Genomic DNA, 129,965 nt, shown 5'->3' on the forward strand with positions numbered 1-129,965 from the left:
TGCCATGTTAGATAGCTCATGTTACGAGCTTCGTTTTGATATGTAGTTCGTTCGATTCCGATGCACGGTTTAGGAGAAACGACCGTTTCAAGTAACGGCGTTTCGCGAACGAAACTTTTTCCCTCGCCTTACTTGAAATGTAGGTTAAAGACCAAAAAGGGTTAATTAATGTATGAAACATTTATGGTAAGTGTGTTAGGCAGTTGGTAAGACATTCGCGAAGGAATCGCTTTAAAACTCGTAAAGGTTAAATTATTAAAAATGGTGGAGCCGAGGGTACCCGAGTGACTTAAGCAAATCAGTGAGCGCAAAACAAGCGTTAGAGTCTAAGTTAGTTAAAGTATAGATTTACAAGTGATTTTGGTTTAATTCCAACTTACTTGTTGTTTATAGGTTATCAGACTCGCCGAGCCTTTCTCACCCCAAGTCGCTCAGGCAAGTATTCTATCCGTTATACTGTGTGTGATGAATATATGTATTTGCATTATCTTGCGATAGATGCATGTTGGATAATTAGCAAATGATGCGATATATTGTAGCATGTGATATGGTATATATGCATGCCTGTTTCATATTCTTGGAATATATATCTGTTGGTTCAGTTGATAATACCTATGCTAGAGGATAGCGGTAACTTGTATATACCCTTAGTATAGGGACCCAAAGGTGAAAATATTTTCTAAAACCGGGAGTCGAGGATCCCGAGTAATTTTGTATATATGGATATGGATATATATATATATATATGGTTATAGTTTCCAAACTATTAATCGAATAAGGTTTATTCGATAACTTTATTTTATTAATGAATATTATCTTGAATATTCATTCGAGGACTTATGACTCTTTATATTATTTATTGAATATTACTTGGATATTCATTTGAGGATGTATGACTCCTTTATTTTATTTAATGAATATTATTTATAATATTCATTCGAGGTATTATGACTCGGCTTATTATTTAATGAATATTATTTGAATATTCATTCGAAGGCTTATGACTCAGTTTATATTATTTAATGAATATTATTTGAATATTCATTTGAGGATCTATGACTCCGATTATTTGCTGATATATATTCTTTATTTTATTAAAGAATAAGGTGTAACTAATCGAACTTATTTTCGATTATTCAAATAAAGATAATACTTTCATATAAGTATATCTTTGGTTATTTAATACTCGTTTCAAGTATAAGTTTTAATACTTCTACTTCAATTATTTTTATAAAGATTATTCTTTATGGGAATATTATTTAAATAATAATATTCAGTCATTTTCTAAATATTCTGGGGACTGATTTACTTCATTAAATCAGTTTTACTCCAAACACTCTTTAAAGTGTTTTCGAGTCTTTAAAATGATTTTCAAAAGTGAGAGCGGATCCCAAAACTATTTTTATATTTAAGATCTTCCTTTTAAAAAGGGGATTTAAATACTCGCTCAAAACATGGGGGATCCGGCTCGGTGGTGTGTTTTATATTCGCAACAAGGTTGCTGTCTTGGTAAAAGAGTTTTTGATTACTTACCCAATATTCGGGAAGTAAAATTCTTGGAACAAGTTAATCCATTAACAGGCATCGCCTGGGAAATATCGGTGAGTTTTCCTTTCCAACTAGATACGACTTCTTGGTGGAGCCGTATCAACAAGTTTTTACTTGGGGAAAAGGGGAAACGAGCTTTACGTTTCAGAGTCATGGATTTCATCTGAACTAGGAGTGGCGTAAGTGGTCGAGTAGCGCCGGCCCAGTCTTATTATATTGGCCCAAATGGCCTGGAAGTTCCGCTAAGGCGGTCCATTCCTTAGGAGTTCAGTGTTCGGTTGACAAGTAAATCCGACAGGTTCTCCTCTACATGTAGAAAATGGTGGGGTTTGTACTACTACGACTGATCATCGTAAGTGGTCTTCCTGGCGGGTAAACTCCCGTAATGAGTTCATCATCCATTTGGATAATTCTGCAACACTACCCGTAGCATTTCGATCGAAAGGCTACTAATAGGTGGTTGCCGAAGCATTGACAGGGTCAAACATTTTTATTGGTGTATCCATTGAATGAAGTATCTCGTAACTTCATCTCTTTTCAAAATATTTCAAAGATCAAATATTTTCAAGTTTTATTTGTGGTCTCATCTATGGGATGACCTCGTGAATTTTATTATACTTTGAACAGTGGTAGTTCAAGTAGCTTTATAAATGATATAAGTATAGTGAAGTATTTGGTAACTTCATCCCTTATTTTAAAACTTATATCCAGTAAGTAATTACCTTACTCACGATAAAGATTCTAGTAAGTATCCATTTAGATACTTATATTATTGTTATCACTATGTATTATCTTGCGAGCTGTAAGGCTCACTCTTGCTTTATTTCTTCATCACACAACAACAGTTAGGAAGGATGGCCAGACTCCAGCAGACCCAGCACAAGCGCGTAGGAAGCGTCCCTCGTCTTCCCGATGATGTCGTAGCTGCTATAGCTACAGAGGTAGATCTATTGTAGATCAGACCATCTACTTTTGAGAATCAATTATGTATAATTATAACTTGTGGCAGATAATGGCAATTAACTGTAAATTTATCAAGTAATCGTTTTGGGTTGTAATAACTTTTAAATTGTGGATTCAAAGACTTGTACTTATTTGAATTTCATCTCTGAGACTATAACGGGTTGTGGTGTGTGTTAGTGTGGGGTCACAGCATAAGGTTGTTTATTATTAAGTGAAGTGTTATTGTGGAAAGAAAGACCGTGACGACCGGATCTGGGGGTGTTACATTCTTCTTGAACACACAACTTTCATAAACTGCTCAAAACTTGAAAAAGTTTTGAGATTTACATTCAACCCCCCTTCTGTAAATCTCATTGTTAGTCCACTAGGAATAACAATTGGTATCAGAGCAGGCTCTTGACATACAAAGAGTTTAAAGATCTTGGAATCTAACAAAGATGAGTAAGAAGGATATTGGAGTAAAGATCCCAGTTCTTGACAAAGACAGTTATCACCATTGGAAGGTGAAAATGCACCTTCATCTACTCTCCCAAGATGAAGGTTATGTAAACTGCATTGAGAATGGTCCTCACATTCCCCACAAAGTAGCAACAGTTGCTACAGCCACAGTTGCTGTTGGTCAATCCATTCCAAAACCTAGAGCAGAATGGACAATGGAAGACACAGAAGAAGTCCACAAGGATAAGAAGGCTATGAACATTTTGTTTAATGGTCTTAACATGGATATGTTTGATAATGTGATAAATTGCACAACTGCCAAAGAGGTTTGGGACACAGTTCAACTACTGTGTGAAGGTACAGAACAAGTGAAAGAAAACAAAATGCAGCTTCTCATTCAACAGTATGAATACTTTCATTTTGAAGAAAATGAATCTTTAAATGAAACATTCAATAGGTTCCAAAAGCTGTTGAATGGACTGAAGCTGTATGGAAGAGTGTACCAGGTGAAGGATTCAAATCTTAAATTTTTAAGATCCTTGCCAAAGGAATGGAAACCCATGACTGTCTCCTTAAGAAACTCTCAAGATTATAAGGACTTCACTCTTGAAAGATTGTATGGAATCTTGAAGACTTATGAACTAGAGCTGGAACAGGATGAGGTATTGGAGAAGGGGAGAAAGAAAGGAAGTTCAGTTGCATTGGTAGCTGAAGATGAGAGGAAATGCAGACAAGAAACTGCGAGATCTACATCAAACTCCAAAGATGGTATAAGAAATCAGGAATCAAGCAAGGGGAAAGAGCAAGTTGCTGAAAATGAAGACAACTCCAGCCAAGATGACTCAGATGGTATTGATGAGCATCTTGCATTTCTGTCCAGAAGATTTGCAAAGATGAAATTCAAGAAAAACACTAGAGCCACTAAACCTCACAAAAACACTGTGGACAAATCCAAGTTCAAGTGTTTCAATTGTGGTATAAGTGGACACTTTGCAGGTGAGTGCAGAAAGCCAACTTCTGAAAAGAAGAAATTTGAACAAGTAGATTACAAAAAGAAATATTTTGATCTACTCAAGCAAAAGGAGAGGGCTTTCATTACTCAAGAAAGGGACTGGGCAGCTAATGGAGATGAAGAGGATGAAGATGTGGAGTATGTCAACCTTGCTCTCATGGCTGATTCTGAAGAAAATGAAGTTAGTTCATCAAGCAATCAGGTAATCACTACTGACTTAACACAGCTTACTAAAGAAGAGTGCAATGATGCTTTTAATGACATGTCTACGAATTGTATCATTTGCGTGTGTCTCTTAAATCTCTTGCTAAAGAAAATAGTAGGAGAGAGAACAATCTGTTTTTAAGTAATAGAAATGCTTTGTTAGAAGATAAGATGATTGACCTAGAGAAAACAAAGTTGCATTGTATATCTGTTGAAAATGAACTAGCTGAATCTGTTAAGAAAGTAGAAATACTTTCCAATCAATTAGAGAAAGAGCAAGAGGTGATTAAAGCCTGGAAGACATCTAGGGATGTAAGTGCTCAAATTGCTAAGGTCCAAGGAATTGAATCATTCTGTGAAACTGCCTGGGATAAAAATAAAAAGAAACTGGAATTAATTGATGGGCTGTCAACGGATGTGGAATCAACGGATGATGAAAGTTATCCGTTGAAGGAAGAAAAGGAGCATCCGTTGAAGGTTCCTCAATCAAAACAGGCAGATGTTTCTAAAAGAGAGAATCTAAAGAAACTCAACAAAAAGTTTGGTTCAACTTCAAAGAACTTTGTCAAAGAAGAAGCAAGCACATCCAAAGATGTCAGTAAGGTGAATGTAGGGCACATGACCTTAGAACAGTTAAATAATAGGCTCAAGATGGTTGAGGATAAAAAGGAATCTAAAAGAAAATCCAACAGAAATGGGAAGGTAGGAGTTAATAAACACAACAATTACACACCTGATAGGTATGCTCCTAGAAAAAGCTGTGTGCATTGTAGTAGTGTTAATCATCTATCTGCTATTGTAAATCCATTAAGAAGACTCCCATAATGTACCCTCTTCTATGCCTAATATGTCTGCATCACCTCTGCATGCTATGCCTGTTATGTCTCAACAAAATCCTTATGCACATTTTGTAAACATGCCATATTTTAACAATCCTTATCTTGCTGCATTTAGTATGCCTCAAATGCCATACAATATGCCCATGGAATAACATGTTTGCACAATCAATGCCTAATAATTTTACAAATGTGCTAAATGATTCTGTGACTAACCCTACACCTCAACCAACTACATCTAAGACCAAGGTTGACTCAAACTTACCTAAGTCTAAAGATGCAGGAGGAATGAAGTCTAGGAGAAAGGCTAACAAGAATGGACCCAAGGAAACTTGGGTACCAAAATCAAATTGATTGATTTTATGGTGTGCAGGGAAATGGAAGAAATCTATGGTACTTGGACAGTGGTTGTTCAAGACACATGACAGGAGATTTCTCCCTGCTCACAGAGTTCAAGGAGAGAGCTGGCCCTAGCATAACCTTTGGAGATGACAGCAAAGGGTTTACTATGGGATATGGCTTGATTTCAACAAGGAATGTCATCATTAATGAAGTTGCATTAGTTGATGGTCTCAAGCACAATTTACTGAGCATCAGTCAACTATGTGATAGAGGGAATACAGTTTCCTTCAATTCTGAAGCCTGTGTTGTCACTAGTAAGAAAGACAACAAAGTGGTTCTAACTGGAGTTAGAAAAGGAAATGTGTACATAGCTGACTTCAACTCTACAGATGCAGAATCCATTACTTGTCTCTTCAGCAAAGCAAGCACAGTTGAAAGTTGGCTATGGCACAAGAAGCTATCTCACTTGAATTTCAAGACAATGAATGATCTAGTCAAAAAGGACTTAGTTAGAGGAATCCCTCTAGTTGAATTCTCAAGGGATGGTTTGTGTGATGCTTGTCAGAAAGGCAAACAAAGGAAAGCATCATTCAAAAAGAAGCTTGAAACAACAATTGATGAACCATTACAGCTGCTACATATGGATTTGTTTGGACCAGTCAATGTATTGTCTATTGCAAGAAAAAGATATTGCTTAGTGATTGTAGATGATTTCTCAAAGTTCTCATGGGTCTATTTTCTTGGATCAAAGGATGAAGCAAGTGAAATCATTATCAATCACATCAGGCAAGTCAACAATCATCCTGACTTGAAGGTTAGAAATATCAGGAGTGACAATGGAACTGATTCAAGAATTTGACATTAAGGCTGTTCTGTGAAGAAAATGGAATCATGCATGAGTTCTCAGCTCCAAGAACACCTCAGCAAAATGGGGTTGTTGAAAGAAAGAACAGATCTTTAATTGAAGCTGCCAGAACAATGCTTGAAGAATCAAAGTTACCAACATATTTCTGGGCTGAAGCTGTTAATTGTGCCTGCTTCACTCAGAATATTTCTTTGATCAATCAAGCTAAAGGCATGACTCCTTATCAGTTGTTCAAGAGAAGAAAACCAACTCTAAACTTTCTTCATGTCTTTGGATGTAAATGCTTTATACTGAGGAATCAATCTGACCATAAAGGGAAGTTTGATGCAAAGGCTGATGAAGGGATATTTGTTGGTTACTCAGCTGGAAAATCTTATAGGGTCTACAATCTAAGAACCAACATTGTTATGGAATCTGTGCATGTTGTGTTTGATGATAAAAAGATTGATGGACTAACATAATGAGAGACTCAAATTTGACAACATTGAGATATATTGTGATGATAGTGAAGAGGAGACTGATGGAGATGACACTTCAAAAGGGATTCAAAACATGCCCTTGGATAATGCAAAAATACTGCATCCGTTGATAGAGGCAATGCAGTATCCGTTGAAAGACATAGTGCATCATCCGTTGAAGTACAAAATGAAGCATCCGTTGATCATAGTTCATCAACGGATAATCGATTTACATCATCAGTTGATAGAACTCCAAGTTCCCTGCAAAGGACCAACAACTCAGGGGGAGTTTCAACTAGTCAACACTCTGTCTCACATCATGACAATACTGAGGCCACCTCATCTAGAGCACATCTTCCACCACAAAGGAAATGGACCAAGAATCATCCCTTTGAACTGATCATTGGTGATGCATCATCTAAAGTGCAAACAAGAAAAGCCACTCAAGATGAATGTCTGTATAGTAGTTTTCTGTCTCAGGAGGAACCTAAGAAAGTGGAAGAAGCTCTATTGGATCCAGATTGGATATTAGCTATGCAGGAAGAGCTGAACCAATTTGAGAGAAACCAAGTATGGAAGCTGGTACCCAAACCAAAGAACAAGAGTCCTATTGACACAAAGTGGGTATTCAGAAACAAGATGGATGAAAATGGCATTATCATAAGGAATAAAGCCAGACTGGTTGCTAAAGGCTATTCTCAGCAAGAGGGAATAGATTTTGATGAAACATATGCTCCTGTTGCAAGACTTGAAGCCATCAGAATATTTCTAGCCCATGCAGCCCATGCCAATTTCAAAGTCTATCAAATGGATGTCAAGAGTGCATTTCTAAATGGGAAATTAGAGGAAGAAGTCTATGTAAGTCAACCTCCAGGATTTGAAGATCCAAATTTTCCAGACTATGTGTATTATCTGTTGAAAGCACTCTATGGACTGAAGCAAGCACCTAGAGCCTGGTATGAAACCTTATCAAAATTTCTTTTGGAGAATCACTTCACTAGAGGTACTGTTGATAAAACTCTCTTCTTTAGGGATGTTAATGGCTCTAGTATACTTGTTCAAATTTATGTAGATGACATAATATTTGGCTCTATAGATGATAAACTTTGCAAAAAGTTTGCTAAGCTAATGCAAAGTAATTATGAAATGAGCCTAATGGGAGAACTAACCTATTTTCTTGGTTTACAAGTTAAACAAGTTAGTGATGGAATTTTCATTAGTCAAACTAAATATATTTATGATCTTTTAAAGAAGTTTGACTTAATGGAATGTTCATCTGCAAAACTAAACTTTCAAAATCAAAGACAAAGAAATCCACCTCTGTTGTTTCTCAAAAGACAACAGTTGTAACACCAACTATTAACCCTGAGGTGAGTGAACAGGGTGTGAGTGGTGAGGGGAGGGGTGAACATCAAAGAAACCCCCAGGATAAGGAAGGAAAGTTGAGTGCTTCCCAAGCTAGCCAAGCCACAGTTTCTCAAAAAGCTGTGGTGGTTGAAAAGGTATCTAGCACATCCCTAGTAGCATCCTCCCAAAAGGATGTTACTATTGAAAATAGTTCCAAACCAGGAACACAAACAAACGAGGGAGGGACACTAAAGCCAAACACTCACCAACAAAAGCCTTTATTAGAAGAAAGAAGGCTAGAACCCAATCTTCTACACAGGGTGCACACACTGCACAGATACATTCATCTGTATCTATGCCTTCTCAAACTCAGTTTGATGTGACTCCAATAAATGTGGAGTCACAGCCCCATTCTCTCACAATAATCACACATCAATCACCAAACACTTCATCACCATCTCTGGATGTGGATATGTTATTCCCATCAATTCCTGATTCTCCCTCTTTACAACTCAGGGAGAAGCCCCACTCAAATACAGGTGATCATCATCTCTTGGATGATTTGTTGGATCACCCGCAAATTCTTTCAGATATAATTGAAGGATCTGTGTCACCACATCTCAAATCAATCTACACAGATTCAACAGTTATATCACTTTCAATTTCAACTTCTTTTCCTTCTTCAACGGATATCACTCATCCGTTGACAAGTGGTTGTTCTTCAACGGATAAGCTTAACAGCAGTTATCCGTTGATAACATCAGTTTCACCTTCAACGGATATTCCACATCCGTTGACAGTCTCTACACAAATAACTGAATTAATCCCAAGTGTAGAAGACATGAATACTGTGCAATCACTCTTAGGATTGAGGGAAGGGAGTGACAATTTGAGTGAGAGGCTGGGTTGATCCCAGGCAAAAGGAGAGATTGAGAGCTCAAAAATGCATGCTATTTCTTCCAGCATGGCAAAAGTAAGTGAGTGGAGTACCACCTTAGTAGGTGAAGGTGAGGGAGTGAGTTGTGTGAGCCAGGGGGAGCCCCTGATGCAAGAACATAGAGAAAAAGAGAGAAAAGCAGGTACAGTAGATACAAGGGTGGAACCAGCCATTGCTAATGAGTCAATGATTGTGGATGATGCTGAAAAGGAAAGACAATTTCAGCAACATTACAAAGCTGTAATTGATAACATTTCCTTGGATGCTGACACTTTTACTCATCCTGTGACAGCCTATCAACTGTTGGCTGCTCAGGGCAATGAGAAAGCAGAAAGGTCACTACATCTAGTGCACACAACAGAATCTCTTCAAAGGGATAAAGCTGCCATTAACAAAATGCCTTCTACAGCTGGTGAGCCATCTGAGGAATTTGGAGCAAATTCTGATGATGATGACTCTATTTCTTTTGATGGAAGCATGAACTTAGGGGGAGATGAAGGCCCTAGTTCAATTCCAAATCTACCTGAATGGGCCTTGACTAAGGAGTACAGATCAGGGGAATTCAATGTCTCTTTAGTCAAACAAATCAACACTATTCAACAGGCCATTCAGAATACTTCACATGCAAGTATCAAGGCTATCCTTCAAGCTCACCTGGACTCACTGCATCTCATGAAGCTGCAGCAAGTGAAGCAGAATCTGAGTATGGATGATCTCAGGAAGGATATTGCTGACTTGAAAACCTATACTTCAGAAAAATTGGATTCAGTTATGCCCTATGGTACATTGCAGGACTTGGTTTTGAGATTGAAGAAAGAATCTGTTACTGAAAAACGGTTGGCCAAGTTAGAAGACAGAGTTCAAGTTATTGAAAATTCTGTGGCCACCATTCTTCACAATCAACAATCTCAAACCAGTCTCCTAATGCAGCTGGCAAAAGCACAAGGCTTGACCCCTCTCCTTGATGATAACAAAAAGGGGGAGAGTAAAAGGGAAGGGGAAGGAGAGCCATCTACAAAAGTCAACATATCTAAAGTGCTAGTTCCTGCCATCACTACTTCTCCAATCATTCAAATCAAGGGCAAGCCTGATGGAATTGATTTGATTCAGCTAGCAGCAGCTGAAATTCAAGTGAAAGAGCAAAGGGGAGAATTGATGAAAGGTTGCAACTGTTGTTTGGTTCTACACAAGACAAATCAACATCTGTGAAATACAGCACAAAAATTGAACCAATCAACATGGAGCTCATGCCAGTAGGGAGTCATAAGGATGGAGAAGCTTCTTCCAAAGAACTACAAGCTATAATTCTCAAGCCCAATGAAAGATCCAATAAGGACTCAACAAAGAATCCTTTAAAAGAAGTGGACTTTCCTCCTCCAAAAGCTGATGAGAACAAGATTTTAGGCAGAAGTATTGCTTATCTCAAAAAGACCATGGATGAGGCTGTAAGGAGAAATAGAGCTATTATCATTAGAGAGGGAAAGAGCATATGTGTGATGCAAGGACATCCCAAATTCTCAATAGCCAAGAAGGAACAAGACAAGCAATTAAAGGCTGACAAAAGAGCACAAACAAAGCTTGAACAACAGCTAAAGTCAAGTCTAGTTGAAAAAGAAAAAGGGATTGAAGTCAGGGGTGAAGACAAGACTACAAACCTAGATGAGGTTTTAGGGAGTATATTGGTGAGAGTGTGGAAGAAAGAGAGGAATGGCAGAAGGGAAACAGAAGAAAGGCCAAGGCACATAGAAGGAGTGGAGATAACACTGAAGTAACCAAATCTATATCTAAACCACTACCTTCCATACCTGAACCCCTTGTTGCTGATCCCACAATAAACATCCATGGTGAACCAATCATTCCAAAAGAGGAACCTATTGATTGGGACACTATCAAATTGCCTACCTTTCTAACCACTCTTCCACTACCAAAGAAACAGAAAAGAAAACCAAAATCTACACCTCCCATAACCTCTAAGAAATTCACTCAAAAACAAAAACCTAAGCCTAAGTCACCCATTTCTAAAGATGATTATGTTCACATCTGTGACATAAAAGAAATTTCAGACATTGAACTCTATCTGGATGAGCTGGAGGATGTAAGGGGAATAGCTGCCTACAGACAGTTACCAGAGAGATTAGTGTTCAGATATAAAGGAGCTGGGGAAAGAACATGGCCTCTCCACAGGATTCTGGATGAAGGCTACTCTACCTTGATTAGAGTCTATTCAGCTATACAAAAGGATTCTGGCTTTACCAGAACTGCCAAGACTGAAATTCTCAACAAGATAGCCAATATAAGGAAAACTTGGAGGGAGCCCAATGCTTTACCCAGGACTTTACTCATTCAAGAAAGGGAAATGAAAATTCTCAAATCACCTCATTGGTTGATGGAATTTAGAGATGATAAAGGAGTCAGAAGATTTTTCAGACTTGAAGACCAACTCAAGATTGCCAGCAATGAAACTCTCAAAGAAATGCAATCTAAGTTGGATGTCAGTGTTGAAGATGAAGCTGAATTCTTCAGACAACTCCAACTCCAAATTGAGGAAAATGACAAAAGGCTAGGAAAGAAAACCAGGGAACAAAGAAGAAAAAGATGATTTGCTCAGACTAAAGGAGTGTCCTTGGAAACACTGTAAATCTTCAATTATCTCCTAGTACATACACTTTTGCAGCATTTTTAAATTTCTACTTAGTTTCAATTCATATATCTGTTAAGTGTTTTGTTATCATCAAGTTAACCCTGAATTTATGCCTACAATTCTTATAGACATAAATAGGGGGAGATTGTTAGGAATGTATGTGCATTAGTTTGATGATATGTTTAACAAAATACTTAAGTAGAAATTTAGTGTCTGTAGCCTCAACGGATAAGACCACTTTGGCTATCCGTTGATGGTGTAGCTTTACTTAGAAATAAGTCTAGTGTTGTAGCATATTTCAGTCTCTGTATTTAAAATGTAATTCTTGGAAGTTGAGAGAAACTATGAGTCATGTTGACTACTAGATGATATGCAGATAGGAAGGCCAATTGTAAATACTTCATGCCTTGTAATTTTGTATAAGTGAAGTGGTATCAACGGATGACTTAAAGACCTTCAACGGATGAGAAGCTAAGCTTCAACGGATGTCTCTAAAGCTTCAACGGATAAAGTCATCAACGGATAACATCCTTCAACGGATGAGTGCATCAACGGATGAAAGCTTCAACGGATAACATCCTTCAACGGATGAGTGCATCAACGGATGAAAGCTTCAACGGATAACATCCTTCAACGGATGAGTGCATCAACGGATGAAAGCTTCAACGGATGTTCTGATGATTAGCCGTTGATAAGGGGTAGTTGTACCTACAAACAGAGGCACATGGGTTGATAGAGACAACTGAGATGTGGTAGCCGAATTTCAGGAACAACAGAAAAAGCAGCCGTTCTTCTCTAGTACAAAGATGCAATAGTCAATAAAGTACTGGAGTGAACAGGAAAAGAAGCAAGTGAAGATCTTATTTTATTACTGTATTTTATATTGTTCTTCACTTGTACACTTGGTAATATATAAACCAAGCAGAAGCTAGTAATTAGATGTGAGATTTTCCAGAGCTGTTTAGAAAAATATTGAGAGAAAATTCATCTAGTTTGTACTAGGATGCAGCTGTGATCAACATTGTTTAATCACAGATTTTCTAAAATACCATCTCTGGTGGAACAACAAATCCACCAGAAAAGTTTTTAAGGTCTGTTGTGTCTTTACATTTGTGCTTGAATATATATCTGTCTGTATTAGCTTAAAGCAATTCACACACTTGTTCTTCTTGAACACACAACTTTCATAAACTGCTCAAAACTTGAAAAAGTTTTGAGATTACATTCAACCCCCCTTCTGTAAATCTCATTGTTAGTCCACTAGGAATAACACAATCTTGCATTCCAAATTTCTTTAGCAAGTTTCTGGTATACTTGGTTTGACAAATAAAAGTGCCTTCCTCATTCTGCTTGACTTGAAGGCCCAGAAAATAGCTAAGTTCCCCCATCATACTCATCTGATATCTTGACTGTATTAGTTTGGCAAACTTCTTACAAAGTTTGTCATTTGTAGATCCAAAAATGATATCATCAACATAAATCTGGACCAGAAGTAAGTCCTTTTCATGGTTGAGGTAGAACAGTGTTTTGTCTATTGTCCCTCTGTTGAATTCACTTTTCAGAAGAAACTGAACTAAAGTCTCATACCATGCTCTAGGAGCTTGCTTAAGTCCATAAAGTGATATATCAAGCCTGTAGACATAATCTGAATGTTTGGTATCTACAAAACCTGGAGGTTGTTCAACATATACCTCTTCCTCCAATTCTCCATTGAGAAAAGCACTTTTCACATCCATTTGAAAGACAGTAAACTTTTTGTGAGCAGCATAAGCCAAAAATATCCTTATGGCTTCTAACCTAGCAACTGGTGCAAACGTTTCATCATAATCAATTCCCTCCTGTTGAGAATATCCTTTTGCAACCAGCCTTGCCTTATTTCTTGTAATTATGCCATCACTATCAGTTTTGTTTCTGAATACCCACTTTGTACCAACAACAGATCTATTCTTTGGTCTTGGTACTAGGGTCCAGACTTTGTTTCTTTCAAATTCATTCAACTCTTCCTGCATTGCTTGCACCCAATCAGCATCTTGAAGAGCTTCTTCTACTTTCTTTGGCTCAGTCTGAGAGAGAAAAGAATTGTATAGACATTCATTTGAAGTACCTGTTCTAGTTCTGACACCTGCATCAGGATTTCCAATTATCAAATCAGGTGTATGTGATTTTGTCCACTTCCTTGCAGATGGAATGTTTTCTCTAGAACTGGATGCTCCCCCATGATCCATGCTATCTTCATTTTCATTTTCTGATGCTCCCCCTGAAACTATGCTCTCTGAGTTGGATTCTTCAGTATTTAGATTGTCAGCTCTTTCAGAACTTGGCTTATCAGAACTTGACGAATCAGAACTTGAAGAGCCAGATGCATGTTCTGATGTTTCTTGAGATGTGGTAGAATCTTGAGTATGCTCCCCCTGCATAGGTGCATCTTCCTTTAATGTAGTCACCACAGTTTCAATAACATCAGAGTTTAATCCGTCAGAGTTTGTAGTATCAGGACTTAGACTGTCAGGCTTTTCAGTATCAGAATATGAGTCTTCATTTTCAAATCTCAGCTGATCATGATCAACGAAATCTTTAAGACCAGTGATCTTCTTGTCATCAAAAGAGACATTGATAGATTCCATGACCACTTTTGTTCTCAAATTATAGACTCTGAAGGCTTTTGTGGAAAGTGGATATCCAACAAAGATTCCTTCATCAGCTTTTAGATCAAACTTTGATAGCTGTTCAGGATGAGTCTTGAGAACAAAACATTTGCATCCAAATACATGAAAATATTTCAGATTTGGCTTCTTTTTCTTCACCATCTCATATGGTGTTTTTCCATGCTTGTTAATGAGTGTTGCATTTTGAGTAAAACAAGCAGTCTGCACAGCTTCAGCCCAGAAATAGGTTGGAAGCTTTGCTTCTTCAAGCATTGTACGTGCAGCTTCAATGAGAGTTCTATTCTTCCTTTCAACAACTCCATTTTGCTGTGGAGTTCCAGGAGCAGAAAATTCCTGCTTTATTCCATGGCTTTTGCAGAACTCTTCCATTATCAGATTCTTGAACTCAGTGCCATTATCACTCCTTAGAATTTTCACAGAATCTTTGACCATTTTATCCAGCTGTTTGATATGATCAATCAAGATAGATGCAGTTTCACTTTTTGTGTGCAAGAAATACACCCATGTGTATCTGGTGAACTCATCCACTAGGACCAACGCATACTTCTTCTTTGCAATAGACATGACATTTACTGGACCAAATAGATCAACATGTATAAGATGATAAGGCTCAAAAATTGATGATCCAGTCTTGCTCTTGAATGAAGATTTTCTTTGTTTGGCTTTCTGACATGAATCACAAAGACCATCAGGAGCAAATACTGTGTTTGGCAATCCTCTCACAAGATCTTTCTTGACCAGTTCATTTATATTGTTAAAATTTAAATGAGAGAGTTTCTTATGCCAATTCCAGCTTTCTTCAATTGATGCTCTACTTAACAGACAGATTGCAGAGCCATCAGCACTTGTTGAAAGCTTAGCTTCATAAATGTTACCACGTCTATATCCTTTCAGAACAACTTTGCCTTTAGATTTACTCACAATTTCACAGTGTTCTTCAAAGAAATCAACATGATAACCTCTGTCACAGATTTGACTTATACTCAGAAGGTTGTGTTTAAGTCCTGAGACCAGAGCTACTTCTTTAATGATGACATTCCCAAGATTGATATTGCCATATCCCAATATTTTTCCAATGTTGCCATCTCCATAAGAAACACTTGGGCCAGCTTTCTCCACAAAGTCTGATAGCAGGGCCTTATTTCCAGTCATATGACCTGAACATCCACTGTCCAGAACTAGAATATTTTTCCTGTTGCCCTGCAATCATAAGGACCACTAATTATTAGTTTTAAGGACCCAGACTTGCTTGGATCCTTTGGTCTTATTAAGTTTGTTAACATTTGCAGCGAATTTAGCATCAGAGTTTATGTTAACATTTTTCTTATCAGAAATTACATTATCAGACTTTGAATCAGAATTTATACTAGAAGGAACAATGGAAACTTTCTTCAAATAAGGTTTTATTTGATAATAATCATAGTACAGACTATGATATTCCTTACAAGTATAAATGGAATGCCATAAACTACCACAATGAAAACAAGGATTTTGTGGTTTGTATCTAACTGACTGACTCTTAACTCCTGATTTCGAAGGTAAGGAGTTAATATTCTTATTTTTCCTGCAAAAAGAAGCCAGATGGTTAGAACTTCCACATTTATGACATGTTTTCCTAGGTGCATCAGGAACAGATTTATAATCATTGCTTTTATTCACACCTTCCTTTCCATTCCTATTTTTCCTAGGTGATATTACCTTGTTTGCATTCTTGACATCTTTCAGCTTATGCTTAAGCTGCTTCTTTGTCATTAAGCCTATGTTTACTTCAGCTGTCTTTTCCTGTTTTAGTTTGTCAGAAGTTAATTCCTCTTTAACTTCTGATTTCTCATTATCAGTCTTTACAGTTACAAACTTAACAGGTTTTAACTTTGGCTTTTGCTTAACAACAGGCTTAATTTCTTCAGTTCCTTTATCATTCTTATTTTCTCCATAACCTAAGCCCTCTTTCCAATTTTCACTACTTAGCAAATTTTGAGTTGTTCTGCCAGAGTTAGTCCAAGTCCTGATTATTTCTCTTTCCTTTTCTAACTCAGTTTTTAGAGATTCATTCATTTTTAGCACTTCATCCCTAACATAAAAAGCATCATCTCTATCCTTCTGAGTTTGATGGAATATGACTAACTCTTTTTCTAAGAAATCATTTCTTTTCTTATATGCAAGATTTTCAGAAGTTAATCTTTCACATGTTAAAGTTTGATCTCTATAGCTAACAAACATGGTTTTAAGATATCTTCTCAACTCATTAATATCATCAGTATGAAAAGCATAAGTGGTCTGAGGTACCTTTGTTTCAGCAGCTTCAGAACTGCTCTCAACACTTTCTTTATCAGCATTTGCCATTAATGCATAGTTCTCTTCACTTTCAGAGTCTGAGGTGTCTGTCCAGCTTTTCTGCTTTGTGACAAGAGCCTTGCCTTTGTCACCCTTTACCTTCTTGCAGTCAGGAGATATGTGGCCTTTCTCACCACAGTTATAGCATTTAACATTGGTCTCCTCTGTCAGACTTTCCTCCTCTGCCTTCAGATCTTCTGAAATTCTTCTTATCAGAACTTATGCTTTTCCTGGAAACCTTCTTTCCCTTCCTGAACTTCCTGTATGCAATCTTTGTGATTCCTTTCACCATAAGAGCACACAGCTTCATCATCTCCTCATCAGCATCAGTCTCAGGCAAGCTTTCAGAATCTGAGTCATCATCACTCTCAGAACTTGATGACTCAGTATCATACTTTATGAAAAGAGCTTTACCCTTGTCTTTCTTTGAGGAAGCTGCTTTGGAGAATTCTTCTTCAGCCTTAAGAGCAACTGTCCTTGACTTTCCTCCTTTCCTCTTGCTTCTTTGTTCCATCTCCAGCTCGTGTGTCTTGAGCATTCCATAGATTTCGTCAAGAGTTGTTTCATCAAGATTGTAGTTGTCTCTTATTGTCGTTGCCTTCAAATCCCAGCATTCAGGAAGAGCTAACAGGAACTTAAGGTTTGAGTCTTCAAGATTATACTCTTTATCAACCAATGACAAATCATTCAAAAGTTTGACAAATCTATCATATAAATCATTCAATGACTCATTAGTCTTTGAGTCAAAGTGTTCATACTCTTGAGTGAGTATTGTCTTTCTGTTCTTCTTAATTGTGTCAGTTCCCTGACATCTTGTTTCCAGAGCATCCCATATTTCCTTAGCAGTTTTGCAGTTGATTACCCTGTTTGACATTACATTGTCAATGGCACTATGCAGTAAGTGTCGTACCTTAGCATCCTTAGCAATTGATGTTATGTCCTCAGCAGTATAATCACTCTTCTCCTTTGGTACGGTCGTTGCTGCTTCACCTGCAACTGCAACAGTGAGTTTGGTTGGTTTGTGAGGACCTTCCTTGATTCTATCCAGGTATTCTGGATCTGTTGCTTCCAGGAACATGGTCATCCTTACCTTCCATATGGGATATTCAGATGGTCTCAGTATGGGGACTCTGATGGTCTCATACCGACTCTGAATTTGTGTCTTTGGTGGTTCCTCAGTTTTGGTAGGCTTAGTTGGAGTTTCTGTGTCCGACATGATTGTGTTTGGATCTTTAACTGTATGTAAGTTAACAGATAGGCTCTGATACCAATTGTTAGGTCACACACACACTGTAGAGGGGGGTGAATACAGTGTATAGTACACTCAAATCGAACTTAAAGAACTTGAGTAACAAACTTAATTGAAACAATAAACTCTGTTACAATATGAAACTGTTACCTCTCAGTGATGAACAAATATCACGAGAGCTGCTAGGGTTACAATGAATAATCTTCTCGAATATGATAACACATCTAGTGTAAACCCTATGCCTGTGTTTATATACTATACAGTTACAAGATAATCGCTAATTGATATAGAATATAATTCTGCTTCCTAAAATATATCAATCAGATATCTTCTATTCCAAGTATTCCATTCTTCACGGAATTCCTTCTTCATGCATATCTCTTCTTATGTTTTATCTCTATCTTCTTTCCTTTAATCAGCTACTGTCCTTATCTGATCGTCCTTCAGCACTTAAGTTCTGATATCTATCTTCTGATGATTATCTCCTGATAATATAAGTACTGATATCCTTAAGTCCTGACTTCCAGTATAAGTACTGATCACCAGTTAAGTACTGATCTATCCTGTTCACACAAGATCTGAAAGCTAAACATAAGACATATTAGCCATGACATTATCAAATATATCTAACAGTAATATAATTTGGACTGGGATATATTATTATAAAAATTTAGTAGACGTTGACATATAAATTTTTAATTAGTAAAATTAATAATTTTTATATATTTTTTGAACACATAAATTTAAAAAATATATCATAATTTTTTAAAATTAATTATATAAATTAACAAAAAGGTGTCATGTTGATGAGTGATTATGGATGCACATACAAAATGATATAGTATTAATCAAAACAATATAATTTTTGAAAAATAATTTAAGTCATTTTTCAAATTTATGTAAGAAAACTATATATTATTAAATGTATAATTATCTTTCTCGCGAGCAAGCACACGCATAATTTTAAGCATTTGTATTCTTGTATAGAGTAAATTTTATTATTATTATTTAGAGTATTATATATAGAGATTGTACTGTAATCTAAATAAAATGTTGAATAAATAGTAAGAAATTATTATAAATATTAGGAAAAAAATATATTAAATCAGTAGTAAGAAAAATATGAAACTTTGAATATTTTTTTAATAATTATAAATAAGATATGGTCTCTTTAAATGTTATCGGTTACATATTATATAACTACATATAATATTGTATTATAATCAAGATTATGGATGTTATGCGATAATATATTAGAATTAAAAATATAAAAGTTTTAGTGTAATATAAAAGTTTTAATGTAATATCCAAAATTATATATTATTACAAGAGATATAATAACCTATTACAGTTGAACCTCGATAAAGTAATAATCTCGCTAAAATAATATTTTTCTCCGGTACCAACATAATGCACACAATGTATATTTACTCCTGATAAAGTAGTGAACTCGCTTAAGTAATATTTTTTCTTGATCCCAACCATATTACTTTAAACAGGTTTAACTGTAGTAGAATCCGAGAAGTTGTAAAATTAGTTGATTTTGAAAATATAGCTCATTAAAAAAACCAAAGATTTACATACAAATTAGCTGAATATTTGGTCAAAATATGCATTTTTGAAAAGAGATTTATATGTAATGTATATTATACGATTTATAGTTCCGTCTCACAAAATACATTTGAGTCATGCATATTATATAATTGTGGAATTTTTATAATTGAAGACGAAAAGGTAGAATAATTTATATAAATGTTCATGCAACAAAGAGTTAAAAATTTGAATTTAAGATGGCAGATAGGATTTAACGACGAGTGGTAATAATATTGAATTGTATATTGAACAATTTTAGACTTTAGGATAAAAGAAAATTCAAATGTTTATTAAAAAATTATGAATGTGGAAGTTGAGTTACTGATTTTTGATTGGGCAACCAGCTTTAGTCTTGATCAATTTAAAATATATACTTAAATTACGATCAATAAATACCCTCAAGAACGGTTATAATATTTTACTTATTGATATTATCCTTATATGAATTAAGATTAACATATATTTCACTACTATATTTGAAACCATACAAATTGTTCATACAAGTTATTCATTTGATAAAATTATTATTTTATGAACATTCGTTTACCAAGATTGATTTGATAAATAGGTAAACTTAGCAGATTTGAAAAAAAATGTAAATTACAAATTTTAAGTCAGTTTTAGAAAAAAGTTAGGCTAAACACCTGGATCTCGCACAATCTTTTAATAATTAAAGAAAAAATAAAGTGTGCATACACAAAGCTCATTATAGCAAGAGTAGCACTAGAGTTACCAAAATCGGTAACAAAATAAATCAAAAAAATATGGCATGTTTTTGTTGGTGTGATTCATATTAACACATGTGGGTCCATTTCATTTAAGAGAAAATAATCAATAGAAAATCGACATCTCATTTTTTGGGAAATTTTTGGTAAATTTTTTTTATACCTCCAAAATTACTCTTATTATAATAACAAACTTATTTTAATGGTTGGTCTATCTATTCACTCCTGTTAGTGAAATATTTATGTTACTGAAGTTATTAAGTGATTAAAAAATGTATGCATTTATTATTTAAGGACGGGTTAAGCACGTGGGCAATTTGAACTTATGATGATTGAAACACAAAAAATATTTATCGAACATAATTGGCCAATCTCAAGGGCTGAGGTTGAAAGATTGATCATCGTGTAACACAATATATATTTATTTAGTTAATTACTCAAAAATGAATTGTTTAATGGCTTGAAAGACATTAAGATTGGGAAGGAGAAAGAAAGAGAGAGAAAATGCTTAAAAATATTGGAGATTAGAAAAAAAATAACACAAAATAATTAGAAAGAAAGTCTCGAAATATGAGAGAACAAAGATTGAGTAAAGTTTCGAAAGATTTTTAAAGATTTGTGAATAAAATTAGAACTTAAACTTAAACTTTTTAAGATGTAACATTTAAAAATTATCCAGATTTTATTGCTAATTGGAAGTAAGGAATGAGTATAAATATTCTGAAAAATTATCTTAATTAGACAATACTCACAAAACACTATAAATATATTTATAAGCCACGATAAGTTAAAAAATTATTTTGCACGCTATCATTATTACTCATGTCAGATTCCAGATTACGAACTTCTTTAAACAACATTACACATAATTTATTTTAATTTTAATTAAACATACATAATTTAAATTACTGTCTTTCGCACATATTTTTATGCTAATTATACTATAATATAATACCTCAATTTTATACTATAATACCTTAGCTGCATTAAACTCATCGAGTGTCTCATTTCATTATACACATTTTAGCGACCAAAATCTATAATTGGACTTACATAAATATACTTGAAAATATGGTTTCTTGTTTCTTTTAAGGAAAAAAATCATGATTTTATTGTGTTGTTTCTAATCACATTTTAGATTTTACTCTAGGAAGTTATAATAGCGAAAAGAAAGTAGTTTATGCACCAATTTTGTTGAGTAAATAATATAATTGCCTATTTCTGTTATATTTGTATATTAAACTATTATGTGATTATCATATTGGTGATTCTACCTAAAATTGCTTGCAACTTGCTAGTGATAAAGCTGAGCAAAGTGACTGTCCTTGTATTCTCACAAAAGAAATGATCATCCCTACTTCGAGTTCCAATATCAATATATATTTAATTTCTCAAGTAACCCATGTTCACAATTACTAACTATACCCTTTAGTTAAGCCATGGTTAAGATATCCACAATTATGAAAAGGGTCATTTTAGTCTTTTCAAAACTAATTTTTCCACCCTGCCAGCTAAGCTGATGTCAAGTCCCGCAAGTCAAATGATGTATAACTATCCTCTGGTGAACCGAAAACCACTGTGCTCATTTAATTTAAGCAAGTGTCATGAAATGCATGATTTGAAAAAATCAATTTTAAGTTTAAAAAAATAGTGGCAATTTATACCGAGAGCAAAAGCAAAGTAAACTTTTATATGCAACTAAAAAAATATGCCTTAACTACAATTTTATTCAAAAATTGATTAAGCCCATTTATGATATTCACAAAAATGAAGTTAACGTTAATAAAGAAATTTATTTACCGGATAAATTTATATTTTTCATATATAAGAATAATAATAAAGGTCTTAAGTTTGTACACAAAATATACGAATAATCATATATTGATTTAATTTATATTCACACTATATCAAAATTTAAATGTGGCTGAGTTATAACTTCATCGTACAAATTAATAATAATATTTATTTTAATTTTTTTTAATGGTTATTAAATATTTAGGCAATTTATAAAAAATCAATTTCAAGTTTAAAAAATTAATGACAATTTATCCCGAGAGAGCAAAAGCAAAAGTGAACTTTTATATTTAGCTAAAAAATATGATGTAACTACAATTTTTATCCAGAATTTATTAAAAAAATTGAATTGGCCTAATTATGATATTCAGAAAAATGAAGTTAACGATGACAAATAAATTTATTCACTGGATACATATTTAAATATGCATAATTATGAATAGAGTGTGTATGTGTTACACATACCATTTAAAAAATATGGTCTCTGGACCTTTTTTCTATTACAAACTATCTATGCTATAATACACCTTCTGTCTGACGATCAAGTTTCCAGAAAGTTTCTTCTCACAAAAGCGTCATTCTGTTGAGCTACTCATAGATAGGTACACTGCTCATTTCTATCTTCTTCCTTTTTTGTTGATTTCTTTATAAAACCCTAATCCATTATCTTCCCAATTGATTACTCCGGTTGATTTGATTGAAAAGAAAATCTAAGTTAATATACATATACATTTATGCATATGTACTCTTTGGGTAATCTTCACTAAGGATTTTTTCCACTCAAACTTTTAAGTATCTTTAGTACATTAATTCTCTCTGTTTAAACATTTAGCTTGGAGTAATCACTGTAATACAACAAATTTTTCAGGGATTTCCTCTTTCACAAGATGAAACTAAAATGAACCTTTAAATCAGGAGTGTGGCTTATATCTTTTAAGTAGGTTGAAGTGATTATGTATTGATAGATTTTCAACTTGATGGAAATAGGTAACTTTCACGAATTGAATGATGAGATTGGTTGATGCGGTGGAAAGTTCGTCAAGAAAAAGCAGTAGAGCCGGCAATAAGGATGCTTTTTCTACGAAGGAAAATGTCTCCCCAAATGTAATCCCCAGTGAAAACTTACTTGATAACAACAAAGGTACACTTGGTATTTTTGATATCAATGTTATCGTTCCAGTTATCAATTTTTACTAGCTTAAAATAGAATTTTAATGTGAAAATGCATCCCGGTTGATAGTTGAAATAATATAAACATGTCAATAATGTATCAAAAGCAGGTCCTTCTACCATAGCTATAACCTCTGAAGATCTATTTATGAGGATATCCTACAGAAAACGTGGTAGACCCCGAAAGCAAACTAATCCTTTCATTATGGATAATATTGATATATCTAAATGCAAAGGTAGACGGCTAGAAGTTTTAAACAACAATCAAACTTTGACTATTGCAGGTACGCATTAAACATTAACTCTCTAATTTTCATATAGTCACCTAGTTAAATATATTTGCAGACTCCCGTGAAAGTAAGCTGTTAACCCCTACAGACAAACGTAAATATATGTCATTAAAAACATGTAATAGTTTTTTATATTAAGTTGTAGGATATATTATAAAGTAGTTCCGTAGTGATATTTTTTTGAGATTTAGTTAGTGTTTTTTAGTTAATTTGTATAATGATGTGCCTACATGCTTAATCATTAGTAATCCCCCAACTCCAATCAATAAATGGCATTTCAGGCATTTGTCAGATATCAACTATAATATTAGTAATTATCCCTCACATTTTATCAAAGATAAAATAACTATTATCATGCAAAGAGTGAATAATATACATGAGCTCATCACAAAGTAAGCTGTTGACTCCAACCGAGAAGCTTCAGTACATATCACCAACAACAAATGATAGTTAGCTCTGTCATTTTATATTGATGCTTTAAGACAAATTTTTTGCTGAAGTAAATATATAGTCTTCCATTATCGAATAATAATTCTTTCCAAAGTGATAAATTTTTAAAACTACATTAATGTCTTAGTGCTTTTTACTCATTTTGTATTATCAATATGTATGCAGATTTAACCAGCATTAATCTATCAACTCCAATTGACCGACGAGATTCCACGTCTTTTTCAGGTATCAGTGCAAATCTTGGTAGTTATTATTAACATTGAATTTATTATATAATTGTTATTGACCTTTTAAAATTACATATTTTTTTAATATCATTATTTATATGTTGAAATTAAATGCAGGTAGTGCACTACTGAATCTACAATCTGATCAGGGGTCGTCCTCTATATTTCGACAAAACTATGTTGCAACAGACTCAAGTAATTACAATTTAACACTTTTTTATTGAACTTTTACTGTCTTGCAATGAATAAATATTAAGAATGGTGACAACATTTTAATTTTATATTAAATATTATTGTAGATTGTACACGACTGAATCTGCAATCTAGAATATATTATCAGGGGACTTCATCTTCTTTGTTTCAAGATAATCATGTAGCAACAAACTCAAGTAATGATCAGTGTGAATATAACCTCAGGGGTAAGGTGTAAAATAATGTGATCAAATACATGTCTTCTAACAATATAAAATAATGTCACATGGCATTCAAAATAAATATTATTTAAATACACCTAAATGGGTATATTATGTGCAGATGATGTTATGGAAATCCCTACTAGTGATGGATATGCAACACATGATACTTTTGACGGTGAAATCCTTCTTGCATTAACTATAAAATGTTTTTTTTGTAATATGTTTGTCATTGTTTTTTTCATTAACATTGTATATATAAAAAAAATTGCATCATTCCAGGTTTTCCCTCTGGATATTTAAACTTAGGACCACCAACAGAAATTTGTGAATTTTGTGGTGCACTCCTGTGGAAAGAAGAAAGAAATAATAAAAGCCAGAAAGGAAAGAAATGTACATTTTCAATGTGTTGCAAAGTTGGAGAAATAAAGCTACCTCCACCAAAGCCTACTCCTGCATATCTCAAATGGTTGATCTTTAACTCTAATCATTTTAGGCACAATTTTCGTGCTTACAATTCAATCTTCTCATTTACATCTAGCGGAGGAATCGTTGATCATTAATAAAGGTCGTGGTCCTTATTGCTATCGAATCAATGGGCAGAATATACACCTTCTTGGTAGTCTTCTTCCTCCAGATGGCAGGCCTCCCAAATTTTGCCAACTTTATATATATGATACAGAAAATGAAGTAGATAATCAAGTTGGTACTTTACATGGGGATTCCAACTTAGATCCAAATATTGTTGATGGTCTTATGAAAATGCTTGACGAGCATAATAAATTGGCTAAGGGTTTTCGAATGGCCCGAGATCGATTCCAGGAATGTGGGTTGGAAGAGTTAAAATTAATATTCATATCTTCTAGATCTGCAAGCGGGTGTCCGAATCATATTGGACCATCAAATGAGGTTGGTGCTCTTTTGGTTGGTGCTTCTGATGATCAAACATGTGCAACAGAGCGTGACATTATTGTACAAAGTAAAGAAGGTCGTCTTCATCGAGTATATGAAACTAATAAATTTTTTATGGCTTTACAATATCCACTTTATTTCCACACGGGGAGTCTGGATTTCATCTCAAAATCCCTTATAATACCGTGGAGGGTCATCGTAAAAAAAGAGAGAACATGTTACTATTAGGGAATGGTATTCTTATGATCTTATGTTTAGGCCGTTACAAGGTATGCTCTGTTATTTAATATCTTTGTCAAATTTTGCACTCTATGCAAGTATTGAATCACTGCTGTAATAATACCGAATGATGATGTTTTCAGGTAGAGAATATAATTTATCTTAATAGTACTTCTTTTTTTATAGAAAAAACACTTATTTTTTTAATTTATTGTAACTTTAATAATCAACACTATGCACGTTTAAGGCAAATATTGGTTTTTGCTTCCATTGTAGGTTATACACGATGATTATGAGGTCGTTTGCATCAACAATACATAGTTGATGTGTATTGTGCCATCGAACAATATAGGCTGAACTGGATTCAAGATCATCAGGATACTCTTAGGACATATCTATATAAATCTGTAAGAGATGCTCTAAGTCACGGTGATAATGATCCAAATCATATCGGCAAGAGTTATATTCTACCAGCATCATTTACGGGTTCAAGGCGTTATATGTCTCGGTATTTTCAAGATTCTTTTGCCATATGCAGGACAATTGGACATCCTTCAATATTTTTAACAATGACTTGCAACACAAAATGGCCCGAAATAAAAGCTGCATTGGAACTTATGTCTGGTGTTCGTCCTGAAGATTCTCCTGTTCTTATTGCAAGGATTTTTAAGTTGAAGTTAGAGCAATTGTTGGATGAAATACCGAATAAGAATAGTTTTGGTAGATGTATAGGGAGTAAATATTCATCCATTCTTTACTTTTTTTAAAAAAAAATTACAAATAAATTTGTACTTGAGTTCAATAATATGCTTTTGTGTTTGCACTTGATTCTCAGTTCTATACGTTATAGAGTTCCAAAAACGCGGTCTACCCCATGTTCACATCTATGTATATAATAGTTCATACTTGCCCTTTTGAACAGTAACTTCAACCCCATTTTAGCATTGTCATCAAATTGTAAAAAATTACCACATATGCCACCATGTCAGCTAATACAACACATTTTCTAATTAAAACTTCCAAAAGAAGCTATGTTTTCAAATTTCAAAAATGGGAACATTCCCCTAAATAAATATATCAAACAAATTTCACTAATTCTGATCTATATGCTCTTCTTCTATCTATTCAAATTTTAAATCTTTTATTTATTTTATATACTACATACACTGCTTATGTATTTGTTGCAGGTTATCTATTGCTGAGAAAGTGTTCGATGATATGCCTGAAAGAAAAAGTTTTTACTTTATAGTTATATTTTTTTGGAGATGCAGCATATTGTATGGTCGCAGATGAATCAGCTGGTGGACAAGTTCCAATTGCATTTTTAGAGCGTGTGAAGGATGATTTTGTGTCTAAATATGGTAGTGGAAAAGGAGCTACAACTCCTGCATAGCCTAACCAAGAAAAATGGATATGTTGTCTGATAATAATCATGACTAAAGTGCACAGTTTATCTGGCACTAATACTGCATTTTTCAGATCAAAATGAAGGAGGATATGCAATACTGCATTGACCATCCAGAGGAAATCAACAAATTGGCCAAGGTGAAGGCCCCTGTTTCAGAAGTCGAAGTTGTTATGATGGAGAACATAGAGAAGGTAAGTGGCTTTGTGGTTTAGTACTATGCAACTTTGCCTACTGAATATTGAATGATAGTTTGAGCAGGAAAAAATCAGCTGGTGGACAAGTTCCAATTGCATTTTTAGAGCGTGTGAAGGATGATTTTGTGTCTAAATATGGTAGTGGAAAAGGAGCTACAGCTCCTGCTAATATCCTAACCAAGAAAAATGGGTATGTTGTCTGATAATAATCATGACTAAAGTGCACAGTTTATCTGGCACTAATACTGCATTTTTCAGATCAAAATGAAGGAGCATATGCAATACTGCATTGACCATCCAGAGGAAATCAACAAATTGGCCAAGGTGAAGGCCCTTGTTTCAGAAGTCGAAGTTGTTATGATGGAGAACATAGAGAAGGTAAGTGGCTTTGTGGTTTAGTACTATGCAACTTTGCCTACGGAATATTGAATGATAGTTTGAGCAGAAAAAAATTACTAATATTTGTGCCTCATTATCACATGAAATTATTGCTCCCTTTCTTCTGTACTTCACTTTTAAGTTTATATAACACCATTTCCGCCAGAAGCAAATTCCAGTGTGGGCTATGACTCTATTCATCTATAATACCTGGCAATATTTATTTAGCAAATTTCAGAAGGCAGTGTTTCTAATAAGTTTTAAATTTTTTAATTTGTTTTGTAAATCTCATATTTTTTACCTTCACATGTTAAACTAAATAAAAAGGTTAACATGTTTTTTTTGTGTTAATGTTATCTACATATTTTGTAGATTTAATTTGTATTAAATCTCTCTACATATTTTGTATCAATGCTATCTAGGTGAACAAAGATATTTTTGTTTAGCGGATTTTGCTTTCAGGCTGACTTGCATATGTAAAGAGAGTTTTAATCTTGTATCACTAGGCACAAACATTAGTTTATAATTGTTTATTATATTCACTTTTAATTTTAACTTTTTTGATTGCTAGATTCAAATTGTTATTTGGATTTGGTTTTATGAATAATTTAGTGTTTGATACTATAATTGTTTGTGTGGTTAGCTACGAGATTTCGGAAATTACTTTTGTGCTGAATATATATCGAAATCATTTCGATTTCTAGGTGATAGTGTGTATGAATAGCACTCTGACTGACTCATATTGGTACCTCAGTTGTGTTTTTGTATATGTAGGTATTTGACTTTCTTTTTTATTCCTAGTCTAACACTTTTTTCTTCTTTTACAGATTTGGGTTGTAATTTGTAAATATATTTTGATATAAGAAGGTATATGATTTTTATATTCATAATTTTTAGATACTCTGTTCTTTAATCTACCAAAGTAATCTTATAATCTTTTCTTATATGATTGTAGATACATGTATCGATAACTTTTATTGATATATGTTGGTACTGTGTTACATTTTCTTATTATTGTAGTGTAACGATACAATATTTTACAGTTTACTCTTTCAAATTCTGATTAACAATGACATGAGCAATTAACACTAAGAACAATTTTTTATCAGATATCTGAAAATGTGAAGCCACATCCAGTAGTAGTTAGCGTGTTAACCACTTTAGAAGATCTTATACCCAAGTGGAAAATAGTTCTCACAAAGGATGTTATTAAATCAGTTTTCAAGAACCCTGTTAAGCGAGAAGAGATTAAATTTTATAGTTGATAATTAACTTAGTGAACTGCAAGAAATAGAGAGGAGCTTTGTACTGCCAAATCTTTCATCTGTTTTTCTCTTTTAATAATAAATCAACAAGAGGTATCTGCCCTTTCTTTCTTCATTCTTCTTTTCCATTCCCTTGCAATTTCAGAAATTTTAACGTACAAAGATCTAAATTTTAACGAAAATGATTTTGCTTTGTGTTTATTGTAATCGAAGTTTTTGTAGCTTAAATGATTGCGGAAATATGAAATTTGATGAATGTAGTGTGTAGAAGGAAGATATTTAGCTTGCGGTAATTGTGATTGCAAAAAGATGGAGTTTGATGAGTGTAGCAATTTAGCCTGCGGTAATTGTGGCTGAGAAAGACGGAATTTGATGAATGTAGTATATAGTAGGAAGGTGTCTAGCTTGCGGTAATTGTGATGTTTATGTTAGCGGTTTGAATTTTATGGAATAATTTAGTGGAAGCATTTTACGTTTATTATGAGTTAATGTGTAATGGAATTGAATTCAATGTTGTTGTTATTGCATTATTAAGTTTTTTTTTAAAAATCAATTTTGTAGCTGTGTTGTTAAGCACATGGCGGAGAATAGTTTCTGGCATATTCTGTGGTAGGTGTTAATCAGTGCTATAGAATTATGTTGGATTTGTAAGAGTTGAATATTCAAGATTTACTTTCTCTTCTTTTGTTCTTTTATTTTCTTTATATACATTATACTGTGATTTATCTTTTGGTTTTTTAGTTTGTACATGAATTGTGACTCAAGTGTGTGTATGTTAGACCGTTGAGATTGGTGAGATTCGTGCGCTGTTTATGGAAATTCAGACCTGGGTGACAGGAAGATGAGGATGATGATAGTGATGATTCAAGCAATGATCAAATGATCAAGTTGTCCTCAGTAAAGAAGCTGTGTATAAGGTGACCTTTTAATCCTTCATAGTTAGATTCTTATGGCTTATACCCTAATGATTCCTTTAAATGGCTTATATCTGAATGATTCCTTTATTTACTAGGTTACAAATCCAATATTTTTTAAACCATAATGTATTTGATAAGTGGTGTTGGACATAGCAAGTTTGCTTTCTTATATCAGTATTTTAAATAGTTTTTTGATTTTAAATTTGAAAACATTTAGGCAAATAACACGGGAACAACATCAAGCAAAAAGAAAATGTAAGCTAAATTGCAGTGTGTCATTCGTAGCATGAAAAAGCAGCAGCGCCAGTCTTCGGAAAAGACAACTACCTTGAGTTCATATTCACCTCTTAACCATTTAAATGATGCTCAGGTAAATAATATTAACTTGAGGTTTTGGAGAATACTGATGGTCAGGCTGTTTAGAAGAGTAATATAACAGTTCATACTTATATTTTCTCTATAGGGATATAAGAGTGATAATATTAACCATAATGTATTGTCATAGTATGAACATTAGATAAAAGTCCGTTCAACATCAAACACCACTAAAACTTACAAAAAGTCCTGGAAGTATGACGAGAACATACAGTAGATACCTCCTTCAAAATTAGGCAGCTATTTTATAGCATTATTTCGTACTTAATTTTCTTGATCTTAAGTAAGCTCTATTAGTTAAAGTGAAAGCATTTCTCAGTATTAAATTTTGAAAATATGCCACTAAAGATTTAAATTGATCTTAATATTTCATAGGTTCTGGCTCACGTCACTATTTTCCAACTAGAGTTTCTTACCTATTATACTTCATATTTTCTTTGGTTTAAATTACAATTTAATTAACAAACAATGGGGTACATAATATTTGGGACTTTTGCAGTTGTCTAAAGCCTGACCACATTAAACGGAGGTCCTAGAGATTAGGACGGATGCTGAAGCAGGAGATTGAAGTGATGACCTTTTGCCGACTTTGTAGAGATATTTATTTACGAATCATCCATATCTATTGTCATATATGTCTAAAGTAAATCATCCATATCAAAGTTTTCTACTGTGTACTATGTATTTGATCTCTTAGTTTCAGTTTTATCTCTTTGGGGTTTCAATAGCTGTGTGTGCTTTCCTTTTCTTCTGCATGTATTTGAATAATTGTAGCACTTAGATATCAAATTTTGGAGCTAGCCTTTCATACTCCTTACCTTTTTCGATGATGCAGAATCTGTATATTCCAAATGTAAGGAAAGTGGTGGTCGCAGGACTACCTCCTATTGGATGTGCTCTTTACTAATTCTGTCAGTATCGTAGTACAACAAATACGCATTAGCCATTCGTTCCTTGCAATGTTACGAAAGAGTCAAATATATTTTGTTTATTGTATGTCGCAATTATGTAACTCCATCAATTTAACTCTTTTGCATTTCTTTTGCGTCTTTTTAAAAACAAGAACAATACGCTTCCAAACTTCTGAATTTGGAGAACTGATTATATGTAATCAGTAGATTGTCCTCTTAATATATTAAAAAATGAACGACCCGCGAAGCGGGCATGCATGCTATATATATTAACATTCAATTGAAAAACCAATGAATATATATAACCTAAAAAGTTAAGGTTTTATTATTATTAAGATTTAGACATCTGAATATTGTTGGCCTAAATTTATGTTGCACTTTTGAATTTAATAAATTGTAAAATAGTAATACACTATTGCTGGCCAATTTTGTACCTGAATCACTCCAACTTTAGGCCGATCAACCACTATGGGAGATGGCCTAAAGGGGAACAGGATAATGGCACATTGTTCGTAATATTTGGACCAAAATCGAGCTAATTAATTCTTCTACTAACCTAAACTGTTATATTTGACAAGTGTAACCATGTATACGTATAATAATAATATAACAGTATGTGTAATTGCATAAATAATTGTAAAATTTATTATATCTCCGGCAATTAGATCACACCTTTCTATTTTAACAAAATAACTTATGATTATGCTGAAAAAATTTATTACGTAATTTCTAGGATTCGAATTTTAGGCATTTGGTCCTACAACTAACTTGACAAACCCACCCATTTTATTTCACACTTATGAAGATCTTAATTAAAATTAAATGTAACCATACAAATTGTTATGGATGTAATATATTGTAATATATGGATTCATGTCTCTTCTTTCATAATGATGTCAAAATTTTGTCAGTTTTTAAATATAGTGTTATATAATATACATGTTCCTTCCTCCATTTTTTACATATTTTTTTTCTCAATAAATTGATTAACTTTGCTCGCTTTAATAACTTTGACTAAAATAAATAAATTTCAAATACAGTTATATTACATCCTACGTTTAAAGGTACATTCAAATTCGAACCAAATTTATAAAACTAAATTTCAGAATCGAAATATAAATTAAAAAAAAGCAAAATTATGCCAAAAATTATATTCTTCTTCTTAAAAATTACAATTTAATGTTACAAATTAACACGATAAACAATATTGGCACAAATCCTTATAGAAATGAAAAAGTAAGAGTACTCATTTCTTAGTTGTAATTAGACCTTACTATTTCATTTCAATCTCCCAAAATATTTGATTAACTAAATTATGTATAGAAGTACATGTAATAAAGAATATATATATATATATGGGAGCTTCAACTTTGTAGTGTAAGACATCAGTTTTGACAAAAGTAGAAGGAAGCTGAAGTACAAGTTGCAGAAGAGGAGTTGTATTGTCAACTGTATCTGCCAGGACATCAGCCATACTCATTTTGAGTGGCTCGATGCTGCACAATACTAATTGCCTACTAACATGATCTATATTTAGGAGTAGTAGTACGTTTAAGTGAAGCAATAGTTCTGCCAGAGTACAAAACCTTGAGTATATTTACCTACCAATCAGCCTTACTAATTACGTCAGTCTGTTGGCCTTCCTCCTACTGATAGTTACTTACAGATACCTCTAAACACTATTTTGCCATGTAGCCCTACTCTTGGTAATGTCTACTTTAAAGATAGGTAATGAAGCATTACTTTTTCATGGCAATACACGATAAAATTAGTTTTGAAATAAAATGAAAATGAATGACAACATTCAAAAACAAACCACATTCATAAAATATTAGTGCAAACCAATAAATATGTTTACATCTCAATCCGATCATCCAAAATAAAACGGTATTGTTCATCAAAACATTAAAACTTAATTAAAACATAATTAAACAGAAACAAACATAAAATCAGCCACAAGCTTACGTCTTCAGAACCACTCATTCATCTTCATGCAGATCTCACCATGCTCAATCCTCAGAAGCCTAATCTCCTTAAGCAGAAGCTGCTGCTACGCCCTGAACCTATTATTGAACTCTTCCTGCTGCATGGTCATGTGCCCAGTGAACTACATGTGGCTCTCCCCCAGCTCCTCTACCATCCTCGACACAACCGCCAAGTTAACATTGAGATTAATCATGCTTTTTTCCATATTTTTCGACCTGATGAATCTCCGGTTCTCATATCTGGCACTTTCGCACTCATCGGAACTGCTACCACTGTTAGGAGACATTAAAAAAGGCCATATCATAGGAGTAAAATAAAAAAAATCAAATCTAAGTTCACCAATAATGTAATAACAGGAAAAAAAAAATGAAACGATGAGAATGCCATAAGTCTGTTGAAATAATAGGGAAAGAAATCATATGACAAGTATGAGGAATGAACCCAACCCTGGAAAACTACAGACTTTTACCCCCGATTTAGCAATTACAACTCATGAATCAAAAATTTAATAAGAGGCCTAAATTAATCTATATTTGACATAAGGTATGAACCATTAATCTACAGAAGTTGAGGCATAAAGTGAGGACAACAAATATGGGTGTGGACATCCTATTATATAGCACATACAAGTGAGAAGAGGACAAAGGGTGTAAAAGACATGCAAGTGAGTAAGAAGAAGACATGCATAATATGAAAATCATATAACAGTAAGCAAACGCAAAATAATCATATAAAGGGAGTACAATTTCAGAGTAAAGGGAGTATTTACATAAGTATCTACATGCATGAGTTAAGAGAATCACCTGTTCTTTGAAGCGGAGGCCATTGCTGTGATTGATCTGAAATTGAATGAGGCGGAAGATAAATAGGAATATAAGTGAGAGGAGATGATAAAATGAACCATTTCTAATCAGATGCAGTCTGCTTTAATAGAGGTATTGGGGGAGATGAATAGTCCATGTGTATCACATGCAATGGTCCGTCTGTTCGTTCACCAAAATACGGTATCTAACAGGCGTGTTTCTTCAACGAATGGTTTGGTATCAGATGAAAACGTTTCAACCAATCAGTATTAATTATATTAAATAATTATATACATAATAATAACTTTGATTTAAATACATAATTGTGAGTTTAATTGAATAAAAAATAAAAAAATTGATTTTTACAAAAAACATATATTACATTACTTTTAAATCACAAATGATGGCTCCAGTTATGTCAAAAAAATAGTATGTCAATCAATTGCATCTATCCAAAGATTAATATGCGATTATAATTTTATATAGATTTTTTAAAATGAAACATTAATTGTACTTCATTACGTAAATATTGGATACAGAAAAGGAAAATTATTTCGACACTGTAATCATGTAATTTGGTTATTGTAACGTAAGTACATTATGTAAATTATGAAGACTTATTATAAAAGAATCACATAATTCTTATAACAGTAAACAAAAGTGCTATTAAACAATTATCTTCAACTTAAAAATTTCAGTTTTTTTTCCAAACCAATATATTATTTAAGAACTACGTATAGTAATAAACAATTATTATTTGCAGCTACGTTGTTCATTTTTTTTAACATTGCTAAAGAGTAATGAAATTCGAATATTAAGATAGGAAATGTGTTCTTTAACAACCTATAGAAGTTAAAAATAGTTAATTTGCAAATAACCTAATAAAAATAATCAAGCAACATAAATAGTTTTTAAATTACATTAATCATTGGTTTAAAATAAATGAACTTAAACTATACAACGAAAAAGAACTTACAAACGTCCATTATATTTAAAAATTCAGATATGTATTTATTTACTTAAATGAAACAGATTAAAAATGCACTATTTACTCACATGTACATATTAACTCCTTACAAAAGGTTTTGCAAACTTTATTATTCAAATTAACGCACTAACCAAAAAAATGTTGTAATAACAAATGCTACAATTAGTAATGACATCTGAATATTAATGAATATTAAGATTGATATTTTGCTCTTAAGAAATTTAGGGAAGTTAAACGTAGTAAATTTATAAATTATAATTTGCTTAACATGATGAGTACACGATATTGTTATGTAATTTTAGGAAATTGGAGGTGAAAAATGTATCGATCATCTAATAAATTTTATCAAGCTATGTACATAGTTTATCATTTACCTGAATCACTGGTTTTGAATAGATAAACTTAAACTATACAACGTAAATTAAATTTGAACTATTTCTTATTTTGAAAAAAAAGTTAATTACAGAATATATCTCATGATATCTCCAATATTATTAAAGCAAAAGTTGAAGATATGGAACAATTCAGTTTACATATGACTAAAATTGAAATAAAATAATTAAACACTTTCAATATGTAGACTTATATTAAATTTAGTTGAATTTGAAAATGTATTTAGTATTTGCAGAAGTTAGTTGTGTTGTACTGGAATGAGTTGATAACATAATCTTCAATCTAACTGAGTACCTGTAACAGTATTACTGATGTGCAAGTTGGATAGATTAGAAAGGATTCTACTCCCAAATCTTTAACCACTGAACAACCAGATTACAATTTTGTTTCGTGTACAAAGTTAGCCATTAACGTCAGCCACATCATACCAATGACTTACATACATGTTTGCTTACCATTAAGAAGGTAGAATTATTCCTAACATAAAGAAGGTAGGTGAGGTCTTACTGAAGCTCCGAGTAGAGAACGCACCCTCTCAGGTATGGATCTTTCAATCTTAAATTACATTATGCATTCATATACCACAGACCACATTATGACATTACCACATTATGTTTACCACTACTACTGTATAACTCTTAAACGTACAGTTTCTATAGCTGAGTAATCGTCAACGTTATGTTAAAATCTTCAACTGATTTCGATATCAGGTTCCACTACGGACCGAAAATAATAAATAAGAGGGAGTAATCCGGCAAAAAAAAGGAAATACAAAATCGTCGTACTCAATCCTTTCTAAACGATTTTCACAAATATGTAATCCTATTCATTTAACCTTCTTCCGTTTCCTGGGCACCCTCATAAAAAAAATAACAATACGTATCCAAACTCCTAATTTAGAAAAAGTAGTTCCGTGTAATTACTTGATTGTTCTCTTAACTTATTAAAAAACCAATGCCACGCGAAACGGGCATCCATGCTAGTGCTAATATGGTTGGACGCCAATGATATACCAAAGTCTGTTGATGAAATTGATAAAATTGTTTCGGCCGAGATCCATGATTGTGACAAAGATCCACTTGGATATGAAGCTGTAAAGCAATTTATGATACACGGGCCATTTGGAGAGATAAATCAAAGTGCAAATTGCATGCATGATAAAAAATGTACTCTGACACTTTCCAAAGAGGTAACATATTCTTTTGTTTTTTTTAGTACAAATCTTTATATTAGTTAGTTACAAAAACTTTTCATTAAACTTCGATTATTTTATGCAACGAATATGAAATTTAAGTACTTAAATTTTATACAAATAAAGTGTTAGATTCTTTATAAATATACAGTTGAGGATCTTAAAACACGTAAAACTCGTTAGTTGTGAAATTTCTAATTGTAGTAAAAGTAATATGGATTAAATTTTGATAGTTCAGTTTTGGCGTAAAAAATGAAAAATAGAGTAATAGCAACTTAGTTCTTAAGCCAAGCCAAAGCAGAGCTTACATATATTATAAGATAGTGAAGGACATAATATACCAAATGATGAGTCTCTGCTCTAAAATATATTTATCCAGTATAAATATATATGAATTTACATGGTTTGTTAATATCTTCTAAGTTTCGAAATTTACTACTTATTTGAATGCCGCTTTTCAGTTTGACATGTACTTATATGTATGTATATAATTTATTTTTTCAGTGAAACAATTTATGCTTTTAGTGAAATAATGATTATCAACGGCATGTCATTTAATGAGAATTTAATCAAATTTAGTTATTTTGATCTATTGTAGGTATAGTTCGCATACTATGTTTGACCAAAATGGATTTCCAGTATACAGAAGGAGAAATATGAAGGCTTCAATTGATGATGGTTGAATTTTATGAAATTTGATTGCTATTGTACTATTTAAGTTGAATTGTATTGAAACTACTTTCTCCTATCCAGACTCGGTTTGATTATGTTACTTCTTTCTGTTGTTTGTATAATTATATTCATATAGTATGACCTACGTATTTATAGTGTAATATTATACAAAAATTAATTGATAAGTGTGAGAACCAAGAACATTATGGTTAATTTAATTTCCAGATATAAGTAGTGCTGGTGAACCCATGCAACAGAGGGGATTCTATATTAGCATCATTATGCAAGGGGCTGCTAAAGAATTGATATTAATATTTTGAATAAAAATTAGTTGCATCAGTCCTAACTCCACCACAATGATTGGTATGAAAATTTTAAATTTTAGATGTTGATTATATTGTATTAGTAATATTCATTTTAGAAGTGAAAATTTAAATCGCATAAAAATGTGTAATTTATAATAATTTTTTAAATCAAAAGTGTGTACAATAATATTTGTTTAACAAATGAAACGTTACATGCATATGCAATTTTGTTGACGTAAAAAGTTTGCTACTCCAACTGTATCAATTCAAAAGACAGATAGATCAGATGAAATTCAAATGAAAGAGTAGCAGAGTATGCTTATATTAGCAGAAGTTCTGATAACCACATCCTCAACCTCACCAAACCACCACCCCGTACTACTCTCTCTTTGCATACTAGATTTTCCCCTAGAGTCAGAAGCAAATGCTGCTCGCTCTCTTTCTTCAAGATCACACATCATTTGACGATACTTTGTGAAAATCTCATAAGAAGTCTCCAGCCTCTGAAAATTATCATGAGCATTTAGATCATCTGGAAATAGCTCCTTAACCTTTGAGTGATAAGCTTTTTTAATTTCTTTCCCTGATAAATAACTCAGCCTCCTGTTCATCCGTAGGTAAGTTAAGAACAGCATATTGATCTACCCCCAAATCCATACTTTCTTCGAGTTCACCATTGAAAGAATAAATCTCAAGTTAAAAGAAACCCACCAAGAGCAAAACCTCTCAACAAGTTTCAAAACAAAAATTAACACCTTGACCACCTAATGTTTTACAGAATCCTACCCTTATTGCAGCCAAACAACTAGTACTCCCAAACCTGCATTTCCAAGAACCCTAGTGCAAGATTAAATCTTCATTATATTACAGTACAACAAAAGACCTAAACATTGTTACTGATAAACATATATGGGCCGTCGCTGGCTTGATCCAACGGTTGTAAAGCAGTTGCCAGAAAAAATCAAAATGACAGTTAGTACATTGGTTTATTGACTTTTATATTTTTTAAATAAGTAAAAACAGTCAAAAGAAAAGAAAAAGTAGTAGTTTATGTGCCAAATTGCCCAAATCATATGATCTTAAGTAGAAAATATGAATGTCAATTTTTGTTATCTAAACATTGAACTATCTACCTAAAATCCTCTGCAGAGCTTGTTAAAATTAGTTCATCAAATTATGCGATCACTAGAGGCTGATTTTTAGCTGAGGTGGAGGTAGATTCTATACATGTTACAAAAACCAAAGGAAAATGGTATCTTTGTACACATGCTAAAGCGAAGCAAAATGGTGGTCTCTGCATTTTACAAAAAACATGCACATCCCTAGTTTGAATTCCTATATTTTACAAATGATAATTTACATGTGTATCTGCAATTTTTGTTGCTATTGACCTTCTGACGGCATTTTACAAATACATCCAGGTAAAGGATTTGCATAGAAACTTTGCTCATGTTTAGGCGTAATGCCTGCTATTCTAAACTTCGGTGCTGCAGTTCTATTTGCGTGTATGTTCTTTATCTGTGTCGAAAAAACATCCCAACTTAGCTTCCCCTCATCCAATGCATCCACCAGTTTTGCAAAACTGTGTCTGTATCAATTCAAAAGTCATATAGATCAGATGCAATCATGCCAAGACTAACCACTGCACTAGAAGAGTGGCTGTATTGAATTCACTGTGATGTTTTGCATTACCTGTCAGGATCAATGGTTTTGCGAAACCCTTCAAACATACGGTGGCCACGCACTGCCTTGGCCATATTTCCATCATAAGTATACACAAAAACATCACTCTCCAGTGCTACAATGTAGTCCAAGGCTGCAAGCTTGTTGTGCTTACCTATAAAAGGTTTCAACTCCTCTTCTGTTGCTAAAGTCGAGTGATCATACACTTTTGGATATTTTTCAACGAGTGCATTCAAACTGTTTTCTCCATAGATCTTCCCTGCAGCTATGTAAATTTTAGTGTCTGAAGGATAGCCCATTGCTTCGAGAAACAGAGCTGCCTCTCTTGGCGTCATGGGACAGCCACCCTTTAGTCGCCGCTGTTTACTCTTGATGTTTTTCTCTTTCCAATGCTTCACCTGGTATCTCATCTTCTTAAGCTCCGCAGACTCCTTTGAGGTCAGATTGTGGTTGCAGCCTGTAAATGCTAGCATATCCTTTTCATATCTACAATGTAGAATTCTATGGTAAGAAAAGAAGCACTTAACTTTTTTGGGGGATAAATTGTCAATTGCAGAAAATTAATACCAAAAAAATGAGAGGTGGCGAGTTAAAGTCAAGGATCATTTGCAATTTATATTTATTAATTTATAATCTAAAAAAAAGTACCTTAGATGTAGAGCAACATAAGGGTCTTTGTCAAATTTAATTCTGTTTACTATTCTGGATCCTAGATTATCAATTTCATCTGTGAATTGAAGAGCTTCATACATTGCGCGACATCTTAGCCTCTGGATTGAGTTTGGGACATAATTATTAGCAAGGCGCGAATTGGTATGTGTAAATTCTATCACTTTGTTCATTTTCAATAATGGAAGTATCTGCTTTTTATAATAACTGGGCTGCAATTTAATAAAAAAACATTGTCAGAAATTTCTAGCACATTTAACTTCTTAAATCTTAACAAAACAGTAATCTTATACTTAAGTCACCTACATACCTTAGACCAGGAAACTGGGGATTTCACAAGCGGCTTTACAGCTGCGAGTTCTGGGGGCAGAGACTCCACTACTTCCACATCCTCTTGCAGAATATTCTTGAAGACCATCCAGTCAAAAATATCTTTAAAATCACTGAGATAAATCAGTCTTAGATCAACAATATTAAAATATGTAAAAAAGGTGAGTTACTGTTTTTCTGATACCTAAATGTGCGAGGCAATGATAATCTGAAAATGACAGCATGCAGTTTGATCTAGAATCAGAGGTACCTTGGGTCAGTCCAAAAGGATTTGTGATCCAAGGAAGGAAGAACCAGTGTAGCATTCATTATTTTGGCTATTGCAACCATATCACTTATCTACAAGAACCAAGTAATGGAGATTATTGCATCAACTTTTTTTAAGGCCAACATGTGATACTCACACACACATGCCTCCAATGGGACTTGAAACCCCAATTTTCTTTTACCAAGAAAAAAAGAATATCCGCTAGGTTACAGTGCTAGAATTTAAGAAAGCTAGTGTGTGACATCTCTAGATGCTTACTCCAGTTTTCATCTGATTCAGCCCGCCATTGGAATGAACTAGTATATAACCATTTGTGGTGGCGCTTTTATTTCCTGAAAGCATAATATAACAATGAGGATCGAGGATAAATAAGATCTGATTAATAAAAACAAATAAAATGTATAACAATAGTCAGTGCTGTTACTTTAAGCTGGGAAATCAGAAACATACTGATTTCTTTGCTTGATCTATCAATGCATGTGTAGTAGTTGTCATTCCTGGGATTCTTCCATATTTCTGGAATCTGATGAAGAGAGACCAAATCATAAAGATGGCCGATAATAAAATTTAAAATTGAGACAACTGTTAACTATCTTAATTTTGGAGATCAACTTCAATCTTGTCAAACTACAAATTTCTTCCATACACAACAATATCCTATAATATTTTTTTGCTTAACGATCAAAGTTTCTGGTTTTTTCATATCTTTAACTGGAAACTAATCAAATGTAACAATTATTTCAAAACAGTCTGCTTAATTGAGAGAGAGCTCTGACCAGGTAGTTCTTCATAGCTTCTCGAAGCTCAAGATTATTTTCTTCTGATTTCTCCTCAAAAATGTTCTCCTGAATATTGTTCACTACATTGGGATGTATAAAGAATTCATTTTTATTCAAGGGATGTACCAAAAAATCATTTGTCTTTGCAGGATGTTTCAAGAAGTCATTTTTCTTCACGGGATGTATTAAGAAATCATCTTTCTTCAGGGGATGGATCACGACATCATTTTTCTTTACCGGATGTATCAAGAAATCATTTCTTTTCATGGGATGTATCAAGTGATCATTTCTCTTCTTTGGATGTATCAAAAAATCATTTTTCTGCAGGGGATGTATCAAGAAATCATCTCTCTTCAAATCCGCAGTACTAGAATTGAGAAAGCTATGCATTAGAATCATCTTCAAAATAATGGTGAAGACTATTAAAAAAAGTAGAACTCCAGAAACCCAATGTCTTAAACTCTTATTTCTCGGCCTCAAAACTCTTAATAAAGATCTCATATTCCGTCTCAACATGACAGAACAATCCACCAGAGGCAACCCTGAGTGGTGGTGTAACGTATGGTTGTGGAGGTGGTTACGGCTACTGCCATCACTAGTGCATCCTCCACCGCCATCTTCATCCTCATCTTCTTCTGTAGATTCAATGAAATCTTTTGGCCTTCTTCGTGATCTCGAGGTGGATAGGGGCAGAAGTGTATGGACCGAGCTAGCTTCAGCTATAGGTGACATCTAACGTGGGAGATGTTGTAAATTAATAAACAAAAATGTGAAATGATCATTGAATTGAAGCTTCTTGCCTAAGGTGAAATCACAAAGTTTGCTTTATTTGATTATCCCTAGTTTTTTGTTTTGTTGTCTGAGCATGCATTACGTGAAAATTGCACACTTTCATGTTTTTATGGCTTTTCTGATATTGTGTCCTAAAATTAAGGATGAACATCCACCTATCTCCCCTGTATTTTTTTTGCTCTAATAAGAAGAAACATTATTGAGCTTTAGACTACTACTAATATACTTACTAAATTAAGTTTACATTCAACTAATTTCCGGTCTCAATCAGTAAGATATAAATTTTAGGTAAAGTCATTGTCTAGTTTATGGAACTTCTGTAAAAATTTGTTCAAACCAGCAACTAATCTTAAGCCATAAAAAACAGGAATTGTATCTTGGTTTGGATTGTTGATCTCATTTCATCTGCAGAAACATTACAATTCGAAACAAAAAGCCTAAAAAAACCCACCAAAACTCAATAAGAACGAATATTACATCGATTAAAATGGCACTTTATTCGGTTATGGTTATTAACCATAGGTTGGCTACAAATTTAAGAAGCTTTAACCTATTGAAGGTACTTAGAACTTAGGTATGGGAAAAATTTGTAGTGACATTGGCAGTGTGTGAAGGAGAGGTGACATTGGAGTTGGAGGCATCACAATAGCCACGGAGAATGTCATCCTCCTCGGAAGTGAATCCGAGGGAGCCAAGCATGGAAGGCCAGCAATCATGTCCGATAATTCTTATAGCACGACAACAACTCGGGCCTAGGTACGCTTCTCCATTGAGGAAAAAAAGAATGACTTCACCGCTGCACGATTGGAGCTTGAACATAGAGTCCCAACAAGTCGATGACCCCGCTGCTTCATCGACTTTTAGCCGTGCTGCTAGAGTTGATTTTGAGATCGATAATGGCCGAGACATTACAATGGTGAATGTGAAACAGGCTGCAATGAAGATGCAAAGAACTAGCAACTTAGAAGAGGTGGCCATGTTTCGGAGACAAAAATGAAATTTATATGGACATTTTTCTAGCTTATCTTATATAAGAAATCCCAGGCAAATGAAGGAACAAGAAACTGAAGTTTTAAAGAGGGAAATCAAAAGGTTTAGAAAATAAATCGTTAAAATAACTAACTGACGAGAACTAAAATTAATAAAATTTTCAATTACATTTAAGTGGGTTCTCAATCTGGTTTTTTAGCTGACTCTGGTTTTTCATTTGAACCAAAAAAATTAAATTATCAAATAAAAAAGAGAATTTACCAAAAATACTAACTTTTCTAAGTTTTTTTTGTGATTTTACTATCTTCTCATTTTTTTGTAAAAATACGGAAATCTACCAAAATCAACCAGATACGCAACTAGTTGAATAAAGTTTTTTTTGGTTGATTTAAGTTGCATGTAAGGTTACATGTAGTTGCAAAAACTCGTCAAATGTTGCATGCATTTGATTACAGTTGCAAAAAAATCGTATTTTTGATTTTTTTTTTTTGAAAAATAGTATTTTTACAAATTAAAAAGTATTTTTGCAAATTTATTAAAAAAATGACAGTATTTTTACAAAAATATTTATAGACTTAGGTAATTTTAAAAAAAACCTATTTTAAAACTTAATAACTTGGTTTTGAAGGGGCTATTCAATAATTTGTATTTGTGCAAGGCTAAATAATCCGATAGCTTAAGAAGCCCATTAACATACACCCTACCCGGGCTTCTCAGTTCCTAAATCTGAGAAAGTACTAAGAAGGCCCAAAACAAAATAAACCCAGTATAAACAATAGACCCACATTTATATATAACTACCATATCAATTAGGGTTTGACACTTCTTCTCCTTCAGCACCTCTTCATAGCATCGGGGTAAGCCACTTCTCAGATCAACCGAAAATGGTGAAGGGCAGACAAGGCGAGCGTGTTAGGTAACGCCATCTCTCTCACTCACTCCCTCTCTCCCTCTCTCTCTCACTCACTCCCTCTCTCCCCTCTCTCTCCCAATCTCTCTCTCTCTCCCCCATCTCTCTCTCACTCTCCCCCATCTCTCTCTCCACCTCCCCTCGCTCTCTCTCTCTTCCTCCCTCCCTCCCTCTCTCTGTCTCCCTCTCCCCCTCTCTCTCACACATTTAGTATGTTTTGTCTGAATAAAATTGTATTATGTTTGTTAGGCTCTATGTACGAGGAACAATCTTGGGTTACAAGAGATCAAAATCAAACCAGTACCCAAACACATCTTTAGTTCAGATAGAAGGTGTCAACACTAAAGAAGAGGTTTCATGGTACCAAGGAAAGCGTGTGGCTTACATTTACAAAGCCAAAGTTAAGGTTGGTGGGTCCCATTATCGTTGTATTTGGGGTAAGGTTATTAGGCCTCATGGTAACACTGGTATTGTTCGTGCTAAGTTCACCTCCAATCTGCCTCCTAAGTCCATGGTAATTGTTTGAAATCTACGATGTTTTTGTGTATGTTCTTGTTGAAATGTGGGTTATGGTTTGTTGATTTTGTTGCTGGGTGTTGGTTTTGTAGGGATCGAGGGTCAGGGTCATGATGTACCCGAGCAACATATGAGGTAATGTTTATAATTCATTCATTTTGTTTCGTATTTGAATTGCTTCTTTAGTTTTAATTTAATTTAGTTGGTTTTTTTACTTTAAAAGATATAAGTATGTTGTTCAGTGATGGCTATTTTTGCCAATTTACTGCACATAAATTTGTTGAATTTTTCTGCGAATATATGGGTTTTTGACAAATGTAAGATGCATTGTTATCTAATATTTGGAAATATACTGCAGACGTTAACTTTCATGTTGCATTGTTGCTTGTATTAATGTAAATTGCTTGTTTTTTTAGCTAATGGTTGTTACTTTTTGTCAAACCTGTTCTGTTGCTAATTTTCATGCGTTTGTGTTGTGTTGGTTTAAAAAACACGGAATGAGGATCCGTTTTTTGAATTTCGTTGAATTTGAGTGAAAGAATGCCAGTCTTCTTGTCATAATTAAGCAATTGAGTTACATTTAAGAATAACGTAAGTTCCAATTCCATGTTTGTTTCTAATAGATGAACACTCTAGTATAACTATAAGTGTGAATAGTATTAGCAAATTGAAATGTGTTTTGGTACGTAATTTGTTGACTTTTTCTGCAAAAATATAGGTGTTGGTAAGTGTAATATACTTGACCAAGGTCTTTAGTGTGGTGTTTGTTTGTTCTTGCTAAGAAGTCGTCTTCTCTTAATCGGTAATAAATGGAGTTAACTTTATTCGTGAAGGGCCTTGTTAGAGCTGAACCATATACTTTTACTTTTATCAGCGGTTTACTGTTGTGCAGTTATGTCATGATAATACAATGTGAAAACAAATTGTGCAAAACAAAATTGTATGATGCTGAATTAGTCACTACATGTCCTTGATATGTAGCATTGCTTTCTGGTCATAGGTAACATGTTTTTTCCTTGTAAAAAGAGGCTGATGTGTTGGTGTTGTAGATAAATATTTCTTTCAAAAAGTGAATTTCTATGTGTGCATAATTTCTTTTCCAGTGTGCTGCATCGTACTGTTGTTTTTGGGAGTGAATGGAATTTGGGAAAATAGAAGAAATCTGAAAATTTTATGAATGAACATTCATGATTTTCATTGCCTTGTCTATTCTGTTTTAAATACAAATTGTAGTGAAGCTCAGAGTCACCCAATCAAGATGGAAAACTTCATTCTCCATGTAACTCATTTTTCTTCACAGATGTCATCAAAGATTTTTTCATTCTTCCCTCCCATCTCCATTTTCTCCTTTAGTTCTGTTCACAATTTCCCATTTTATTCCATCCATTCTCCGTGGCCAAATGAAGCCTATTGTTGTTTTTGGTTAAAATGAGTCATGAGTGGTGGTACGGGGAAGGAATGGAATGTATAGTCAGTCATAAACAAATTTCAAAAGTGAGAGATTGCAAAATTTGTATGATATAATTTTAAAGGATAATTAGTAGAGGGGATAGTGATCATATTTTTTGAAACTGGTGTATTTGAGATCTAGTTTTGAATGCTTGCATTGAGTTGGAAAGGAATGAAAACTTGTACCCATGAATTTTTACAAATTTCATTTCTTTCCCCTCCTAATTTTATTCTTCCTAATCAAACTCAACACGGGTTATATTCCATTCTTATTTTTTAATAGACCTATATATTTTGGTCTATGTTTCTATTTTAGCTCATTTGTTTTTGTTTCTCATTGCAGAATCACTGGACTGGTGGGAACATTACATTGCTTGCTTTGGAGGGTTTTAGCTTACCAGGTCGAAGCCAGTGATGTATTAGATAGACTTTTTTCCAGTGCAAACTTAGAATCTAAGACATTGTTTTTATGTAATTGCTTGGTGTTGAGAAGACTTATAATTTTGGTTCATTTCAATTGTGATGCATGAAATCTTTGAATGAGTATGACTAGTTTGTTACCAGTATATGGGTTTTTAATTTATTGCTTCTCCAATCAGAATCTGCCTCTGATTAGTAGAGGATTAGCTTATTAGATATGGTAGCGATGGTTTGCTTTGTTTTGGCTGCATCGTAGGAGTTGTTACCAAGTGTTTCCTGGGGTAGTAGGTCGTTTGATACCTCTTGCATTATTTAGATCATCAAGAATGTGTTTTTGTGACGGTGCATTGTACCGTAGCATGCACCAAAATATAGAAGCTGAGTGAGTCATCAGACCTGGATTGAAATCTGATTTTTTTTTCCTTTGAATCCTAAATAATCATTGTTTTTGATTTGGTGATGATCGTTTCCCAAGACCTGATTTTTCTCTGAAACATGCAAGCTCTACAATTTCAGTATGTGTTGATACATTTTAAGATGATACAAAATCCATGTCAAAAGATGATACCATATGATATTCACTTCAGAAGCTTCTCAGCTTAGTTATTTCAATGTATTAAGCTTGTAAGTTGTTTTCCCACTTGTTTAGTGTTACATTTTGCTGAAAAATGTGATCTTAACACATGTTGAATCACCCTCAATATAGGAACTTTCTCTCGTGAATGTGGAACTCTGAGAGAGATCCAGAATGATTACAAAATCTTTAATAGATTTAGACGATTCTAAGGAAACAAGTAGAATTGATTCAAGTACAAGTCTATTGTCACTTTGCTTATATTACAATGGTCCACGCGAGCTACACTCTGAATTCCAAAATACTGCATCACCAAGAAACACACACACATACACAGACACCTATAATTTCATTATATAATATAATTTTTACACCCATGACCCATCAACAGTGACAGACCTCGTCTTCAAGTTTAATTTTCTTTACAACTCTAACCAGTAAAAGAGAGGTTGAGAATAACATTTGATGGTTGAATCGAATCAACCTAAATGTCAGCAATAACGGGGAACCGATTCTTCACAGTCGGCCTCGTATCAGCATGGTACTTATCAAACATTGGGGTTTTATTGCTGAACAAATATCTGTTAAGCAACTATGGATTTAAGTATCCAATTTTTTTGACTATGTGTCACATGATAGCCTGTTCATTATTGAGCTACATAGCTGTTGCATGGATGGAGCTGGTTCCTCGGCAAATGATCCGATCACGGGTTCAGTTCTTTAAGATTTCTGCACTTAGTTTTGTCTTCTGTGCTTCTGTTGTGAGTGGAAACATCTCGCTCAGGTATTTGCCTGTGTCGTTAAATCGGGCTATTGGAGCCACCACGCCATTTTTTACTGCTGTATTTGCATATTTGATCACCATGAAGACGGAGTCTCAGCTCGTATATGCCACTCTTGTTCCGGTAGTCACTGGAGCCATAATTGCTAGCGGGGTATGAAAAGGAAGAAAACTTGTTTCATGTGTTACTTCTTATTGCAAATTTGAATAATTATTCAGATTTGTTTTTTAAAAACTCTTAAAGGTTCTCATTGCTAACTGTAACATTTGTTTGCAGATTTATTAATTTATTTTGTCAATTCCTTTTTCATTTCATATGACTCAATATTCCAAATATACTCTTACTTTCTCTGCATGTTTATAACTGTATCAACTAGCGTTAGCATAACCGTTCTGAAGTTGTCTGAAACTTTTCTATAAGACAGGTAAATTTGTTAACTGTTATGCTACAATTATGTGGTCAAAGAGCTTGCCGTTAATAACCACATACTGGCAATTTGATGTTTTTATCAGAGTATAACTATTGAAGAAAACTATATGCCCGTTATGGATCTATTTTAATGTTCCACTTGAATGTCGCAGGGGGAGTCAAGTTTCCATTTCTTTGGATTATTAATGTGTGTTGCTGCTACGGCTGGTAGAGCACTCAAAACGGTGCTCCAAGGGGTCCTGCTTTCTTCGGAAGGGTAATTTCTTTCCTCGTCATCTTTTTTCCATCTCCTAAATTGCATATGGTCAAAACTTTGTTTGATATATATTGAATCTTTGTTACCTATATGTTTTTCAAGGGAAAAGTTGAATTCTATGAATCTCCTTCTATACATGGCTCCTATAGCTGTTGTTCTACTACTTCCTGTAACACTTTACATAGAAGGAAATGTGGTTAATATTACATTAGCTCTTGCAAGCGTTGATTTCATGATCGTGTGGTACCTGCTATTCAACTCGGTGCTTGCTTATTTTGTGAATTTGGCCAACTTTTTGGTCACAATGCACACCAGTGCTCTGACTCTCCAGGTACCTTATCTTCCTTTTATTCGTTAAAGTGTTTGTTTCCTTGAAAAAAAGTGTGATCACCGGCTTATATACGAGGTTCCCCTTACGTCAAGTGAATGTACTTCTTTTTGATCGATGTCTACATCAGGTGTAAAAACTTAATTTTGATCTGCAACTTGCTAGACACATACCAATTCCTCCGAATTCATGACCAGTCTACTGGATCACGTATACAAAGTCTTATTTTCTGACTTCATTTAGATGAAATGTGTTTGCTTGCAAGAGCTTGGCCTGACCTTATCTTTGCTATGGCATGTATCAATATCTTTGACAAGGAAGAGTTTTAGGGCATTCCCTCGAGGATTTAGATGAATGCTCTAAGATGGTGTCAAAAATCTTTTGTGTCTTCTCCCATTTTCATATCAATTTCTATGATGTTAATGAATTATGTTAACGGAAGATTGTATCATAACAGAGAAAATGTAGTTCAGCTGAATCAGATTGTGGCTTCGCTAAGGTAGTCTCTTGGTCCAGTAACCTAATCGTTATGTTCTTCCAGGTCTTGGGGAATGCTAAAGGGGCAGTAGCGGTGGTTGTCTCCATATTGATTTTTCAAAACCCCGTATCAGTAACAGGAATGCTTGGGCATGCACTTACAGTTTTTGGGGTTATCCTCTACAGCGAAGCCAAAAAACGTAGCAAATGTGACATTGGCTTGGATAAAAAAGTTCCTTTAACTGGGGGGAAGGGGTGAGAGTTCTGAATCCAGTATTGTATACTGTTGTACAGCTCTTCCAGCACTGAATCAAAGAGGAACCTCACTTTTTGGGTTTTTGTATATCGTTCATTCAGAAAGGTTTTTATTACGCTAACTAAATACCTAGGGGTTTTCTGTTTTGTGGTTTGATTAAGTTTGCTTTGGGAAAGAAGAAAATCCTAATGCGATAATCCTTATGAACAGAATATAGGAACTTATAGTCAACAGTTGCACTTGTATTACTACTTTAAGGCCTTTCAAATTGTGTTTACGATTAATCTGTTTACGCTCCAATGATGCATAGCTAACAATTTGCACTTGTATTACTACTTTAAGATCTTTCAAATTGTGTTTACGACTAATCTGTTTAACAAGGTGCTAAACATGGATGCAATGAAAAATTTTAGCCAAAAAAATTTCATTCACCATGAATCTGAGTTTAATCATTTGGTAAATTGACTGTTGAAACTCCAGAAAACGCAAAAACATAACAGCTAACTTCAAAAATTTCTCGGAAATTTTCACATTAGCCCTGTAAATTAGCTCAACCTTTCAATCTTCACAAATATACATATGTATTTTTGTTATATATTTCTATTCTAATTCATGCACCGGACTGGTGGAAACATTTCATTGCTTGGTTTGGAGGGGTTTAGCCTACCAGGTGAAGCCAGTGATGTATCAGATACACTTTTTCCAGTTCAAACTTGGAATCTAAGACTTTGTTTTTATGTAATTTCTTGGCGTTGAGAAGACTTCTGGCATTATTTTTGCTCATCTTTGCTGCAATGCTTGAAATATTTGAATGAGTATATGATCACTTTATTACAAGTATATGGATTTTTATTAAACTGCTTCTTAAATCTAAATTTGACTCTGAATAGTTGATAATTGGCTTATGAGATATGGTACTGGTGATTTGCTATGTTTTGGCTGCCTCCTGTGTTTCCCGGGGTTAGTACATCATATTATACTTCTTACTTCATACTTCATTTAGTTGATTCATAGCGTGTTTATTTGGTAACACCTGATTTAACTCTAAAACTCGCGATCTTCACAATTTTAGTATGATCTGATGCACATTTTATAGACTGGTCAGCTTATATGTTCAATGTATTAAGCTTGCTACTGTAATTGTTTGCACGTGATGATTAAATCGCTTCAAACCTAAACCTACCTCAAACAACTTTGAAGAGCACCCTTTGCTTGCGATTTAATCATTCATTTTGCTGTATATGTGATTTTAATCCACATGTTCAAGCACCCTCTATATAGGAACTTTCTCTTATAGACGTGGAATATTTAAGATATATCTAGAGTGATTATTTTTATCAGTGATTTAGAGTATCCCAAGGATTAAAGTAGAATTTGATTCAACTACAAGTCTATGATCACTTTGCTTAAATTATAATGGTCTACACAAGCTACATTTCACATTTCAAATCTCTGCAGCATCGGCAAGTTCAATCTTTTTCACTAGTATAAACAATAAAGAGATGCTGAGAATTATATTTTTTGGTTGAATTGAATCAAACTAAATGTCAGAAATGACAGGGAGCCGATTCTACACAATCTGGCTCATATCAGCATGGTACTCATCAAACATTGGGGTTTTGTTGCTTAACAAATATCTATTGAGCAACTATGGATTTAAGTACCCATTCTTCTTAACTATGTGTCACATGACAGCTTGTTCATTGCTGAGTTACGTAGCTGTTGCGTGGATGGAGCTGGTTCCTATGCAAACGATCCGATCATGGGTTCAGTTCTTTAAGATTTCTGCACTGAGTTTTGTGTTCTGTGCCTCTGTTGTGAGTGGAAACATTTCACTGAGGTATTTGCCAGTGTCGTTTAATCAGGCTATTGGAGCCACTACACCATTTTTTACTGCTGTGTTTGCATATTTGATCACCATGAATACGGAGGCTCTGCTCGTTTATGCCACTCTTGTTCCCGTAGTCACTGGAGTCATAATTGCTAGCGGGGTATGAAAAGATGAAAACTTCTTCCATGTGTTACTTCTTGTTGCAAACTGTATAATTATTCTGATTTGTTTTCTAATTGCTAACTAATATTCTATGCCGGTTCTGAGTCAATTAAATGTTCCTCTTGCATATCACAGGGGGAGCCAAGTTTCCATCTCTTTGGTTTTATAATGTGTGTTGGTGCTACGGCCGGTAGAGCACTCAAAACAGTGCTCCAAGGAGTCTTGCTTTCTTCAGAAGAGTAATATTCTCTTTCCATCATCTTTTTTCCCATCTCCAAAATGCATATGGTCATGCCAACTGCTAAGGACCAGATTCCGCTTTGCTTGATATATATCGAATCTGTTTATCTATTTTTTTTCAAGGGAGAAGTTGAATTCTATGAATCTCCTCCTATACATGGCTCCAATAGCTGTTGCTCTGCTGCTTCCTGTAACACTTTATATGGAAGGAAATGTGGTCGGTATCACATTAGCTCTCGCAAGCATTGATTTCAGGATCGTGTGGTACCTATTATTCAACTCGACGCTTGCATATTTTGCGAATTTGGCCAACTTCATGGTAACGAAGCACACCAGTGCTCTGACTCTCCAGGTAAAATTTCTTCCTTTTATTCGCCAAAGTATTTTTTTTTTTTTTATGGGAAAAAATGTGTGAAATTCCTATTTAGACAGGTATGCTGAGTATGCCTCAGCATATTACCACTGATATATACGAGTCTACTTAATAAAATATGTTAACTGGGAGATTGTTTCATATCAGAGAGTTTAGTTTAACTGAATCAGTGGCTTCGTTAAGGTAGTCTCTCGGTCCAGTAACCTAATTGTTATGTTCTTCCAGGTCCTGGGGAATGCTAAAGGAGCAGTAGCGGTGGTTGTCTCCATACTGATTTTCAAGAATCCGGTATCAGTAACAGGAATGCTAGGCTATGCACTTACAGTTTTCGGGGTCATCCTCTACAGCGAAGCCAAAAAACGTAGCAAATGAGACAGTGGCTTAACATTCACCTTGGATGAAAAAATTCTTTTAACAGGAGAGAAGGGGGTTAGAATCCTGAATCAGATATTGTGTACTGTTTCACAGCTCTCATCCAGCACCGAATCAAAGAGGAACCTCGCTTTTTTGGTTTTTATAGTTTATCCAGAAAGATTCTTACAATGTAGCCTTTACACACAAAGATTCAGAATTTTTTCGATGTCTAGATACCTATGGGGTTTTTCATTTTGTGGTTTGGTCAATATGCAAATCAAGGTGGCTTAATATTTAGTCATGATCAATTACAAAAACACTATCTGCCTTATCTGTTATTGATCAATCGCGGAAATTTAAATACTCACGTGCTTGGTCTTTTCTGTTATGATCAATCATAGAAATTTATATACTCAAGCACTCCACCTCGACCCAGATTCATACTTTCAAAGTCTTAACAAGAAATGAAGAGTATTCACAAGATTAAAAGTCTTGCAGATGGACCTGGATTATGAAGAACACTAGTTTAAACTTGTAAGATACATTATAGGCAGAGGATTTTTGACAGATAGTCAATCAAATAATATATTAGCAGCAGTACACAATAAGGCCGAGCATAAATTGCGTCACAAGACGTGCAAATCAGTCTTTTTAATTGCACTTTTGGAGTTACTCCCTCCAGGCCAAATTAGGGTCTCATTTAATTTTTACAAGTAATTTAAGGTAACTTATTCCATACTTCCGTTAATTAATTTTCAATTTTTTTAATAAAATTTAGGTTTAAATTTTTAATTATAAAAAAGAAATTAAAAAATAATCAAAATAAATATACAGTTAAAGCATTTTAAAATAAGTATAAAAGTCAAAGCTAATAACTAATTTGGGACGGGGAGTATCACTTATCAATCATGATGACTAAGGTACTTAAAGTGCATGCATAAAGTTATTCCCATTGTGCATCTAAATTAATTTTCACCCCTTTCTTTGTTTTACTTTTGCCCTCCTCTTGTAATCCTGTGTTTAGGCACAATAAAGTATATTAAAATAAAATTAGTCCAGTCAGTGTCCATGTTTGGTTTAGGGGTGAATTATGATTGAGGCACCTAATTCCATCTACCATTCCACTTCTTACCTAAATTCCCATCGCTTATTTGGTATTGGTTCCACCAAAAAATAAATCATCCCTTGGAAGATTTATATTTTGATAAACTTGAAAAAAAATTAACATAATGAAACTGATTATAAATATTTCAATGGTATTACAATAACTTAGAATCTGGCTACAAGTATTTCATTGATAATTTTATTTCAAAAAATAATAAAGACACCAAATAATATGTTCACATGTGATTAGGGGTGAACAAAAAACTGATCAAACCGCAAAATCGACCCAACCCGTCCCACTATCCAAAACCTGAATTTTAATTGATTTAATTTTTTGTCAACCCGAATATAATAAATTGGGTCAATGTTCAAAAAATTTAAACTCTTACTGACTCAACTCAACCCGATTTTTTAATTATAGTATTATTATTTAAAATTTAAATTTATGTATTTATTGTAATAAATAATATATTCAAAATAAAATAATTATTTTATGGGTAACACGCTTTAAATTATTGGCTTTAAACTAGAATGTAATTTTGACTCCTAAAAATATTTAAATAATTTTATTCGAGTTTTAACCCAAAACAATCCGACAACTCGACCCAATGTATAAAGGGTATGATTGGATTAAAAATAATTTTTTTAGTTAACAAGTTCATTTTTTAAAACCGTATTAATTGGTATAATTCAATTTATTAACTCTTAACCATTTAACTTTTAACCTCCGCGATAACACGTACATGTGAATCATAGGCTGCCCAATCTACGCTAAAAGCACACTTGGATTCATCCTTCAACTGGCTAGACGCCCAAAACTTGCTCTCCTTTTTTCTCTAGGTTTAGCAGTTAATTGATTCAAATTTATATTTTTTTCATGTCTTTTCTTCACAAATAACAATATATCAAACCAAATTTTCCGAGTTCGAATTTAAACATTCATGTCGAATCGAACTTATCTGGTTCAAATCGAACAAACTCTGTGTGTTATCATCAATATTGAACAATTAAAAATGATAATAAAATTTTAATTTAGTAAACAAATATAATAGTAAAATTTGAACTTCAAATATATCAAATTATTTTTCAAGTAGTGTCGATTATCTCGAATTCATTTATGACAGTGATATTTGTATCTTTTTAATTTATGATATATATACATACCGAATCTCGTCTCATTGAACATTATTGATAAATTAACAAGTACTCACCTCACACATCGGGAACCGGGCTGGTAGACACTACTCCCTCCCTCTCTTAATACATTTCCTATTTTCCTTTTTGATCATTCAAAATACTTTTTCTATTTTCATTTTAAGTCATAAAATTATCTTCAAAATTGTGCCAAAATATCCATATCTCAAATTGCCAGCAAATTGTTAACAAATATTTTAAACCAAAATATAATCATATTATCGTAATATCAACAAAACAAAAATAAAAAGCAGCCCTCTTTTTACTCGTACCCGACTCCCTCTTCACCTATGAACCCTAATTTCCCAACCCCTCCCTATTCGCTCTTGGATTAAACACAACTTTCAATTTTCTCTTCACCCACAAACGCTAATTCCTCCGCTCTAATTCTTTCTTCGATTAAACACTTGATTAAACTGAGTAATATGAATACGCACTATGGATTTTCAGATTCCGACGATGAGGCTACAGGTTTGTATCGATGTTCTGATCCTGACCACTATGACAAAGGGATTCTTTGTGACGGCGAACATGACTACAACCTTTAGTACAATCGATTGACATTGTACTTAATGGCAACATCTTTAATTGCACTTTGATAAGGTTTTCCTGGATTTTTCTTTAACTGGTGGCTTAGCAAAAATATAAGAATTTCTGATATTGCATCTGTACTAAGCTTTAGTTTTATCTTGTTAACAAGTTGTTGATTTAAATGAAACTGATGTTGCATGTGTGAAGGCTCTGATGGTGGTGGTTCATTAATATCAAAAGTAAAGAATCCATCGTCATTCATGTTTAACCAATGAAGTAGATTTTATAAGTAGAGGAGTAAATTTAAAAAATCTGTTTTCTATCAACTGACTACTGTAATGACTATTGTGAATATTAATTTTTTATTTGTATGTGAGAAGTATAATGTTACTAACAATTCATGTGTGTGTAATGCTGTGTTTTGATTGGTTGTTGTCAACTTGTCATTTGAAAAAGCAAAATGGGGGAAGAGTTTAGCTAATCTCCCTCCCCCAACATTGTGCACCCAATCATAAATAAGCATAAATTATGTAATTTTCTTAAAACATGTACTTTTAATCAAAGAGGAAATGTTTTAAAGGACAGAATGAGTAGCAGTCACGGGTGTTCGTCAACACGATCAAACCGACCCAACTCTCTTTTAGGCCAATTAAAAAAAACCTGATCCATGGTTGAGTTAAAAAAAAATTCAAACCGCATTAAATGGGTTGGGTATGGTTACAAGATTTATTCGGCCAACTCAACCCAACCCGATTTAACTAAAGGCTCGTTCAATAATATAAATATAATCTATATATTATATGTAATTGTAATTGTACATTATACAATATAAATATTTTCATTTATAGTTACATTTCGTGTATGTGTATATGATTACGACATGATATACTTTACTAAAATTTAAATTTAATCAAATTAAAGAATAGTACTATAATTGTAGGTTCTACTATTTAAAATTTACAATTATATATAATATTGAATTTTTTTTTATAATAATCCAATTCGTTCTAACCAACCTAACCCGACCCAAATCGATGTACGATGGATGGGGTTGGGTTACAATTTTATATTTTACGAGTTGACTCGAAAATTTTTACACCAATTTAATTAAGTTGGATTATAAAAACGTTTAAAATCCGGCCAAATCGATCCACGAACACCCTAGTGCTACTAAGTAGTTAACATTCAACACCTCTTATTTTTATCCTCGCAAGATTAAAAGAGCATTTCTTCCGAACCGTCCATATGGCCCCCTTTATTCTTTCCTTTTCATTTCTTTATATAAATGTCACACACACCTTTGGTTTTATTTTATCTTTGAACGACTCTCCGCGAAAAAGACTATCCTTTTTCTCATATTCTCTCCATTCTCCGCACAAAAACACACACAAACTTTAATACACATTTACACTTTTACATACAAACACTTATTTCAAAAGGCTCATTCTTGGATATTCAAGCTTCATCAACAATTGTGAGCTCAATTCTCAACTCAATCTGTGTTATCAAGGTACATCTATACACTTTCTTAAACATGGGTTTTTATAAATTTCTTGTTTCAAGTACACTCATACACTCATAATCACACATTACACTTAAAAAATGAATAATAATCATTAAAGATTGAACTTTTTCATTTACATTACATGGTTTTTATTAGTTTTGATTAAAGGTTGCAACTTTATGATTATGTTAGTGTTTGTTGTTGTTGAAGAAGCTTAAGATTTTTGTGGGTTGGGTTTAAATTTGAGGTACAAGAAAGGCAAGATCAGATCTAAGAAAAAAGAGGGATGTCTTTTACTGGAACACAACAGAAATGTAAGGTGTGTGAGAAGACTGTTTATCCAATGGAGCTTTTGTCTGCTGATGGAGTTGATTTTCACAAATCTTGCTTTAGGTGCACTCACTGCAAAGGGACCTTGAAGGTGATTTTTTGGCTACTAGATTGCTCTTTTCTTGATTTGTTTTGTTTATCGATTTTAATGCTTTTTGTCATTGTTTTTTTGGTGTGATTTTGGTTTGTAATATATGTGAAGTATGTGCATTTCTGACTAGCATGTGGTATGTATTGTTAGAAAGAATTTTTAGCCGTCAAAGATCGGTGAAATTGTGTATATTGACATAGATTGACTAAAAGTGTAACTTGCGGATATGAAATGTTTTGGTACAGAGTAGAAGAGATGAATTAGCACTCTCTTGAGCGGAGTTTATTTTATAAATTTATGTAATCCTAGATTTTGCTATTCTGCGAATATATTAAGTACTAATTAGCTAGATAGGTCAACTGTACATTTATTATACTGGTAGAAGTTCATGGCTTTCTATTAAAACAGATAGTAAGAGTTATTTTTGAAATGGTGTAGTACTGATTTTGTTGTAATTGTCTCGTCACATGGTTAAGCTGGCATATGTGATTGTTACGATATTTAATTGAAGGCTGCCAATAAGGTAGTGGTGATTTTGCAGATGTTCTAGATTAGTGACAGGAAGCAGTTATTGGCACCGTAGTACTGGCTAGCGTAGTACTAAGTTTTTTTATATTTCCTGCTTTCTTGCATTTGCGTTAGTTTAAGGATGCAAGACTTTCTATGTTTTCAGTAATATAGAAAGTAACCCCAGTTGATATATCATGAAGTAAATAACCTCCTTATTCTTTTTGTTTCATATCAACTTACTTGATGTGGAGTACTTAATCACTTAATAAAAAAATTACTGTAAATATGAACATATATCAATTGTTTTTTGTACCTGTACTGCAGCTAGGCAACTACTCGTCAATGGAAGGTGTTCTGTACTGTAAGCCTCACTTTGAACAACTATTTAAGGAGTCAGGGAACTACAACAAGAACTTTCAGTCATGTATGCCTATGCCACTTACATTCATTCAGTAAATACTATCTGTGCATATCTGAATTATAATTTCAATGTGTAATTCATTATCTTTTCTTTCAGCTGCAAAGTCAGTTGAAAAGTTAACCCCGGAGCTGGTAAAGTTTCCTCAAGCATTACTTGTATATGTAAAAAAATATACAGACTATAATGATTTTCTTGATTTACGCAAGCTCATGTCACCTGTGACTCTATGGATTTTCAGACGAGGTCACCTAGCAAAGCTGCTGGAATGTTTTCCGGGACACAAGAAAAATGTGCAACTTGTGGTAAAACGGCATATCCACTAGAGAAGGTATTCAGCTATACTTTATAAAATGAAACAGTTAATAATACAACGTTGATGATTTTAGTCTCGGGTTTCCTACAAGAATTATTTAATTGATTCATGCAGTGTACATAGTCTTTAGGCCATAGCTACTACTAAATAATATGTTCCTCAACCACCATGGATTCTTTGAGCTATAACCCTGCCTTCTTCACATCCATCACGAACACCCTCTTAACTTGATCAATAAGCAATTACAAGCAGCATGTGTCAAATTTTAAGCCAAGTAGGATTAATAGCTGATATGACTTCACAGATTGAAATTTGAACAGTGCTTTCAGGAAATACTTTTCAAACTACAGTAAAGAGCTTTTATAGGGTTCCATCTTCCACTGTCGAGTGTTCTTGATTATCGTGGTTGCATCCCTTCAGTAGTTAATAGAATGCATGTACAAACCGATTTTATTGTGCATGACCTTTCACATCGCCAACATGTATTTTTTGAATTACTGTCTAAAATTTGAAGCAACACTTGGACATAAACCAGTACGATTGTTATATCTTGAGGCATTTATTTATAAACATTAGTCATTAGGTATTTAAATTGTTGATAGTGTCTAAAGGTAGTTAAAGCTAAGAAATTTTATAAGCAACTAGGAAAAGGAAAGGGAAAAAGGGCATATCCTAAAAACAGAAACGACTGTCCAAATGCTGCCATAATTAGGTGAGTTTATCATAGATAATCACTGCAAGCTCGATATAGCTGTCTACTTGTCTGATAAACTACTGGTTGGATAATTACTCATGTGCATGTGGGCCAATAATATGTCTTATTTATTTGTTTCTGTTTGTGAATAATAATGTCAGGTAACAGTGGAGAGCCAATCTTATCATAAAACATGCTTCAAGTGCTCTCATGGTGGATGCTTCATAACTCCATCAACTTATGCAGCCCTTGAAGGCATTTTGTATTGTAAACATCATTTTTCCCAGCTATTTAAAGAGAAAGGCAGCTACAACCATCTGCTTAAGTCTGCATCAATGAAGCGGCCTGTAGCCCCTGTTCCCGAAGCTTGAAATCAACCAAGTGCCCTGTAGGCTCTGTTCCTGAAGCTTGAAGCTTCCCACCCTGCTATCCTTTTTCCTCCTAAATGTGTGTACTTGTAACTTGTGTTCTTTGAGTGTATTTTCCTCTCGAGACCTTTTTTTATTAAATTGGATATTTGTTCACTGAAGCAACTAGTTTGTCTTGTTTGATATGGCAGGATAACACAATACCAAAAGTGTGAAATGACTCCAGTTGGACTTGTGTGCTTGTTTTATTTGTGATAGTTTTTGCCTGTCATTCTTGTTCGATGTTTGGACGGCACATAACTGAAGAATTAGGTAATCACAACAAATAGACTATCATATACAACAAATGGACTATCATATAACAATTAACTAGGTCTAAACAAGAGATTTTGACTTCCAAGTTTATACAACCAATTCTGAAGTACAACAATCATATAACCTTCAACGAAGCTATCTATGAACTGGGAATATAGTTACAAAAGTTTGTAATAAGCCAACTAACAAAAACTAACAATTTTAGATTCAAGTTTTCAAACCCAAGATTTAGCTCTGTTTCACTTGTCATTTTCACCAAATTATTAAAGTTAGAGGATCTTTGTGTTTTGACATTAGTTGTTTGTTACACAGACTGTTCAAACACAGTCTGTTTCAAAAGATATGTCAAGAAGATTGGTAGAACATTTCTAGAAATTATGTAAATACCAGAGCAACAATTCAAGTGACAGTCATACCAAGTATCACGTTGTAAGTTGTAACAGCTTATCAATATTAGAGGGGTAAGATGATTTATGTCATCGGTGAACTATTCAATCTCGGCTGGTAAAATACTCAAATTCATTTATATGACAATTGAGCTGAGGTTGAGCCATTGAAATACTGAGCCTAAGTTGAGAGATTCAAATTACTCAATTTGTCACTCTTACAAGCTCTAAAGAGCTTTTATTTGTAAATTAAATAATATGCGTGATTCTGGTGACAGTGTCACTGTTCTCACGCTAAAATGTGTTTTTCATAGAGCGTGATCCCCACATGTATATAAAAAAAGAATTATTACATTTTTACATATTTCATACAGTCAAGCTCTAGTAAAAATTACCCTATTGGAGTTTTTGTCAATATCTACGAACTAGTACAGTTAATTTAAGCTTAAATAGCATATTGAACTTTTATGAAGCAAAGTTTCGGACTTTTAATTTTGTGACTACTAAATTTGAGCTCAAGCTCGAAAGTAAGCCTTTTAGTTTAGCTCGTGATTCAACTTGACAGTATTCAGCTCGATTCATGTTTTTTTTGCCAAGTGCTCGATTCATGTTGTTGACACCCTAACAGTAAATATATTGGTCCATTATCCGAAATCTGTAATAAATCCCAAGATGAAGAAAGAAGAATAGCACATCTACTTGGGGACTACTTACATAGATTGTGCTACATGATGGTCATTAACCAAACATTTAACTATAATTTAGTCAATATCTGCGAAATTCCCCCTACAGGCAACATGCTTACTGAAATCAGTTTCATGCACCAAGACCTAAATGCAAGACAGAGATATCTGTAAGCATCTTCCTCTTATTTATCAGGAAAATTATAGTTTATTTGTTTTAACCTTTTGTTGTTAGTGCAAATATCAGCATCCATATCCACAATTAAATTCCAAAAGAGACGATTAAATATCATCAATTTCTTGCACTTGCAGATTGGTAGAGAGTGGAGTGCTCATATATATGAACAGCATGACTTAAATTCTAGATATGTATCCATACTTACAGTCAAGTCACCAACTCTGACATGATGCAGCCCTCTCAAGTTAGTAACAACTACAAATTTAACCAATTCAGTCATATGATTTTGACATTTGTCTGTGGGGATTGCTATTGATCAAAATAAAATTGGATGATTTTGGCTTAGCTCCAACAAGTGCGCAAATCTCACACAAAGAGGCTAAATTCTTTATCAAATGAGAGCCAAAAGCCGAGACTTTTACAAAGTATGCCATGTCTACAGAAGGTGTGACCTTATCAACTCATCACTCATTTCTTGCTTTCTCCTGAAGGCCATGTTGTTGGCTGATTCATTATGCACTCGGATGCTATACTGAAAACAGCTTTCTTTTTCACTGCAATTTGCATCCTTTATTGCAGCCATGCTAGTTATATATTTTTATGTACTAGAAAAACTTGGCTGATCTTCCTCACCAATCACCATAGGCATTACTATAAAGCTAATATATCAGATTCATCTCCTCGCGTATTTAATTATATATCCTCCCATCCTTATGCATAAACTAATTCCAAATAATAAAGGAAAAATGACATTTTGAGCACAATCTTTACCATTTGCAGTAATCAGGCCTTTATCCTTAGTGATCTTTTATTTAAAGACTGAATATAAAGGAAAATGGAGTACTCGTAGGCAGTGTGGTGGCCAAACTCGAGAATGGAGGATTCATTAAAATTGATAGCCCTGACTTAAGATTGGATTTTACGGTAAAATTCTTCTCCGCTACTCTGACCAAGGTCTCAGGTTTGAATCCTCACCCCTCCGCGCTTAAAAATCTAATGTATCAAGAGAAATGTCACATTAACAAAAGAATAGAATGCCGAAAAAGAAATCAAATAAGAAGTGAATAGTTTCACTATATGCCTTACTTTTCTTTGTGTATCATTTACTTTTTAAAAGTGCTACTACCCAAAGATTGTCCAGTAGCAAGCTAAACTTTTATTTGATGACACAAAAGTATTTTGATTTGCTTAGATTACACATTGGAGCCAACCCTTCTTTCATCACCACCCTATAGTAAGTGAAAAGGCAAATAAATATGCTTGTGCTGCAAAAACCATGAAATCCCAATCAAAATCAGCCACCTTCAGATTTTTTGATGCCTCCCACTCTTTTTTTTAACAATCTAGTCATTTGGCTTCATCCATGACCAGGCTACAAAACTATACTCCAACAGCTTCTTGAAGTTCTGATCATTCTATCTCCCAAGTTCTTTTTTCAAGTACAATCTTCAACTTGCTTTTCCTGATTCTTTAGATTTTTTTTCTTCTCTTGGTTTACTCTTTTTTTATATATCCTTATGATATTCTTTGAAGTATTAGACTGGTTTTCTACGAAAAAAAATCAAGGTCTTCAGAATATTTTTTTTCGGGATTTTGGCTTATATTTTTTTCTTGTAAGATCTTTTGCTAATTTTTCAAGATTCTTAAATGGCTGGTCTTTTCTATTTCTAATATATTGTCAGATTTTTCAACTTATGCAAAAACAAAGACTATTTTAATTCCCATTGAATAGTTATATATAAGGTCCTCTTGGTGTTTGTAGACATCCTCATATATTATTTTGTTCACTAAATATTGTACTAAATCTTGAAATTTTTAAACAGGAAGCCTGAACTTTGCGAAAATGGAGACTTTGTATCCTACTTCTCATACTTTCAATTCAAAATGGTTGAAGCAAGGGTTTCAAAGAACAAACTGGACAACTGAAGAAAATGGAACGTTTGAGAGTTGTCTCGCATTGTTTGATGAAGATACCCCTGATCGATGGTTACAGGTGGCATCCATGATCCCTGGAAAATCAGTCTTAGATGTGATTGAGCAATACAAAAAATTGGAGGATGACATTAGTGATATTGAAGCTGGTCTGTTTCCACTTCCAGAAAGGCTGCAGGACGACGCTTCAACAAAGAAGTTGGCTAAAAATCAGTATCTTAATGAATTTGGAAAGCGTCCGTTTGCGTGTAGATCTTCTGACCATGAGAAAAGGAAAGGACAGCCTTGGACAGAAGATGAACACAGGTGAGCTTCTGATCATACTATGGTTAGCTCTGAAGTAGGAATAAAAAAAGATCAGCACCTATCTCCATTTACAATCTGAAAGCATAAGTTGCATGAACTGTGCATTTATTTCATATTATTCGCTGCTATAATTTGCCTTGATTTTGAGGATTCGTTAATAGGCTAGTGTTGGATCATGAGTTTGAATCTTTATTGCTCCGGTGGCTCCTCATAGATTAAGTAGTATAATGCAAAGAAAAAGGTCTTGATCTGCAAGAACTTTTGACAACCAAGAGGGGCTTATGCAATGGTCGTTGCTTTCACAACTGTATTTTTTGATTATTAGATTATTAATTTACTATTGAAGTGTTACCAAAATTTTATAGGCATAGCTTAGTTCATTTAAACAGCTTTACAGATATATACAGTCTTCATCTTTATTCTAATTGTACTACTGTTTGTTTGATGATAACACTATAGGCAGTTTTTGATGGGACTTCGAAAGCATGGCAAAGGAGACTGGAGGAACATTTCGCGAAATTTTGTGATCACCAAGACATCAATTCAAGTAGCAAGCCATGCTCAAAAATACTACTTAAGACAGCTTTCAGAAGGAAAAGAAAAGAAGAGGCCTAGCATCCACGATATTACAACCGTCCATTTGACAGATGCTACTCCATTCGACAAACACAAATTTCCTGCAGACAAGAAATCAAATTTCATTCCACAGCCAGAGATCTCCATCAGCATGCCAAAAAGTATTCTTGATCAGAACAAAACAAATGGCGGATCATTGATGATGTTTAACTCGATGCATAACAATAAAATTATGCCATTTAAGCATGAGTTTGGTGGCCATGGCGCTAATATCAACCCTCTGAATTCAGGATTTCAGTTCCAAGCAACTAGACATCGAATTTGGTGATAGAAGAGATCAGCATTTCGATGTGTTATTAGTTTGTTCAATGAACACTACAGAACATAGTTTGTTAATTCAGTAATTATGGAATGGTAATATGTGATAGTATGGCTTGTTGAACATGAAGCTTTATTTAGTTCTTCCTGTTTTCCTTTAGTTTTGGAAGACATGCAGAGTTTGGCAGGCAAACACACTCAATCATGCATGTCTCTACTCAGACTCGATCCCTCATTTGGGTAATTGACTATGATAATAAGTCAATATCGAACTATTCCTCAAAAAGAAAGTAATTTATGATTGAGGAAGAATCCAATCCATGGTAGTGGAGGTGCACTTTAAAGGTGGTAATGACAGGGCACATCACCCTGCCAGTGAAGTAGAATGATGTTGCCAAATGAGATTGTAATTAAATTAGCCGACTGGCTCACCATGCATCATATATATTCGGTAGTAATGAGGAAGACTTACTTTTACTTTGGCATCTATGGCAAGTTGACTCACCAGTCACCACCATTACCCCTTTGTTGTTGAAGCTGATTATGCATTCCATTAATTGTTTAAGCATCAAGCATCTTATATATTCTGCACTTATTCACCACAATAATTCAACTCAACTCACATTATATATCTTACATAGTAGTCTAGATATATTGTACATTTAGAATGATTGATTGGAATATATATTTAAAAAATATAATTTTTTTTTATTAAGCTAGATCTATTAGTTTAAGAAAAAGATGCAAGGGTTAATCGGATTATGAAAATTGAATTGACATATCATTTTATAATGAATAATCGGATGATAAATCAGTAAAATCATCGATATTTACATAATCTGAAGTCCTCTTCATCTATCTTCTGATTAACCATTTCTGAGCTTTTTCAACAAACATCACCAATCGCCAAGGCTTTCCGGTTGTGAACACAACATATCCCGTGGACAACCCGACTACCAGTCCACTTCCATACCCTATTATGATCATTTTCCAGTCGAACCACTCATTGTCATTTTCGACATCTTCATCAACTTCTTGTGTTGGAAAATCATCATTTCTACATTTCTTAGTCAAAGGAATTCCACACAAGGCCACATTGCCTAGATAAGAGTTATTGCTCAAAGCGTCGAATTGCCTGCCTTGTGGAATTTGTCCAGAAAGATTGTTGGCAGAAAGGTTTAAGGACGCAAGAAAAGTCAGACTGGTTAACTGCCTAGGAATCGTACCCGTTAACTGGTTTGAAGAGAGATCTAAAGATTCCAGAAGATTCATGTTTCCCAGCAGTGATGGTATTTGGCCTGTCAGGCTGTTATGAGAAAGGTTGAGCAGGCGGAGTGATTTAAGTTCTCCAATGACCTCTGAAACTACGCCACTGAACATGTTCCTTGATAAATCTATACTTGTGTAAATGTACAAGATTCTTTTCACTTCAATCTCATTTCCTTTAACAGTTAACGAAATAGAACTTTCGTAATATGAATCATCTATCTGATTTCGATCCAAACCAAAGAATTGATCTGAAATGGCCATGACTTTGAAATTATCAAACAAATTGATTGGCAGGTTGCCACTAAATTGATTCTGAGACAAATCCATGATTCGCAAGTTGGGGAATGGATGTTTCATGCTTACATTTAAGTTACCATGAAGTTTATTTGATCGCAAGACAAGAATTTGTAGCTTCGGAAGACTAACCAGCCACTGTGGAAATGTGTCACTTAATTTGTTCTTTCCAAGATCAAGAATCTGCAACAATTGACAATTAGCCAAGGTTTGGGGTATCGATCCTTCCATGTGATTGTTGTTGATGTTAAACGTCGTGAGTTTGCAGCCCTTTGTGAAAGTTGGCGGTATCTTCCCATGAATTTGATTGTTATGAAGATCAAGTATAGACATGCTCGTATTTCCCAAACAGGGAGGAAGTGTACCGCTTAAATTGTTATTCGACAAATCAAGCAATTGAAGGTATTCCCCACCACAATAGGATGCCGGTATTGTCCCTTGAAATTTGTTCTTGCTAAAATTAATCAAGCTAAAATCTCCTGAAAAATTTGGAAGTGTGCCATGAAAACTGTTACTTGAGAAATCAAGATTAACAGGGCATCTCACTCCTTCGCAAATTGCTATAGGAAGTTCTCCTGCAAAATACAAAGGGGATTCAATAAAATTTTCAAAAGCAATTTAAGTACTTAATTTCAAACAATAAACCAGTAATGAACTATTGATACTTACCCGAAAAGTTGTTATCCGATAAATCAAGTTCTGACAAGTTGGAAGTATACTTCCCAAAGTCAGTAGGAATGGTGCCAGAAAACCTGTTGGAAGAAAGGTCAAGTAAAAGCAATATAGTTAAATTGGAAATGGAACCAGGCAGCTCTCCATTCAATTGGTTATTGCTGAGATTTAGACTCTCGACCTCTGTTAAGTTCCCAATCTCAGGTGGTATACTTCCATCCAATTGGTTGTTGTACAGAGATAGATCTTCCAGATATATTAGATTCCCAATCTCACGTGGAATACTTCCGTTCAATTGATTATTGCTCATACTAAGAAACATCAGCAATGTTAAGTTCCCGATCTCTGGTGGAATATTTCCACTAAGATTATTGGATTTCAAATATAAGAAACTCAAATTGATGAGGTTCCCTATCTCTCTGGGAATTGTTCCTTTAAAATCATTATTACTCAGATCGAGTAATGAAAGATTTGTCAACATACCTATTTCTGAAGGAATATTTCCTGCAAAATTATCACATATCAAACAAATTAAAAACTTGAAGATTATTTAGATGATCGAGGGTGCTGATAACTACACACCCTAGATTGATGGTTGCACACCCTTATTTAGTTATATTATACCGTAACTCGTGATATAAAAAAGTTTGACAACAAGTTGCATTAACATTAGCGATATAAGGGTCAAATAAAATATAGAATAGAAGGGTGTGCAACAATCAATTTGGGGTGTTCAAATATATACAACTTCATTTTAGGACTCTGTAAAAGACCTGTACTAAAAAAAATACAACCAAGTGTTTCTATTATATTGTAACTTTGGAGATGACTAATATGGTAAGGAATGTTACCGCTAAAACTGTTGTTGGAGAGATCCAATTGCTCAAGTTGTTTTGCATTTCCGATATCTGCTGGTATACTATTCGATAAGTTGTTGGAATTGAGGTTCAAATAAGTGAGACTTGGGAATGAGGAGAAGTTGAAGTGATCAAGTGTTCCAGAGATTCCAATCACATTTTCAGGGGAAATGCTGAGCTGAGAAACTGTTCCTGCAGTATTGCATGTAATGCCAGTCCAGTTACAAAGGTTACTAAGATTGTTTAAGGACCAAGAATCAATCAAAGAAGATTCGAATAAACTGTCCTTCCATTTGACAAGGGCTTCTGCTTCAGTTGTTGGTGATGACATTACATTAAGTGAAAGTATAGAGATGAAAAGAGCATGAAACAGTATAAGACCAAGAGGCTGCTTGTACAATCTAGCCATCTCTTTAAATGTTTGGCTACCTGCATGGTTTGTAATATATATACTGGGATTTCTTCAGATACACAATGGTACAGAACCAAATCAATAGTCAATTGAACACTTAACATTGACTTTGATTTTTGTTGCTCAAGGACCACGCGTGTGTAGGTAGAATATATTGTGCAACACCAATAATATAAGACACTCACTCTTAGCTGCCATGTTTTATTAGGAAAGTTGTTAAGCTTTGTTAGTATTATATTCGAGTGTTGATGAGTTGGTGGCTTCCGTGAAACCATCATTTGAGGAAAATCCAGCCCAAAAACTCAATAATAAAATATTTTTGACTCAACAAATGTGCATGACTAATCATGTCGGTCAATATAATAGTTATAAAATCCCATACATCGGAAAAGATTAAACTTTAGTGTGAAGGTAGACTTCCTCTGCAAATTGAATGTGAACGTAGTCTTGTAAATGATGTTCTTGCATATCTTGAAGAATGTAAACTGATGCAAGGTGCGATCCTATTTAAAGAGGCCGTGCAGCATCTTGTTTTTAGCATGTGTATTTGAGTTAATGTTTTCTTAATAGAGTCTCCATTAATTTATTTGATAAAAAGACTTTTATGGGGTCCTTTAGTTAGCAAAATTCTAAATCAGGTATAACTTTCAATCATAATGAGAGAGCGGTATAAAAATCAATTTTATAAGTATTATTTTAATTCTTATGTAAGCATTTAAATGTAATTATTTAATACTAAAATAAATATATGAACTAAAAATATATTAAAATAATAATAAAACTATATATTTAATTAAATTAAAATTATTAACTTAAAATATTTTAAATTAAGAATACTCATTCATTCCAGCACTCAATCAAACACATAACATTAACCCATCTAAAAAACGTGACCCCTACAAAACTGCATGTGTCTTGGTTTTAGTCTGCGTCTTTGAGTTAATGTTTTCCATCAATTTATTCAATAAAAAGAGCTTATAATTTTGTTAATAGAGCTGTACATATCTCTCGATTTATTCCCAATGTGCGATAGTATTGCCTTAATTTTTTTTTTTTTGAATAAAAATTGCTTTCATTAGAACGAATGATCAAACATAAGAGTCTCCAACAATAAGTCTGGAGGAGACGTGAATAAATTGTAGCAATTAACTAAACAAGGACATCTTTCCAATTCATGGGCAACCTTGTTTACATGCCTTTTAACAAAAGATACCACAAAACTAGGATTTCCTGTAAGCCAATCCAAACAGCTGCTAAGTATATGTCCGACTTCAAGCTGATTATCCTCCCTGTTCTGCAAAGCCTTAACAGTGAGCAACGAATCAGATTCGAACGTGACTTTATGTAGGCCTTTATCTGCAATCCACGAGAGTGCCTCACGCATTCCTATCGCCTCAGCTGCAAAAACTGATTCAGGGCTAGGAAAACTCATCACCTTACCCTCGATGAAAGTCCCTGTGTGGTCTCTAATCACCATGCCAATGGAAAAAGACTCAGAACCTTCCTGAATAGCAGCATCCACATTAACTTTAAAACTCCCCTCCTCTGGTGGTTGCCATTTCTCCACCTCTTGCAGCTTGACTCCACCTGTTGTATTGTCACGTTTGCTTTTGTTCGCCATTGCTAGCCTCCGGTCCCGTACAATCTTGCTGCTCCAATCCACTGCTAACAAAGGTGAAACTGCCTTTCCTTCCCAAACATTTTTATTGCGCCAGAACCAAATACCCCATAACACAATAGCAACTGTTGTGAATATGTTGTGCACTTGATGATTACCTAAACAAAATATCTAAGTAGATTTTACTTAGTGAAATAATGTAGCACTCGACAGATAAGAATTATAGTCCCGACGGATAACTCAGTTTGAGTACCGACGGATGAGTAATTTATTATCCATCGAGTGAGTAGCTTATATAATGATAAGTTTGTAGCACAGTGTTGTATGCACCTTTGTATAGAATATGTAGTAGCATATAAGTCATGTTGACTTTAAGTAGATATGCAGAATAGGTTGATTAACTGTACATAAGCAATGTCTTGTAATTCTGTATAAGTGAAATGAAGTCAAGTGCCAAAATAGCTATCAACGGATGCTTAACAAAGCTTCGACGGATGATCAAATGACTTTCAACGGATGTTCAAAATAGCAGTCGACGGATGATCAAGTAAGTCATCGACGAATGATCTGAAAGTCGACGGATGATAATATCAAGATTCAAACATCAGTTGAACAGTGAAAGCTGACACACAGCCGTCGAGATTGGATACAAACACACTGTGGAAGCCCATTAACTGGGTAATAGAGGACGAAAAGCAGCAAAGATCAAGACTGTTAGATTTTATATTTATTCAGTTCTTTTGACTTTGTAATCTTGGTAATATATAAACCAAGAGAGTAGCAAATAGAAACATGAAACTAAGAAAACTAAGTGAGCTTAGAAACAAACACAGAGAAATCTTTGTAAGCACTATCTTTAGCATTTCCTGTGTTCTTAGTTGTTCTATCTTGTATAAGCAGCTGTGAGCATTTCTGCACACAGAGTTCTCTCGATATATTAATATATATCTCTGGTGGAATTGTTTAAATCCACCAGAAAGTTTTTAAAGACTCTTGTTTTTAATTACTCTTGTTTTGATTCATTAAAGGTTATATTCCGCATTGTGCTAATCAAAACAGATATATCTATAATCGAGTTGAACATTTTTATTTCAAGAAAAAGGTAAAGAATTTCATTCAACCCCCCTTCTGTAATTCTTGCTATATTGTTAAGGGACTAACAATTGGTATCAGAGCAAGCTCTTAATCTACAAAGAGTTTAAAGATCAAAACAATTCAGCAAGATGAACAAGAAAGATGTTGGAGTCAAGATTCCTTTTCTGGATAAAGATAATTACCATCATTGGAAGGTAAAGATGCATCTTCATATGCTTTCTCAAGATGAGGCCTATGTGGACTGCATAGAAAGAGGCCCTCATGTTCCAATGAGAGTTGTAACAGGAAATGAACCATCAGTTCCAAAGCCAAGGCATGAATGGTCTGATCCTGATCTTGAACAAGTCAGGAAATATAAAAAGGCCATGAACATTCTGTTCAATGGTGTTGATGCAGATATGTTTGATAAAATCATCAACTGCAAGACTGCCAAGGAAGTTTGGGACACAATACAGATAATCTGTGATGGTACTGAGCAAGTAAGAGAAAATAAAATGCAGCTCCTGATTCAGCAATATGAGCATTTTCACAATGAAGAAAGTGAGTCACTCACTGATATTTTTAGTAGATTCCAAAAGCTACTAAATGCTCTTAAATTGCATGGAAGAGTCTATCAGACTAAAGACTCCAATCTGAAATTTCTCAGATCTCTTCCAAAGGAATGGAAACCAATGACAGTCTCATTGAGAAACTCACAAGATTATAAGGAGTTTACTTTGGAGAGACTGTATGGCATTCTGAAGACCTATGAGCTTGAAATAGAGCCGGATGAAAGAATAGAGAGAGGAAAGAAGAAAGGGGGATCCATTGCACTAGTTGCTGAACTGGAAAAGGAGAAGGAAGTGAAGATGGAAGCTGTGGAATCAACTTCAAAGGCCTGTGAAAGCAAGGGTAAAGGGCTAGCTGCAGAAAGTAAAGATTCTTTGAGTCAAGATGACATGGAGGACATTGATGAGCACCTAGCATTCCTTTCAAGAAGATTTTCCAAGCTCAAGTTCAAGAAGAACTTTGGAGCTGCTAAGCCAAGTAGAAACATGGTGGATAAGTCAAAATTTAAGTGTTTCAAATGTGGCTTGGCAGGGCATTTTGCAAATGAGTGTAGAAAGTCAGATTCCAGTAAGAAGAGATTTGAGTCTGTGGATTATAAGCAAAAATACTTTGATCTACTCAAATAGAAGGAAAAGGCTTTTATTACACAAGAGAATGACTGGGCAGCTGATGGTTTGGATGAAGATGAGGATGTCAGCTATGTCAATCTAGCCCTTATGGCCAAGTCTGATGAAACAGAGACAAGTTCCTCAAGCAATCAGGTAATTACTACAAACCTTGCACATTTATCTAAAGCTGAGTGTAATGATACAATAAATGACATGTCTACAGAATTGTATCATTTGCGTGTTACACTTAAGTCCCTCACTAAAGAAAATGCTAAAATCAAAGAAAACAACTTGTTTTTGAGTGAGAGGAATAATGTGCTTGAGTCTCAGTTTGTTGAGTTTGAAAAACTAAAAATTGAGTGTAGAATTGCTAAGGAGGAATTAACTGAGTCCTTGAAAAAGGAAGAAATTTTAAAGAAGCAGCTCGATCGTGAACAGGAGGTGATTAAAGCATGAAAAACATCCAGAGATATTCATGCTCAAATCACCAAGGTTCAAGGAATTGAGTCCTTTTGTGATGAAGCCTGGAAAAAGAATAAGGAGAAACTAGAACCTATTTTGATAGATGGATTGCTGACAGATGTAGACTCGACGGATGATGAGGACTATCCGTCGGATAACAAAATGTGTTATCCGTCGAATGATAAAAATCCTCATCCGTCGGCTGTGAACAAACCCATTAGTAAAGCCAAATTAACCAAGCTAAATGAAAAATATGGGTCTGTTTCCAAGAACTTTGTTTCAGGGGAGTCAAGTCAAGCCAAGAAAGGGAAGAAGGCTAATGTTGGTCACATGACTGTCAAACAGTTGAGTGACAGACTTGAGAAGATAGAGGTAAAAATAGAGACTAGAAGGAAAAACAATAGGAATGGTAAAGTAGGGATTAACAAACATAACAACTACAAACCTGACAAATATGCTCCTAGAAAAATCCGTGTCAAATATGGTAGTGTAAATCATTTGTCTGTTAATTGCAAATCTGCCATGCCTACTCCCATGTCTGTTCAGCCTCAATTCTCTAACATGAATGCCATGCCTCCTATGCCTGTTAATGCTATGCCTACACAGAACATGAATGCACAGTTTGCTAATATGCCATTTGCACCTAATCCATATTATGCTGCATACAATATGCCTCAAATGCCATTTAGCATGCCTTACTGGAATAACATGTTTGCACCAAGCATGCCATTTCCTGTTAGCCATAACATGCATAATAATTCCGTTGCATCTAGTGGTTTCAAAGGCCCAACCCAAATGACTAAGGAAGAATCTGAAATTCCTAAGTCAAATGAGTTAAGACCTAAGAAACAGAAGAAGAAAGCTAACAAGGCAGGACCCAAGGAAACTTGGGTACCAAAATCAACTTGATTTGATTTTGATGTGTGCAGGGAAACAGAAGGAATCTTTGGTACTTGGATAGTGGTTGTTCAAGACACATGACTGGTGATTCTATCCTGCTCACAGAGTTTGAAGAGAGAGCTGGCCCAAGTATCACTTTTGGAGATGACAACAAAGGTTATACTATGGGATATGGCTTGATTTCAAAGGACAATGTCATCATTGAAGAGGTTGCCTTAGTGGATGGTCTCAAACACAATCTGTTGAGTATCAGCCAGCTTTGTGATAAAGGCAACTCAGTAACCTTCAACAAAGAAACCTGTGTTGTGATTAATAATCAAAACAACAAAGTGGTTCTCACTGGTGTGAGAAGAGGAAATGTGTATCTAGCTGACTTCAACTCGACTAAAGCAGAATCTGTAACTTGTCTTCTCAGTAAAGCAAGTCAAGATGAAAGTTGGCTATGGCACAAGAAGCTATCCCATTTGAACTTCAAGACCATGAATGAGCTGGTAAAGAAAGAGCTAGTTAGAGGCATTCCTCTGGTGGAGTTTACAAAGGATGGACTGTGTGATGCCTGCCAAAAAGGGAAGCAAATTAAAACATCATTTAGGAAGAAACTTGACTCAGCAATTGAAGAACCTCTGCAACTGCTTCACATGGATTTGTTTGGACCAGTCAATGTATTGTCAATCTCAAAGAAAAGATTTTGCCTAGTAATTGTAGATGATTTCTCAAAGTTCTCTTGGACCTATTTCCTAAAGTCCAAAGATGAAGCTAGTGAAATCATTATCAATCACATAAGGCAAGTTAACAATCATCCTGATTTCAAAGTTAGAAGAATCAGGAGTGACAATGGAACTGAGTTCAAGAACTATGTCATGAGAGCATTTTGTGAGGAAAATGGGATCCTGCATGAGTTTTCAGCAGCAAGGACTCCACAACAGAATGGAGTAGTGGAAAGAAAGAATAGATCTCTTATTGAAGCTGCAAGGACAATGCTTGAAGAATCAAAATTACCAACATATTTCTGGGCTGAAGCTGTCAACACTGCATGCTACACTCAGAACATCTCTCTGATTAATCAAGCAAAATGCAAGACACCTTATCAATTGTTCAAAAACAAGAAGCCAACTCTGAACTTTCTTCATGTCTTTGGCTGTAAATGCTATATTCTGAGAAATCAAACTGATCAAAATGGGAAGTTTGATGCTAAAGCAGATGAAGGAATTTTTGTTGGATATGCTGTTGGTAAAGCATATAGAGTCTACAATCTAAGAACCAACATTGTTGTTGAATCTATACATGTTGTGTTTGATGATAACAAGATTGAAGGACTAAAAGATGGAGATTACCATGAGAGCCTCAAATTCGACAATGTTGAGATGGTCAGTGATGAAAGTGATGATGAAAGTGATCAAGAAATAGTGTCTAAGGATAATGCAGACAGATTTACTACAAATGAAGCACAAAACTCAACATCCGTCGAGTTACATAATGCTTCATCCGTCGAAAGGCAATCTGTATTATCCGTCGGAAGACAACCTGCCTCATCCGTCGGTACTCAAAATTCACCATCCATCGGGTTATCAAAAGGAGCAGGAAGTCAAGGCAGATCACCCATAGAAAGCACCCCAATCTCAAATCAAAGATCCACAAACTCAGGGGGAGTTTCTAGCAATCAAAACTCAATCACACATCAAGACAACATTGAGGTCTCTTCATCTAGGGCTAATCTACCTCAACCAAGAAAATGGACAAAAGATCACCCCTTTGAACTGATTATTGGTGATGTTTCTTCCAGAGTTCAAACCAGGAGAGCAACTCAAGAAGAATGTCTATACAGCAGCTTCCTGTCTAAGGAAGAACCAAAGAAGGTAGAAGAAGCCTTATTAGATCCTGATTGGATTTTAGCTATGCAGGAGGAGCTAAACCAATTTGAAAGGAATAAAGTATGGAAGCTGGTACCCAAGCCTAAAGGAAAGAATCCAATAGACACCAAATGGGTATTCAGAAACAAGATGGATGAAAATGGCATAGTAGTAAGGAACAAAGCAAGATTGGTTGCTAAAGGCTATTGTAAGCAAGAAGGGATAGATTTTGATGAAACATTTGCTCCTGTTGCAAGACTTGAAGCCATCAGAATCTTCTTAGCCTATGCAGCCCATGCCGATTTCAAGGTCTATCAAATGGATGTCAAAAGTGCCTTTCTGAATGGAGATTTGGAGGAAGAAGTGTATGTAAGTCAACCTCCTGGCTTTGAAGATCCAAATTTCCCAGAGTATGTCTACTATCTATTGAAAGCACTTTATGGACTGAAGCAAGCACCTAGAGCCTGGTATGACACTTTATCAAAGTTCCTTTTGGAAAATCACTTCACAAGAGGTACTGTAGATAAAACTTTATTTTTCAGAAATATGAATGGCTCTAGCATACTTGTTCAAATTTATTTAGATGATATTATTTTTGGCTCTACAGATGAGAAACTTTGTAAAAAGTTTGCCAAACTGATGCAAAGCAAGTATGAAATGAGTATGATGGGAGAACTAACTTACTTTCTTGGTTTACAAGTTAAACAAGTTAGTGATGGAATATTCATTAGTCAAACTAAATATATTTTTGATCTTTTAAAGAAGTTTGATCTAATGGATTGCACATCTGCAAAAACTCCCATGGCCACTGCAACTAAGCTTAACTAAACACTACTGAAAAGTCTGTGGATATTTCAAGTTATAGAGGCATGGTTGGCTCACTTCTGTACTTAACAGCCAGTAGGCCAGATATAATGTTTGCTACATGTTTGTGTGCTAGATTTCAGGCTGATCCTAGAGAGTCTCATTTGATAGCTATTAAAAGAATTTTCAGATATCTCAAAGGAACACCAAACCTTGGCATTTGGTATCCTAGAGATTCTGGTTTTGATCTAACTGGTTATTCAGATGCAGATTATGCAGGTTGCAGAATTGATAGAAAAAGCACAACAGGAACCTGTCAATTTTTAGGAGACAAGCTTGTGTCCTGGTTCAGTAAAAAGCAAAATTCAGTTTCTACTTCTACAGCTGAAGCTGAATATATTGCTGCTGGCAGTTGCTGTGCACAGATTTTATGGATGAAAAATCAATTGCTAGACTATGGTTTGCAAGTTGAAAGGATTCCTATTTTCTGTGACAACACAAGTGCAATTGCCATCACTGAAAATCCAGTGCAACATTCAAGGACAAAGCATATAGACATCAAGTACCATTTCATAAGGGAACATGTAATGAATGGTACTGTAGAGTTACATTTTGTTCCAAGTGAGAAGCAACTTGCAGATATTTTTACCAAGCCACTGGATGAATCCACCTTTTCTAGGTTGGTAAGTGAGTTAGGTATGCTTAATTACTCTTGAATTTATCAGAATTATTCTTGCAAGTTGAAAAGAGCCAGAAATTTAGTTGATTTTTAGTCTTGGATGAAATTTTGGCTAAGTCAAAATTTGTCTCTCGACGGATGACCATTATCCATCGGGTTGAGTCATCCGTCGATATACAAATTGTAAATAAAAATCAATTACTTTTCTGGAATATTTTAAAGCTCGACGGATAACATTTTATCCTCATCCGTCGAAATGTCTAAATCTTAACCGTTAATTCCCTGAACATTATCCATCAAGTATACTTACAGTTTATAAGCATTACACGACGGATAATGGGTGGAATTTTTAAAGTTTATTTTAAAAACAGTAATTTTAGGCAGTTTCTATTGGGTAATTTATTTCTCTTTATTATTTTTATCCGTTGAGTTTGAGCAAAGTATAAAAGCCTATTTCATTCTAATCATTTTCTTTTATCATCCTCAAATTCAACTGTCTTATTTCATTCTCTCTCAAGCAAAAATCCTCTTTCTCTTCAAGCTTTTCTTCCCTAACAATGGCACCCGTAGTAAAGATCATGTCACAGACTGGGTTCATCTATGAGAAGAACAACTTCACTGCCTTGGTCAATAAGGGGATTCAGCAATCTGAAGACTATCATAAGATGATGGACTTCGTGAAGAACTGCAAGTTAAGTTTTGCTATGCTGGAATCACCCACAATTTATTGTGAAGTTGTTGAGGAGATGTGGACAACAGCAATCTACAACTCTACTGACAAAACCATCACTCTGACCATCAAAGGTAATGTTTTCTGTATCAATAGTGATGTCATAAAAGCTTGTTTCAAGATTCCTGATGACAATGTTACTGCACCACACACTGACACTGATATTGTCAATATGCTAAATTCCATTCATTATGCACTTCCTACAGCAAAACTAAGTGAGATTAGAAGACTAGGTCTTAGGAAGGAATGGAGTTACTTGTGTGATGTAGTAACTAAGGTCTTTTCTGGAAAAATCAGTAATTTTGATTCTGTGAATATTTCCATGCTTAACATGCTATACATGCTAGTTACAGACAAATATTACAACTTTAGTGACCTGGTTGTGTATGAGTTAGGTTATAAACTAGGTGACTTAGCCAAAAGAGGAAAGAATATTTACTATACTAGATTTTTTATGCTTTTGGCTAACCATCTTTGTGAAGATATTATACTTGACAACCCAACCAACAAATTAGCTTGTTGGGTTCAAGAGAGAAAAATCATTGCAGATTTGAACAGAGCCAACTATCACAAGGATGTGCCAATGTTCTATTTTCCTGTAATGCTGACACCTCAAGTAAGTGAGGTAAGTTCATCTACACTCTCAACTATTCCAATCCCTTCTATTTCTTTGACTTCAGGCATAACTATGGCAACTGTGACAATGACCAAACAGTTGCCTACCAAAGCTGCCAAAACAACTACAATTCTTAAATCCAAATCAAAGAAAACCCCCTCTGGTATCTCTCAAAAGGTACCAGTTGAAAAATCTACCAAACACAAAGATGGGAGTGTGAAGGAGGGTAAGATAGGCGAGGGAAGGGGTGAACATCAAAGAAACCCCAAGAATAAGGTTGGAGAGATGAGTGAATCCCAGCCTAGCCACACTGCAGTTTCCCAATAACTGCAGTGCTTAAAAAGGACAGAAGCTCACTTCTAGCTGCATCCTCCCAAAAGGATGTGGCTATTGAACAAAGCTCTCATCCAAGAGCACATGCCAAGAGGGTTAGGGACATAAGCCTACACCAAACTTATACTAGAAAGAAGAAATCCAAAACAACTGGGGATGCACAGGGCACACACTTAGTGCAAACTGGTGCTAAAGACACAGTCCCTGCACCTTCTCAAATTCAGATTGATGTGGCTCCAATAAATGTGGAGTCACAGCCAAAATCTCTCTTGATAGAAGCCACTGAAACACAATACTCACCAACCAACTCACTGGAAGTGGACATGATAACCACTTCAATTCCTGATTCCCCTTCTTTAACTCTGTTGGAGAAGCCAAAATCTAGTGCAAGTGAGCATCATCTTTTAGATGATTTGTTGGCTCACTTGCCAATTCTTTCTGATTCTATTGTGACATCTGTGCCTCAAATAACTTCAATCAACACAGAGTCAACAATAGTTTCTCTTCCCACCTCATTCATTTCTACTCTCTCGATGGATATTGCTCATCCGTCGAGTAGTGATTGTATCCCGACGGATAAGCTTAACAGCAGTTATCCGTCGGATAGCTTTACCACTCATCCGACGGATGTCACTTATCCGTCGAGTGTCTCTGCACAACTTCAAACTTCAATAATTTCAAGTGCAGAAGATTTGGTGGTAATACAATCACTCTTAGGACTGAGAGAGGAGAGTGTATTGAGTGAGAGGCTGGGTTGCTCCCAGGCAAAAGGAGAGGAAAAGAGTGAATCCCAGCAATCCATTCATTCAGGATTGGCAAAAGTGAATGAGAGGAGTCCCACCTTAGTAGGTGAAGGTGAGGGTGTGAGGGTGGGGAGCCAGGATGAGACCCTGATGCAACAAAAGAGAGAACATGAGAGAAAAGTAGGTACTGGAGCAATAAGGATGGAACCAACCATTGCTAGTGAGTCAATGATTGTGGATGATGCTGAAAAGGAAAGACAATTTCAGCAACATTACAAAGCTGTAATTGATAACATTTCCTTGGATGCTGACACTTTTACTCACCCTATTTCAGCCTATCAACTGTTGGCTGCTCAGGGCAATGTGGAGGCAGAGCAGACTTTACATTTAGTGCACACCACAGAATCTCTTCAAAGAGATAAAGCTGCTGTCAACAGGATGCCTCCTCAAGCTGGAGAGCCATCTGAAGAATTTGGAGTAAATTCTGATGATGATGACTCTAGTTCTTTGAATGGAAGCATGAACTTAGGGGGAGCTGAAGGCCAAAGTTCTGCTTTAAGTTTACCTGAATGGGCATGGGCAAAGGACTTTACACCAGGACAATTTGAGGTGTCTTTGGTAAGACAAGTAACAACTATTCAGCAAGCCCTTCAGGAAGTTTCAGATGCTGGTACCAAGGCTGTTCTTAAAGCTCATCTAGACTCCTTGCACTTAATGAAGATCCAACACTCCAGACAGAATATCAGTGTGGATGAATTGAAAAAGGAGATAGCTGACTTAAAGACATACAACTCTGAGAAACTGGATTCAATAATGCCATATGGTACCATGCATGATTTATTACAAAGGTTGAGAAGAGAATCAGATTCTGAAAAGAAGATAGCCAAGCTGGAGACCAGAGTTCAAGTTATTGAGAATTCAGTGGCCCTACTTCTTCAAAATCAACAGACTCAGACAAATCTTCTCATGCAACTGGCTAAAGCACAAGGCCTAACTCCTTCACTTGATGATAACAAAAAGGGGGAGAGAGAATCAAGTAAGGGGGAGAAAGGACCAACTAAGGGGGAGAACATTGTAGTTCAAATCAGCAAAGTAATTGTACCTTCAATTACTATCTCCAAGCCACCAGTTGCAGATGGTATAGATATTATAAATGCAGCAACAGCAAGTTTGAAAGATACTGATAAAGAAGAGTTGACTCTGATCAACTGGAAAAAGATTGATGAGGAAATACAGAGAAAGTTTCAATTAGTCAAGGAACCAGATCAGTCAGCAATCCATCACTCTCATGTCAAGCCAATCAATGTGAATGAGATGAGCATGAACTATCTGGAGAAAGGACAATCTTCCTGCATCAAGACTACAAAGGCTGAGATAATTCTTAAACCAAGGGCAAACTATCCAAAGTCATCTTTGAAGAACCCTATGGATACTGTGTATGAGACACCCAAGCCTGATGAAAAGAAGCTTCTGTCAAGATCTATTCTTCTCTACAAAGATCCAGCTGATTCAGCCTCAAGAGAGAGAATTGCAAAGATATTCAGAAATGGGAAGGAAATTTGTGTGGTAGCTGGACATCCACAATTTGCTCAAGCAAAGGAAGAAGAAAAAGCCAGATTGAAGCAGGAAAAGAGGCAAGATGCTCTAGATGCAAAGAAGTCTAAACAAAAGAAAGAACAGTTTGCCATCTTGACCAAGCTACAGGCTGTGAACTCTTCTCAATAAATTCCCTCTCAACCAACTCAAGCTACTGGATCAAAGAAGAAGATTGAAGAACAGAAGAAATCTCCAAGAAAGAAAGAATTGGCTAAAAGAACAAAAAGAAAGTTGGATATTGTTAACAAGGAATTGGAAGATGAATTTCCAATGAAATCCACTAAAGCTGAAACTCAAGCATCAAAGCCCTCTGTGGTATTTGAAGACATAAGGGTGGTGGACCCCTACAGGAACATACATGGAGAGCCTATTGTGTCAAAGGATGAGCCAATAGAGTGGGATAAATTACCAATTCCTGACTTTAACTTGCCAATTCTCACCAAGCCAAGAAGGACAAAATCAAGGGCAGTCAAGAAAGTGAAGCTGTCACCTCTCAATTCCAAGGCAGTAGTCAAAGCTCAACCCAAGATCAACAAGGGAGACTACTTGTACTTGTGTGACATCAAGGAATTTTCAGACCTAAACCTTTATCTGGAGGAGCTGGATGAGGTAAGGGCAATTGATGCATACAGAAACCTACCTGAAAGGTTGGTATTCAAGTACAAAGGAGGAAGGGAGATTCAGTGGCCTCTTCACAGGATACTTCAAGAAAGCCAAGCTGTGTTGATCAAAGTCTATTCATCCTTCAAGAAAAACTTTGGGTTTAATGTAACTGTAAGAAGATTAGTATTGAAGAAGATTGAAGAGCTAAGAAGTGTTAGAGCCAAAGATGCACTACCCAAAACTCTTATCATCCCATACACAGGGAGAAGAGTGCATCTAAGGCCCTACTGGCTGATGGAATTCATGGATGACAAGGGTGTGAGAAGATTCTTCAGACTAGAAGACCAATTGAGTATCTCTAGCAATGAGACTCTTTTGGAAATGTAAGAAATGTTAGAACTCTCAGAATCTGATGAATTAGAATTCCACAGACAGCTCCAGAATCAAATTGAAGAAAACAACAAAAAGCTTGGAAGAAGATCCAGACCTTCAAGAAACTAGAAAAATCTGCTCAGGCTAGAGGAGCATCTTGAATTGACTGTGAGCCAAACCTTGTATACCTTGTTTAAATTGAAGCACTTTCAGTTTTATCTACTTATCTTTAAAGATATATGTTTAGGATATTTTGTTATCATCAAGTGTCTCTTAATTTATGGCTACAATTCCGGTAGACATAAATTGGGGGAGATTGTTGTGAATATGTTGTGCACTTGATGATTACCTAAACAAAACATCTAAGTAGATTTTACTTAGTGAAATAATGTAGCACTCGACGGATAAGAATTATAGTCCCGACGGATAACTCAGTTTGAGTACCGATGGATGAGTAATTTATTATCCATCGAGTGAGTAGCTTATATAATGATAAGTTTGTAGCACAGTGTTGTATGCACCTTTGTATAGAATCTGTAGTAGCATATAAGTCATGTTGACTTTAACTAGATATGCAGAATAGGTTGATTAACTATACATAAGCAATGTCTTGTAATTCTGTATAAGTGAAATAAAGTCAAGTGCCAAAATAGCTATCAACGGATGCTTAACAAAGCTTCGACGGATGATCAAATGACTTTCGATGGATGATCAAAATAGCAGTCGACGGATGATCAAGTAAGTCATCGACGGATGATCTGAAAGTCGACGGATGATAATATCAAGATTCAAACATCAGTTGAACAGTGAAAGCTGACACACAGCCGTCGAGATTGGATACAAACACTGTGGAAGCCCATTAACTGGGTAATAGAGGACGAAAAGCAGCAAAGATCAAGACTGTTAGATTTTATATTTATTCAGTTTTTTGACTTTGTAATCTTGGTAATATATAAACCAAGAGAGTAGCAAATAGAAACAGGAAACTAAGAAAACTAAATGAGCTTAGAAACAAACACAGAGAAATCTTTGTAAGCACTATCTTTAGCATTTCCTGTGTTCTTAGTTGTTCTATCTTGTATAAGCAGCTGTGAGCATTTCTGCACACAGAGTTCTCTCGATATATTAATATATATCTCTGGTGGAATTGTTTAAATCCACCAGAAAGTTTTTAAAGACTCTTGTTTTTAATTACTCTTGTTTTGATTCATTAAAGGTTATATTCCGCATTGTGCTAATCAAAACAGATATATCTATAATCGAGTTGAACATTTTTATTTCAAGAAAAAGGTAAAGAATTCCATTCAACCCCCTTCTATAATTCTTGCTATATTGTTAAGGGACTAACATCAACTTTACTAACTTCCTCCGCTGTTCCCTCGTTAATTTTCTGGATGAGCCAATCAGGTGCATAGAAAACCTCTTGCATATTGTAACTTAGACCTGCATAATCCCAACATTGAGAAGCGAACTGACAGTCAAAAAAGACGTGAAACAAATGCTCGACATCTCTGTTGCACATAGGGCAGATGATAGGCAGAGCCACACCTTTAAACTTCAACCTATTTATAACTGGTACATTATTACGACAAAACCTCCAAAGAAAAACTTTAATCTTGTGGGGAATAGCTAATCTCCAGAGTCTGTTCCACCCTTCCTTCTGTGTCACAACTACATTGCTCGTTACTTGGTTATGCCAGAACTTATAGCCCGATTTTACATCATAATAACCATTTCGAGAATGAGACCATGCTACGCGATCACAAACCTCCCTTTGGGGGAGAGAAATAGCCAGAATAGCTCGTATATCTTCCTCTTAAAATCGAGTTTGAATCAACTCGACATTCCACTGCTTTGTCCCAGGAATAATTAGACTAGATACCAACTCTTCTCGTCCGGCATAAGTGTGACTGTTCTCAACCATAAAATCACATTTTTGACGCAACCATGGGTCCTGTACTGCCACTATGTCATCACCGTTTCCTACAATCCACCTAAAACCTTTAAATAATGTCTCTTTTGCGGTATGGATACCTGTCCAGATGAAGCTTGAGCCTGTGCCTTTTGAGGCTCTTAACAAGTGTGAATCAGCAAAATAACGAGCCTTATACAATCGAGAGACTAAAGCGTGTGGTTGATGCAAGAATTTCCAGCAATGTTTACCCAAAAACGAAATATTAAAACCGTGTAAATTTCTGAAACCTAGTCCACCACTACACTTTGGGTAACTCATAGCATCCCATGATAACCAATTTACACCCTTGTAGTCTCCATTACCAGAGCTCCACCAGAAGTTGTTCAGCATTCTTTCGATTTCCTAGCACAAAGTTTTCGGAATTAGAAAACAGGACATGCAGTAGGAGGGTATCGATTGTGCAACATTCTTTATTAAAACCAGCTTCCCCGCTTTAGAAATAGGCTTAGATTTCCAACCTTGAATCCTCTGCCAAACCTTGTCTTTTATAAAGCCAAACACTTTCTTTCTCGACCTTCCCACCAACGAGGGCAAACCCAAGTATTTACTATCCTCCAGAGCTGCAGACACCCCTAGGATCCCCATCAACTCCTCCTGTTCATCCCTCCTCATATTTGAGCTAAAAAAGACCCCTAATTTTTGAAAATTAACCGATTGGCCCGAACACTTCTCGTAATTATTAAGCAACTCCTTTATTGCCACCGTTTCCTCCATGTTTGCTTTAAAGAACAAAAAACTATCATCCGCGAACAAGAGATGTGTTATCACTGGAGCCGTGGGGCTAATTTTACATCCATGTATCGTTCCTATCGCGGCAGCATTGTCTAGAGAATTAGAGAGACCTTCAACACATAACAAGAACAAATACGGAGAAAGTGGGTCTCCTTGACGAAGGCCCCTCTTAGGAATGATAGGACCTATCGAAGAACCGTTGAAATAAACCTCGTACGAGACTGTATTAACACACAACATAATCCAATTTATCCACTTACTACAGAATCCCATACTTTGCATACGATGCTTCAAAAAACCCCAATCAACTCTATCATACGCTTTGCTAATGTCCAATTTTAGCGCCACTTCACCCTCTCGACCCCTAACATTTCTTTTCATATGATGAATCAACTCAAAAGCAACGAGAACATTGTCCGTTATGCTACGTCCTGGGACAAAAGCAGATTGAGTCTCCGAGATTAAGCCTGGTAAAAGAACCTTTAAACGATTGGCTAAAACTTTCGCTAAAATTTTGTACAGCACGTTGCATAATGCTATTGGTCGAAAATCTTTCATAGAATTTACGCCCACCTTCTTTGGTATGAGAACCAAATTGGTATTGTTAAAATCTGCAGGAAAGATACATTTAGACAGCCATTCCTTACAACAGTCGTATACCTCCCTGCCCAACAGCTTCCAGAATTGTTGAAAGAATGCGGGGTTCAATCCGTCTGGCCCGGACGCTTTGTCCGGGTGCATTTGCTTGACAGCTACTGTAAATTCCTCAAAACTCATCTCCTCGACCAACCTACTGTTCTGCCCAGAAGATACCACAGAAGCATTTAAAGAATTCTCCATAACCACATTCGAGGATCCTGCAAAAATATTCTCGTAATAATTCCTCACAATTTGGCACATACCTTCGTGATCATTCACTAAAACTCCAGTCTCAGATTGAAGGCAATAAATAAGGTTAGTCTTCTTCCTAGACGTGGCCGAGGCATGGAAAAACTTAGTATTAGCGTCTCCCTCCTCCAACCAAAACAACTTCGCACGTTGTTTCCAGTAAGCTTCTTCGTGGTACAAGAGATCATTTAACTTATCTTTTTCCTCCAAGTACCTGGTAACCCCCTCCTCATCAATACGATTTACTAAACCATCAATAACCTCTTTCAACTTCTTAACTTTCTCCCTGAACTTGTTAAAGAAATTCCTACCCCACTTTGCCATGAAAGAAGAGACATTTAACAGTTTAGGTAATAAATGAGCAGGAGGAATCTTCGACCAGTATTCAACAACCTCTTTGTGAAAACTAGGGTCTTTTAACCACATATTCTCAAATTTGAAACGAAAGATTTTTTTTGAGATTGAAACATTCAAAAGATCCACCTGAATTGGGTCATGGTCTGAACAGGATGTATGATGAACAGTGAGGTTGCACAACGGAAACAACTTCCACCATGAATTTGTAGCAAACACTCTGTCTAGCCTTCCGCGAACCCAATCTTTCTTGCCCCTGCTTTTTTCCCACGTAAACTTACCACCTCCAAGATCTAATTCAGTTAGAGAGCTGTCATCTAACGCCAAACGGAAACCCTCCATCAGATGATGAGGATGAGGAACTGTACCCCACTTGTCCGACTTTGATAATAAGTCGTTAAAATCACCAAAGATCAACCAAGGAAGTTGAGACATACCAGCAAGCTGCCTTATGAGGTCCCACAAATTCTTACGTCTACTTCGCTCGGGATACCCATAAAAACAGGTTAATCTCCAAGTCACCACATTATTATTCAAAAACTGAAGGTCAATATGATTTTGAGAATAGCCTGAAATTTGACAGTCAACATAGGACTTCCAGAAAACCGCCAAACCTCCACTACGACCAATTCTGTCAACCGAGAAACACTGAGCAAAACCAAATTTAACACGAAGAAATTCTATATTACTTGCTACTGAAATAGTTTCTGATAAAAAGAGAACATCAGGTTTACAATCCTTCAAAAGATCACCGAGGACTCGAACTGTTCGAGGGTTCCCCAACCCCCGACAGTTCCACCCTACACAATTCATAATGTTCGGCTAGCTTGCCTCGCAAGCGTAGCCAAAACTGTGCTGTCAGACTCTGTACAATCAACATTAGAAAGTGTAGAATCGTTGTTGTTTTTTGCAATCCCATCCATATCCATATTATCAACCTGGACTGGCCCATATCTTTTCCTCTTTCTCTCTTCCAAATCAAGCCCATCAAGCTCTTCATAACCCGAACCACGAGTATTTATCCCACTAGAAAGTTCCCTCCCATTTTTTTGAATACTAGGATCAGATAAATCAAATCCCTTTATTTTCTCTCCAGCTGTTATCGATTTCCCCACTTTCATAATACTCTGCGATTGTCCCTCCGAAAAAACCTCCTTACTGTTATTCTTTCCGTACCTGTCGCCCCATGCATCGTCACCCTCCTCCCGTAGCCACTTGATTTTCTCCTGCCCCGCCGCCCGACGGGGTGGTGCACGTAGCCAAGCACCCCATTCTTTCTCCAGCTCACTAGTCTGACTCTCGAATTTCCTTTGACAAAATCTCTCGGTGTGCGACAACATACCACATCTAAAACAGAAATCCCCAAGTCGTTCGTACTTGCATTGAACAACAAAATCAGCACCATTTCTTCTTGTTATCTTCTTCTTTCTTCTCAAAGGCTTTCTAGCATCCACCTTAATTATGATACGCATGCTTTCTCTCCAGATGCTTGTATTGTTGTTTGGATCATATTCAAGAAATGACCCAAAAAAGTTTCCCAGCTGCTTCCCTACAGATTCAGACATAAAACCTGTAGGAAGGTCGTGGATTTGAATCCAAAAATAAACATCAACCAACGGGATTTTCAATGGATCTTCACCTGCAGATATTGTGTTAAAAACCAGAATCGCACCATCAAAGGACCAAGGCCCCCCCTTCTGCACCCAACTAAAGTCATCCTTATGATAAAACTGAAACAAAAACAACCCCTTCTTCAGTTCTTTTATATGAATACCCATCGCAGGCCTCCATACGTCCGCCATTTTAGATCTCATGGCTTTGGTGTTAATGTTCTTCTCGGTGAGGAACCTTCCCACCAAACATAATTCAATAAGTTATTTGACCCCTGCTCGATTTCATCATCAAAACAGAGCTCCTCATTCTCCTCCACTTCAATATCTACCTCAGCCATTTGCGCACTGATATCGTTTATATTCGCCATGGTTACACAGCCTCACACAATCTCATGAACGAGAATGGAGAGAAAAATCACACCTGCCACGTAAAATACGGAGAGAAATTTTTTTTATTATAAACATGTTGAGTTACGTTACAGTAATGTGATAAAAAATGTATTGCCTTAATTTCTATGAGGTAAGGTAAGCTATGTGCTAGAGATTTAAACTCTAATCATCATAGAGAATAAAATATATAAAAACATATGAAAAAATATAAATTTAAATATGACAACACTTCTTTTATTATTAATATAAAATAAATTTTAATATTCATATAAAATCATATATTAAGATTATTATTAATATAAAATAAATTTTAACATCCATATAAAAAAATTAATGTTATCTTAATTTTTTGAAAAGAGAGTTCTTAAATTTATTTATAAAATTTATGTAAAAACTTTAATTATTCAAAAAGTTAGGTTTTCTTATCTTTGCCCTATATTTTGAGCGAGAGGGCTGTTTAGTAACTTTCTCTCTCCGCTGATAGATGATTGTTTTTTTAAAATACTGATCCTTAAAAAGTTGATCCAACCCACAGAATAACAAACGGGGGTGTTGGACAAATGATTGTTAGGGACAGGGATTCATTAATTTTACATGAACTTGAAATAAAGTACAAGTTGTTGGGCCCAACAGTGACCCATTTTTTTTATAGTTGGGCCTATCACCAGCATTTTAAGTTTAACAAGTTGAGCCTCACCAATTTAAGTTGGTGATCTACCATAATTAAATATTAACTAAATTATCTGAAAAGAAAAAAAAATCCAGTAAATTCATCCTATTGAATTAATAACCTTTATTAATAAGCGAAACCCCTTTTTAAGTGGTACATATATATTAATTTTGGTTTCACCAATTTTTGGTACCACCAACTTTTGATTTCACTTGTTCATTCATTTATATCTTATAATTTCGATTATACTACATTTTTGGTTACACCCTTTTATTCTTGTATATATATTTTATACTTCTACGTGTCTTATGATTCTATTAAATTTGGTTTTATTTTTGTTATCTTATACCTCTACATTTCTTATTATTCTATTAATTTTAGTTTTATTTTTATTTCACCCTTTTGACTTTACTTGGTATTCATATTTCACTCATGTATTGCTAATTCAATATATTATACTTTAATAACTTTTATTAATAAGCGAAACCCCTTTTCAAGCGGGACACTTATTTTTTTTGGTTTCACCAATTTTTGGTACACAAACTTTTGGTTTCATTTATTTATTCATGTGTATCTCATAATTCTATTTTGTATGTCTTTTAATTCTACTAAAACTTTTGGTTACACCCTTTATTAATAAGCGAAACCTATTTTCAAATGGTACACAAGTATTTATTTTGATTTCGCCAATTTTCGGTAACACCAACTTTTGTTTTCACTTATTCATTCATGTGTATAAAATAATTCTATTTTTGTATGTCTTTTAATTCTACTAAAATTTTTGGTTACACCGTTTATTAATAAGCGAACCTTCTTTTCAAGTGGTACCCAAGTAATTATTTTGGTTTCACCAATTTTTGTTAAAACCAACTTTTGATTTCACTTATTCTTTCATGTGTATCTTATTATTTTGTTATGTTTGTTATTTTTTGTTTCACCATTTTGCCTTTAACCTTTGTATTCCTAATTTTTTTATGTATTGCTAATTCAATATATTATACGTACTATAACAAAAGTACTTTTATATATTTTTAACTTTTTTGAATCATATACTTTTTAATATAATTATTAGAATTCTATTATAATTATACTTTTTTATTTCTAAGCAACGCCCAGACCATCCTAATTCCATATATAAATTTAGATACTATAACAAACTCTTGTTTGAAAATATTTTATTTTTAGTTGTTTTGATTTAGTATAATTAGTAGAATTCTATTTTTATTATACTTCCTGATTTCTAAGTATCACTCAGGTATTCTTCTTTAATTTCTATATGATCTTACAATATTATATGTATTATTTTACGCGTTTTTTAATTACATTTTTATAATAATTTTAACTCATAATTCTATTTCTCATATCATCCAATAGTATATTTTAGTGAAATAATAATTTTTTGAAATTGTATTATAATTATAATCTTTTTATTTATTAAAATTAATAACCTTTATTAATAAGTGAAACACTCTTTTAAGTGGTACTTTGGTTTCAGCTTTTTTAATTTCATCAATTTTTGAATTTCATTATAACTCCAAATGTGTAATTTTTATTCTTCTTTAACTTCTATATGACTTATAATATTATATGTATTATTTTACCGACCATTTTTAATTACAATTCTTATATTGATTTCAACTCGATAATCATATTTCTCATATGACTCAATAGTATATTTTGATGAAATAATAAAATTTTAAAATCGTATAATAATTATAATCTTTTTATTATAAGCATAACACAAATATCGTACATATAAGTGAATCCCTTTTTTTAATGGTCCCAAATTTTATATCACTTTATTTTTGTTGAACCCATATTTTAGTTTCACTACAATCATCCTATTTCTAATACAACTCTATATTATTTTATTTTTAATGAAATATAACTAAATTGTTAAAATCGTATTGTAATTATTCCTAATTTTATTTTAGCTCGATAATCTTATTTCCGGTATAACTCTATATAACTTTGTAGTATTTTTTAATGAAATAATAAAATTATTGAAATTATATTATTAACATATATTACAATTTTTTTTAACTTTTCCTAAGATAATTGTAAATAAAAATAAAATTAACAATAAATTTAATTCTCGGTTTGTTCTTACCTTTATTTTACCTTTAGATTCATATAATTTTGGTAGGGAAGAAAATAAGGACTGGGTATATAATTAATGTTGCATTAATCATATCAGAATTGGACCAACAGCTAGGCTCATTTGAGAAGGCCCAAAACCCTGGATATTAATTAATTTCGTAATTAATTAATAAGGGATAAGTCAGCTGATAAGATGAGTCCTAGTGGAGAAATAAATCCTTGTACCTCGAAGGAACCTGATGGGATAAGGAATCAGCTTCTACTTCTGAGGACTCCAAAGTCCATTCTAATTCTGAGACTTGACCACCAAGTCTCCTAACCCAAGTCCAATCAGCAAGGTACGTAGGCATCTTGTTAAGGCAGATTGAGTCACGAAACACAAGAGCAGTCAAATCGAGCCTCGAATCTCACGTTCCCTAGTAATAAATACAACAATTATTATACCTTAGTTTTTGATCCATAACATTTGGCGCCGTCTGTGGGAAAACATAATAACAACCATGGCGAGAACATGGATAACAATCAGCGTCCTTGAAGGAAGGACACCCGCGGGGACAACCCAAACAATTTCGTCAACCGTGGAGGTGCCTCCGCATTCAACCTATGCCGTCACTCAAGGAGGAGCCCATGTAGGGGCAACTGAACCTCAACCTCAAGGGACGATTCCCACGGCTCCTCAATGTACGAATCCCCAACTTCAACAACTACATACATCTGTGAATTCTCGACCCATTGGGTACGAATATTCAACTGTTGTAACCACTAACCCCCCTTATGGGATGCCCCTTTACCCCGAGATTGGAGGAAGTGGACATGCTGGATGGAGTGAAGCGCGGGGGCAAACACCCCCTACATACAAGGTTTGGCTCCTATCCCGGAGGACCAGGAAATTTCTAGTCCTTATACTGAGAGAGATTCTGAATCTTCGGATGACGAAGTGGCCCCAAGAAGGAGACGTGCTGGAAAAAAGCCGATGGTTGATGGTGACCAATGCCCTAGGAGCACCCGAGGGGTGAATCCCCAAGAAGTACAGGAGAGAATCAAGGCCCATGAGGCTGAGATTCAAAGGCTGAAGCGTGACTTGGAGGCGCACCAGGTTCCCAGGCCCCCATTACCACCTAGGGGGAGAAATCCTCCCCCAATCATAGACCTGGATGGTCTGACACGAAGAAGGGCTGTAGTCCCAAGAGCTGATTCAAGCAATCTTCTTCCCCTTGAAGATCCTGATGATCCTACTCCACCATTCACTGAAGAGATAATGAATGCCCACATCTCAAAGAAGTTCAAGATGCCCACTATCAAAGCTTATGATGGCACGGGAGATCCCGTTAATCATGTCAGGGCATTCTCCAATGCACTATTATTGCAGCCCGTGAACGACGCTATTAAGTGTAGGGTCTTTTCTCAAACCCTGTCAGGTATGGCTCAAATATGTTATAGTCGTCTGCCCCCAAACTCTCTCGGGTCCTTCAGAGAATTAAGTCAGGCTTTTATTAAGCAGTTCATCAGTGGGAGAGTGCATGAAAAAAGTTCAGCGTCCCTCATGAGCATTGTGCAGGGAGCAAAGGAATCCTTGAGAGACTACCTGAATCATTTCACGAAGGAAGCTTTAAAAGTCCCGGACCTTGATGACAAGGTAGCCATGATAACACTACAACAGGGAACCAGGGATGAGTTCTTCAAGATTTCCTTGGCCAAGCGCCCTCCTGAGAGCATGTTGCAGGTCCAAGATAGAGCCGGGAAGTACATCAAGGTGGAAGAGAGCATGAGGAAGACCGTAGTGAGCAACGAGCCCGCTGGAGGTAAGAAGCGGAAAACTGATCTAGAGTATATCGCTAAGGACAAGTATCCTAGAACTGAGCAAAATCCTGATTCAACCCCTAAGAAGGGAGCACCTGGACAAAAATTTGCTGAATACGCTAAGTTGAACGCTCCTAGAAGCCAGATCTTGATGGAAATTGAGAAAGACCAAGATATTCGTTGGCCTAAACCCTTGAAGGCAGATCTAGCCAAGCTAGACAAGAGCAAATATTGTAGATTTCACAAAGATGTTGGTCATGACACCGATGAGTGTAGGCAACTGAAAGATGAAATAGAGTTCCTCATTCGGAAAGGAAGATTGAACAAGTACACTGGGGAAGGAAGAGATAGGACTAACAATGGGAGAAAGAACTTCGAAGATCGTAGGAGGGACCAAGACGATCAGGAGCGGAATCCCCAACCTAGGGGACCGGTGATAAATACAATCTTTGGAGGACCACGACCCCGAGGACCTGTGATAAACATGATTTTTGGAGGACCGACTGCTGCTGGATTATCCAAGAACTCCAGGAAAGCTTATGCCAGGGAGGTTATGCATATTGTTGGAGAAGCCCCAAAGAGGTCTAGGACAGGAGTAACATTGGCTTTTGATGATTCTGACCTAGAGGGTGTGAAATTTCCTCATGACGACCCGTTGGTCATAACACCTAAAATAGGAAACAACCCGGTTAAGAGGGTCCTTGTGGATAATGGTGCTTCGGTGGATATCTTGCTCCATGACACCTTTTTAATGATGGGATATATGACTCCCAATTGACCCCAACCGACATGCCGATATATGGATTTGCGGGAGTGAAGTGCCCCGTGGAAGGGATAATCAAGTTGCCAACAACCATAGGACATGAACCAAGGCAAACAACACAGATGTTGGACTTTGTGGTAGTAAAAGCTAGTTCAACTTACAATGCTATCATGGGAAGAACATAGATACATGCCTTCAAGGCAGTCCCTTCTTCCTATCATTCAGTCATGAAGTTTCCCACCCGGAATGGGATTGGAGAAGAAAGAGGAGATCAAAAAATGGCTAGAAGTTGTTATGTAGCCTCTCTGAGGGCAGATGAAGTTGGGGGGCAAGTTCTGCCTATTGAAGATATGGATATTCGAGAGAACGATGAGAAAAGAGGAAAGCCAGCTGAAGACTTGGTTTCGATTCCTTTAGCTCCTGAGGATCCTGAGAAAGTTACTTTTGTTGGAGCCACACTAGAGGAGCCCCTTAGAGGGAAGTTAGTGAAATGTTTGCAAGAAAATAGTGATGTGTTTGCATGGTCGGTAGCTGATATGTCAGGTATTGACCCGGAACTAATTACTCTCAAGCTGAATGTGAATCCGAGTCGGAAGATGGTGAAGCAAAAGAAAAGAAGTTTTTGCCCCAGAGAGGCAAGAAGCTATAAAACAGGAAGTAGAGAAGCTCTTAGAGGCTGGTTTCATTGAGGAGATACAATTTCCAGAATGGTTAGCAAACCCTGTAATGGTGAAGAAGGCCAATGAAAAGTGGAGGATGTGTGTGGACTTCACTGATCTGAATGACGCATGCCCTAAGGACTGTTTCCCGTTGCCAAGGATAGATACTTTGATAGATGCCACTGCAGGACATGAGATGCTGAGCTTCATGGATGGATTTAGTGGATACAATTAGATCAAGATGCACTAGGATGACATCCCAAATGTATCATTCATCACTCACTTTGATGTTTATTGTTATCTTGTTATGACATTTGGTCTCAAGAATGCAGGAGCCACCTATCAAAGGTTGGTAAATAAAATTTTTAAGGATCTTATTGGCAAGACCATGGAAGTTTATGTTGATGACATGTTAGTCAAAAGTCTAGTGAAGACTGGCCATATAACCCATTTGAGGGAAGCTTTTGAGGTCCTGAGATACCACAAGATGATGTTAAATCCTACAAAGTGTGCTTTCGGAGTAGGATCTGGAAAGTTTTTGGGATTGATGGTCTCCAAAAGAGGAATCGAGGCCAATCCCGATAAAATAAGGGAAATCCTGTACATGGAGCCCCCAAAAACTATCAAAAATGTTCAAAAGCTCACTGGAAGGGTTGCTGCATTGGGACGATTCATCTCGAAGTCTGGAGACAAGTGTTTGTCATTCTTTAAGTTTTTAAAGAAAGTTAAGGATTTTGTATGGAGTGGAGAAAGCGAGAAGGCATTCGAGGAATTAAAGAAATATATGGCTCATGCCCCGTTGCTGGCCAAGCCAGCTTCGAATGAAGTTTTATACTTATACTTGGCCGTTTCAGAGAGTGCCTTGAGCGCTGTATTAGTTAAGGAGGAACTAAAAATCCAGAAACCCGGGTACTATGTCAGTAAAATTCTGCATGGAGCTGAGTTGAAGTATTCAACTATTGAGAAGTTTGCTTTAGCCTTGGTAATGGCTTCGAGAAAGTTGCGTCCTTACTTCCAGGCTCATAAGATTGAGGTGCTAACAAATCAACCCATGAGAAATATCATTCATAGTCCCAAGGCTAGTGGGAGGTTGATCAAGTGGGCAATAGAGCTGGGAGAATTCGATATCAAGTATAAGCCACGAACGGCAATAAAAGCCCAAGCATTGGCTGACTTCATGGTGGAATATACCATACCCAACCAATAAGTCGGGGGGCAGGAGGATACCATACCTCAAGACAAGGAAGTTGATAAGGGGGACAAGGAACAGGATGATAAGGAGAAAGAATGTTGGGTTCTCTATTTTGATGGAGCATCAAAAACCAATTCAAGTGGAGCAGGTTTGGTTTTACAAAGTCCTGATGGGTTCTTGATTGAGTATGCCATGAAGTTAGACTTCCCGACCACAAACAATGAGATAGAATATGAAGCTCTGATAGCTGGCATCGGCCTAGTAGGGACACTGAGAGTCAAGAACTTGAAGGTTTGTGGAGACTCGAAGTTGGTTATATCCCAGGTGAAGGGAGAGTTTGAGGCAAGGAATGATACGATGGCTAAATATGTCCGCCTAGTAAGGGCTGTGATGACCCAATTCGATGAATGCCATGTTAAGCATATTCCAAGGGAGGAAAATGCTAAGGCAGATGCCTTATCAAAGGATGCTTCATCTGAGATAGAGGAAAGTTCAGGAAGTGTATACTTCCGCGTTCTGAAGACACGGAGCATTGATGTTAAACTTGTAGCTCCTATAGGTCTGGGGATGTCATGGATAGATCCCATTAAGACTCATATTCAAACCGGTTGGTTGCCTAATGATGCTACTGAAGCGCGGAAGTTGGCTGTTCGAGCATTAAGATACTCCTTGATAGATGTGATTTTGTATAAAAGATCTTATGTAGTTCCTTACCTAAGATGTCTCAGGCCCAATGAGGCACGCTTGGCTCTTGAAGAAGTGCATGAAGGTATCTGTGGGCAACACTTGGGGGGCAGGGCCCTAGCTCATAAGATAACCCATTTAGGCTTCTGTTGGCCAGAAATGATGGCTAATGCCAAATAATATGTGAAAAAGTGTGACCGCTGTCAGAAGCATGAACCTGTCATTAGACAACCCCCCGAGATGCTGACCTCCATCAACTCGCCCATCCCCTATGCTATGTGGGGAATGGATATATTAGGGCCTTTCCCCATGGCCACGACACAAAGGAAGTTCCTGATTGTAGCCATTCATTATTTTACCAAGTGGATTGAAGCCAATCTTTTGGCCAAAATCACAACTAAGCAGGTTGCACAATTCCTGTGGGAAAATATCATGTGCCGGTATGGAATTCCCCGCATCCTAGTCACTGATAATGGAACACAATTCAACAATGAGGAATTCAAGAAGTATTGTGAGGAGAATGAAATTTAGTTATGATTCACCTCTGTGGCTCACCCGCAAGCCAATGGGCAAGCGGAAGTGGCGAATCGAATAATCCTGGATGGACTAAAGAAGAGGATCAAGAAGTCGAGGAATAACTGGGTGGATGAAATACTCCCAATACTATGGGCCTATAGGACTACCTGTAGAGTCACGATTGGAGCAACTCCCTTCATGTTAGCATATGGGGCAGAAACAGTTGTTCCTGTAGAGATATCACATTCCTCCCCCAAAATTCAAGCTTTCAATGCTGAGGAAAATGAGGAAGGGCAAAGGTTAGCCCTGGATCTAATTGATGAAGTACGAGACGAGGCACATGCGAAGATAGTGGAATATCAGAAAAAAGCTTCATTCTACTACAACCTAAGGGTTAAAGAAAGGTTCTTCAAACAGGGTGACTTAGTCTTAAGGAAGGTGGAAACTTCTGGGGTAGGGCAGAAAGGGAAGTGTAACGACCGAGAATTTTGCGTCGTAATTAAGAAAGTAAAGTACGTGTTATGTGATGAGATTATAATTATGTGATTAAGTGGTAATTATTTGTCTTATCTGTATACTAGAGTTAAGGAGCGTGGATAAAAACGTTCCAATTTAAAGAGTCAGCTTAGAAGTCAAGCTGTGGTTTCGGGCCGTCAGGTAGAACGAAACCCGTCCTAATATGGAAATTAAATAATATAAAATGTGAATTATATGTGAAGTGAATGAATGAAGTATTTCGTCTTAAGAGACGTGTTGATTGGCAAAGGTAATGAGAAGTATATTCGAAACGCTGAGCGTCGGGCCGTTAGGCTGAACGTGACCCGGTACGCATAAAAGATGATAAAGATTAAAGAGGGATAGATTCTATGATCAGACCTGAGTCGTTATATGACTATATGCGTGTGATTGCTTGACTGTGTGTATGATTATATGTTCTGTGTTAATTTCTGTGAATTTTAAGGGAATTATATGATTTACATAAGGGTTTATTTAACCTTCGTGCATTTTTATAAAATCATCTGAGATGGATAAAAACATGGGATTTGTTCTGTTATCTTCGTCGAGGACTTGGAGACTTTTTAAAAATGATAAGTGAATTTAATTGTGGATCTTTGCATTTTTAAATTGATTTTAAGTGGAAAATGTATTTATTAAAGCAAGTTTGCGAAATTCATATAAAATCAACCGTTTGCTCAAATTCTTATTATGAGTAATGAATAAAAAGCTAATTTCGAGGCCTACGTGTTAAAAATGTCATTTTCAATAATTCTCGACTTTCCGAGAGAGATATATTTTGTATTTGAATTTTATCGCATTTAAGTAAAAAGAAAATGAATGAGTGAGAAAAAGGAAGTTGGTAAATTACTAGATTGCCCTTGTTTCTAAGTGCTATATATAACCCACTTCTCTTTCTTTTTCTTTCTTTTCACTCATTCTCTCTTTTCTCTCTTCTCTCTTTCTTTTCTCCCGTCTCTCTCCCGAACACTCTCTCTCTCTTTCACTCCCTCTCGGCCCTCTCATCTCTCATCTCTCTCACTTGCATGCAACCCCCAAATCTTACTCAAACTCAAAGATATTGCTACCTTTAGCCTTTATTTTCGGTATACTTCTTGATTCCTATTTGCATGTAAGTATTTGCAAGTGTTTTGATGATTGATCACTATGGTTGTGTTTAAGAAAAATAATTTCTTGAAGCATAACTATAAGAGTGATTTTAAGAGGTTTTGGAGGTCATAAACTCGAGAGGAGATCCGTCATGGACTCTCTCAAGTTCGACCACCACTGGCCATGATCCAAAGGAGAGCCGGTGGGTTTTCTATGATGTGATTGTTAGATTTTAATGAAATCGAGTGGGTGCTTGGTAAAATGATTTCCTTGGTTATAAAATGAATGTGTGCAAGTGATTGTTGCTTAGAAAATCAGAATTTATGATTGCATGTTGAGGTTTTGGTTCGGCTTTTATGCTAATAAAAAGGGAATTGAATTTTGTGACGTGATCTTGGTGTAAACTAAGTTTAATTAGTAAGAAATAGAGTTGTATGTTGATTTAAAAGAGGAGTTAGTGATGCATGTCAATTGTTTGGTTCTTGGATTGTGAGTTTTTGAATTTTTGCCGAATAGAAAATGGGTTTAGAAGAGATTGATTTGTGATTAAGTGAATGCATGCATGTTGATTGAATAATTTGATTAAGGTTTGAGTCATAAGGTGATGTTTGGCTTTGTGCTTCGAAAATCTTGATGAAAATGAGAGCAATGACTAAGTTAAGGCTTAAAACAAGTTGAAAATATGATATAAGACTTTGCATGTCAAGATTGAACTTTGCATGTGTGTTTTCTTGATAAACCCGAATGGGTCTTAGGCTTAAAAAGAGAATTGAGTTGATTTTTTTGCTAAAAATCTTAGTGACTAATGAGAACTTGATTTCATGACCATTATTGAGTGGTGTTTATGTTTGAAATTTGTTAATAAAGAAAATGGTGCTAGTTTAAATGTTGGATCATGCTAGAACTAAAGTTGCATGGTGTGATTTTTGAGAAATTTGATTGTATATGTATGATTATGGTTCGGAATTTTTATGATTAAAAGAAAGGAGAGTGGTTCTTTAAAGGTTGTTGAATGAGATACGTGTTTATGTGAATTAAAGTGAGTATTTGATTGATTTTATGGTGGGTATTTGCAATAAGGCCGAATAGGCCATAAGAAATAAAGGTCAAAACTTGATTTTGGTAATTGAAAGAATGATTGAGTATTATATGTGAAAATCTTCGATTTTGCTTGATTGGATTGTTGTTTTGATTCGAATTATGGAATAAAAGAAAAGGGAATTAAGTCGATTGATATAAGTGATAGTATGCACGTAAATGTTTGGTTATAAATGGGTCTAGTACTCGTAAAAGAGTAGTGTTAGTGTGATTTGAGAAATAGCCTAGGTCAAGCGAGTACGCTTTGATTGCTAGGTATATAAGGATATGAAAACTTCGAGAAAGAATTGTGCTATGTGCTGTGTGCTTATTTGTATAAGCTATACTCGTATAGTTCGAGTCAAGAATATAATTGAGTTATCGTATAGAGTGATCGTTCCGGGAACGAGAGTTGGGAATCTAATTAAGATTTCTGGTTTTATTGTAGATTCGGAGCGTGAGGGCATTCTGGCTAGGAAAGGGAAAAGTATACTAGGTGGCAGTAGTTCAACCTTCAGGAAAGCAATTTCAGGCAAGTAACTCTGATTACTTGTATAAATGATTGTAAAGGAAATGTTGTTCATACCATGTAGAGTATTGAACTGTTAAAGTATGAAACCCTTGCTTTATGAAACCCTGATATTGATTTGAAGTACCCTTTGTTCTTGATAACCTGTTATTGATAATCCTATTGATTTCACCCGTTGATAATCTGCCTTTCTGTTTAAGTTTCCTATAATGCCATGATCATATTGAACCTTAAAATTATCTTGGATAACTCTGTTAATGATACCCTGTTTCTCTTGATCGCCCTAATGATCCCTAAGTTATTACTGATCCTTCAAATTTAGTGCCTTATTATCCTTGATACATAATTCTTGAGAATTGTTCCTTGCGTATCTTTGATTCACTCCCTGAACTTTGTTTCTTTAAAATCTGAATTAAGAATGAGTTTCGAATTGAAAGAGTCCGAATGATTTCAAAGGCTTGGTAATGATAAAATGAATTTTAGAAAACCTATTGTTTTCCAACTCAAGGTTTTCCAAATGAATTCCTGATGGATTGGATTGAGACGTAAGAGGCTAGTGGGACTAGTCCAGTCATGGTAAGAGGCTAGTGGGACTAGTCCAATTTAAGGCTGAAATTATGCCGAATGGTACCTTAAAGACCGGAATGGAGGTCGATACGGGCTGATCACCCGTATATAATGAAATGGAAAGATAAGTGATCCAATCATGGGTTCTAAATGATTATTTAAAAAGGGAACTGAAACTTTTATTCAGTAAATTGATTTTTGGAAATGAAAATGGTTTATACTGTTTTGAAAAGAGTTGAATATGTTATTGTGGAGCTTAAATCTCAGAACCCTGATTCCTGAAATTGTTGATCATATGAATGATTCTATATCTTGAAATACTGTCGCTTTCCTCTATCGAAAGATCTATTTTGATCCCATAATAAATTATGATGAATTTCGGCTTTTGTCCTGTTTCGAGCTTTGTTTCCTTGAAAGCCCAACTATTCTTCGGATACCCTTTCCTTATCTCAAAGAAAACAAAAATAAATATATGGAAATCTGCCACCTAGATTAGCTAAAATAGAATGCCCTAGTTTGTTCAAAGCATATTGAGAATTGTTATTGTAGAACTGCTATTTAGTTACTTGCTGAGTTTTATACTCATTGTTTTGTCTTAATCTAACCATGGCAGTTAAGCAAGAAGATGGCCAGGCTTAGGCACACTGCTCGTAAGAGCGTACCTGGTGGTCCCTACCGTGTTGAGGGCTTCCAGTTGCCAGAGCAGGTAGTACAGGTTATGAGTGAGCTCGCGCCTAGTAAGAGGTGTTTAAAGATACAATGGGTTATCTGTCGGTTCCCAGCCGGAATCGATACTAATTATTTAAGAATATTTTGGGTTTGTAAGTTATATTCTGTGATTGGTAGTTGTAATCTTGTCTCTACTTTATCCTGTTGATCCTGTTAGTAGTTAATTGGGGTTTATGCATATTTAATTAGTAGATTAGAGGTGTGTGAGTCCTCATTTCCTAACCCCGAGATTGAGGTCGTCACAAGTTGGTATCAGAGCTACAGGATCTAGTCCCTGAGATAAGTTAGGTTTTAAAAAGGGATATTTTGGGAATATACCTATATCGCGAGAGAGTTCGACTCATGTAGAGTTGAGTTAGACTATTAGGTATAGTCTAAGGGAAAGTGTTTGATTGGTAAAACAGAAACTAGAGTTAGGATGTGAGTTAGCTGGAAGCTTTATTTGACCCTAACATTATTTCTTGGTTGCTGTTTTATGTTTTCTCTCAGGATCCTAGTAGTGGTAGTGACTCAGACTCAGAGATTAGCTTGACTGGTACCCCCGTGGACCCTATTCCACCCTCTCCAGAGGAGCCTGTATATGTTAGTTCAGACCCAGAGGAGGACCCTTCTGAGAGTAGTGAGATCCCTATGCAGATTTCACCCTTGAGGCCTGATTCAGAGACCCCTGCCCCTGAGCCAGAGTCGGAGATGCCTAAGACTGTTCCTGTCAGCATTGGTGGCAAGTTAGCCCAGGACCGAGACTTTGTGTACTCCCGCATTCCTGAGTTAGGAGCTTTGGTGGATAGACTAGCCAGGGAGTCTAGGGAGTGTGCTTCTGTTATGGATGATGAGTGGCGAGTTCGAGTGAAGATGGTGGAGCAGGTTGCCAGGAGGAGATTGGATGAGGGACCATCCACTAGTGATGCTGATGCTGAGGCCCGGAGGCTGTATAAGATCATTCGCTGGATGTTGATTGTGTTGAGAGAGATCCTAGATGATTAGACGGGACTATTGGTTGAGCCCGTAGATTGTTGATATTGTTGTTTTCAGCGCCGGTAGGCTTTGGGATACTTGGTCAGATGCCGGGATCCCTTTTTCATTTATCTTGTTTTATTTAAGACCAACGTAGTAGTAGTAGTAGTTGGAATTTAGGGGTAGATAGGGGAATGTTTTCCAGTTTTTCCTCTGTTTAACCCTGCTATTTATTGTACCTTTTTTCAGAACCTTAAAATCCAGAATATTTCCTATGTAACCTCTGATTAAATAAATCTATTATCTTGCTTTCCTTTGTGCACCTTGTTTATCTTATGAACTGTTCTCAATGCCATGTTTTAAATACAACCATGTTTTTGTACAACCATGTCTAGAGATCGTAAAACCCTATTCCGTGCCATGATAAAACAACACTGATATGAGAATTATGTAGTAATAGGATTGCATGTGTAAATTGGGTAAAACTTAAAACCCACAAAAGAGATTTCATAAAAATTATATATGCCATGCTATCGTATTGCTAAATAATTGCTCAATCAGGTTTGTAAGAAATGGCCAACTCACCAGATCACCAAGAAGAAGAAATTCCCACCCAAGACCCAGAAATAAACCCAGAAACCACTTTGATGAGCAGACTTGCTCAGCTTTTGCAACAACCCGTGGCCCCAAAAATTGGAAATTTCAAGCACTTTCAATCTATTCACCCTCCAGAGTTCTTAGATTTGCCAGATCCGATTAAAGCACAGTCGTGGTTGAGAGAGATGGAAAAAGCGTTTGAGCTAGCCGAAGTTAAGGATGATAAGAAAGCTCAGTACGCAAGTTATTATTTGAGGGATGAAGCAAGTTTCTGGTGGGAGTCTTCAAAGGCGTTGTTGGAAGGCAAAGACTTATCTTGGGAGAAGTTCACTGAGATGTTTTTGGAAAAATATTTGCCAAGTTATATGCAAGATCAGTTGGAGATGAAATTTTTGGATCTTAGACAGGAGGAAATGTCGGTAGCAGAATATGAGGTGAAGTTTTCGGAGTTGGCAAGGTTTGTGCCAGAGTACGTGAATACTGAAACAAAGAAGGCTAAGAGGTTCCAGCAGGGACTTAAGCCGTGGATTAGGAGTCAAACAGCAATGTTGGAGATCAAGAACTATGATGCTTTGGTTCAGAAGGCAATGATAGTGGAAGGTGAGCGGGAAGCTGCTCGAAGAGAAAATGAAGAAAGAAAGAGGAAGTTTGAAAGCTCTGAGCAAGAGCAAGGAAGTTCAAAGTTCAGAGGAAAGTTTGGAAAGAATGGTGGAGGTCAGAACAAAAAGTTTCAGAAGTTTAGACCCGGGAATGGAGCTCAGAAGAACCGTTTCCAGAAAGCTGGACAACCGGGAAAGGATAGCAGGCCCCATATGCAAGAATGCAGGAACTGTGGAAAGAGACACCCGGGGAGGTGTAATAAGCTGGATATAACATGTTTTAAGTGCAACCAGAAGGGGCATTATTCTTCAGAATGTTCAAATGAAGTAAGGAAGCCTGATTTGGCTTGTTTCAAGTGTGGCAAGGCAGGCCACATGGCTAGAAATTGCAAGGAGTCTGTGCAGAAGGCTAATGTTCTCAGAATTGCTGGACCGCCGTCTCTCCCAGCACCATCAGCTCAACCCAGAGCTAGGACCTTTAACATGTCAATGAAAGATGCGGTGCAAGATGTGGACGTGGTAGCAGGTATGCTTGTTATAAACTCAGTAGAAGTAAAAGTTTTGATGGATTCTGGAGCAACCAGATCTTTTATTTCTGAAAGCATTCTTGATAAGTTAAATTGTGTTGCGTACCCTCTAGAGCCTAATTTGATTATAGAGGTAGCAAATCAAGAGAAAGTTGTTGTTAATAAGATTTGTCCCGATTGTGATGTGTCTATAGAAGGTCGGCACTTTTCTGTTGACTTAATTCCTTTTAAGTTAGGAGAATTTGAGGTTATTCTAGGAATGGATTGGTTGTCAAACCACGAGGCGCAAATAGAGTGTAAAAGTAAGAAAGTGAAGTTAAAAACCAAGGATGGTGAGGAAGTGATATTTAAAGGAAGGAGGCAAGAAAAGAAATTTCTAACGATTATTGAGGCGAGAAGATTAATGCGTCAAGGATGCGAGGTTTATTTGGCTCATGTCGTGGACGTGGAGAAAGAATCTGTAAGGATCGATGATATTCCGGTAGTAAGAGATTTTCCGGACGTGTTTCCTGATGAATTGCCTGGACTACCTCCAGACAGAGAGATCGAGTTTACGATTGAATTGGCTCCTGGTACGGAACCAGTGTCGAAAGCTCCCTATCACATGACGCCGGTTGAAATAAAGGAATTGGCAGCTCAGTTGCAAGAGTTGTTGGACAAAGGAGTAATCCGACCGAGTGTATCCCCGTGGGGAGCACCGGTGTTGTTTGTAAAGAAGAAGGATGGAAGTATGCGATTGTGTATCGATTACCGTGAACTGAATAAGTTGACGATCAAGAATAAGTACCCTCTACCGCGGATCGATGACTTGTTTGACCAATTAAAAGGAGCTTCATGCTTTTCAAAGATTGATTTAAGATCTGGGTATCATCAACTAAAGATCAAAGCGAAAGATATACCCAAGACAGCATTCCGAACAAGATACAGACATTATGAGTTTTTGGTGATGGCATTTGGCTTGACGAATGCGCCAGCTGTATTTATGGATCTTATGAACAGAGTGTTCAAGCAGTATTTAGATAAGTTCGTGATTGTGTTTATTGACGATATACTGATTTATTCCGAAACGGAGGAAGATCATAAGGAGCATTTGAGGATTTCTTTGGAAATTCTGCGAAAAGAGAAGCTGTATGCAAAGTTTTCAAAGTGTGAATTTTGGCTAAAGGAAGTGCAATTTCTTGGTCATGTAGTTAATAAAGAAGGAATTAAAGTGGATCTAGCCAAGATAGAAGCTATAATGAATTGGGAAAGACCCAAGACTCCGACGGAAGTCAGAAGTTTTCTGGGATTAGCCGGATACTATAGAAGATTTGTGCAAGATTTCTCAAAGATTGCCGTTCCATTGACAAAATTGACGAGAAAGAATGAGAAGTTCATTTGGACAGAAAAGTGTGAGGAAAGTTTTCAAGAATTAAAGAAGAGGTTGGTAACCGCCCCTGTGTTGGTATTAGCAGATGATAAAGGTGAATTTGTGATATTCAGTGATGCTTCCTATAAAGGACTTGGATGCGTGTTAATGCAACACGGGAAGGTAATAGCATACGCGTCAAGGCAACTCAAACCGCACGAGCAAAAGTATCCAACGCACGATTTGGAATTGGCAGCAATTGTGTTTGCCCTTAAGATTTGGAGGCATTATTTGTACGGGGAAAAGTGCGAGATTTATACGGACCATAAGAGCTTAAAGTATATCTTTACTCAGAAAGAACTGAATATGTGACAAAGAAGGTGGTTGGAATTGATCAAAGATTATGATTGTGCGATAAACTATCATCCTGGAAAGGCAAATGTGGTAGCTGATGCTTTAAGTCGAAAGGAAAAGTTGAATATGTTAACGTCATCAGAAGAATTAATCAAGGACTTTGAAAAGATGGAAATAGTGGTGCAGACTCCAGAATGTGGAGGTGAAGCCATTTATGCAATACGGTTTCAACCTGAAATTTTGGAAAAGATTAGATGCTGTCAAGAGCAAGTGATGAATCGCGAAAGGAATAAGTTGACGGGAGAAGAAATTAAAGCTCAAAAGGATGGAAAAGGGATATACCGTGTTAACTCACGTATTTGGATACCTGATGTTGTGGAACTAAAGCACGAGATTTTGCAAGAAGCGCATAACTCGAGATTTTCAATTCACCCTGGAAGTACGAAGATGTACCAGGATTTGAAAGAAAATTTTTGGTGGCCAAACATGAAAAAGGAAATTTCGGAATGGATAAGCAAATGTTACACGTGCCAAAGAGTTAAAGCGGAACATCAAAGGCCAAGTGGATTACTTCAGCCACTGGACATACCCGAATGGAAATGGGAACATATCGCAATGGATTTCGTGGTAGGATTACCTAAAACCAAGTCTAATCATGATGCGATTTGGGTGGTAATTGATCGACTGACAAAGTCAGCACATTTCTTGCCGATAAACGAAAGGTTTTCATTAGAGAAGCTGGTCAAAATGTATCTGGATGAAATCGTGATGCGTCATGGAGTTCTTGTATCTATCGTGTCTGATAGAGATCCAAGGTTTAATTCGAGATTTTGGCGACAATTCCATGATCATTTGGGAACGAAATTGAAAATGAGTACGGCATATCATCCGCAAACAGACGGACAAAGTGAAAGGACAATTCAGACAATTGAGGATATGTTGCGAACCTGCGCAATATATTTCAAAGGAAATTGGGACGATCATTTGCCCTTAATTGAGTTTTCCTACAACAACAGTTATCACGCAAGTATTGGCATGCCGCCTTATGAAGCGTTGTATGGAAGAAAGTGTAGATCCCCTACTTATTGGGACAAAGTTGGTGAGCGCAAGTTAATTGGCCCCGAGCTAGTGCAGCAAACGAAGGAAAAAGTTGAAATGATACGAAAGAGATTAATTGTAGCTCAAGACCGACAGGCAAAGTACGCGAATCAAGAGCGGAAAGATGTGCAATTCGAAACTGGAGACAAGGTCTTATTGAAGATATCTCCTTGGAAAGGTTTAACTCAATTTGGAAAGAAAGGAAAGCTAAGTCCAAGGTACATTGGACCATTTGAAGTATTGCGACAAGTTGGGAAAGTGGCGTATGAATTAGCGCTACCGCCGCAAATGCAACATCTGCACAATGTATTTCATGCATCTCTCCTGAAGAAGTATAATGCTGATGCGAGCCATGTGATCGAGTTGGAACCAGTAGAAATCCAACCAGATTTGTCCTATGTGGAACAACCAGTGCGAATTTTAGATCGAAAAGAAAGGACGCTTAGAAATAAAGTTGTACCTCTAGTTAGAGTGTTGTGAAGAAATCCACTAGTTGAGGAATCGACTTGGGAATTAGAAAGTGAAATGAAAGAAAAGTATCCCCATCTATTTGCTTAGATTAGATTCTGGGGACAGAATCCTTTTAAGGAGGGTAGATTGTAATGACCGAGAATTTTGCGTCGTAATTAAGAAAGTAAAGTACGTGTTATGTGATGAGATTATAATTATGTGATTAAGTGGTAATTATTTGTCTTATCTGTATACTAGAGTTAAGGAGCGTGGATACAAACGTTCCAATTTAAAGAGTCAGCTTAGAAGTCAAGCTGTGGTTTCGGGCCGTCAGGTAGAACGAAACCCGTCATAATATGGAAATTAAATAATATAAAATGTGAATTATATGTGAAGTGAATGAATGAAGTATTTCATCTTAAGAGACGTGTTGATTGGAAAAGGTAATGAGAAGCGTATTCGAAACGCTGAGCGTCGGGCCGTCAGGCTGAACGTGACCCGGTACGCATAAAAGATGATAAAGATTAAAGAGGGATAGATTCTATGATCAGACCTAAGTCGTTATGTGACTATATACGTGTGATTGATTGACTGTGTGCATGATTATATGTTCTGTGTTAATTTTTGTGAATTTTAAAGGAATTATGTGATTTACATAAGGGTTTATTTAACCTTCGTGCATTTTTATAAAATCATCTGAGATGGATAAAAACATGGGATTTGTTCTGTTATCTTCGTAGAGGTCTTAAAGACTTTTTAAAAATGATAAGTGAATTTAATTGTGGATCTTTGCATTTTTAAATTGATTTTAAGTGGAAAATGTATTTATTAAAGCAAGTTTGCGAAATTCATATAAAATCAACCGTTTGCTCAAATTCTTATTATGAGTAATGAATAAAAAGCTAATTTCGAGGCCTACGCGTTAAAAATGTCATTTTCAATAATTCTTGACTTTTCGAGAGAGATATATTTTGTATTTGAATTTTATCGCATTTAAGTAAAAAGAAAACGAATGAGTGAGAAAAAGGAAGTTGGCAAATTACTAGATTGCCCTTGTTTCTAAGTGCTATATATAACCCACTTCTCTTTCTTTTTCTTTCTTTTCACTCATTCTCTCTTTTCTCTCTTCTCTCTTTCTTTTCTCTCGTCTCTCTCCCGAACACTCTCTCTCTCTTTCACTCCCTCTCGGCCCTCTCATCTCTCATCTCTCTCACTTGCATGCAACCCCCAAATCTTACTCAAACTCAAAGATATTGCTACCTTTAGCCTTTATTTTCGGTATACTTCTTGATTCCTATTTGCATGTAAGTATTTGCAAGTGTTTTGATGATTGATCACTATGGTTGTGTTTAAGAAAAATAATTTCTTGAAGCATAACTATAAGAGTGATTTTAAGAGGTTTTGGAGGTCATAAACTCGAGAGGAGATCCGTCATGGACTCTCTCAAGTTCGACCACCACCGGCCATGATCCAAAGGAGAGCCGGTGGGTTTTCCATGATGTGATTGTTAGATTTTAATGTTGCATGTTATGATTTCTTGAAAATTTGAAAAAAAAGGGTTTTGGCTTCTTTGATAAAAATCGAGTGGGTGCTTGGTAAAATGATTTCCTTGGTTATAAAATGAATGTGTGCAAGTGATTTTTGCTTAGAAAATCAGAATTTATGATTGCATGTTGAGGTTTTGGTTCAGCTTTTATGCTAATAAAAAGGGAATTGAATTTTGTGACGTGATCTTGGTGTAAACTAAGTTTAATTAGTAAGAAATAGAGTTGTATGTTGATTTAAAAGAGGAGTTAGTGATGCATGTCAATTGTTTGGTTCTTGGATTGTGAGTTTTTGAATTTTTTCCGAATAGAAAATGGGTTTAGAAGAGATTGATTTGTGATTAAGTGAATGCATGCATGTTGATTGAATAATTTGATTAAGGTTTGAGTCATTAGGTGATGTTTGGCTTTGTGCTTCGAAAATCTTGATGAAAATGAGAGCAATGACTAAGTTAAGGCTTAAAACAAGTTTAAAATGTGATATAAGACTTTGCATGTCAAGATTGAACTTTGCATGTGTGTTTTCTTGATAAACCCGAATGGGTCTTAGGCTTAAAAAGAGAATTGAGTTGATTTTTTTGCTAAAAATCTTAGTGACTAATGAGAACTTGATTTCATGACCATGATTGAGTGGTGTTTATATTTGAAATTTGTTAATAAAGAAAATGGTGCTAGTTTAAATGTTGGATCATGCTAGAACTAAAGTTGCATGGTGTGATTTTTGAGAAATTTGATTGTATATGTATGATTATAGTTCGGAATTTTTATGATTAAAAGAAAGGAGAATGGTTCTTTAAAGGTTGTTGAATGAGATACGTGTTTATGTGAATTAAAGTGAGTATTTGATTGATTTTATGGTGGGTATTTGCAATAAGGCCGAATATGCCATAAGAAATAAAGGTCAAAACTTGATTTTGGTAATTGAAAGAATGATTGAGTGTTATATGTGAAAATCTTTGATTTTGCTTGATTGGATTGTTGTTTTGATTCGAATTAAGGAATAAAAGAAAAGGGAATTAAGTCGATTGATATAAGTGATAGTATGCACGTAAATGTTTGGTTGTAAATGGGTCTAGTACTCGTAAAAGAGTAGTGTTAGTGTGATTTGAGAAATAGCCTAGGTCAAGCGAGTACGCTTTGATTGCTAGGTATATAAGGATATGAAAACTTCGAGAAAGAATTGTGCTATATGCTGTGTGCTTATTTGTATAAGCTATACTCGTATAGTTCGAGTCAAGAATATAATCGAGTTATCGTATAGAGTGATCGTTCCGGGAACGAGAGTTGGGAATCTAATTAAGATTTCTGGTTTTATTGTAGATTCGAAGCGTGAGGGCATTCGGGCTAGGAAAGGGAAAAGTATACTAGGTGGCAGTAGTTCAACTCTCAGGAAAGCAATTTCAGGCAAGTAACTCTGATTACTTGTATAAATGATTGTAAAGGAAATGTTGTTCATACCATGTAGAGTATTGAACTGTTAAAGTATGAAACCCTTGCTTTATGAAACCCTGATATTGATTTGAAGTACCCTTTGTTCTTGATAACCTGTTATTGATAATCCTATTGATTTCACCCGTTAATAATCTGCCTTTCTGTTTAAGTTTCCTATAATGCCATGATCATATTGAACCTTAAAATTATCTTGGATAACTCTGGTAATAATACCCTGTTTCTCTTGATCGCCCTAATGATCCCTAAGTTATTACTGATCCTTCAAATTTAGTGCCTTATTATCCTTGATACATAATTCTTGAGAATTATTCCTTGCATATCTTTGACTCACTCCCTGAACTTTGTTTCTTTAAAATCTGAATTAATAATGAGTTTCGACTTGAAAGAGTCCGAATGATTTCAAAGGTTTGGTAATGATAAAATGAATTTTAGAAAACCTATTATTTTCCAACTCAAGGTTTTCCAAATGAATTCCTGATGGATTGGATTGAGACGTAAGAGGCTAGTGGGACTAGTCCAGTCATGGTAAGAGGCTAGTGGGACTAGTCCAATTTAAGGCTGAAATTATGCCGAATGGTACCTTAAAGATCGGAATGGAGGTCGATACGGGCTGATCACCCGTATATAATGAAATGGAAACATAAGTGATCCAATCATGGGTTCTAAATGATTATTTAAAAAGGAAACTGAAACTTTTATTCAGTAAATTGATTTTTGGAAATGAAAATGGTTTATACTGTTTTGAAAAGAGTTGAATATGTTATTGTGGAGCTTAAATCTCAGAACCCTGATTCCTGAAATTGTTGATCATATGAATGATTCTATATCTTGAAATACTGTTGCTTTCCTCTATCGAAAGATCTATTTTGATCCTATAATAAATTGTGATGAATGTCGGCTTTTGTCCTGTTTCGAGCTTTGTTTCCTTGAAAGCCCAACTATTCTTCGGATACCCTTTCCTTATCTCAAAGAAAACAAAAATAAATATATGGAAATCTTCCACCTAGATTAGCTAAAATAGAATGCCCTAGTTTGTTCAAAGCATATTGAGAATTGTTATTGTAGAACTGCTATTTAGTTACTTGCTGAGTTTTATACTCATTGTTTTGTCTTAATCTAACCATGACAGTTAAGCAAGAAGATGGCCAGGCTTAGGCGCACTACTCGTAAGAGCGTACCTGGTGGTCCCTACCGTGTTGAGGGCTTCCAGTTTCCAGAGCAGGTAGTACAGGTTATGAGTGAGCTCGCGCCTAGTAAGAGGTGTTTAAAGATACAATGGGTTATCTGTCGGTTCCCAGCCGGAATCGATACTGATTATTTAAGAATATTTTGGGTTTGTAAGTTATATTCTGTGATTGGTAGTTGTAATCTTGTCTCATAATTTATCCTGTTGATCCTGTTAGTAGTTAATCGGGGTTTATGCATATTTAATTAGTAGATTAGAGGTGTGTGAGTCCTCATTTCCTAACCCCGAGATTGAGGTCATCACAAGTTGGTATCAGAGCTACAGGATCTAGTCCCTGAGACAAGTTAGGTTTTAAAAAGGGATATTTTGGGAATATACCTATATCGCGAGAGAGTTCGACTCATGTAGAGTTGAGTTAGACTATTAGGTATAGTCTAAGGGAAAGTGTTTGATTGGTAAAGCAGAAACTAGAGTTAGGGTGTGAGTTAGCTGGAAGCTTTATTTGACCCTAACATTGTTTCTTGGTTGCTGTTTTATGTTTTCTCTCAGGATCCTAGTAGTGGTAGTGACTCAGACTCAGATATTAGCTTGACTGGTACCCCCATGGACCCTATTCCACCCTCTCCAGAGGAGCCTGTATATGTTAGTTCAGACCCAGAGGAGGACCCTTCTGAGAGTAGTGAGATCCCTATGCAGATTTCACCCTTGAGGCCTGATTCAGAGACCCCTGCCCCTGAGCCAGAGTCGGAGATGCCTAAGACTGTTCCTGTCAGCATTGGTGGCAAGTTAGCCCAGGACCGAGACTTTGTGTACTCCCGCATTCCTGAGTTAGGAGCTTTGGTGGATAGACTAGCCAGGAAGTCTAGGCAGTGTGCTTCTGTTATGGATGATGAGTGGCGAGTTCGATAAATAAAACAAGGTCAAATAAATAATACAAAGTCTGATGAATAAAGTCTCGAAGTTAAGATAAAATAGATAAGCCACGCAGGGCTGGAAAAGCTCTAAGGAGCAGATGTGCCCTCGGCATCCACATCATCATCTCCTCCATTCTCGATGGAAGTCTCGGTCGTCTCGGAGGAGGAAGAGCTATCTTCCTTAGCCGACCTGGAAGACGACTCGGGAGGAGGAAGAAGCGGGTCCTGAGGGATACGATCCGAGACAACCACTCGGGTACGAAACCTCTGCAGTAAAGCCTCGTCATCAAGATATACATAGTCCGCCAGGTTAATATTAGGACATGCCTCGTTTACGGTCCCAAGGGTCGTGTCCCATCCAGTCCTAAAAAACCCAGGGAAGACTAAATCGTCTCTCACCCTCATGGACTGGGTAAACTCCTCCGAGTCCAAATAGTTGTCAATCGCCTTATCTTTCTCCGCCCTTAGCACCACCAACTCAGTGTTGGACTCTCCGAGCTCCTCCTCCTTACGCTTCAGCTTCCACTCCAAAGCGGCGTACTTCTTCTGCTGCCTCCTGAGGGCATTATCAGCTTTTTCAGAGACCCTCTTCCATGATTCAGCTTGCCTCACAACGCCTTGAAAGTAGGCATTAGACTGAAATGAAACAATAAACAAAAGTGTAAGGCAAGTGAATGCTACAAGTAAGAAAGAAAAATTTTAAGAAATAATCATACTGAGGCTAAGGACTGAGCTCCCATGAGCTTTATCCTCTCCAAGTCAGGAGTAGCCACCACATTGGTGAAGTCCTTGGGAGTTACGGCATGGTAATACCAATTCCAGGTGTGCTTCGTTGATCCAACCAGGGTATCCCTTCGGCGGAATCCCAAGAGAGGCTGAAAGCTGCCCGTAGCAGCAGAGACAGGAGCAACAGTAGTGATAGGGGAAATATGACTCTCAGCCCCCTCAGCCGGAACCTCCACCATGGGCTCCTTATGCTTCCGTAGGGAGCTAGGCTCCGTAACCTTTCCTCGAGTATCCAGGCCCACAAGGCGAGCCTTCTTCATCCTGGCAGTCTCCTCAACGAGAGGCACATTATACTCGTTGATCTCCATTGCAGCTGCAAAATAAGAGAAAAAATAAAATAAGTGGTGTCAATAATGCATGAAACAAAATAAAAATGAGAAGTGGAGAAAAATACCCTGTTGAGAAACAGATGATAGCCCCACGTGGATGAGGGAGAACTCCTCTAAAAGATTCCAGCTGATAGTGGTACCGTTATCCCGAGTAAGCTTATCATAAATGATAGTTTCCTCTGGGGTTAAGTGAATGGATTTGAGGCTACCATCACTAACCTTCCCGAAGGAAGATCTGAAGAGGGTGCCCCAATCACCATTCTCCCACCTTAACCCGATAAAAATATTCCTCCAATTTTGGTTATTGTCGGGAATGGAGGCTCTGTTAAATATGTGCTTACACTTGGGCCTTTGTTTAACGTAGACCCAACCACAATTACCAGAAGAACTGTTGTAACATTGAAAAACCTTCCTAAAAACAACTATAGATAAGGGAAAACCTCCCCGAAGACAACAAACCATGAAACATAAAATATTCCTCCAGGCGTTTGGAGGAAGCTGACAAGGGTTATTTGCAAATCAGCTAGGAGGTGAGGAATAAAGGGGGTGAAAAGGAAACCTAAGCCCATCATCAAGGGCATCTGTGTAAATAAAAAGAGTATCTGGTTTCCAGTGGCAGGTACGGTCGCCACCAGAAACTGGAACTAGCCTAAGGGGATGACGAACATTATAACGTGCATTTAACTTATCATAATCTATATTGTGCCATGTGTTGCAATGATTAAAAGAGTCGAGCTGTGCAGTGGAAGGATATTCGTCCCCCTAGTATTAATCATATTTATCAAAGACATGTAAGAAGAGCAAATTTCGACATCTTTACCTCGTTTTGAAGCCGAGGCAATCTTGGCCGCTCTCTCAGCACCTTTGTCTACCATTGATAGAGGTTGAAGGAAACCTTGAAACTTTAGATAGAAGGAAGGAAGCCGAAAAAGGCTTGGAAATGGCCGGAAAACTCTTAGAGAAAGAAGAATGTTGAGAGTGTTGAGAGAAGAGGAAGGTGTTTGAGAAATGAGTGAAGTGAGAAGTATGAGGAAAATACTCTCCCATCCCACTCTTATATAGGCACAAAGAAGGCTAATTGGGCCTAGGAAAGCCCATTTGGGCCCAAGAAAAGAATACTCTGGAAAGTTCTAGTAGATTTTGGAAAAATCCCAGTAAATCCTAGAAACAAATAGAAGATTCTAGAAAAATCTGGAGTTTGGGCCTAAAAAGAAGGCCCGACCCAAACTTTATTGGGCCCAGGGGTAATAAAAGCCCAGAGTAAAAGCCCAGCTCAAGAAAAGTAATGAAATTAAATCTTGTTGGGCTTGGATGTGACGACTGAGAATTTTGCGACGTAATTAAGAGAATAAAGTATGTGGTATGTGATATGATTAGAATTATGTGACTAAGTGATGATTATTTGTTTTATCTGTATACTAGAGTTTAGGAGCGTGGATAAAAATGTTCCAATTTAAAGAGTCAGCTTAGAAGTTAAGCTGTGGTGTCGGGCCGTCAAGTAGAACGGAACCCGTCCTAATATGGAATTAAAGAATATAAAATGTGAATTATGTGTGATTGAATGAAGTGAATGAATAAATAAAGTATTTCATCCTAAGTGACGCGTTGATTGGTAAAGATAATGAGAAGCGTAATCGAAACGCTGAGCGTCGGGCCGTCAGGCTGAACGTGACTCGGTACACGTAAAAGAGGATAAAGATTAAAGAGGGATAAGTTCTATGATCAGACCTGAGTAGTTCTGTGATTGTATATGTGTGATTGCTTGACTGTATGCATGACTATGTGTTCTGTGTCAATTTTGTGAATTTTAAAGGAATTACATGATTTAAATAAAGGTTTAATTAACCTTCGCGCATTTTTATAAAATCATCCGAGAAAGATAAAAACATGGGATTTGTTCTGTTATCTTCGTAATGGTCCTTGTTAGATATATTTGATAAAGTCATGGCTAATATGATTTATGTTTAGTTTTCCGATCTTACTTAAACAGGATAAATCAGTACTTACTGGAAGTCAGGACTTAAGGATATCAGTACTTATATTATCAGGAGATAATCATCAGTAGATGGATATCAGAACTTAAGTACTGAAGGACGTTCAGATAAGGACAACAGCTGATTAAAGGAAAGAAGATCGAGATAAACATAAGAAGAGATATACATGAAGAAGGAGTTCTATGAAGAATAAAATGCTTGGAAGAAAAGATATCTTATTGATATATTTTAGGAAGCAGAATTATATTCCATATCAATTAGCGATTATCTTGGAACTGTGTAGTATATAAACACAGACATAGGGTTTACACTATAAGTGTTATCATATTCGAGAAGATTATTCATTATAACCCTAGCAACTCTCGTGATATTTGTTCATCACTGAGAGGTAACAGTTCCATACTGTAATAGAGTTTATTGTTTCAATAAAGTTTGTTTTCTGTTACTTGAGTTATTAGAGTTCGATTTGATTGTACTTTACACTGTATTCACCCCCTCTACAGTGTGTGTGACCTAACAAGTGGTATCAGAGCCTATCTGTTAACGCACATACAGTTTAAGATCCAAACACAATCATGTCTGACACAGAAATTCCAACTAAGCCTACCAAAACTGAAGAACCTCCAAAGACACAAATTCAAAGTCGGTATGAGACCATCAGAGTTCCCATACTGAGACCATCTGAATATGCCATATGGAAGGTGAGGATGACCATGTTTCTGGAAGCTACAGATCCAGAATATCTTGATAGAATCAAGGAAGGACCTCACAAACCAACCAAGCTCGCAGTTGCAGTTGCAGGTGAAGCAGCAAAGACTGTACCAAAGGAGAAGAGTGATTATACTGCTGAAGATATCGCATCAATTGCTAAGGATGCTAAGGTACGACACTTACTGCATAGTGCCATTGATAATGTAATGTCAATCAGGGTAATTAACTGCAAGACTGCAAAGGAGAAATGGGATGCTCTGGAAATAAGGTGTTAGGGAACTGATACAATTAAGAAGAACAGGAAGACAATACTCACTCAAGAGTATGAACACTTTGACTCAAAGGCTAATGAGTCATTGACTGATTTATATGATAGATTTGTCAAACTCTTGAATGATTTGTCATTGGTTAATAAGGAGTATGATCTTGAAGATTCAAACCTTAAATTCCTGTTAGCTCTTCCTGAATGCTGGGATTTGAAGGCAACAACAATAAGAGACAACTACAATCTTGATGAAACAACTCTTGATGAAATTTATGGAATGCTCAAGACTCATGAACTTGAGATGGAAAAAAGAAGCAAGAGGAAAGGAGGAAAGTCAAGGACAGTTGCTCTTAAGGCTGAAGAAGACTCCCCCAAGGCAGCTACCTCAAGGAAAGACAAGGGTAAAGCTCTTTTCACAAAGTCTGATACTGAGTCATCAAGTTCTGAAAGTGATGATGACTCAGATTCTGAAAGCTTGCCTGAGACTGATGTTGATGAGGAGATGATGAAGCTGTGTGCTCTTATGGTGAAAGGGATCACAAAGATTGCATACAGGAAGTTCAGGAAGGGAAAGAAGTTTTCCAGGAAAGGCACAAGTTCTGATAAGAAGAATTTCAGAAGATCTGAGGGCAGAGGAGGAAAGTCTGATAGAGGAGATTATACCAATGTCAAATGCTATAACTGTGGTGAGAAAGGCCACATATCTCCTGATTGCAAGAAAGTGAAGGGTGACAAAGGCAAGGCTCTTGTCACAAAGAAGAAAAGCTGGACAGACACCTCAGACTCTGAAAGTGAGGAGAAATATGCTTTGATAAAAAATGCTGATAAAGCGAGTGCTGAAAGCAGTTCTGAAGCTGCTGAATCAAAGGTACCTCAGACTACTTATGCTTTTCATACTGATGATATTAATGAGTTGAGAAGATATCTTAAAACCATGTTTGTTAGTTATAGAGATCAAACTTTAACATGTGAAAGATTAACTTCTAAAAATCTTGCTTTTAAGAAAAGAAATGATTTCTTAGAAAAAGAGTTAGTTATGTTCCATCAAACTCAGAAGGATAGAGATGATGCTTTTTATGTTAGGGATGAAGTGCTAAAAATGAATGAATCTCTAAAAACTGAGTTAGAAAAGGAAAGAGAGATTATCAGGACTTGGACTAACTCTGGCAGAACAACTCAAAATTTGCTAAGTAGTGAAAACTGGAAAGAGGGCTTAGGTTATGGAGATGACACGAATGATAAAGGAACTGTAGAAATTAAGCCTGTTATTGTTAAGCAAAAGCCAAAGTTAAAACCTGTTAAGTTTGTAACTGTAAAGTCTGATAATGAGAAATTAGAAGTTAAAGAGGGATTAACTTCTGACAAACTAAAACAGGAAAAGACAGCTGAAGTAAACATAGGTTTAATGACTAAGAAGCAGCTTAAGCATAAGCTGAAAGATGTTAAGAATGCAAACAAGGTAAAATCACCTAGGAAAAATAGGAATGGAAAGGAAGGTGTGAATTAAAGCAATGATTATAAGCCTTTTCCTGAAGCTCCAAGGAAAATATGTCATAACTGTGGAAGTTCTAACCATCTGGCTTCTTTTTACAGGAAGAATAAGAACATAAACTCCTTACCTTCAAAGTCAGGAGTTAAGAGTCAGTCTGTTAGATATAAGCCACAAAATCCTTGTTTTCATTGTGGTAGTTTATGGCATTCCATTTATACTTGTAAGGAATATCATAGTTTGTACTATGATTATTATCAAATAAAACCTTCTTTAAAGAAAGTTTCCATTGTTCCTTCTAGTGTAAATTCTGATTCAAAGTCTGAAAGTGTAAATTCTGATAAGAAAAATGTTAACATAAACTCTGATGCTAAATCCGTTGCAAATGTTAACAAACTTGATAAGGCCAAAGGATCCAAGCAAGTCCGGGTCCTTAAAACTAATCATTAGTGGTCTTTGTGATTGCAGGGCAACAGGAAAAATATCCTAGTTCTGGACAGTGGATGTTCAGGATATATGACTGGAAATAAAGCCCTGCTATCCGACTTTGTGGAGAAAGCTGGCCCAAGTGTTTCTTATGGAGATGGCAACATTGGAAAAACTTTGGGATATGGCAATATCAATCTTGGGAATGTCATCATTAAACAAGTAGCTCTGGTCTCAGGACTTAAACACAATCTGCTGAGTATAAGCCAAATCTGTGACAGAGGTTATCATGTTGATTTCTTTGAAGAACACTGTGAAGTTGTGAGTAAATCGAAAGGCAAAGTTGTTCTGAAAGGATACAGGCGTGGTAACATTTATGAAGCTAAGCTTTCAACAAGTACTGATGGTTCTACAATCTGTCTAATGAGTAGAGCATCAATTGAAGAAAGCTGGAATTGGCACAAGAAACTCTCTCATTTAAATTTCAACAATATAAATGAGTTGGTCAAGAAAGATCTTGTGAGAGGACTGCCAAAGTCAGTATTTGCTCCTGATGGCCTTTGTGATTCTTGTCAGAAGGCTAAACAAAGAAAATCCTCATTCAAGAACAAGACTGAATCATCAATTCTTGAGCCTTATCACCTACTACATGTTGATCTATTTGGTCCAATAAATGTCATGTCTATTGCAAAGAAGAAATATGCTATGGTTATAGTGGATGAGTTCACCAGATACACATGGGTGTATTTCTTGCACACAAAAAGTGAAACTGCATCTATCTTGATTGATCATATCAAACAACTGGATAAATTGGTCAAAGATTCTGTGAAGACAATAAGGAGTATAATGGCACTGAGTTCAAGAATTTGATAATGGAAGAGTTCTTCAAAAACCATGGAATTAAGCAGGAATTCTCTGCTCCTGGAACTCCACAGCAAAATGGAGTTGTTAAAAGGAAGAATAGAACTCTCATTGAAGCTGCACGTACAATGCTTGACGAAGCAAAGCTTCCAACCTATTTTTGGGCTGAAGCTGTGCAAACTGCTTATTTTACTCAAAATGCAACACTGATTAACAAGCAAGGAAAGACACCATATGAGATGGTGAAGAAAAAGAAGCCAAATCTGAAGTATTTTCATGTATTTCGATGCAAGTGTTTTGTTCTCAAGACTCATCCTGAACAGCTATCCAAATTTGATCTAAAAGCTGATGAAGGAATCTTTGTTGGATATCCACTTTCCACAAAACCCTTCAGAGTCTATAATCTGAGAACAAGAGTGGTCATGGAATCTATCAATGTCTCTTTTAATGACAAGAAGATTACTGGACTTGAAGATTTTATTGATCATGATCAGCTGAGATTTGAAAATGAAGAATCAAATTCTGATATTGAAAATCCTATCAGTCTAAGTCCTAATATTGTAAACTCTGATGGATTAAACTCTGATGTTATTGAAACTGTGGTTACTAAGCCAAATGAAGATGCATCTATGCAGGGGGAGCATACTCAAGATCTTACCACATTTCAAGAAGCGTCAGAACATACATCTGGCTCTTCAAATTCTGATTCGTCAAGTTCTGATAAGCGAAGTTCTGATAGTTCTGAAAATCTAAATTCTGAAAAATCCAACTCAGAGAGCATAGTTTCAGGGGGAGCATCAGAAAATGAAAATGAAGACAACATGGATCATGGGGGAGCATCCAGTTCTAGAGAAAACCTTCCATCTGCAAGGAAGTGGATTAAATCACATACACCTGATTTGATAATTGGAAATCCTGATGCAGGTGTCAGAACTAGAACAGGTACTTCAAACGAATATCTTTACAATTATTTTCTCTCTCAGACTGAGCCAAAGAAAGTGGAAGAAGCTCTTCAAGATGCTGATTGGGTGCAAGCAATGCAGGAAGAGTTAAATGAATTTGAAAGAAACAAAGTCTGGACCCTAGTGTCAAGACCAAAGAATAGATCTGTTGTTGGTACAAAGTGGGTATTCGGAAACAAAACTGACAGTGATGGCATAATTACAAGGAATAAGGCAAGGTTGGTTGCATAAGGATATTCTCAACATGAGGGAATTGATTATGATGAAACATTTGCACCAATTGCTAGGTTAGAAGCCATAAGGATATTTTTGGCTTATGCTGCTCACAAAAAGTTTACTGTCTTTCAAATGGATGTAAAAAGTGCTTTTCTCAATGGAGAATTGGAGGAAGAAGTATATGTTGAACAACCTCCAGGCTTTGTAGATTCCAAATTTCCAGATTATGTCTATAGGCTAGATAAAGCACTTTATGGACCGTAAGCTCCTAGAGCATGGTATAAGACTTTAGCTCAGTTTCTTCTGGAAAGTGGATTTAACAGAGGAACAATAGACAAAACACTGTTCTACCTCAACCATGGAAAGGACTTACTTCTGGTCCAGATTTATGTTGATGATATCATTTTTGGATCTACAAATAACAGACTTTGTAAAAAGTTTGCCAAACTGATGCAGTCAAGGTATCAGATGAGTATGATGGGGGAACTTAGCTATTTTCTGGGCCTTCAAGTCAAGCAGAATGAAGAAGGAACTTTTATTTGTCAAACTAAGTACACCAGAAACTTGCTGAAGAAATTTGGAATGCAAGATTGTTCAAGCGCATCCACTCCCATGACCACTGCAACAAAACTGGACAAGGATACTGGTAAATCAGTAGATATTACTGATTACAGAGGTATGATTGGCTCTCTACTCTATCTAACTGCTAGTAGACCTGATATCATGTATGCTACCTGTCTTTGTGCAAGATTTCAAGCAGATTCAAGAGAACCTCACCTAACAGCTGTGAATTTTTTTTCAAGTATCTTAAAGGAACAACTGATCCGGGATTGTGGTATCCCAGAGAATCAGATTTTAAACTAATAGGTTACTCAGATGCAGATTTTGCAGGTTGCAAAATTGACAGGAAAAGCACAAGTGCTGCCAATTTCTTGGAGGTAGATTGGTTTCTTGGTTTAGCAAGAAATAAAAGTCAATTTCCACATCAACTACAGAAGCAGAGTACATTGCTGCAGGAAGCTGTTGTGCACAGATTCTTTGGATGAAGAATCAGTTACTGGATTATGGGTTAACATATTTCAAAATCCCTATTTACTGTGATAATCAAAGTGCTATTGCTATGACAGGTAATCCAGTTCAACACTCTATGACAAAGCACATCAGCATCAGGTACCACTTCATCAGGGAACATATGGATGAAGATACAGTGGAATTGCACTTTGTTCCAATAGATCAACAACTAGCAGATATATTCACCAAACCATTGTATGAAGCTACTTTTACAAGATTGATAAATGAACTTGGAATGGTTTCAGGTTCTTTTTCTAAATCTGCTTAGTTTTGTTCTGATGCATCAGACTTTATGATCAGTATTTACAGAAATTACTCTCTTTGTGTATTCTGTGCTTAATTGAAAACTTGCTTAAGTACTGACTGTTGTCTGATGTAACTTTCTAAACTCTGATAGTGATATATCTGTTTAGGTAACTATTCAATCCTATGAGGATACCTGTGCTAGATGCTGACCTAATAGTCTTCAATAAACAAGGGATCCCATGTTAGAAGTAATTATTCTTGTGGAAATTCATTGACACAAGCAAATTCTGATATTGAGCTTAGTTAAGTTTACTTTTTCTATCTTATTACTAAGTCACAAACTAGAATATTGCTTCTCATCTGTTGAGTTCTGATGCTAGTAAATCTGTTTGGATGTACTAAGTGCTGATAAACCTCACTTATCAAAAGAAAAAGAAAAAGAATCAAGGATTAAAATTCAGGTACTCCTTTGAGATCTAGAGTACAAATGTGGAAGGAACGACCCAAGTGCATTGCTGGTATTAAGTAAATATGCATCAGAAAAGCAAAATATTTTCTTGGTGACTTTTCACACTCTATGATTACTGGAGAAATACTCTGATAATAGCATAAATTCTGATAAGCAGTCGTGACTCACTTACACTGAGAAGCCACTGTAAAATGGAATTTAAAAAGATGCACAAAATTAGCACAAAATAGTTGAGGTGGACTCCAGCATGAACTCATTCAACAGTAGGTTTCAGAATAATGACAGGTTTTTAGTAAAGTTTTAGTTATGCCTTATTTCTAAGATGTACTGAAGTGAATCAGACTTTACTCTTTGTCTGATATTTAGCTTAATGCACACACTCAACACTCCATATGAATGATGAAAATAGCTGTGGTGATCAATGTTATTTTAGATGAACAGTTTCTGTGTCACATTGCACAAATTCTGAGGACAAGTTCTGATTGCATGTTCTGATGATTAAGTTCTGAAGAATCTAAATAAGAATTTGTGTGAGGACTTACTAATATAGGCATTCATTTTTCGAGTTAAGAAATTATGTTCTGATAACCGTTAAGTTCTGATATAAGTCTAAGTTCTGATATTCAATTCTGATTCTTTACTTGACTTATTTGTGGACAAAATTTAAAAACAGTCTCAGTTTAAACCAGAATATGTTGAAGTGGAAGATTAATAGTCACTATATTTAGGGATAGTGGTACTCATACATGCACAGTCAATTTTTTTGCTACTTGTGTGCATTAAACCATGTTTTACCTTTCCAATGACTGTTTTTCTTTTTCCAAGTCTGGGGAGACGAGGTAGGATTAATTCTACCTGTCAGCATTAAATTTCTTTGCGTCTCCTGGCATTCTCTTGCCTATATACACAACCACTTCACATCAGCCTTCACATCAAATCTTTTATCACAAACTCACCTTCATAATCTTTATATCAAATACATCATGGTCAATTACAATATGTTTTTGAACTATGAAACATTTAACATGGAGCTAAGCTGTGAAGCCTGGCAGCAGGAATGACACGTTACTGCCATTCCTGATGAGATATGTGACTCAGTTCCCCAGGAGGTACTCACCCACCTCATGTTCTTCTACATGGACTACCATCGCCATCTGGAGTGATTGGAGGAGGAAAGGTTGAAAGCTCTCCGCCAGCAAGAGCGAATCATTTGACTCGCGATTCTGTTTGTCGAGAGTAGGAAGAAGAAATGATTTATTTTCTTCTTCCTATTTTTCTTCATCGTCAGCCTTGCCCTGCTTCTTGAGCTAGGACTAAGGCTGTTGATGTTAGGTTTAGCAGCTCAGGACAATCTTGTAAAAGTTCTGATGTACTTTAAATTTCATGAATGTATTCTCTCAATATATTAATGAAATTTCTTTTTTTGCAAGTTCTTGTCTCTGAGATTTTCTGAAATATATTGATAAATCCTGATAAATATTCATATTCCGATGACCATTATAATCTAAATTTAACTTAAGTTCTGATTTTACACTATCAGTACTTGTTCCCTTGATTTATTTTGGTCATACTCACTCGAATTTTTTTTCAGAATATTGGTGTTGCAGTGAAAAATAATTGAATAAGTGAAAACAGTTTCAATTCTGAATTAAAACTGATTTACCTTGATTAATGGAATAACTGGGTAAGTGGAACGATTTTTCCTTGAAAAACTGCAAGTGGGTAAGTAATGATTACTATTTTTCCCGTGCCCATTAACTATTCGTTATTACTGCATGTCTGACAGGTGTCCAACAGTTACATTTTTTTTCAAAGTATAAGTAAGACGGAGAGAGGAATTTTTAATATTTTATTCACTTTTATACTTTATCTCTCTATACGCTTTTACTATCTTTCTTCTTCTAACGTTGGTTTTTCATATAGACATTCTATCAAACACCTAACAGGCACTTATAAATCTCGATTACTTTCATGGCACCTAAGGATTTAATCATTGATGGAGCTAAATTTGTTCCAAACAACTATGCTGCAATTCTTGATAATGCTGAAGCTCCGTCTGAGTTGCATTTTGTGCAAGATCTTCTTGCACACAGTGAAATCGGGTATGCATTGACCCAACCTTCAGTCTTTTCAAGCCAAGAAGTTCTGATATTTTGGAGGACTGGAAACTTTGATAATGGTGGTCAAAATGGTACTCCTAGTATTGTTTTCAAAGTGGGTGATTCTACATATGTAGTCACTCCTGGTACAATACGCAAGGCTCTACATCTACCAGAAGGATGTACTTTTTCAACTCCAGAGGAATCAGCTCTTCAGGAGTTAATGGCCAGTTTGGGGTATGAGCAGAGTTTGGCAAAGCTTGGGCAGTTGAAACGGGCTCATATCAGGAGGGAATAGAGTTTCTTCTTCGATTGCATCACTAAAGCTTTTGGGAACAAGTGTTCAAATTTTGATGCCATCCCTATAATGAGTCAGCACATCGGGTATGCTATCATTAACCAAACTCATTTTGATTTTGCAACTGCTGTGATAGGTTTTATTGGGGATAGGATGACAGAGGATAGGAATGTTGTTTACTTTGCTAGATTCTGTCAGCTTATATATACTTTTTGTACTGATGAACCTCGGCTAGACAGTACCTTAACTCCACCTTTCAAAGTTGCAAAATGATACTTTAATGACCTGGTAAATGCTGACACTAAGAAACAAGTGGTTAGACCTTTACAGATTCCTCAGTCTGTAAAACAGATCTTAGTAAATGCTGATCCTGAATTCTATAGATCTGTTTATCCTGATGTCCAACCAACAACCACCTCCCAAACACCACAACAACCATCAGAACATACCACCCATACTACTCAACCAACCCTCAGGCAATATCTCAAATCATATCTCACCACTTCACAGAAAGTTCAATCTTCATCCTCAGGACCTACTGTGAAGCCCTCATCCTCTAAGCCAAAGAGGACAAAGACTGTTCCTCAAACACCTCAGAAGAGAAGGAGGATTGCTTTGAGAGACGAGTCATACAGTGAGGAACATGTTTCTACATTAGAACCTGTTATCAAAGAAGCTGAGAAAGTTTCTTCTCAGAAGGATTCTGGAATTGGGGGATTTAAGCTTCTCAAACGGCTTAGAAGAATGACTGTTGCTGCAACTCCCAAGGAATCCATATCTTCAAAGAGATACAAGAAACAGAGGGCAAAAAGGCCAGTTTCAGATGATGAAGAAGAAGAAACTAAGGAAGGAGATTAGGAATCTCTGATCTCACAAGAAAAGGAATCTGCTAAAGTCCTTCTTCTCCATCAACTCCAACTCAGGAAGCTGTTACTGAAAAGGCCACCACACCATCTGTGTCTCCTGTTCAAAAGTCTGTATCTCCTGTTAATACAGGCACAAGTGCTGATATTGATATCCAGACCTTGGTTGTGCCTGAAGTAATTTACCTAGAAGCTCCAACAGCAACTAATCAATCAACAACACCTGTTACTGATGCTGCTCAAACTCCAAAATTATCTACTACACCTTCTCTGCATCTAGATGCTGATGATCAGAATATAGGTGAGCATCAGGACATGGCTGTTGATCAGAACTTGGAACCAGATCAGTAATTAGAGGATGCTGCTGAAGCCTCTATTGCCACTCATACTGTTGTTTTATCAGAAGATACTGATTCTATAAGTTCTGATGCTGCAAATGCTGGAGATACTGGTGATGCTGCTCCAAATACAGATGCTGATAAAGCAGGTCCTTCAGGACATGCCCCTCAACAAATTGTTCTTAAATCTGAACTTGTTAAGAAGTTTGTTACAAGAGAAGCACCAGTGCCTTGGAGTGAAACTCCTGCAGGACAAGAGTGGACTAAGGAATGGAACTCAGTCACATGTGCTCCATCTGCACAGAATCTGGCTGAGCACTTGACAAAAGCTGATGAAATGTTAAATACTGATGATTTCAAAATACATCTTAGAGTCACTGCATTGAGTACTAAACATTTACAAGGTCTCCATTCAAATACTCATGCAGAGTTACATCTCTTACCAGAAGAACTAATGACGCAAGAACAAGTTCAAAAGATTGATAAGAAAAGTTCTTCCAACCTACCTTTGACATGGTTGCCTATATTGAGAAGACTCAAGAGACCCAACAAGCTCAGATTGGTGATATTCTGAAAAATCAAGCTTCTCAGCAATCTCAACTTAATGAAATCCAGGCCTCAGTGGAATTGCTTGTCTCTCTTCTATTACATGCTGATTGGAGAAAGTAATTAAGTCCAAATGCAAAACTGATAAGACACTGAAAGGGAAGGATGATGCAAAGGATGATCAAGGAAACTCTGGAATGGGTAGAGGTCATAGTCAAGGTAGAGGTTTCTCATCAAGAAAAGCTGAAATCACAAGTCACAGGACAAGTTCTGATACTGGGAAAAGAATTAGTTCTGCTACTGGTGAAAGGAAAAGTTCTGATGAACTTTTAGATCTTGATGAAGAAATGTCAAGACAGTTATTTCTTCAGGAAAATCCAGGAATGGACTTGGAAAGTTTAATGGAAGAAGAAGCCAGACTTAAATCAGAGAAAGTCACATCTAAATCTGAAGCTTCTGGTAAAAAGACACTTCCAAAACTCAAAGGCATTGTGATAAAAGAAAGGACAAATACTGAAGCAACATTGGCTAAATCACAACTGCAGATAGATCCAAGATCCAAGGGTAAAGAAAAGGTTGGTGAACCTATCAAGGTTTATGTGCCTCCTGAGAATGAAGAAATCACTGATGAAAAGGATGATCGTGCTCTGACTTCAAGAAAAGTTCTTAAGACAACCTCTGACATGGCTCAAGTTGTTCAGAGTCAAGAGACAGTAAGTTCTGATATTTCGAAGAAACAAGTAACCTCTGACATAGCTCAAGTTAACTTGATATCAGAAGATAGATCAAAGACACTCCTACCAGGATTCACTAAAGCAAAACAGACTCAACCTTTAAAGACTGCTGCAAGTGGTTTTGAAGCAAGAGTAGTTACTAGAAAGGAAGCAAGAGATAAAACTGGATTGAGAAGTGCTGATGAAAAAAGAATACAGAACACTACCAATGATCCAACTTCCTTGAGTGAACCAGGTATTGGAGCAACTCCTGAGAGATTGAATCAACTGGAATCTGTACAAATGGTTTACCATACCTACTTGAAAGAATACATCTTGTTGTACTTCATCACAGATGGTAGGGTTTATCATATAAGGCAAAATGCCATTCCATTGAAGTATTTTGAAGAATTGGAGCATGTACTATTCTTACTTCAAGTGAATGACAGATTGACAGGAAGTGCTGCAAACTATTTGAAGGATCAGATTCAGAGACAGAAAAGGCTTTATTCTGTTAAGTCTGACATCACATATGTTCCGAAGTACAGAGATCACAAGGGTGATATAGTTGAAATGAAGCCCAACACTGCTAAGATTATAACTACCTTTCTGGGTTACAGGGCTGTGGAATTCAATCTTGAGTCTGATAAGGCATATTTGATCAGACTGGATCAGGATATGAGAAAAGCTAAGATTAATGATCTCAGGGCTGCAATCTTTCAAATTGGTGAAGATACTGCAGAGCTTAAAGATGCTAAAAGGAGGAAAATTGATGAACTTAGATATGCTGAGAAATGTTTGTTAAAGAACTATCTCAGAACAACTCCTGACATCAGAGAGATCAGAAGATGAAGCCAAGTCAAGATCTACAACTGATTAAATTCTGATATTTGTACAGACTTAAGCTGTTATCAGAAGTTAAAGATTGGTATAGCTTTAAGGACTGTAAGTTGTAGTTATCTAGTCTAATTCTCATGCATTTGTACTTAATGTTTTTGACATCATCAAATATCTATTAAACTTGTATATTATGCTAATTTACAAGTTGGGGGAGATTGTTAGATATATTTGATATTGTCATGGCTAATATGATTTATATTTAGTTTTCAGATCTTACTTAAACATGATAAATCAGTACTTACTGGAAGTCAGGACTTAAGGATATCAGTACTTATATTATCAGGAGATAATCATCAGAATATGGATATCAGAACTTAAGTACTGAAGGACGTTCAGATAAGGACAGCAGCTGATTAAAGGAAAGAAGATCGAGATAAACATAAGAAGAGATATGCATGAAGAAGGAGTTCTATGAAGAATAGAATGCTTGGAAGAAAAGATATCTGATTGATATATTTTAGGAAGCAAAATTATATTCCATATTAATTAGCGATTATCTTGTAACTGTGTAGTATATAAACACTGACATAGGGTTTACACTATAAGTGTTATCATATTCGAGAAGATTATTTATTATAACCCTAGCAGCTCTCGTGATATTTGTTCATCACTGAGAGGTAACAGTTCCATACTGTAACAGAGTTTATTGTTTCAATAAAGTTTGTTTTTTGTTACTTGAGTTATTAGAGTTCGATTTGATTGTACTTTACACTGTATTCACCCCCTCTACAGTGTTTGTGACCTAACAGTCCTAGAGACTTTTTAAAAATGATGAGTGAATTTGATTGTTGATCTTTGCATTTTTAAATTGATTTTATGTGGAAAATGTATTTATTAAAGCAAGTTTGTGAAATTCATATAAAATCAACCGTTCGCTCAAATTCTTATTATGAGTAATGGATAAAAAGCTAATTTCGAGACCTACGTGTTAAAATTGTCATTTTTAGTAATTCTCAACTTTCCAAGAGAGATATATTTTATATTTGAAATTTGTTGCATTTGAGTAAAAAGAGAAAGAATGTGTGAGTCAAAAAGGAATTATTAGATTACCATTTTGCCCTTGCTTTGGTGGAGTATAAATCACCCCTTCCTCCCCCATTTTCTTTTTCTTTCCCGTGCACTCACTCTTTTCTCTCTTCTTTTTCTTTCCTCACTCTCTCTTGAACCCTCTCTCTCACATTCTCTCGGCTCTCTCATCTCTCACCTCTCTCACTTGCATGCAACCACCAAGATATTGCTACCATTAGTTGTTATTTTCGGTATACACTTCAATTCCTACTTGCATGTAAGTAATTATAAAAGTTTTGTTGGATAATCACTATGGTGGTGTTCAAGAAAAACCATTTCTTGATGCATAACCATGAGAGTGAATTCAAGCATGTTTGGAGGTCATAAACTCGAGAAGAGATCCGTTATGGGCTCTCTCAAGTTCGACCACCACCGGCCATGATCCAAAGGAGAGCCGGTGGATTTTCCATGGTGTGATCATTTGATTTTTGCTTTGCATGTTATGATTTCTTGAAGATTTGAAAAAGGGTTTTGCTTCTTTGATGAAAATCGAGTGTGTGCTTGATAAAATGATTCCATTGATTGTGTTAGGGAGTAAAAGAATGTGTGCAAATGATTGTTGCTTAGAAAATCAAAAATTGAGGTTTGCATGTGGATTTTTGCTTCGGCTTTTTGTTAATTAAACAGAGGAATTCGATTTTTGTGAATTGATTTTGATGAACACTAAGTTTATATGGCCTAAAAAGTGAATGCATGTTAGTTTTAAAGAAGATCAAGATGTGCATGCTATTGATTAGTCCTTGGGTTGTAGATCATGCTCTTGCCGAATGAAAAATGAGATAAAAAGGGGTTAATTGTTGATTAAGTGAATGCATGTTGGTTGAATGAGTAAGGTGTTGCATGATTTGGTGTTTAAGTGAATGGAATGATCTAGTTAAGAACTAAAATAAGTGGGAAATGTGATGTATTGCCTTGCATGTTAAAAATCCATTCTTGTATGTTGATTTATGGAAAAACCCGAATGGGGTTCTTAGGAGTAAAAAGGTGAACTTAAGTGATTTAATGGCTAAGTGAGAGTTGGTTGCATGACAAAGATTAAGTAGTGTTGTGTTCGAATTTTTGATGATTAAAAGAAGTTGATTTTGGCCCTTAATGTGTTTATGATTCGGATTTTTGTTTAAAAAGGATAAGGTTAAAGTGAATAAATGAATCTTGTAAATTCCATAAGTTGTGCATGAATGTATGAGATTGAAATTGAATATATGTGGATGTGTTTTGTATGTATGGTTCGACTTAAGGAATAAAAGAAAAAGGAAATTAAATTATTTGTTATTAAGAGCTATAAGTAATAGCTATGGTCGTAAAAGAGTTATGTTAGTATGATTTGAGAAATAGCCAAGGTTAAGCGAGTACGCTTTGATTGTTAAGTATATAAGGATATAAAAGTTACGAGAAAGGGATGTGCTATGTACTATGTGCTATGTGCTTTTATGTATAAGCTATATTCGTATACTCGAGTCAAAGATATAATCGAGTTATCGTATAGAGTGATCCTTCCGGGAACGAGAGTTGGGAATCTAATTAAGATTTTTGGTTATATTGTAGATTCGGAGCGTGAGGGCATTCAGGCTAGGAAAGGAATGGATTTACTAGGTGGCAGTAGTTCAACCTTCAGGAAAGCAAATCCAGGCAAGTAACTCTGATTACTTGTGTAAATGATTATAAAGAGAATGTTGTTCATACCATGTAGAGTATTGAACTGTTTAAGCATGAAACCCTTGTTTTATGAAACCCTTGTTTTATGAAACCCTGATATTGATTTGAAGTATACTTGTTCTTGATAACCTGTTATTGATAAGCCTATTGATTTCACTCTTTGATAATCTGACCTTTTTGTTCAAGTTACCTATTATGCCATGAATTATATTGAACCTTCTGATTATCTTGGTTAACCCTGTTTAATGATATTCTGTTTCTTTGATCATCCTATTGATCCCTAAATCAATGTCAATCCTTCAAATTTAGTGCTTTGTTATCCCTGATACAGAATTCTTATGAATTGTTCCTTGCGTATCTTTGAATCACTCCTTGAACTTTGTTTCCTTAAAATCTGAACTAAGAATGAGTTTCGACTTGAAAGAGTCCGAATGATTTCAAATGCTTGGTAATGATAAAAAAATGGATTTTTGAAAACCTACTTGTTTTTTCCAACTCAAGGTTTTCCAAATGAATTCCTGATGGATTGGATTGGGACGTAAGAGGCTAGTGGGACTAGTCCAGTCATGGTAAGAGGCTAGCGGGGCTAGTCCAATTTAAGGCTGAAATTATGCCGATTGGTACCTTAAAGACCGGAATGGAGGTCGATACGGGCTGATCACCCGTATATACTGAAATGGAAAGATAAA

At 35.8% G+C, this 129,965-nt stretch overlaps 9 protein-coding genes across 14 annotated transcripts; 6 read left to right on the plus strand and 3 right to left on the minus strand.

Annotated features, from left to right (window-relative positions):
- Window positions 1-22,424: 22,424 nt before the first annotated feature.
- LOC141705226 (uncharacterized) lies at window positions 22,425-26,458 on the plus strand. Of its 3 annotated transcripts, XR_012568260.1 has the most exons (9): window positions 22,425-22,554; window positions 22,940-23,093; window positions 23,233-23,406; window positions 24,028-24,087; window positions 24,207-24,284; window positions 24,389-24,508; window positions 24,624-24,680; window positions 24,785-25,683; window positions 25,910-26,458. XR_012568260.1 is itself a non-coding variant. In XM_074508266.1 (8 exons), the coding sequence occupies exons 2-8, from the start codon at window positions 22,958-22,960 to the stop codon at window positions 25,063-25,065; spliced, it is 906 nt and encodes a 301-aa protein (XP_074364367.1). In that variant the 5' UTR covers window positions 22,425-22,554; window positions 22,940-22,957; the 3' UTR covers window positions 25,066-26,458. The 3 variants fall into 3 exon arrangements, 2 of the variants coding, with proteins under 2 accessions (XP_074364367.1, XP_074364368.1); XM_074508266.1 differs by having other exon boundaries at window positions 24,785-26,458; XM_074508267.1 differs by lacking the exon at window positions 23,233-23,406 and having other exon boundaries at window positions 24,785-26,458.
- A 12,232-nt stretch (window positions 26,459-38,690) lies between these two features.
- Window positions 38,691-41,884, minus strand: LOC141705227 (O-fucosyltransferase 19-like). The gene is made up of 8 exons (XM_074508269.1): window positions 41,147-41,884; window positions 40,821-40,893; window positions 40,629-40,702; window positions 40,353-40,441; window positions 40,083-40,215; window positions 39,752-39,984; window positions 39,113-39,589; window positions 38,691-39,008 (listed from the first exon to the last, which is right to left on the minus strand). The coding sequence occupies exons 1-8, from the start codon at window positions 41,879-41,881 to the stop codon at window positions 38,804-38,806; spliced, it is 2,019 nt and encodes a 672-aa protein (XP_074364370.1). The 5' UTR covers window positions 41,882-41,884; the 3' UTR covers window positions 38,691-38,803.
- Window positions 41,885-43,689: 1,805 nt separating this feature from the next.
- LOC141705229 (large ribosomal subunit protein eL33w-like) lies at window positions 43,690-46,389 on the plus strand. The gene is made up of 4 exons (XM_074508271.1): window positions 43,690-43,847; window positions 44,091-44,355; window positions 44,450-44,492; window positions 46,150-46,389. The coding sequence occupies exons 1-3, from the start codon at window positions 43,816-43,818 to the stop codon at window positions 44,489-44,491; spliced, it is 339 nt and encodes a 112-aa protein (XP_074364372.1). The 5' UTR covers window positions 43,690-43,815; the 3' UTR covers window position 44,492; window positions 46,150-46,389.
- An 899-nt stretch (window positions 46,390-47,288) lies between these two features.
- LOC141705228 (putative sugar phosphate/phosphate translocator At3g11320) lies at window positions 47,289-49,635 on the plus strand. Its single transcript, XM_074508270.1, has 4 exons — window positions 47,289-47,735; window positions 48,164-48,267; window positions 48,370-48,598; window positions 49,137-49,635. Exons 1-4 carry the CDS (start codon window positions 47,289-47,291, stop codon window positions 49,329-49,331), a joined length of 975 nt encoding a protein of 324 aa, XP_074364371.1. The 3' UTR covers window positions 49,332-49,635.
- A 945-nt stretch (window positions 49,636-50,580) lies between these two features.
- Window positions 50,581-52,596, plus strand: LOC141705225 (putative sugar phosphate/phosphate translocator At3g11320). Its single transcript, XM_074508265.1, has 4 exons — window positions 50,581-51,319; window positions 51,457-51,560; window positions 51,685-51,913; window positions 52,160-52,596. Exons 1-4 carry the CDS (start codon window positions 50,873-50,875, stop codon window positions 52,304-52,306), a joined length of 927 nt encoding a protein of 308 aa, XP_074364366.1. The 5' UTR covers window positions 50,581-50,872; the 3' UTR covers window positions 52,307-52,596.
- A 3,877-nt stretch (window positions 52,597-56,473) lies between these two features.
- LOC141705230 (LIM domain-containing protein WLIM2b-like) lies at window positions 56,474-59,509 on the plus strand. Of its 4 annotated transcripts, none has more exons than XM_074508272.1 (6): window positions 56,474-56,627; window positions 56,869-57,042; window positions 57,877-57,976; window positions 58,070-58,104; window positions 58,212-58,301; window positions 59,142-59,509. In XM_074508272.1, exons 2-6 carry the CDS (start codon window positions 56,908-56,910, stop codon window positions 59,349-59,351), a joined length of 570 nt encoding a protein of 189 aa, XP_074364373.1. In that variant the 5' UTR covers window positions 56,474-56,627; window positions 56,869-56,907; the 3' UTR covers window positions 59,352-59,509. The 4 variants fall into 4 exon arrangements, with proteins under 4 accessions (XP_074364373.1, XP_074364375.1, XP_074364374.1 ...); XM_074508274.1 differs by having other exon boundaries at window positions 56,475-56,627; window positions 56,832-57,042; XM_074508273.1 differs by having other exon boundaries at window positions 56,475-56,627; window positions 56,876-57,042.
- A 2,550-nt stretch (window positions 59,510-62,059) lies between these two features.
- On the plus strand, window positions 62,060-64,202 carry LOC141705223 (transcription factor DIVARICATA-like). The gene is made up of 3 exons (XM_074508264.1): window positions 62,060-62,349; window positions 62,734-63,148; window positions 63,608-64,202. The coding sequence occupies exons 2-3, from the start codon at window positions 62,754-62,756 to the stop codon at window positions 64,050-64,052; spliced, it is 840 nt and encodes a 279-aa protein (XP_074364365.1). The 5' UTR covers window positions 62,060-62,349; window positions 62,734-62,753; the 3' UTR covers window positions 64,053-64,202.
- Window positions 64,203-64,788: 586 nt separating this feature from the next.
- LOC141705222 (uncharacterized) lies at window positions 64,789-67,549 on the minus strand. The gene is made up of 3 exons (XM_074508263.1): window positions 67,129-67,549; window positions 66,275-66,781; window positions 64,789-66,180 (listed from the first exon to the last, which is right to left on the minus strand). Exons 1-3 carry the CDS (start codon window positions 67,541-67,543, stop codon window positions 64,898-64,900), a joined length of 2,205 nt encoding a protein of 734 aa, XP_074364364.1. The 5' UTR covers window positions 67,544-67,549; the 3' UTR covers window positions 64,789-64,897.
- Window positions 67,550-68,621: 1,072 nt separating this feature from the next.
- LOC141705221 (uncharacterized) lies at window positions 68,622-69,167 on the minus strand. The gene has a single exon (XM_074508262.1). The coding sequence runs from the start codon at window positions 69,165-69,167 to the stop codon at window positions 68,622-68,624; it is 546 nt and encodes a 181-aa protein (XP_074364363.1).
- Window positions 69,168-129,965: the final 60,798 nt, after the last annotated feature.

This window comes from Apium graveolens, unplaced genomic scaffold, assembly GCF_009905375.1.
Source record: "Apium graveolens cultivar Ventura unplaced genomic scaffold, ASM990537v1 ctg866, whole genome shotgun sequence".
Classification (NCBI taxonomy): Eukaryota; Viridiplantae; Streptophyta; class Magnoliopsida; order Apiales; family Apiaceae; genus Apium; species Apium graveolens.

Bases quoted from the DNA above. Each gene is read 5' to 3' on its own strand.
- LOC141705226 (XM_074508266.1), top strand. From the start codon at position 22,958: ATGATGAGATTGGTTGATGCGGTGGAAAGTTCGTCAAGAAAAAGCAGT. The intron at 23,094-23,232 runs GTACACTTGGTA...TATCAAAAGCAG, and splicing joins CTTACTTGATAACAACAAAG to GTCCTTCTACCATAGCTATA. The intron at 23,407-24,027 runs GTACGCATTAAA...ATATGTATGCAG, and splicing joins TCAAACTTTGACTATTGCAG to ATTTAACCAGCATTAATCTA.
- LOC141705229 (XM_074508271.1), top strand. From the start codon at position 43,816: ATGGTGAAGGGCAGACAAGGCGAGCGTGTTAG. The intron at 43,848-44,090 runs GTAACGCCATCT...TATGTTTGTTAG, and splicing joins AGACAAGGCGAGCGTGTTAG to GCTCTATGTACGAGGAACAA. The intron at 44,356-44,449 runs GTAATTGTTTGA...TTGGTTTTGTAG, and splicing joins ATCTGCCTCCTAAGTCCATG to GGATCGAGGGTCAGGGTCAT.
- LOC141705228 (XM_074508270.1), top strand. From the start codon at position 47,289: ATGTCAGCAATAACGGGGAACCGATTCTTCACAGTCGGCCTCGTATCA. The intron at 47,736-48,163 runs GTATGAAAAGGA...TGAATGTCGCAG, and splicing joins GAGCCATAATTGCTAGCGGG to GGGGAGTCAAGTTTCCATTT. The intron at 48,599-49,136 runs GTACCTTATCTT...ATGTTCTTCCAG, and splicing joins CCAGTGCTCTGACTCTCCAG to GTCTTGGGGAATGCTAAAGG.
- LOC141705230 (XM_074508272.1), top strand. From the start codon at position 56,908: ATGTCTTTTACTGGAACACAACAGAAATGTAAGGTGTGTGAGAAGACT. The intron at 57,977-58,069 runs GTATGCCTATGC...CTTTTCTTTCAG, and splicing joins CAACAAGAACTTTCAGTCAT to CTGCAAAGTCAGTTGAAAAG. The intron at 58,302-59,141 runs GTATTCAGCTAT...TAATAATGTCAG, and splicing joins CGGCATATCCACTAGAGAAG to GTAACAGTGGAGAGCCAATC.
- LOC141705223 (XM_074508264.1), top strand. From the start codon at position 62,754: ATGGAGACTTTGTATCCTACTTCTCATACTTTCAATTCAAAATGGTTG. The intron at 63,149-63,607 runs GTGAGCTTCTGA...ATAACACTATAG, and splicing joins TGGACAGAAGATGAACACAG to GCAGTTTTTGATGGGACTTC.
- LOC141705227 (XM_074508269.1), bottom strand. From the start codon at position 41,881: ATGTCACCTATAGCTGAAGCTAGCTCGGTCCATACACTTCTGCCCCTA. The intron at 40,216-40,352 runs GTACCTCTGATT...GATTTATCTCAG, and splicing joins TCCTTTTGGACTGACCCAAG to TGATTTTAAAGATATTTTTG. The intron at 39,985-40,082 runs GTATGTAGGTGA...ATTAAATTGCAG, and splicing joins CCCCAGTTTCCTGGTCTAAG to CCCAGTTATTATAAAAAGCA.
- LOC141705225 (XM_074508265.1), top strand. From the start codon at position 50,873: ATGTCAGAAATGACAGGGAGCCGATTCTACACAATCTGGCTCATATCA. The intron at 51,320-51,456 runs GTATGAAAAGAT...TGCATATCACAG, and splicing joins GAGTCATAATTGCTAGCGGG to GGGGAGCCAAGTTTCCATCT. The intron at 51,561-51,684 runs GTAATATTCTCT...TTTTTTTTCAAG, and splicing joins GTCTTGCTTTCTTCAGAAGA to GGAGAAGTTGAATTCTATGA.
- LOC141705221 (XM_074508262.1), bottom strand. From the start codon at position 69,167: ATGGCGAACAAAAGCAAACGTGACAATACAACAGGTGGAGTCAAGCTG.
- LOC141705222 (XM_074508263.1), bottom strand. From the start codon at position 67,543: ATGGCTAGATTGTACAAGCAGCCTCTTGGTCTTATACTGTTTCATGCT. The intron at 66,782-67,128 runs GTAACATTCCTT...ATAATTTTGCAG, and splicing joins CTCCAACAACAGTTTTAGCG to GAAATATTCCTTCAGAAATA. The intron at 66,181-66,274 runs GTAAGTATCAAT...TGTATTTTGCAG, and splicing joins ATCGGATAACAACTTTTCGG to GAGAACTTCCTATAGCAATT.